We start from the raw sequence: 144179 nt of genomic DNA, 5'->3' as shown, positions 1-144179 counted from the left end.
GGCAATGACCAGTGCTGGGATCTCATTACTCAAGCCATATACATGTAGGAGAATGTCATGATGGTACTCATTACTTTGTACACTTAATACACAATAACGCAAAAGGAAGAAAAAGAAGTGAGACATCTATAAGGCTAGGTCGAATATATTTTATTGTTGTCTTAGATTTGCATTATTAATATTTTCTTTTGTTTTTGAAATTTAATTTAATTGCATCATTTCTCTCTTACCTTTTCTCCCTCCCACAGGCCCCACATCAGTAGACCAGGAGAAGGCTCAGTTAGTAAAGCCTTTTGTTTCAAGCTGAGGACCTGAGTTTGACCCCCAAATCCACATGGAAGGATTTCAGTCCTTCAAATTCCCCACATGGACATAAAGGGTGCTCCACCACCCTCCCCAACAACACACATTAAACGAGTGGAAAGAATCAACGTAGAGAACTCTTCTTAATGTTAACATGCCTTTGAAATCATTAGTTTAAAAAATTAGCAGAATTATGCAACATATTTGCGAGGAACTCTTTTTGATAAGCAGTCCCTGAGTGCTGTTATATCTCAATTTTTTCCTTCCAGGGGCACTCTTCTTTTCCGCCACTAGGTGGAGCTCCAACCATAATGTCGTTATCTGCGCCCTGGAAACATTTTTGCCGCAAATTCTAGGGCAGGCACCCTTGAACAAGATCACCCACCTACTTGGACAAATCACCTACTGCATAAAATATATTTTTCTCTCCACCCCTAGAGTTTTCACAGAGCTCCCCTAGAGGAGATGATAGTAAAGAGTTACTTCAATAAGGGAAGTAACCCTCTGCCCAAAGAGTTAAGAAAATTAAGACAGGCGGGAGTCGACAATCGGGCCCCGGGTTTCACAGAGGATATCTTCAACAATAATTTAATCCCCCATTCCAGGGGTTGGCCCGCGACGCCATGACCGGGCCAAGCAGACGTCTTCCACAGCCTTCTCTCTACCGGAACCTGACCTACGTGTACACTAGAGGGTGTGGAGAAGTGGTGTGAGGTCTGGACACGACAGTTCTGCACTAGCTCTGCTGTGCCTTGCTTAGCATCCTCCAGATTCCATTTGCCTCAGGCATTAGCCAGCCCAGAGAACTTGCCCAGAAGGTGGAGGTCCATATGACCCCGGTCCAAGGCAAAGCTGCGGCTTTCCCGTTTCCTAGAAGACTGTCCTCTGTTCCCTTTGTTCTCAAGTCTGAGTTACATTCCCAGAGAAATACAGGACGGGATTTTTTGAGAGATCACCTGCCTCTGCCTCCCAAATGCTAGGATTGAAAGTGTTCTAAGCTTCAGTCAGATGTGCACACTTGCATATGTACACACACACATGCACACACACCTAGATCAGTGTGGATATAGGCCAGAGTATGTGATATATCCCCGCACTCTAAGTGATGCAGAAAAAGAACGAATTTGCAAGAACTAGCGTGGTTAAAAGGCTTTACTGGACTCATTGGTTAAGAACATTTATTGCATTTGCAGAAGATATAGATTTGATTTCCAGCACCTACAAGGTGGTTCATAACCATGCTTAACTTCATTCCAGAGAATCTGACGACCCCTCTGACCTTCTTGGACTCTGGGCATGTATGGACACAAGACATACATGTGCAGGCAAAACATTCATGGACATAAAATAAAAGAAATACATCTTGGGGAAAAAGAAAGGCTTACTGGAGGTAACAAGGAACATGATGTTTGACCTTCAAGAGTCTGTTCTGGGGCTCTCAAGCAGTTTCTCCAGGATCTACAAATCCATGAAAGTACCCAGAAGTCATTCTGAAAACCCAGCATGCCCACTTCAACTAAACCAACGCAGACTGATTAATTATTGAGGTTCCATGGATACTTTGTTCGAACATGAATATAAAATCCTACTCCTTGCTTATTCTATTTTGTTTGTTTACTTTGTTTTATTTCCAAGGTTAATCTAGCCCAAAAACTTCACAGACAGATCGCGAGAGCACAAGGGGACTGCTCAAGGCTATCCATGGCTTGAATTGAGTCCTTTTTAAAAAATTATATATTTTGGGGCTGGAGAGATGGCTCAGTGGTTAAGGGCATTGCCTGCTCTTCCAAAGGTCATGAGTTCAATTCCCAGCAACCACATGGTGGCTCACAACCATCTGTAATGAGGTTTGGTGCCCTCTTCTGGCCTGCAGACACACAGACAGAATATTGTATACATAATAAATAAATAAATAAATAAATAAATAAATAAATAAATAAATAAATAAATATTAAAAAATATATATATATTGTGTTTGGGCATTCTGCCTGCAAATATGTATAAATTACCATGTGAGTGTCCTGTGCCCATGGAGGGCAGCAGAGGGTGTCACCTGGAACTGGGATTACAGGACCCTGCTCAGCCACCAAAAGGGTACAGGGAACCAACCCTAGGTGATCTGCAAGAGCAGCAAATGCTGTTAACCACGGAGCCCTACACCTATTTATTCTTTCACATCAGGCATCTCCATCCTGTCATCTCCCTGTCCCTTTGTATCCACTTTCTGCCCTTGCAATCATCCCCCCCAATAAAATAAAATTTAAAAGAAAAAGAAGAAATTTCATCGTAGAAGCTACAGTGTGACCCAGTGCGTCACACAGTACACACTTTAACCCATATGTCTTTACTGGACTGCAACTGTTTATTGCAGTGAGTCATTGGTCTGGTTTGAGGTCTCTGGTTTCTGCTACACTATAGTGTATACTTGGCCCTCACTGGGACTCCTCTTGGATATTCTGTTGATGCTCTGTGTCATGGAGATCCTGCAGCTTTGGGTCGCAGGTCACAAATGGGGTGCATGTTAGGGTGGGCCAACTCATAACCCTTGTTCTGGGCCTGGGTGGTTGCTGGGTTGGTCAGCCCACCAGCTCTCCCCAGTTCTCACCACCAGGGGGAGCTCTCCAGCACTGCCCCAGCTAGCTCACCCCTTGCAGTCAGGAGCAAGGACCAGAACCTGTTCTCCTGCCTTCATGCCCTTGAGGCCAGCTCACCCTCACCTAAACACGAGGACCAGTTCTACTGTGTTGCCCAGGCTAGGTGCAAGAGCCACTCTCCAGAGTGTTGCAGCTGGTGAGGGGCAGGGACAGCTCTCACACCCGCCACAGACAGATGAGGGTGGGGACAGGGGAGGCATTGCCCATACCACCATATAGCAGATGAGGGGCCGGGTCAGATTTCCCACATTCACATTCTCGGGGCCAGTTCACCCACATGCCTCTGTCTACAGGGTCAGCTCTACTGTGCTGCCCCGGTGAGGCGTAGGATCTGCTCTCCCAAATATTGCAGCCAGCACGGGACAGGGCCACCTCTTGCAGCACTGTCCTCCGGAGGTTTCAGGAACCACGGACATGGACACAGACATGAGCCCTGGCAGTGTGGCCACTTACCTCAGTCGACTCGTCACTGCTTTCACCTCTGTCTACAAGACATAACACCCTGTCTCCCTCCCATACCACACCACACATATCCCAGGCATGCACGTGGGTCTTTTTTTTTTTTTTAGATTTATTTATTTGTTATGTATACAGTGTTCTGTCTGTATGTATGTTTGCAGACCCGAAGAGGGCACCAGATCTCACTATAGATGGTTGTGAGCCACATGTAGTTGCTGGGAATTGAACTCAGGACCTTTAGATGAGCAGACAGTGCTCTTAACCACTGAACCATCTCTCCAGCCCCAGGGAAGCATTTTCTCAGTTCAGGTTCCCCCCTTTCAGATGACTCTAGTTTGTGTCAATAGGACCTCCTGTCACCATGGCACCCAAACTCATCAGTTAAACCATAACCATTCCTTTCTTGTTCATCTGCAAGATTACAACATCAACATCACAGCATAAACAATTTACAAACTTGAAAAGTTTTCACAAGTTCAAACACTTTAATATTCAGTCTTTTGAAAAGAAAAATCTAAAATCTCTGGGCTAGAGAAATAGCTCAGAGGTTAAGAGAACTGTCTTAACCATGAGGACCCACGTGACAGCTCACAACTGTCTATAACTCCAGTTCTAGAAGATCCTACACCCTCATACAGATAAAACACCGGCACATAAAATTCATGCCGGCAAAACACCAACACACATAAAAAACCCAAAGTCTCTTTTAAAGCCTGAAACTCTTTTTAAAAATTCAGTCTCTCAACTGTGGGCCCCTGTAAAACTGAATACTTTACTTCTAGAGGAGAACCAGGGGACAGACACAAGGAAGTCAGAGCAAAACCAAACTCCCAAAATGTAAGTAACTTAGCATCCAGTGACTGGGATTCACTCACAATCTTCTGGGCTCCACCGAGGGACTTGAGTTACATCTGCAGCACACACAGCTTGACTTCTAAGCTTGGTCAAACCACCTCACTGCTGCTGCTCTTCTTGGTGGATATCCCACAATACTGGAGTCTCCAAACCGTTCAAGTTTTCTGTTGCAACTGGGCTGTACCGATAGCCTCTCATAGGCTCTCTTCATGTGCAAAGCCTCAGCTGCTCTCCATGACCCCTTCAGTCCTGGGCCTTCAAATGCCACTGAGGCTACACCTTCAATAATGGCCTCTCTTGGCCTTCCATAGTGCCAAGCCTCAGCTGCCCTCCATGACCCCTTCATGTCTTCAAAGCCAGTACCACCTGGTACTAGAAAGTTCAGCTTCCAGCGTGAGGTACATCCTCAGCTGCTTCTGAAACACAGCTTCTGTGTGATGTCCCTGAGGAAGCACTTCCCAGATTTCACCTCAGTCTTGCAGGTTTCTTCTCAATCACTGATAATTTCTTAGCTTCATCTAACCATTGTTAATGTCCCAGTAACACAAAGGTCTCCTGTCAATCACAGCAGATTTTCTTAGGCCTGCTAACCAGAACTACAGCATCATAACTCAGAATAACAAATGGCTCCTTCTGAAATGTAACAAGCCAGGCCTCTATCACCAGTACTGTTCTCAACATTCTTATCTTCCAAGTTCCCAAAGAATATACCACGGAGGTCTTAACTCTCCACGGCTCTTTTAGCCCACAGTTCCAAAGTCTTTCCACAGTCCTCCACAAACAGCATGGTCAGGTCTGTCACAATAATACCCCACTCTCCTGGTACTAACTTGTTTTTGTTAGGGTTTCTATTGCTGTGATGAAACACCATTATCAAGAAACTTGGGGCTTACACTTCCACAGCACTCTTCATCATTGAAAGAAGTCAGGACAGGAACTCAAGCAGGACAGGAACCGAGAGGCAAGAGCTGAGGCGGAGAGCTGGAGCAGAGCTGCTCGCCGGCTTGCTCATGAGTTGCTCAGCCTGGTTTTTTGTTTGTTTGTTTGTTTGTTTGTTTTTTCTTCAGACCCAGGGATAGCCAAGGGAGAGCACCACGCACAAAAGGCTGGGCCCTCCCCCATTCATCACTAATTAAGAAAATGCCCTACATCTGGATCTTATGGAGACATTTTCTCAATTGAGTCCCCTTCCCCTTTCAGATGACTCTAGCTTTTGTCAAGTTGAAATAAAATCATCCAAGACACAAGGGAGAAAAAAAAGCCCAAAGTAACAACCCAATCTAAAACATTGGCAGAAACACTAGTGTTAGGCAAGCAGGTTATAGAGAACTGGGTGTGTGTGGGGGGTGGGAATCTCCGCTCTAGGTCTAGGATGCTGACAATGTTCTTAGTTTTTGGGTTGGTCGAAGCTGGTGATCTGTGTGGTTTCAGGTGACAGTCAACAACAGATGCTAGGTCAGACACAGGGGTGGGCATGATTGCTCAAGATAATTTGGCTGGATCTGCAGCATTCCAACTCTCTATAATCACTACATTCACACCAGCCAGCCTGTGGACACATTAACAGACATGGCTTTTTTTCCTGGGGATTTCAGTTCACTTACTCGCTATGGGCACTCTGTTCTGCCCTCTTCTGGACTGCAGGCATGCATGTAGGCAGAATATAGTATATACAATAATAAAATAAATCTTAAAAAAAAACAAACAAAAGCTAATAAAATCTTAACCAAAAACAAAAACAAACACAAAAATGCCTCCCTAAGATTCAGTTGTAGAGTGTTTTCTTAATTAGATGGAGGAGGGCCCAGCCCATGGTAGGTGGTGCTATCCCTGGGCTAGTGGTCCTAGGCTGATGTGGGATTCCCCTCTGTATGCTGTGAATACCATTGGTTAATAAAGAAACTGTCTTAGGCCTGCACAGGGCAAAACAGAGGTAGGTGTGGAAAACTAAACTGAATGCTGGGAGAAAGAAGGTGGAGTCAGGAGAAGCCATGTATCCACCGTGTATCAGATGAGCCTGAATCTTGCCAGTAAGCCACAGCCATACGGTGATACATAGATTAATATTAATGAGTCAAATTAAAATGTAAGAGCTAGCCAATAAGAAGCTGGAGCTAACAAGCCAAGCAATGGTTTAACTGATACAGTTTTCGTGTGGTTATTTCAGGAGTCTGGGCAGTCACGAGGAGCAAGCCAGTGAGCAGCCCCCTCTATGGCTCTCCATCTGTTCCTGCCTCCACATTGCTGCCCTGTTTGAGTTCCCACCCAGACTTCCTTTGATGATGAACAGTGATATGGATGCGTAAGTCGAATAAGCAAACCCTGCCCTTTCCAAGTTTCTTTAGTCGTGGTGTTCCCACAGCAATAGAAACCCTAAATAAGATACCTTGATAGGCTAGGCAGATAGTTCAGCCATAAAGTACTTGCTGTTCCAGCCTGAGAACCTGAGTTAAGATTCCCCAGCACCCACATAAAATACCTGGTCAGGCAGCTCACACACATTCTAGCACCACCCTACCTGAATCACCAAGTTTCATGTGAGAGTGAGAACTCCTGTCTCAAATTCCAAGGTGGGTGGTGTTCTCTGGACTTCATGTGCACACATGTGCATGCGTACACACGCAAATACACAAATAAGGAATATAGTTGCATTAATTAGTGCAACTATAATAGCCCCATGAAGCCATTTCCATATTAGATTTATATGGGACAACCCGAATGTGAGTTTCCAGCTCCTAGTCACTCACATTTGGCTCAAGAATAAATTCTAATCCCTTTTGAGATTAGAACTGAGTTTTGCACTCATACAAGAAAGAGACACACTTCTCTCCAACCCATGGGGTAATAATACATGTTCGCTAAACCCATGAATATAAAGGAAGTTTCCATTTGCTCTCCAGGTGTTATTCAGAGACAAACATTCTCTTACCAAGTCAGGCAAATAATAATAACCCCATCCCCAAACCCACAGGGTCAACCCCAATATTGGGCATTTCCTCTCACTGGCTTTAACTTCGGCTGTCCCTCCTAGGATGTACTATTTTGAAGTTATCTGGACACTCTGTATCATATGTTTCCTGCTGGGTCTGGGAATCATGGATTTACCAGAGGTTATGTCCAGGTAGACTTAAAAAGTCTTAAAAGATGGAACCAAAGCCATGAAGTCAGTAAGAGGTAGTCCCAACAGCAGAGGTGCTGCAGAAAGAAGTGACACTGGGCAGGAAAGCCATGTCTCCCCGTGTATTCCCTGAACCCTGCTCAACCCTGCTCCTGTCTGTGCAAGCGGAATGAAGCACATCTGTAGCCAGAGGGGACTGGGGGAGCTGAGCTGTAGAAAGCAACTCTGTGCTCATCAAACACTCTGGACGTGTACTATTTCTAAATAAATCACCTTCGTTTCTGCCACTGCCCATCTCTCTCTCCAATTCTTTATTCTAAGAAACAGATACATCCCAGAGGTCCTGGGATGTGCCCTCCTGACTCCACTACCATGGGCAACCATAAAGCTCTCGGAGACGGAGTCTGCCATTTTCTTAGTCATTTCTGATCAGCTTAGATCCCCAACCTCAAGGGCTTCCTGGCTTTGATGCCATTTCTTTCTCCTTTATTGTGGCTGGAGTGGAAGGAAGGCTCACAGAATTTCACCTTAGGAATGGGCGTGGCCAGCTGCCATTGCTGTCTGGTAGATAATGTGGAATTAGAAGGCTTGAAGAACCCCTCATGGACAGTTGTGGGTCTCACTTCCGGTGCCCTGGAAAACCCAGTTTTACGATGAAACCAGCAACAATAGTAGATTAGGAAAATGCGAATATGGAAACTGGTCCCCCTTATACAAAAAGACAGCTATGGATTCATCTAAAGAAGAAGCTGGAGCTGATAACAGCAAGGGGAGGCTAGTTCCACATGTGGTAAGCGTGGCTATTTTTATAGATGTATTATTTTTAAAGTTCTTTTACCTGTGCTCTGTAATGTGATTTCTGGTGGAAAGAATAGGTTCTGAGTTGTGTCTCTGGCCCTGGGTGGAGACAAAAGTTAGCTGCCAGGATTAAAAGCTTAGTACAAGCCTATTACATTACCTATTACATTACGTAGCCAGGGCTTACTAGTAAAGGACAAAGGCACACTGCCACACCTCTCCTAAGAGTTAATCCAAGGGGCCCGCCGATAGCCTAAACAGGAAGGCACACTTGCTCCAGAGACTAGGAAACAGTATAAAGCCTGCCTAAAGTGTAGGTTGGGACAATCTGGCCATTGTGCTGGGTAACTTCCTGACAGTGTCTTTCTCTGAAATGGCCCCTTTGACCTTTGCCTACTCCAACCCCCTATAGTAAGCTCTGCCAAATCTCTATTTTCTACACTATGCTATGTCTTACTGGCTGCTTTCAAAACTGATCACAAAGACTGGAAAACTGAGGGAAGGCCAGAGCAAGGTCACAATAACATTACCAAGCTCTGTGGAAATTACTTTAAAATTTTCACCTTATACAATTGTCCGAGCAGGATACTGAGGCCCAAAGAGATCAGTGTCTCTTACCTGTCACACAGCCATAGGGTGGCAGCCGCAGACTCAGAACGGTCAGCCTAGCCATGCTTTTGACTGTCCCACACTGTCCATCGGAGGCTTCTGCTGTAGGAAATCTTTTTCCAGCCTTGATTCTGAAGGTACAAAGGAGTTCCACATTCTTCCAGTTCCCCACCAAGAGAAAAAGAGGGAGCTAAGGATCCAAGGTCTGTCTGTATGGGGCAGAGGAAGTCTCCCGCATAGTGAAAAACACTAAGCTTGTGAATTAGTAACACACCACTCTGATACACAGTGTGTACTGAAACTCGCTCAGCCATATGCTTTTGAAACCCACATAGCTATGTGACTATTCTTAGTATCTGACACACTTACGCACATATATACATACTCACACATGTACACACGCACACACGTACAGGCATACATGCACATGCACTCATACACTGTACACAGAAGAGGTTGTACTAAAGATTTTCTTCATGTACCACCCGAACTAGTACCAAGTAAGAACCATGTCTGTTTTATATAGCTGAGTGATAGGTTCTGTACCCCGATATTAGGTTTCTTCACAGATACAGTAAGCCAAATAAAGCCAAAGTAAGAAGACCAGGTTTATTGGACCAAGCACTCTGAGGTGACCTTCCAGTTCCCAACAGGTGAGGCATGGGAAAGGGGCAGGAGAAATCACATCACTAGTCTAGAAGCAGGGTCTTAAATACCCTGTGGGCACAGTCTTGAGCTGGGGAAGGACTCTGTACTTTTGGTAGTCTTTCTGAGGGGGCAGGGTTTGAAGAGGAGGAACTGGAGACCCCAGTTGAATATCCTGACCTTCTTGGATATATATAGGCACCAGTTCAAGCCTGGCTACCTCCTGCTAGCATGGACCGATATGGGCAGAAGGAGTCGGGAGTCAGTGGGCTCATGCTCAGTGGATGGTGTGAGTAGAGAAGAATTTAGTTAACCGCCATGATCGCAGGACTCTGTTTCTTGAGGAAGTGGAGAAGGCAAGTTGCTAGGAGGAAAAAAATTATTAACACCAGCCCTATGAACGGGGCTAACCTTGGGAAGAGTGAAGACTGCAGAAAGATGGAACAGAGATGCGCCCTGGTTGTATAAAAGAGACAAGGATGAATGATCCAGACACGAAAGCAGATATGCCCTTCATTGGTACATTTTGGAAAGCCAGAGGGTGGAGGGTCCCAGTTATTGGACAGACCATTTATCCTGGGTAGGCACCAGCTTGAGGCTGGAGAGGTAGTTCCGGCACGGATGTCCCAGGAGCTGGAGGATATGGAGTTTCCAGGAGATGGTGAGAGCTTCAGGTGCGAGTTCAATGACCCTGGGAGTGAAGACTGGGCCATTATCTGTCTGGATGGTTTGTGGCAGACAAATCGAAAGAGATGTGTTCTCGGAGTACCTGAACCACCATGGCTTCCCAGGAGGTGGGGAGAGCCTCCTGGAAAGCTCAACTAGAGTTAGGTGATGGCAGAGCTTTTTATAAATGGGCATTTGAATAAAGTCGACTTCCCAATCCTCACCCGGTTGATGTCCTCAGTGCTGGTTCAAGGGCTGGAGGGCCCCTGTGAGTTGACCTTGGCTCATGTCATGCAAGAGGAGTGAATTTGGGCTCAGATATGGGCTCAAAGATGGGTGAGGTCCAACAGGGGCTCTAGAGGCCACTATCAGCTTCCACCAGGCCAGATTCCTTGATTCGGTAGCAGCACTCTCTGCCCAGGAACCTGCAGGTGTCTGTAAAACAAGCAGAACAGATTTGCAGATTGGTGTCTTGGCAAAGGGGTAAAAGGAATGAAGGTTTTCCCTACGGCCTGGTTTTTAGCCCGGTGAAACACACCTTTAAGTCTATACTTAGAAGACAACTGGAGGAAATTTATGAACAAGAGAGGTTGTGCATGCAAAGGAGGAAGAGGGAAGAAGACTGAGGAATGAGGGAGGAGGAAGAGAGTTGATCAAGCATGCGGGCTTCCACACCATCTTCCATGCTAACCTGTCAGAGGCCGCCGAGTCAGCCATGGGTTATTGAACTCTTACCAGCACCTTGGTTTTCAGCAACACTCAGCAGTTTTGCCACATGACACTGGAGACAATACAGTAATGCTGAAAAGGCCTCTGTGCAGTCCTGTTAGTGTTGTAAAGAACCTAAAAACAGGGACCAGTAAAATCCGCAGAACTTAAGAACTTCTGAAACTGTAGTCAGTTCTCTATCAGCTTATCAGACTCCGCTTATCAATGCTGAAACCCTGAGGCCTGTTCATCCCAGACTATGAAGCTGTGAACAAGGCCGAATTGTCTGTACTTTTAACAAGAAACTTAACTAATGAACTAAGGCGCTGCCAAGGTGGCTGTAGCCTTGGGGAGCCAGGGGAAGAGGTGTTAAACCAGGGAAGCTATCAGTATCCTGATCATCAAACACCATCAGATCTGAGAAGGATAAATTTTACCTCAATAAGCAGAAACAAAACACTTTCCAAATCCATTAAAAGTGAGAGGAGCTTACTGGCTACCTAGATAGGACCCAAGTTTTCTCCACGGTCGTTGGGGACCAAGGTCCCAGGGCAGTACAGTCTTCAGCCGCCAGGCCAAGGAGATCTGACGGACTTTCCTGTGGAGCAGGAATTTGGGGAGACTGGCCTACCCTATGTAGGCTAAGCAGGACCGGCCGTCCCCCAGTTCCTGCTTGTTCGCAGTCTGGATAGGGTCTTGGCAGCAGTTAAGATACAAGGCAATCTTTTTCGCTCTGTAACCGGCTTTGCCACCTTTAAAGCAAAGTCCAGGCAGAAGTTCTTCTGTGGTCATCTGTCTTCCTTGGCAGAAATAGGGGTACTTTCAGGAGCTGGTATGTCCTATCATGAAAAACTTCTTTATTAAATGACATATTGACAGATCTCTGAAGCATTTGAGGATCAGGGGATCATTATCTGTTAGATATAAGCAGTTCGGTACCAAGATGATAGATTTTCTCATACCCCAATATTAGATTTCTCCACCTATGTACTAAGCCTGACCAAGCCAAATTAAAATGACCAGGTTTATTGGGAGACCTTCCAGCCCCCTAGAGGTGAGATGGGGGAAGAGGACAGGAGAAATCACGTTGGGGTCTGGGGGATTCACTTAAATTCCCTTTAGGCGTGGTCTTGAGCTTTGAGGAGGAGCCTGAGCTTTTGGTGGTCTTTCTCGGGGGCCAGGGTCTAGAGCAGAAGGAGCTGGAGACCTGGGCCAAACACTGAGCCCTTCTCAAATGTATCCCTTCAGTATCTTTTCAGTATCACTTCAGACAGAGCAACATTGTTACCACTGCCCTCCCAAAGGCTGATACTCTTTCCCTTCACACTCTATATTTGCAGTTCCCTGTCTTCAGCCAAGGAATATTTCCTGAGGTTCAAACAACAACAGAAATACAACTTATTTTCTATATATGAGATTATCATGAGATATTTTTAATGTGCTTTTCAGATTATATTCAGACATATTTAAACATGTAACACTTCCAATATCCTGGGACCCCAATAATCAGAACTGCTGCTTATGTCTGTCACATACTGGACAGTTCTGAGGGCATCACTCCCAAACCTACAGTTAAGAATAAGAGGGAGGCCCCTATTTCAGCCAGTGGTGCAGTACAGCTTCCTGGAAACACAAATGAGGATTGCATAACTCTCTTCCTCTTTTGAGAAAAGCTTCTCCCAGCCAGTCCCTCTGTTGTTGTGGAGCGGACCATTCTCTAAGTACAACAGAAGCAATTAGCAAAGATGAAAAACAACAGGTAGGTGTGTTACCAAGTCAGAATGAGGCCCTGTAGTCCAACGTGTTTCTGGATGGTTTTGTCCAAGTGCCCACTTCAAACTTTAGTTATGAGGGAACAGCACAGATGTCAACAGGGCAGCCACCCACTTATTCCTACCAAAGGAATTTCCTTTACTGCTCAGGTCACGAGAAGATAAGGCCCTTGATTCTATTCTTGAACACAAACATAAAGGTGCGGGCAAGCCCCAGTGTCCATGGGTTCTCACATTTATGAGTTCAAAATCAAACTCAGACCTTCTGGATGAGAAACTTACCCCACTCTTTTGATCTTACTCCTGAGTTTAAGTCTCTATTAACACCTCGCCCTGGACTGTAGAGAAAGATTGTTGGGTAAAGTCACTTGCAGAGAAGTTTGATGACCCAAGCTTGATATCTGGAAGCCACATGGTAAAAAGAACTCCCTAAGTTGTCCTCTTACCTCCATATGTATGCCCACAGAGCCATGAGTAAAAATAAAAATTAAATGTCAAAAGATTAATCTTTTGTTAAACTACAACTCTGCTTTAATTTTTTCAGGAAAAAAAATCATCTATATAGTAGAAAGTACTGAATTTCTTTCTTTTCATTATCCTTTAAATAACACAATATAGCATTTAATTACATAGTGTTTTCATTGTACTGGATATCCTAAGTAATCTAGATTTAGAGACAATGGTAGGACAGATCTAGCTCATATGCAAAGGTCACACCATTTTATATAAAGGAACTCAACTATGTCAGGATTTTTGGGATCCTGGATATTCACCCCCACAGAGACCAAGGTACCATTGTCTGCTCAATGGGATTTGATGGAGGACCTACAGGTAATGATGCTGGCAATGTAAAATGCATCTCAATTTTTGTGGTACATAGTCAGAATGTTCACTTGTGAAATTTGTGGCATTCTAAAACATTAACTCCAGCTGGGCGGTGGTGGCGCATGCCTTTAATCCCAGCACTTGGGAGGCAGAGGCAGGCGGATCTCTGTGAGTTCGAGACCAGCCTGGTTTACAAGAGCTAGTTCCAGGACAGGCTCCAAAACCACAGAGAAACCCTGTCTCGAAAAACCAAAAAAAAAAAAAAAAAAAAAAAAAAAAAAAAAAAAAAAAAAAACATTAACTCCTGAGGTCTCTTTAGGGTCATCTCAAATTTTCAATGGCTTGTCTCAGAGTTCCCCAATAAGTAATTAATCTATTAAGACCCCCTAGATGTGATCTCTCATTGCCCTCTGACTTCAAATAGCACAGGCTGGTTTCTCTAGCTATCTCTAAAACCACCACTCACCAACTTTGCATGTTCTCTAAATCAACCAACACACACACAGACATAAACACAGACAGACACACACATAGACACACACACAGTCACACACAGACATACACACAGAGAGATACACACAGACATACACACACAGTCACACACACACAATTACACACAGTCACACACAAACACACAGACAGACACACACATAGACACACACAGTCAAACACAGACACACACACAATCACATACAGACACATACACAGTCACACACACAGTCACACACAGACAGACACATACATAGACACCACACAGTCACACATAGACACACACACAGATACATCCAGACACACACACACAGTCACACACAGACACACACAGCTATACATAGACACACACAGACAGACACACACACAGACACACAGTCATACACAGTCACACACACACACACAGTCACACAGACGGTCACACACAGTCACACAGACGGTCACACACAGACACACACAGTCACACAGACACACACACAGTCACACACAGACACACACAGTCACACATAGACACACACAGTCACACAGACACACACACAGTCACACACAGACACACACACAGTTCACTGCTGAATTGCGACTAGAGCAGAAAGCAAACCTCCTGTGACTGGAAGCAGGATTTGTGTGCTCTGGCATGTTTGTTAAATGAAATACTAAGTGGCCTTAGATGCCTCAGGGCTACATCTAGTCAAGAAAAACAGTTAAGTGAGCAAAACAAGGAAAACACAGGGAGCTGACATGAGGCTGCTAAAGAAAAATGACAGGACATCTTTCTTCCAAAGACACACAAGAAGCTAGTGACAGCTTCATTTGAAAAAAGGAATCAACCGTAGGGTGCGAGTTGGCTTGCGTATGTTTCCAAACATACAGCCAGTTACTTTAAAATACTTCTTAGAGGAAAGAGGGGGAAAATGTGTCGCACGTCCAAAAGCATTAGAGAAGAAGTTCCTGTGTGTGACTGTGTGTGTCTGTGTGTGACCATGTGACTGTGTGTGTCTGTGTGACTGTGTGTGTCTGTGTTTGACTGTGTGTGTCTGTGTGTGACCGTGTGTGTGTCCTGGGGGAGTTCAGGACAAAAAGAGAGGTAGGTATGGAAGGAGACAGAAAGAAGAAAGGACCCAGTTCCCCTGCATACTTAGCTGCTGGTCCATTCAAAAGCACAAAGAAGCCTCACTCTTCACTCCCCCACCAAGAAGAGGGAGCAAAGAAGCTAAGGTCTATCTGGATGGGGCAGAAGCAGCCTCCTGCACAGCGAAACACACCGACATACCACTCTGCTACCCCTAGAACGCCAAGTTTTCTAGAATAGAAAGTTCTCATAATGGGTGATTCTCCCAAAGAAAGTGCTAAAGAAAAAAGACAGGTTGTTAAAACCCAATAGGGAAGGCTTTCTTGGAAACAAGGTGATCATTAAATAACTACCACAAGACAGGTGTTGAAGCAGGAAAGAGATTAGGCTCAACTCCAAATCAGAAAGGGCAGTTGGGATAGCAATGGATAGACAATTACTATGTGGAAACATTAGGAGAAAGAAGAATGTGGGCTAAATTAACCTAACATGACCCGTGCAGAAGCCAGGCCAGGGTTAACGGACATCACTTGGAAGATGGTGGGTGTGAGACAGTGAGAAGCGGCAGGACCAGGATTCTCTACTAAACTGCATTGGAAAGAATGCACAGATTGACCAAAGTTTGTGCAAGCAAAGAATCTTTTCAGAGTCAAGTGCAAATCTTAGCTGGGTTCGCCATGCTTAGGTGTCCAGATTTCAGATCCTAGGGGAGCATCTGTCGCCATCAAGCGGCACTTAAAGGTTACGTATTAGTGTCCTAAGATTTGGCCATAAACCATATAACAAAGGCCCTCCTGCCTTGCTACCAGCACAGAAAGTCCACCTTCAAGTGAGGCTTCCCTTGAGAAAGAGGGGTCTTTGTGGAGACTAGGTCTGAAGGGACCCCAGTGCTTCTAATTTAATTGTCAGAGAGAGGACAGCTGGTGTCTCAGACTGTCCAGAAGGGTCTCCTGTGTGGCCAGGACAGACAGCTTACATTTTCTCTGTGGGTTCCTTCAGAGCCCATCCTGTCCATACTAAATTCTCAGAGTCTTTGAGCTTTTCCTCACCTATAGGGCCCTCTCTCACCTAAGAGAATCTTTTAACTGAACCTTATATGAATTCCCTTGTTCCTTTTATTTGTTGGTTTGGTTGGGTTTTTGTTGTTGTTCTTCCTCAGTTGGGGGAGGGGGCGCGGTTGTTTTGCTTTTGTGGTAGAGGCGGTTTATTGATGATGTGGGCTGGAGACCAAACCCAGGGTTTTTCACTTGCCAGGCAAATACTCTTAACACTGAGCTAAATTCCACCCCACAAACCTTGTGTTCTGTAGGAAAGCAATGAAACATCCAAGTCAGCACACGGGGAAGAGGACCTCTGCACACCGGAGGGCTTGCAGCTGCTGTCTCCCCTAGATCAGTGTCCACATCCTAAGTCATCGAGGCCATTGCTTGGTGCAGCAGTAGCTTGGGCTTTTGTTTTACTTGTGTCCATTTTTCTTACATTTTGTCTTAAGTTCTTTGGTCAAGTCATTTCAGATAACAGGTCCACATGTGCACATGTGCCCAGACGTTGTTTCTCCTCTGGGTAAGACACTTTGTCCCTAAGTGATTCACTTCCTTTCTGCCTCTCAGCTCATGCTTAAGGAATTTATTTTTGCAACCAGATGTAGCTATGACTTCTGTGATTGCGCATCTGCTGTTAACAAACACAAAAAGAATGTTTGATGCATTGGCAACTTCCTAGTCTAGGCTGTTTGCTTTCTTCTAAAGCTGCTGGCCTCCTGGAGGCAAGGGCCTCATTTAGTTCTGGGATATTTTTCACCTGCTTCCAAAGAAAGCTTTGGACTATGCCTACCCTTTCTTTCAGTTTTGGGACTTGGATTTCCCACATGCTAGGCAAGCTAATGACTAAGCTATTTCCAGCTCATCTCACTGAATTGCCCATGACGACCTTTAACTCATTCTGTAATCTGTGTGAGCCTTGAGTTTGTACTCCTCCACTCCTCCAGGTATCTGGGACTATAGGGCAGCACCACCACGTCCAGCTTTGGCACTGCTTTGTACAAGTTTCTATTTCTTTGTTTCAGCTTTTTTGCTATTGCTACATATATTTAGTTATGTGGTCAAGCAGCTACCAGGCTTTTTGTGGTCCTGGCTTTTCTGTTATAGAGCAGTATTTTCTTTTCTTGCTTTACAATGTTTGCCACTGAACCAAATTTCCTATCTTTATTTCTCCTTTAATGCCTCTATGTTCTGCTCTCACCATTTTCTCCCCGGCTCGTTTGATCTCCTTCTTAGGCCGGACCCCACAGTTGGTATTTTAGACATGCATAGAAGGCTAGGCTTCCATCCTCTGGGGTTTACATTATGGCCTCTAGTCCTGCTTGTTTTCAGCCCTGCTGCCTCCTTCCCCTCTGGCTAAGACTCACGCTGCCAGTAGGTCTCATATTTGAATCCTCTGGTTCTCCAAGTCCTCCTTGCCCTGTTAGTCACCTTCCCCACAACTGACTGCTCTCTGTCAAAACAAACACAGGCGAGACTCCCTGTGGAAAATCCCTTTTCCTCCATCCTTTTCTATCCCAGAATCTCTTTAAGCTATTATTCTATTTTGCCCTCTGCTCTGTCAAATGTCCTAAAGACTAATATTGTCAGTTGTGGTAGGGCACATCTTTAACTCCAGGAAAGAAAGGGCAGAGGCAGGCAGCTGTCTGTGAATTCAAAACCCACCTGATCTATCTAGTGAGTTCCAGGCCAGCCAGGGCTACAATAATCAGACTTTGGCTAAAAAACAAAACAAGCAAACAAAAAGACTAATCTGAGCTGGTTTCTGATTACCCACATCCCAAAATAATACCTTCAATAAGAAACAAACAAGCAAACATGAAGTAAATGCATATGGAGAACATTGAAAGACAGAATGGAAAAGAAAACACCTCTCCTCCATCTGTCTGTTGGGAACATGTATTAATTGGTTACTTAGTTTCAGGATTTTAACTCTCCGGAGAAAACAAAACAAAACAAAACAAAAAAAAACATTGATTCTATATATTGTATGGATATATATATATATATATATCATATTATATACATTTACACATTCCAAAACCTTTAAATGTACATAAACAAGGTAAATTTTGTGCATTTCTATGTTTGTAGGCAAGTGTGTGGTATATGCACATGTGTATGCAGGTGTATGTGCACCTGTGCATGCAGGTGTATGTGCACCTGTGCAAGCATGTGTGCACAGTGTTGGAGTGTTCTTCTCTATCACTCTCTACCTTATTTCTCTGAGGCAGGGTCTCTCCTTGACCCTAGCTCCAGTGATCAGTCTGCCCCCCCATGCTAGGGCTATAGGCATTTGAGGGACCATGCCTGACATTTTACATAAGATCGAGAACCTAAGCTCTGGTCATTAAACTTGGACAAGTATTTTTAACCACTAAGCCATCTCTCTATCCACCTACATAGTTTATTTTATAAACAGATTGCTAAAATTTTTATATCTTAGATAGCTTTCATACAATTCATTATTTCTAATGTTTTCAAAGCAGCCAGTCATACAAGATTTGCCCCCACTTGTATAATCAATTCTATACTCATGGATGTTTGGATCAACCTCAAGTTCTAAGGTTGTTTTTAATACCCTTATTACAAACATGGAGAAGCTATGTTTCAAAATTCTTGTCTTATAAAAAAGTTTGTCAGATATTTAGGCCTGTAGGCCAAAGATGGATGCCCAACATTGCAAAGGAATCTTGTATGACTGTTCAGGAAGCAAGATGTTTCTGTCATTTCTACAGTTTTGGGAGTTTCTTTCTCTGCACTTACTGTTTACTCAGGTAATATTTTGTTCTTCTTGGGTCTCTAATGGGCATTGAAGACAAGATAGTTACAGTTTTACAGTTTTCCTTGTTACCAAATTCAGAAAAGAAACTTAAGAGATAAAAGTTTATAAGGTGGAAAAAATAAGAGCTGTTGTAAGGAGCGGCAACTTGTTCGACCCGGCCGCCTAGACTCCCAAAATAACCACATAGAAACTGTAGTAATTAAATCACTGCTGGACTTATTAGCTCTAACTTTCTATTGGTTAGCTTTTACATCTTAATTTAACCCATTTTTATTATTTTATATTTTATCATGAGGCTCGTGGCCTACCAGCACAGTTCCGGTGTGTCTGTCTCCGTCGGCTCAATGGCTTCTTTCTGACTCTGCCCCTCTTTCTCCCAGCATTCAGTTTAGTTTTTTCCACCTAGCTCTGTTCTACCCTATCAGGTAAAGCCAGTTTCTTTATTAACAAATGGTATTCACAGCATACAGAGGGGAATTCCACATCAAAGAGCTTAAGTTGTTTTTCTAAGATGTTTTAAGGTCTAAAAAGATAATTTTAGGAAGGTAATATATGTTATCACAGAAAATGGTTTAGGTATAAAATTTTGGACTAACATAGGATAGATAATAAAGTACTTTCTCTGAGTTTTCCACAAAAAAAAAATGAACTGGATATTGTAAATGTAATCCTTACCTCATAATTGTTCTTATTATATATATAACTTCACTATGTTAGAATTAAAAACCTTTCCTTTTTATTTAGAAGAAAAGGGGAAAATGTTGTGGGATATTTGTATGCTGTGTGAAGATGTGTTGCAGTGATTGGTGCAATAAAAAGCTGAACAGCCAATAGATTAGCATAAGAGATAGGCAGGACTTCAAGGCAGAAAGAGAAGAAGAAGAGATAAATCTAGGTGCAGGAGAGATGCAGAGAACATAGAAAGCAAACAGGATGTTACAAGGCAAAACATAGATGAATATAAATAGGTGAAGTTATAGGAGCTAGTGGGGCAAGCCTAAGCTATAGGCCAAGCTTTCATAATTAATAACAAGTCTCCTTGCCATGGCCCAAAGAAAATCTGTTCATAGGTCTCACGGTGGCACTTACTTGATTACTCAGCCTTAAAAGGGATGAGTTTCCCTGAACAAAATTTTGCAGGAGGTCTGAGGAGAAGGCCAAGGTCATCAGTATCCCAGTCTTCTGGAACGTTCTCATGAATGAAGATGCAGGTAAGATAAACCATTAGACTGTCAGACAGCTGTCAGACTAGCATACTGAGGGCAAAGACAGCTCAAGGCTGTGATTCTTCATGGCAACCCCTCACCCCATGAGAAACTCATACTTCTCTAAGCCGTTTTCTCCAGGGTCAGCTGCCTGATGCGCCAAGCCATTGGAAAGTGAGATATATTCTCCCTTCTTGAGGGTGCGCTCCAACCTTCAAGAATCTTATTTTTGAGTTTTCCTTAATAGGCAAGAGACAAAAGACACAAATTTCAGTGCTCTTTCCCAGACCAAGTAGGGTAGAAGCATGGGAGAGTGAATTAATGGTCACAGGGTTAGTTCTGTTATATTTTAGTTAGCCAGAGGGAACTCTGACAGTTGATGGTAATTTTCAATGCAACATGCAGAATTTACCCTTTCTTGCCCTCATTTTGGCTCCTAATTCTTCAATAAGAAACTCCAACTTGGTATTCCAGGTGATTTTTTTTTTTTAAAAAAAATTATTGTTGCTCTGTAATGATTAGGGTTTGTTTTTTCCTTTTTTCTTTTCTTTCCTTTTCTTCTTCTTCTCTCACTCTCTCTCTCTCTCTTTTTTTTTTTTTTTTTTTTTTTGAGACAGGGTCTCACTATCTATTTTTGGCTGGCTTTGAACTCACTAAGTACACCAGGCTGGCCTTGAACTCACAGAAATCTGCCTGCCTCTGCCTCTTGAATGTTGGGCTTAAAGGTATGTGTCTCTGTTCCTGACCTCTATAGTTTTTAAATATAATTTCACAGTACTTTAATATCTTCTGTTAGGTCTTGTCTTATTCTTTGCCAGCTTTCATAGGTCAAAAACATTTTTCCTAATTTCTGTATGTTAGTGTTGTGTCTGTGCACCACACGCGTCTGGTGAGAGCAAGGGCCAGAAGATAGATTTGGATCCTCTGGAGCAGGAGTTACAGGTGGTTATGAGACACCACGTGGGTGCTGGGAATTGAACTTAGATTCTCTGGAAGAGCAGTCAGTGGGCCATCTCTCCAACCCCCTTTCAAAGACATTTTGAGGCATTCCATTGAATTGATAGTATTGCTCCCTTGGTGAGTGTTATCATTCACGGCAGCACGTGCTGGGTGAGAGACAGACAAGCTATGCAGAGAGAGCTTGGGTATAAGGGTTTACTTAGTGGGTATTGGGAACAGTTAAAGAACCTCTTTTTTTAAAGAGGTTAAAAAAAAAGTAAGGGACTATGGAGGGGGCAAGAAGGGAAGAGGAAGAAAGGGAAGGAAAAGAGACAGAAGCTGCCTCTCCCTTTGAGCCCTTGTTGTGCTGCGAGGAACAAACGCAGGGAGCAACTGCTTTGGACTCATACTGAGATCCACCCCCATGTCTACCACTTCTCTGCCGGCCAGGCTTTGTCTCCTAACCTCCTAGTCCCACGGCCTTGATTCAGGGTCTTTAGATTTCTTGGTAACACCCTAAGAAGTTATCCTGGTGAGAGGTGTCAGTGCTGTCTGTGCATCTCCAGTCCCATTTCCCCTTTCTTCTTTCCTTCCAAGAGAATTCCTTTAGTGTGGAATCCACTCCCTAGCCCCTCCCTCTTCCTTAAGGAGAAGCTGAAGCTATTTCCACTCTAAAAGGCTAGAAGGGGCTGACAAGCCTTCCCACCCCACCCCCAGCTCCTACTCTTTGGTTTTGGAATCAGCCTGTTGAAGCAATTCAAATCAACAGCTAAAGGTGAGGTTTGGTGTGGAATAAATTCAGAACAGCCCTTGCTTGTTTCCTGTGCTGTGGCTGTTCACAGAGCTGAGGCGCCCTACCACCAGGCTGAGGAGCATGAAACCTCAGGGGATGGGCTGGAGCTACCAAATGGTACAGACCTTTAAACCAGTTACTTCATATTTTTGTTCTTTTTTTTAATTAATTAATTTATTTATTAAAAATTTCTGCCTCCTCCTCACCACCACCTCCCATTTCCCTCCCCCTCCCCCAACCAAGTCCCCCTCCCTCGTCAGCCCGAAGAGCAATCAGGGTTCCCTGCCCTGTGGAAAATCCAAGGACCTCCCACCTCCATCCCAGTCTAGTAAGGTGAGCATCCAAACTGCCTAGGCTCCCACAAAGCCAGTACGTGCAGTAGGATCAAAAACCCATTACCATTGTTCTTGAGTTCTCAGTAGTTCTCATTGTCCGCTATGTTCAGCGAGTCCGGATTTATCCCATGCTTTTTCAGACCCAGGCCAGCTGGCCTTGGTGAGTTCCCGATTAAAGTATTATTATTTAATGAGTTTATTTAAGTATTTCTTGTCTTTAAGAAAAAAAAAGGCAACCTAAGAGTTAAAGTATGGGGTCCAGGCCACACAGCTGCTATAACAAGCAGCACAGGGTTCCAGAAAAAGCCTTAAGCTGGTGCCACCCAGGGATGGCCAGTCTCTAAAGGGAGGTAACAGACAGTCCAACCATCAGATAAGATTAGAAAGACCACCAGACATCCCTGAGCCCAGGACTCACCTATTCCCCTTTAGCCAAAACTGCTAGACAAAAGTCAGCCAATTAGGGTCCTTAATCTTGGAAATCCCCCACCCCAATCTCTACTACGATTAAAAGCCCTACCTTGACTGGGCTTGGGGCTCTCTGTTCTCAACCGCTGTTGTCAGACAGTTGGAAAGTCCAACCTTAAGTTTGAGTAAAGAAGACTCTGTTTTTACATACAGGACTCAGTCTCCTAGTTGGTTTTTAAGGGACTCCAATGTTAGACAAAATACTAGAACCCGGGAGACCATGTGTTCCTTTTTCCGGCAGGAGCCTAAATAGCCTGTGAGAGTGGTACTGACCCTCCCTGGGGAGGGGTCAGCACTTGGCAGGCTGGGAGTTGGAGTCCAGAGGGTGGAGTCCAGCCCAAGACAACCCCCAGCGGGAGGGGGCCTGAGGTGGAGCTTTCTTCTCCACTGGCACCCCAAGGATGACTGCCAGGGGCTGGGGTGATGCCCCCAACTTAATATTACTCCTGTGATCTGAGCATAACAAAGAATGATTTGCTATACCCAGAACCCCCTTGTTTCTGGTAAAGCTACCTAGGGAAGCACGCAGCAGTGCGAAGTAACCTCACCTTCCTCCCCGCCCCAGCCCTGATGACTAAGGAGTGAGGAGGAAACATCAGAATTTCACGTGTGGCTGGTGATCAGCCATCCAGCTTTTATTTCCTTCTTGATGAGTCAAAGAATCCAGTACTGTTTTAGTAACCTGTGGTCCACCTCAGGCCTATCAGAGGTCCTTCTTTGTGCCCTGGACTGCAGTTAAATGCAGGAAATCACAGTAAGTCAAAGCACAGAAAAGGCGTGGAGTGTCCAGCCACAAACGGACCTCCATATCCATATCACACTTCCTTGGCCCGAGGCTCAGGTACCGTGGGGGAGCGCGTGTGGGAGGACACGAGGAAAGGTCATTTTCTGAACAGGACCTAACCATTGCACTCATGGACTCTGACTGCACAAAATCAAAGCAGTCAGCATTCCTGCATGGAGCAGGAAGAAGCTCATGAGCTTCCACACCCAGCTGATGGCTTATGGGGAAGGGAGAGTCAGTTTTCTTCAAGGGTGTGGCCCCTGCTAGGTCCACCACACTCTAACAAGCCCAACTGCCCCATATGCATGAGTGTGCAGGCAGCAGAAACAGGGTACCCGGATACACTCATTGTCCAAAAAAAAAAAAAAAAAAAAGTCGTGAACTTGGGAGAGGGCAAAGAGACAGGGAGTGGCTCTGGAAAGACCTGCGGGGTGGTTGGAGTGTGTATGATTAAAATACATTGTATGCATTATGAAAATCTCAAGGACTAATAAAAACATTACATTTTTAAAAAAGGAGGAGGAAATCTGCCTTTGGGCATATCATTGTTTTAAGAGTTAATCCAGGAGGAAGCTGGGCAGTGGTGATTCACGCCTTTAATCCCAGTACACAGGAGGCACAGGCAGGTGGAGCTCTGTGAGGTCGAGGCCAGATGGTCTAAGGAGTTCTGGGCAGCCAGAATTATTACACAGAGAAACCCTATCTCAAAAAAAAAAAAAAAAACTGGTTATAAGCATCACCTCAGCTCCCTGGTACCCCTTTATACAAAGAGTCTGGATTGTTTAGTTAGGGGCATCCATTTTTGGAATGTGGGGCAGAAAGTTCCATTTCAAAGTTCCCTCCCCTGGGAGTTGCCTCAGTCCAAACTCCACATCTAAGAAAGCCCGCCAAATGGTGACTCCTCCCCAGGGAAGGTCAAGACCACTCCCACAGGATATTTAAACTGACCCCCAGAGAATGAACACATGGTCTCCCCTTTTGCCTCTTTCTCTCCATTTTTTTGGGGGGGGGGCGGGGGCACCGGGGAGTGCTGGCAGCCATGAAACATGGGCGTCTTTTACTTTGGTCTGATTTGGTCTGATTGGGATTATTGCGTCGGCAGAGAGATTGGTCTTTTAACAACAACAAAAACAAAGACAAGTTAACCCAGGAGGCTTGAGAGATGACCAGTGCTTCCCCTAGTGTCTCTGTTGCTGTGCTGAAACATCGTAGCTACACACGACTTGGGGAGGAAAGAACATGACCTACAGTTCCACATTACTGTTCATCATCACAAAGTCAGAAACAGGAACTCAAGCAGGCTGGGAACCTAGATGAGGAGCTGATATGGTGGCCATGGAGGAGTGCTGCTTACCGGCCTCTTTCTAGTGATTTGCTCAGCCTGCTAGGACTACCAGCCGAGGGGTGACATGACCCACATGGGCTGGGACCTCCTCCATCAGTCACTAGTTAAGAAAATGTCCTACAGGCTTGCCTACAGCCCGATCTTAGGTATTTTCTCAAAGGTGGTTCCTTCTTCTCAGATGACTTTAGCCTGTGCCAAGTTAATGTATAACTAGCCAGCACATTGGTTAAGAGCACCTGTTGCACTTCCAGAGGATCCAGGTTTCATTCCCAGCACCCATACACTGACTCACAACCATTGTAATTCCAGTTCCTGGGGATCCGACAACTCTATTGACCTCTGTGGGCACCCAACACACACATGGTCCACATACACACATGAGGCAGGCGAAATACCCATATACATGAAATGAATCTAAAAAAAATCGCTTTTAAAAAGTATTCACCCAGTTGGGCAGGTAAATTATTTGGCCAAGATGCCAGCCCCGAGGAAGTTAGGCTCTTCAGGCCATGCTAAAGAAATGGAGAAATAAAGATCTCTTTCATGAGATAATGTACGTTTCATACACCTGCCGGGTTTTCTGAATCACTCAGAAGAGCTCAGCTTTTCTTCTCTCCTATCTCTGTTTAATTATGCTTTCTCGCACACTGAGGTTTTGCTCCTTCTCTAACTTTCCCCTTCCTGCCATGTAGCTGCTTGTCTGCTTCCTGCTGCCTTAGCTCACAGGGCATGTGTTAGGTTTCCATCACCCAGCGCTTTGGCAAAATGTCTAGCCACCCCATACGCGAGCGCTTCCAGGTTCCAGGGCTGCGCATGCGCCATCAAGAACCCACGCTACATAGCCACCTGGGACCCTCAAGCTCTGTGTGATGTACGTGCTGCATGGTCACACGATCTATGCGTGATGCAGCTACAGCGACATAAGCCCCTGTGCGCATTGCAGGAAGTTTTGTTTCATAATCTCATATGCCAATCACCTGGCTTTAGTTTCGAGATGAGCAGACTGAGTTTATGTACGGTAACTTGATTTTTTTTTTCTCTTTTGCTCTTTGGGGACCCACCACCCAGCTTCCAAATACACAAGGAGATTTTTTCTTACTTATGAATGCCCGGCCTTAGCTTGATTTTTTTCTAACCAGTTTTCCTTTACTTAAATTATCCCGTCTACCTTTTGCCTCTGAGCTTTTACCTTTCTCTGTTTCTGAGTATCTTTTCTTTCCTTCTTATGTCTGGCTGTATGGCTGTGTGGCTAGCCACTGATGTCCTCCCTCCTTCTCCTTCTCTCGCTCCTCCATCTTTCTTCCCAGATTTATCGTATTTATTCTCTGCCTGCCAGCCCTGCCCATCCTTTCTCCTGCCTACCTATTGGCCATTCAGCTCTTTATTAGAACAATCAGGTGTTTTAGATAGGCAAAGTAACACAGCTTCAGAGTTAAACAAATGCAACTAAAAAGAATATAGCACATCTTTGCATCGTTAAACAAATGTTCTACAGCATAAACAAATGTAACACCTCTTCCCTAATATTCCACGACAGTAACCAGATGATACCCTTTGGGATAGCCTACCTCAGCACCAAGGGCTGGAAAAGGAGGGAAGTAAAATCTGTCTTCTCTATTGGAGTCTCCAACAAAGGCATTCCCTATCTAGAAGGCTTCAGATTGTTTCCTATGGTATGGTTGTGTTTGGGACTACTTCCTTCCCTCAACTCAATAGCAACGATAAAACATTTAACTGTTTGGAAACACCCCAAAAGACCTCAGATATGGGGCCTCTAATTTACATGGGAGTCAGAAACCACAGTAGAGCCCAGGGTCATGGGTGGTAACTTAAGATTTCATGTTCAAACTGAACCTGAATCTCGGAAATTGAGGCAAGAGAAACAGTCCAAATGTGAGGTGCAGCCAGTGCCCCGACCTTAGCTGAATTTCACGTCCTCCAAGTCAAGGGCAGTTTCATTATTCATTTAGTTTCGGACCAACCTTGCAAAGTTGCTGTGAGGATGAAAATTGCTTTTATTAAGTTCTTATCTGTAAGTTTGGCACAGAGTCAGCACTTAGTAAGAGGGTGCTGACTTCAGCAAACCGGGAGAAGGTGAGGAAATGCTCTGGGGGACTTTTGGGGCAAAGTTAATGATCCTCTGTAGTCAGACTCGTGGAGATCCTGAGAGCATTCCCCAGAAGGCACAGCCACAGACCCAAACCTTCCTGCATCTGGTAACATGTTAACTCACCAAAGCCTCCAGCAGCACACCTAAAGAGCGGCTGTGACTAGGAAGTCAGTCGTGGGCACCTTCAGTCTCCGAGGTGCCTCAGTGCAGCTCAGCCTGCAGAGTCCAGAGTGGTCCTGCAGTGAGCTGGATGGACTTTGTGAGGTTTGCCCCAAAGCATTCCTGTCACTGCTTAGAGCTCGTCTGTGCTCGCTAATTTCCTGGGATTCCTGAAATGTAGCCTGACAGCTACACGTAAGTATTCACAGTGGCTCTTTCCCTGCCCACGCTCCGGTGGGCCAGCTGTTCTCATTTGGCCCCTTATGCACCTCTATTGTACCATCCCACATACTTGATAATGTTTGTGTCCATTTTCCATGCTTGCATGCCCCACTTCCCTATGAATTCCTAAGGATGGGAGTATGTATGAGCATCTGTGTGTCTGGTCCGGGGAGGCAATTAATAAACATTGATTACATGAGCTCAGGGGTAGACAGAAGAGGACCTGTGTGCATCTGCTCATTCGTGGGGCTCTAAGGCAAGAACGAATGCATTCTTCTTGCTGTTCTTAAGAGACTGTAGAGATGGTGGAAAATGATTTTAAAAGAACAATGATGGTGCTGGACAGATGGCTTACAGGATAAGAGCACTGGTGTGATTAAGGACCCAGGTTTCATTCCCAGCATCCATAGCTTCAACTAAAGTTTGTAACTTCAGTTTTATAGATCCCACACCTACTTCTGACTTCCATAGGCAACAGACATTGTTGTGATAGGAGCGGCTGGGCCGCTTCCCGCCTCCCAGCTCCCAGCCACCGGCTAGCTTTACCCAAAATAATTTCACAGAAATTGTATTCTTTTAAACACTGCCTGGTCCATTAGCTCTAGCCTCTTACTGGCTAATTCTCACATATTGATTAACCCATTTCTATTAATGTGTGTAGCACCATGGGGTGGTGGTTTACCAGGAAGGATCTTAACCTGCATCCATCTTGGAGAGGAGAGTTATAGCTGCCTCATTGCCTTCTTCCCAGCATTCTGTTCTGTTTACTCCGCCTACCTAATTTTCTGTCCTATCAGAGGGTCAAGGCAGTCTCTTTATTAACCAATGAAAGTAACACATAGACAGATGACCCTCCTCCACTAAGACATGGATGTTGTATATAAATATACATGTAGGAAAGTAAATTTAAAAATTCCCACTGACCTATGCTAGTCAGGGCAGAGCTTATCATGTGACCTTAGCAGGGAGGCATTCTAGTAGGAAAGAGGTGTTTTTTCTGGGGTACTTCCCAGAAGAGCTACTACATCATTGGATTTGGGACTCACTGGACTAACGGAAGTTAACTGCAGAGAGAGTGGGAATGTGGGGCACTCAGTTTGGGGCGGGAGAGGCAGTGCACACAGTGAAGATACATGCAGTAAAGCACAGAAATGGCTCACAGCCCAGGAAGCTGGGAGAAAGCAGAAATGGGGGCCGGACAGGAGGGATGACAGAACACAGGGAGGGCCAGTCATACAGTGTCTCCACAGGGAATCTGAAAAAGCCCAGAAGGCTTCGAGAGCACATGGCAGGGCCAGCATTTCTAGAGACTGTCCAGCAGCACCACAGAGCTGGCTGGGAGGCCATGTGAGGAGGTGACAGGGGACAGGGCCCCCAAGTAGAGTCAGGTGTTCAGACCCAGGGGAGACCTGGGAGGCAGACCTGGGACAGCTTCCCTGTTTTGTGTAAGCAAAAGTAGAGGGCAGGAAAGAAGCCTCCACCTTCCTGCCCTCACCACAGAAGGAAGATAGTATATAGAGGGAGGGAAGCAGGCATAGAGGAAACCTGGGTGTAGTCAGATATGCTTTTTTTGGGGGGGGGCACTTCCAGCTCACAAATAATGGCACAGAGACTTATTATTAACTATGAGAGCCTGGCCATAGTTCAGGCTTCTGTCTAGCTAGTTCTTATAACTTAAATTAACCCATACTTTAAAATATATGTTTTTCCATGAGGCCATCCTGCTTCCTCCTGATCTGCCCTCTCTGCTGCCTATCCTCTCTTGCCTAACTATAAGCCGTTCAGGTTTTTATTACACTAATCACAACAATCCATCGTCACAGTGCACACATATTCCACAACCCCTGGCAGCTTGAACACTAATCCAGGGAGGCTGAGAGGCTGAAGGAGGCTTCAGATGGGGCGCTCAGCAGCTGCATTCCTGAGACTTGGAAGAGAAGTCCAGGCAAGGAAACCAAATGCAGCATTCATCATCAGTGACAGCCGGAACGGCATGTGGAGAAGACCCTGCCCCAGGATGCAACATGCACAGGTGATGTTCTCAAGAAAGGAGCTAAGCCAGAACATACAGATGTGCCAGAACAAAAAGCAGACCATGCTTCCACTAGCATTGGGAAGCAGAGGGCTTCTAGAGGGGGTACTGATCAAAACAGCATCCTGCCAAGCAAAAATGGAGAAAAGCCTGAGAAATGTTCATTCGTGGCCAAACTCTTCGACCCTCAAATAGGGTCGAAATCACTGTACTGCCGCACATCCCCACAGACCACTAGCTCATTGTCAGTGCTCTGCACAGGAACCCCACCTCCCCCCAACGGTGCGTGCACTCCCAAGTGTTCCGGAAGAGCCCTTATCTGCCCCTACACTCATACTACCCTCTCTGGGCCCCACCAGCTCCCCGCTGAAACACCTGTGGTTTCTACAGGTCTGCACTGGTCTGTAGTGACAAAGCTGTGGTCCTGCACACCTACACAGCACAGGAGCCTGTGGGCACATTTTCCCCCTCACGGAGCCAAAGCACCAGGTTTGCTGAGACACAGACTTGAGTACATATGGTAGCCTCTGAGTCAGTGACTGTCAAGTTAGAGGTACGGACTGATAGGAAAAGATCCCCGTCTGGCAGGAGTTTGGACTCCCAGGTGAGTCTGCAGACAGATTTCTTGGGAGGTTTCATGGTTCTGCACATGCTAACTTCACACTTAGACCTCTGGGTTAGGCTGGTCTGAACACCAGGTCCAGGATGAGTAAGCAAACTCAGGCGTTTGGGCAGAAGGCGATGAGAGTCAGACTGCCAGGCGATTAGGAAAGACGAGGCAAGGAAAACACAGGTGTCGGCTACCAGCAAAGGTCAGAGGGCAAACGTGCAAGAGATGGAAGGTCACGTGGTTCTCAGCCATAGTCTAAGAGAGACCAGACCAGTCAGACTCTTAGGAAAGGGAGCTGCAGGAAGGGAAAGACAGACAGTGCTGAGAAGCCAAAGACTCTAAAAACCAGCCTGCACCATGTGCTGATGCCCCAATGTCTTGGAAACAGACAGAGCCAAGCAGACATCTTGGCCTCAAGAGGCCTCTGGGATGGGCCAGCATCTGGAGGCTAAGGGGAAGGACAAGAAGGGCAGGGTACCGACTTTACCCAGATCCTCACTCTGGAGTGTGAGAAGCTACTGGCCGGGAGGTCTCCAGCTCAGTCATGAAGCCCTGCCACACTTGTCTGGTGGGACAGGACTTCTCCGATCCCTTCAGTGACCCCGAATCTGGCCATTTGATCATTTTGGTAACAATGACAGTGACAAAGAAAGCGGCCTCCAGCTGTCACTCTTCCTCTCTCTCATCACAGTGTGCGCCTGAGCCACCAGCATGGAGTGGCTCTAGCCGTAGGTCCTCCAAGGCACTCTGGTTCTAGTGTGAAACTTGGCGTTTGCTTGGAAAGGTGATCTAGGCCATAGGTGTTTTCTCTTTGAACTGCTTATCTAACTGGGCCCTGCCTCCTGTAGCTCACTGGCTCACTGCGGAAACAAGTCAGGCAGGAAAGTATCCCCATTCTGTGTGGAGCTTGAAGTCAGGGGTTCTGTGGAAATTTCTTTCTTACCTAACTGCTGTTCAAAGGTCACCAATGCTAAGGCTGTTGGGGTGGGGCAGGTGTAGCTAAGGCTTAGCTTGCCAGGTAGGTCCCGTGCAGAGTGCAGTCACAGTCTACGCTGTTGAAAGGGGCACAGAGTTCCGTATGGCCTCAGTACTGTGCACACACTTGGCAGACACAGAAGTCCAGGTAGCTTTGCTGCCATGTTTTTACAAGTCAAGATCCAGTTCCAGTAACCACACAACACTCCCCTTCTAGGCTAAACAAAGCAGCCTCCAGGGGCCCCCCGATCACCTTTCTACCCCACTTCCTATGAAGTGCCACAGCATTCCTGAATGATTGTGTTTATGTTTTTAAAAACCATCATGTCTCCAAAAGAGGGAAGAAAAGAATTTGCTCTAAGAGGTCCCGGCCTCCTCCCCGAACCTGGTCAGTGCAGTCTCTGCTACCCTCGAGGGTGACTTAGGTTCATTCCCTGCTATTGGACAGGCATTCCCAAAGGCGGAGAGCACAAAGACAGCCTGGCCTACGCTTTTATGGATTAAACATCGAGTGTGCATTCCTAGGCCTGCTAACTGGTGAATCATACCGCAATGAATTGACTTCGAGGCTGGCCCTTTAAAACTGAATCATGCTGCTCGCTAACTCCTCCTCCAAGGAGGTTCCTTTTTAAATGAAAGCTGTGGCTAAGCCACGTTTTTACACCGACCAGGACCTTCTACTGAGCGGTCCTCCTCAGGAAGCTGCAGCCTGCCGGCATGGCTCAAGAATTTGTTAACAGCAAGATCCAGCCTGGCAAGGTGGTGGTGTTCATCAAGCCCACCTGCCCCTACTGCCAGAAGACACAGGAAATCCTCAGGCAACTGCCTTTCAAACAAGGGCTCCTGGAATTTGTGGATATCACAGCCACCAACAACACCAATGAGATTCAAGATTATTTAGAGCAGCTCACCGGAGCGAGAACAGTGAGTGTGTTCAAATGCTAAGAAAAGGCCCAAGGGTTGCTGGTTCCTTTCAGAGTGCAGACATCCGTGCCTTTTCTAGGTTGCCACTGCCAGGACACTGTCCTTCCCAGCATCTAGAGGGTTTTACAGGGTGTCGGGGGAGGAACCTGAGGAGAGACACGGGTCTGACAGCAGCAGAGAGACTGTCTTGGAGGACAGCACAGTGCTGCGTGGTGCCAGCTCGGTGGGCTCGGCAGCCAGCTGGAGGCAGTCGGCTGTGCATCTGAAGGCTTTGTTTTAAGCACTATTTTGAGCTGACAGTGTTCATCTGACAAGGCAGGGGGCAGCTGAGAGGCTGGGTGTGACCTTCAGCTTTCTGTTGAGGAACGCGGCAGCAAACACACTTCTTCGCTGTTTGCACTCTTCTTGGTACGGTTTGTGAGCCTTCATTTCTCTAGGCGTTATCACCTGGTTTGCTCCTTATCTAGCTCCACCCACTAGGAAAAGAAACCCTCTGCTCCACTGTTTGCCCCGTGTGCTGCTTTAATTAGAGGCTATTTCAGGCCTGCTGTTACTCAGGCCCGGTTCCCTCGTAGTCTGCGAGTTTCTTGCCTTCCTAGGGGGCCCGGCCGCACAGCTGGAGTAGCACTTCAGAAGCCTGTTGTGCAAATACACTGTGTGGCTCCCTAAGAACCTCCTCTGCCCTCAGAAAAGGCTTGCTTTGTGTCTGGGCTGCTGCTGGGATGCCCAGTCTAGCAGCCTCGGGTGCTGGCACAGTGAGCTTGTCTCACTGTTACTGGAGTGTTGGGGGACAAAGCCTAGGATCTGGCAACCCCGAACAAGCCAAGAACCTTGGCCACCTGCCTCCAATCCAATTAAAGGGACACGTGACAGTGAAAAGCAGAGAAAAAGAAACTTATTCAGGGAGGTTTCACTGGGAAGATGAATACCTAAAGAGGTCATCCAGTGCTTCCCAAGTCCATAAAGTTCAGGGTGTGCGCGCGCGCGAGTGTGTATGTGCGCATTGTGTGTGTGTACGCGCGTGCGCGCGTGTGTGTGTGTGTATGGTGTGTATGTCTACCCACATTTGTGAGACGGGCCAGAAGTTAACTTTGGGTGACTTTTTCAATCACTCTCAATAACCATTTTTTGAGACAGGTCCTTCACTGAATTTGGAGTTCACAGACTGGGCTGGTGGCCAGAAAGCCCTGAGGGTCCTTCTATCTCAGTTTCCCCAATATTGTGACTTGCACCCAGATTTTTCTGTAGATTGTGGGAGATAAAACTGAGGTCCTTGCTCTCATGGGCAAGCACCTCACCAACTGAGCCCTCTCCCCAGGCTAAGGCTTAGGTTCATATAGCAGGTGGGAGGTGTACAGGACAGATTAAGGGGAGGTCCCCACCCACTATTGGCTCATATTGGTTATCTCATGTACAGTTGGTCTCGTAAGGACCTCAGAACTGTGAAATCTCTTCCTGCACTGGCTGGCATCAGGACTCCAGCCTTTCGCAGCCCAGGTTTGCTGGGGAAACTAGTTTTGAGGCCCAGTGTTAAGATAGTCAAAGGGAAAGACACGGAGTCTCCCCTGATGGCCATCACACCAATTCACTTCCATCCCTTCCAGGGGCACATTGGAGGGGCAGTGTTGGCAGAAACACATTTTCTACTTGAGATTTAGTGTGACTTAGTGTTGAAGGAGCTGCGGGCTGTGTTCCTGCCACCCCAGCTCCTGGTCGCATGGCTAGCTTATGCCCCAAAATAACGACACACAAACTGTATTCTTTTAAACACTGCTTGGCCCATTGCTATTCATGTGTGTAGCACCCCAAGGTGCGCTTACCAGGAAGATTCTAGCCTACGTCCATCCTGGGTCAGAGCTTCATCGCATCTGCTCTGGAGAGGAGAGCATGGTGTCTGTCTCTCAGAGGAGCTGCCCTGCATCTGAGCTCACTTCCTCTTCCTCCCAGCATTCTGTTCTGCCTACTCCACCCACCTATGTTCTAACCTATGAGGGTCAAGCAGTTTCTTTATTTTTAACCAATGACCTTCCTCCATCATTTCCCCTTTTTCTGTTTAAACAAAAAAAAAAAGGAAGGCTTTAACTTTAACATAGCAAAATTACATATAGCAAAACAGTTATCAAGTAAGAATTACAGTTACAATATTTACATCTATTTTATCTTTATCATAACTAAGGAAAACTATAACTATCTATTCTTCAACTCCATCAAAGACTCCAGAAGGATATAATATGACCTAAGTAAATGAGAAGTAAGCAACTTAGAAAACTCTAGAAATCACAGAGACATCTCACTGCCTGGACAGTCACCCAAAGTTCCTCTGTACCGTTGGGGCATCCATCTTCGGCCTACAGGTCCATAGTATCCAAAGACATTTCCATGAAGCAGGAAATTTCAAAGGCAGTTCAGTTACTATCTGCTGTGTTCTGCAGAATGTCTCGCAGACTCTTTCATGAATCAGGAACCCCAAAAGATCATCTCACCTTTAGGCAAGTTCAGCAGTTCTCTCTCTGCGGGTTCTCTGTGTCCAGTTTATACAATAGTCCAGGCAAGAGCAGTTTCTTGCCCAAATAGCTATCAAACTCCATAAGGTGCCTCTTCGATGCCCATCTTCTGCTTGAAGTAGATTGGTGCTGCCAGGAGCAGAGTGTCTCATTGTCATGAAAAACCCTAAGTTATTAAAACATTTAAAATGCCATATTCTATATTCTTTGAAAGATATGAAGAATGCCTATCTAAAATATATCTATGTACATCTAGAAAATCTAACTAACATGACTACAAGCTTGACTATTATTGATAATTATCCATTAACAACCTATATACATTACATTTTTAAATGAACTACACAATCACAATACCTTAATCAAGGTCAGAAATACATATACCTATAACAAAATTGACCTTAAAATCTATAGCAATACAAATTATTCATACCTATATCATCTCCCCCTTTAAATGTAAAAGAACATTTATAAACAATATTTGGGAATATGGATGTAGTTATTTCTCTCCAAACTGCTTCCTGCTGAATGGGGGCGCTGTTAATCAGATATTTCAGGGTATAACCTATGTGCTTGGTTCATCTCAGTCGTCAATTGAGTGAAGTGATTTTTTGAAGGTGTTCACAGCAACCTTTCAGGAGGGCGAGGTCTATCATACCATATTGGGATCGAAGAAGCAATTCATAGAGTCTCATTCTCTGTGAAAACAAAAGAAGAATCTCTTTTCCAAAGTATCATATCCTTAGATCCAAATTCTGAAGTCAAGGTATTTTGAAAATATCTATCTTGGATTAGTTCAGCAACATTTATAAACAAATATTTTTTAGCAGCTGTTGCTCCTTCCTCAGCATTCAAACAATTCAAACAGAGCATAATAGCATATAGTATCAAGATTCTCATTGTATTTTCCATCTTTGTGCGACTTTATTTTAACCTCTATTTTGTTTATTTTTACTTTTATTTTTTGCTTTTTGAGACAGGTTCTCTGTATCTTTGACCTGGAATAACTCTGTAGACCATGCTGTCCTTGAACTCTCAGAGATCCTTCTGTCTCTGCCTCCCAGGCATTGGGATAAAAGGCATGTGCTACCACACCTTGAAGTCACAGAGGTAAATCTCCCTCTGCCTCACAAGTGTTGGGATTAAAGGTGTGTACTACCACACCCAACTACTTTCTTTCTTCCTTTTTCACTTTTAAGAACTTTAATTTTTAGCCTGCATATATTTTTAAACACACTGTAAATCATTAAGACGTTTTCTTTGACTTTTAATCTTTCTTTTACTGTATATGTCTCTTTTTTGACCACATGAGTCTTTAATTTACTGACCAATATAGGTAGGACTAAAGCCGTGGGTTTGGCAGCTAGATCCACCCCATTCCTTAGCTTTCTGCCATTCTAGCCTTGTGACTGAAGTACCCGCCAGAGCCCTGTTCATTGCCACAACTCTACAATGTTTCAAGGTCCTTGCCAGTAAGCAAGCTACAACAGTATTAAGCAACACTCAAAAGCTCCGTAGTCAGAACCGCCTGCTTGAATGTCAGAGTTTGCCCTGGCCGGACAGCCCAGAAAACCAGCATTTTTAAATAAAACAGCACAACTTTTTTTCCTGCTACGGCTGAAAACCGAAAAGCATGCATTCAGCTTTTCATCAGCACCGTTTAAGTGTTTCGTAGCATGACCTCTTAAAAGAGCAGCAAGGTTTGCAGCTAAAGCTGAGTCAGGAAGCCTCTCTTAGATGAGAGCACTTGCTTGCCTCTAGCAAGCAGAGTAGAAATTGCTGCTACCAAGAAAACATGCACAACATTGTCATTTTGTTCTAGAATTATTTCCCAAGCTTTCTCAGGGTTTCTATGGATTGTTATCCACACATTGGGGGCCATTCTGTTGTGGGAGCTGCGGGCTGTGTTCCTGCCGCCCCAGCTCCTGGTTGCCTGGCTAGCTTATGCCCCAAAATAACGACACACAAACTGTATTCTTTTAAACACTGCTTGGCCCATTTCTATTCATGTGTGTAGCACCCCAAGGTGCGCTTACCAGGAAGATTCTAGCCTACGTCCATCCTGGGTCGGAGCTTCATCGCATCTGCTCTGGAGAGGAGAGCATGGTGTCTGTATCTCAGAGGCGCTGCCCTGCATCTGAGCTCACTTCCTCTTCCTCCCAGCATTCTGTTCTGCCTACTCCACCCACCTATGTTCTAACCTATGAGGGCCAAGCAGTTTCTTTATTTTTAACCAATGACCTTCCTCCATCAACTTAGAGGGTTTTCTCTGTGACCTAGGTATAAAGCCTTGGAAGTTGTCTCATTCAAAAATCTGTATTCTGGTGCAGACAAAGAGTATGCTATTTTACAGCTATAGGATGAAGTCTTGGAGCAGAGTGGAAAGAACAGAGAAGTGGGAACACTCGTATAGGCCCGTGCAGAAACCACGCTGGCCAATGGAGACACCTGGGAACTTTTCAGACAATCCGCGCTCACACCACACACACCCCTATTTCAGACAATCCGCGCTCACACCACACACACTCCTATTTAGCCTCCCAAGTGCAGAGGTGGGAGCCGGCCATCAGTAACAGTGGTAAAGATCTGCAGGTGGTTCCAGCTACGGCAGGATTAGCGAGGACGCTGCCTGCTCAGAGCAGCAACTGTTCTGGAGGAAAAAAAATCTTCACCTTCCATCTTAACAGATATTTGCACTGATTTGCAAAGCAACACATTTGTAGTAGCTTTTTAAGTTTAAAATTTCAAAAGGGGTGTGCGTGTGTGCGTGCACATGCATGTGGTAAATTCACGTTTGTCATGTGGTAAATTCACGTTTGTATATGTGAGTGTGTGGCTACTAGAAGTTGACCTCAGGATGTGTTTTTCAATCACACTCCACATTAGTTTTTTTTGAAGCAGGGTCTTTCACTGAAGCAGCACATTTCCCATTTTGGTTAGGCTGCCAAGCCTGTGAGCCCATGGGATCCACCTATCTCTACACCCAACTCCCAGTATTGAGCACTGTCGTGCCTGGTTTTTCCATGGCTTCTCAGGATCTAAACTCAGGGCCCTCATGCTGACTACTGAGCCCTATCTGTGATCCTGTATATATCCTCCCCCCAAATAGGTTTTTTAGTGCAAATCCAAATACATCCTTTTGAGGGAAGCACAGAAGCTTCTAACTCACTGCTTCCAGATCCTGTTGGGGTATGTTTACCTTCTAGGGCAGTGAGAACTTGAGTGTGGTTGGCTATTCAGTCATGCTACATAACCTATGGGGAGTGGTACACAGTAGGAGTTCAGCGGGGCTTGACCACAGAAACAGTCTTTAGTCTAGCAAGACTGGCTTTCTACAGCTCCTACCCTGGGGCTTTTGTCTGCTACTTCTCCAGAGCTCCACCTTTTTCCTTGAGCTTTTGATGGAACTTTTTGCAAATTGCCTTCATTTTTGAGGCTTAGTTTTTCTTCATGGTCATAGGATGATTTTTCTGGATAGAAAACATATTTTTCAGCATCTGTGTGTCAGACATTTCTGCACAGTGGAAATACAGCCATGAAAAAACTCCTACTTTGTAAAATGTGTACTTTTGTGTGGGAGACAAACAATACAATGAATTGTGTATTTGGGAGGTGGCAATGGTGTGCTTACCAAGAAATTTAGGAAAGGGGAGACAGGGTGTATGCAGCAGGCTGCTGGTTCAAACGGAACCATAAAGGCCTCACCAAGATGGAGAAAGACAAAAAGTAAGGTTCAGCACACCTGCCTTTAGTGTGCTCGAGTGACTGATGTCCCGTGGAGCTAAGGGGAGCTCATGACAGGGACACTAAGGGTTAGAATAAGAAGGGCTTGATCCGAGGCCTGGAGAAGGCCTCTAATCTCCCAAACACCAGCTTGGGCTGCCCTGTACGCGCAGGCTGCTACTGGAATGTGGCTCCTGGAAGGGCCATTCTGGTCACTAAGGTCATCAGTACAAAAACTGCTTTCCCCTCAAAGGAGTTGGCTTACCCTAGAGTGAAGTGAATGAGCGTGGCCTGAGAGGATGGAGCTGGGTTACCTCCATGTTCCAACGCAGAAGCAGAAAAAAGAGCCAAATAAGGCAATTTTTAAAAACCTTAGGAGGAACATCAAAGAAGTGAGTTAAAGTTGTGCAGATAGGCCTTGGATGCTGTGAGATAGCATTTTTACCCTCTGACAGGTAGCAGAATGGTTTTGTTAAGTTACTACATTCCAAAGACGTTTATATGTTCATTGGGTGTGACACTGAGGTGTAGTTAAAAAGAAAATGCCTCCTCAAAAGGAGCAGCATTTTCAGGAGGTACAGCTTTGCCGGAGTAGGGGAGTAGGTGTGGCCTTGTTAGAGGAAGTGTGTCAATGTGGGGGTGGGCTTTGAGGTCTCACTCAAGTGTCCACTTCCTGTTGCCTGCAAGATGTAGCAGTTCCCGCTCTAGCACCATGCTCCCCACCATGATGACAGCAACTGAACCTCTGAGGCAGCCACTCCAGTTAAATCTTTTCCTTAGAAGAGTTGGCATGGTCATAGTATCTCTTCACAGCAATACAAAAACCCAGTTAAGACGGCAAGGTAGGCTAAAGGTCATTCAAGATTGCAAAGTAGGCCCTAAAACACCCACAGTCCATAGGCTTCACTGTCAGCAAAGCTCTAATCAGTCCGTCAGCCTCTGCACACGCAGCTACTTTTACAGAGACAAGAGACTGCGGGAGGGACAGGGTCTGGGCTGAAACTCTCAGAGACAGTCCTGAGACCACACAGAATTCAGGTGGGAATGGCAGTCAGAAGAAGGAGCTCACAGTAGGAAACCTGGCCAACAGTGGTCAGAAGTGGAGAAGTGGGTGCTGGGAAGATGGCTCAGTAGATAAAGCATTTACCTCACAAGCATACACGAACGGCAGCCTGCTTGTAGACCCTGCGCTGGGAGCAAGGACCCTTCCTTGTTTTAATAAAAAATGGTAGACTAATCAAGGAAGACACCCACTGTCAGCTTTGGCCTCTGTACACACAGGAAGTGAACCCTAGAGTTGCGGAGAAGGCTGGGGAGACCCACTCCAGGAAAACCTAGAGCTTGGTTTTAGGGCAAAGGTTCTTCCTCCTCTAGCAGCAACTGAGTCAACTTCCTCCTAGGAGAGGGATGGGCCGGAGGTTTGAATGACAAATGTTTTTCTTCCTCCTCCTCACCAGACTGTGGGGTGGGGCCAGGGTGGAAGGCAAGGTTCCTTCTGGCTTCTTGCCGGAGTGTCAAAAACCTACCTTAGGGAACAGCCAGACCGTTTCAGGGCCTGTCTCAGGCTGGGAAGTGGACAGGGGAGTGTGTGGTGGGGGTGGGGGGGCTCAGTAACCCTGGGAGAAATCGGGGTGTTCTGTGTAGACCAGGGAGTGAAAGGTGACCGGGACCTGGGAAATGTTTAGAAATTCAGACTCCTGGAGCTTAGCTCATTTTGTCTGAATCTCAAAATTAGGAGTTGAAAGAAAGAATCTGCCTCTCATTTAACCAGACCTTCCAGGATTCTGAGTCCCAGGAAAGAGAGAACCAGCCACCCCCACCCCCCCACCCCCCGGAACTGATGTTTGCGCTCAGACCTCCAGCGTAACATTTACCTCACAAGCATGGGGAGCACAGTTTAGAGTAAACCCCAAAACCGCATAGGAAAACCCAGTTTATACCCCCAGCACAGGGGACACAAGAGCAGATCTGCCTCAGTTTTTAAAAACAGATTGACCTAAGAAGACACCCAGTGTCAGCCTTTGGCTTCTACACGCATAGGAAGAACAATGGAGATATACAAACTGTAGGAATATAGAAAATCGCTTAACTCTTTTGAAAAATACAAACACTCAAGAGTAAACACAGTTTCCTTGTTTAAAGCTTGGGCGAATTTTATCTGACAAGTCACCATCCTCAACAGGACCACTGGGGTTCTGCTGTTATTGGTACGACAAAGCACCCCCAAGTGTGGGAAGATAGAAACGGAGAAGTCCTCAGATCAGGGGGCCTCCTTTGCCCAGAAGCCATAGCCAGCACTCCATGCAATTTTAGGGTTCTTTCTTCATCTTTCTGCACTTTTCTCCTGTGGCTAGGGGAAGCAATATTGTGTCACTTCCTTCCCAGAGTTTCCCAAACAGCCCCCTGCCCCCCCCAGCAGCCAGGCCACCTGCCAGAGAGGGTTCTGTGGGGTTTCTAATTGTCAGGCAAAGGACAGAGTTCACATACTTTGGATGTGACATAGGATTTTGGCTTAGTTATCAGCTTCCTAATTTTTAAATCCTGGTTCTCCCTGGGTCCCCTTTTCTATGACACAAACAATCAAGACAAAACACACGACTAGAGTTTATCCACAGTAGTTCACCCTCTCTGTGCATCCTTCTCCCGTTCCAAACAGCTCACTTTGACATTCTATACTTTCTAAGCAAAATAGGATGCTCAGGAAAACATTCTCACTCTGTCGTCCTCCCACCCCCACCCCATCAGGTATGACCCTTGTGTGCCCTCTTCCCCTGTCAGGTATGACCCTTGTGTGCCCCTCCCCCATCAGGTCAATACCCAGCTCATCCAACCTGAAACACCTTTTCTTACATTTTTCCCACGTGGAACTGAGGACTCAACTCATGTTCAGTGGCCATGCCTCTGAACTACAACCTAGCCCTAGTAATGTTTTTTTAATGATGACTTCTACTCTTAAGAGTCTTTTAAGACTCTTCTGAAGGTTGTAAAGCCACTTGAGAAGCTCAGCATGTGGACAATGGGGGGTGGGGTGATCACACAACTGTCCTGACGTGCTCACTTCTGCAGGTCCCTCGGGTCTTCATTGGCAAAGACTGTATAGGTGGATGCAATGATCTCATCACCATGAAGCAGAATGGGGAGCTGATGGCCCGGCTGAAGCAGATCGGAGCTCTGCAGTAATGGAAGGGAGGCAGGTGAGCCTAGGCCAGGGCACTGGGAGACAATGGCTTTCTGCTCCCATTTTCCATTATGCTGTAGAAAGACATTCTGGGGGGTTATTTGAGGAACTGAGACAACATTTACTGATGAATTTTACATCTTACAGAAGGATGAATTGTACCAGAGAGAAATTCTTTCAATGAACCTTTATTTAACAAATGTATTGTGCTAGACATAGTACCAAACATAAACACACAAAAAGATAACCTGGAACTTCCAGTCCCTAGAGATAGATCACAAACAACTAAATTATTCACTCCTGAAGCACACAGAATAATGAGATGGAAGCTGGGCAGGGCGAGGGGGGTTGCTTGCACCCAAGGATGGCAGAAGCAGGTCTTTCTCAACAGGGACTGCCTGACAAGGACTCAGCTAACTAAAGATGAAGGATTCCCAAGGGATAATAGAAAGTAAGATTTAAAACACGACAGTGGGAGGAAGTAGGAGATGTAGACAGGGTTGCAGCGCAGAGGCCATGAGGGGATGTGCTTAAGTATAAGATGAAATGAGGTCTTTTTGTTTGTTTTTCTCATTGTTTATATGTGATCTAGATCTAGCTGACTTCTCAAATGCCAAATCAGACACCTGAAGGAGATCTTTGGCTCAGTGGAAAACTACAGGGAGATCAACTGATTAGAAAATTGGGGTCTCCTTTTAGGTTTCTTTTCTTTCTTTAATATTTATTTATTTATTATGTATACAATATTCTGTCTGTGTGTATGTCTGCAGGCCAGAAGAGGGCACCAGACCTCATTACAGATGGTTGTGAGCCACCATGTGGTTGCTGGGAATTGAACTCAAGACCTTTGGAAGAGCAGGCAGTGTTCTTAACCTCTGAGCCATCTCTCCAGCCCTCCTTTTAGGTTTCTTGTCCATGCTGAACAATTTCAGAAGAAAAACTTGAGGGTGGGAAAGTTGTAAATCTTGGCAGTTGCCAGAAGGGGAAGTGCAGATGGGAAGAAAGAGCCATGTCCTTTGAGCTAAGCCAGCATGGGGTCAGGAAGGAGAGTGAGCAAGGGAGGCTCAGGGTGAGGAGAGCATGCTTAGAACTGAGACGGAATAATGGAAAAACCGAGCCCTTCTGGGTGATTCAGAAAAACAGGTAGGCTGTGGGGTTGCATGTCTGTAAGAGACTGCATCACTAAGAAAGGAAACAACATCTCCTTAAAGGAATAATTATTCTTCCTATTTCCTTAACTTGAGGTGGGCCTGCCTTCTTGAAGGGTGGGTCGGCCCAATTCTCTTAAGGGAGAAGACAATGGCATGTCTCCACTAAGAGGTAGACTCCACTCTTATGGTTAGTAGGCAACAGCTTTTCCTTAATGGACCTTCATGCTATAGGTTAATACCAGGATGCGTTGGATCTAATGAGTAAGCTCTCTGTGTCCTCCAGCATTTAGAGTTAGCAAGCTTCCAGGGACACATACACAGACAGACTCAAGTGTTTCTTTTCTTTTTTCTTTTCTTTTTTTTTTTTTTTTGGTTTTTGGTTTTTGGTTTTTCGAGACAGGGTTTCTCTGTGGTTTTGGTTCCTGTCCTGGAACTAGCTCTTGTAGACCAGGCTGGTCTCGAACTCACAGAGATCCGCCTGCCTCTGCCTCCCGAGTGCTGGGATTAAAGGCGTGCACCACCACCGCCCGGCTTCAAGTGTTTCTTTTAAGGAAGAAGAAAGTAATGATTTGTTATTGTTGTGGGTTGTTAGTGTTGTTTTTTGTTTTGTTTTTTGAGAAAGGATTTTTCTGTGTAGCCCTGGCTGTCCTAGAACTCATTCTGTAGACCAGGCTGGCCTCGAACTCACAGAGATCTGTCTGCCTCTGCCTCTGCCTCCTGAGTGCTGGGATTAAAGGTTTGTGCCACCACAACCCAGTGAAAGTAAAGTAATGATTCTTTAACATAAAAATTCTTTGAGAGGCTGCATGACTCACAGATCAGCAATTTATCCTTTCTACAAGTCCTATATGTTGATTGCAGTGGTCACTCATGATAGGAATGGAAGAAAGGAGGTCTCTCTCTAGGCCTCAAATAGTCTGTCAATATACATCTTTGGATCCCTGTTTGCAACATCACAACTGGTGAGCACTGTCCGTTCAGGGTAACTTTCTGCACTCACAGAGTTCTAAATCACTGAAAACCTAGTTAGTGACACCCATTGACTTCCATTCTAGAACACGTTTAGCAGGTCAGGCTGAGGTTAAGAATGAAACAAAGAAAACGCCATTTCCCTAGCCCCCTGTACTTAGCGTGGGTGACAGCGTTCACGGCTGTAGCCCTGTGCTAGCATGGGTGACAGCGTTCACGGCTGTAACCCCCTGTACTTAGCGTGGGTAACAGTGTTCACGGCTGTAGCCCTGTGCTAGCATGGGTGACAGTGTTCACGGCTGTAACCCCCTGTACTTAGCGTGGGTAACAGTGTTCACGGCTGTAGCCCTGTGCTAGTGTAGGTTATAGTGTTCATGGCTGTAGCCCTGTGCTACCATGGGTGACAGTGTTCACGGCTGTAGCCCTGTGCTAGTGTAGGTTATAGTGTTCATGGCTGTAGCCCTGTGCTAGTGTAGGTTATAGTGTTCACAGCTGTACCCTGTGCTAGTGTAGGTTATAGTGTTCACGGCTGTAGCCCTGTGCTAGCATAGGTTATAGTGTTCACGGCTGTAGCCCTGTGCTAGCGTAGGTTATAGTGTTCATGGCTGTAGCCCTGTGCTAGCGTAGGTTATAGTGTTCATGGCTGTAGCCCTGTGCTAGCGTAGGTTATAGTGTTCATGGCTGTAGCCCTGTGCTAGCGTAGGTTATAGTGTTCACGGCTGTACCCTGTGCTAGCGTAGGTTATAGTGTTCATGGCTGTAGCCTATCATTCTTTCCCTGTCCTGTGCTGTTCCTGTTTTCCTATTTTCCTGGCAACTCCTGCCCAAGGCCACCTGTAGTAGGTGTGTCTAGATGTCTAGAGTGTTGTGCTGTGGGAAGGGAGGCTGAGTTATTTATGACGTGGAATCTAGTTCTTTGTCTCTTTCCCGCCACAGACTCCATGCTGACAGCAGCTGTCCGGCCATGCTGACGCCAGTGCCAATGCCGAGAACTGACCTGCACCCCAAACACGGCAGTATTTCCTGGTGACTGGGATTTTGAACAAAAACAGCTTTTATTTCTTTTTTTCTCAGTGCTAAAAATGATTGCAATTTCCTTTTAACCCTGCAGCCAAAAAATTTAGCAGACCATGCTGGTTAAATCACGAATTCTTCACGTACCACCATGTTTCTACCTCTAAGCCTTCTCAGCCAAGTTTATACAAATCTCCAGTGAATCTGTTCCTGGTTCTCTGCTAGTACTGGTCCACTGAAATAATTCTGTAGAACTTGGCTTTATAAAGGCTCTATTAAACCAGTGACTATTGTGAAGTTGTTTTCTCCTCCCCACCCCCCTTCTTCAGCCATCACTGCTGAGTCAGTGTGCTCAATCTTGCCCTCTCCCAGAACTCACAGAAGGTAGTGCCCATTGTACAAGGATGCTCTTTGAGAAATCAGATGAAGAAGCTATGACCACACTACCAGATTGCAGAGTAAAAGGCACAGTCAGAACTGTCTGTAAAATGATTGCCCAGAAAATCCCAAGTAGCTGGGTGTTGATCTGAGTTAGACTACCAGCAAAATTAAATATGAAATGCAAATTGCAAAACGTTGCTTCCAAGAATGTCTGTAAAAAAGAAAAAAAAAAAGAATGTCTGTGAAGTCAATTTCGAAACTGTCCTAAATAATTCCTCCCTCCCACACTTTGATGTCTTGCAATGGTTTGAATGCTGTGGAACTGCGGGTCCCGTCTCTGTCTCCAGTGAGAAGAGCCCATTCCTAATAAAGATGTACCTGGAAATGACTAATGATTTCTCTTGGGTTGTATTCTATGTTCTCAAGCTTTTAGAGGTGGTGGAACAGTGCAGTGGGTCACGACACGTCCTCCTAGGCTGAGGCCTAGCCCTGGGGTCCCTGCGGTGGAAGGAGAGACCTGGCTCTGAACATTTCACTTCCACACTCAGTGTGGCACACAGGCGTTTCTTAAGATAGATTTAATGGTGTGTAGTTACAAGTGTCTGCATGTGGTTACGTGTGTGTGAGTGCAGGTAGCGCTGGAGGCGGGAGGTGTCCGATCCCCCACAGCTCGAGTTACAGGCAGTTGTTAGCTGTCAGACTGGGTGCTGAGAGCTAAAACTGGGCCCTCAGCAAAAGCAGTAGGCACTCTTAGCCAGGGAGCCATCTGGCTAAGTGAAAAAAATTTATAGTGTCACCTATAGCCAACTGGATATTGTTTAGGACCAGTAATTGTTCTGTTCCTGTTTTGTACCTGGTAGCCTGCTGTTGCGTCTTTCCCCTTTGGGCCCTAGCTCTCCCTGTACCCATGATTGCTAGTTGTCCAGATCCATGCTGGACACCATCAATTTCTGGGGAGACTGTAGCAAAGAACTCTGCTGCACTCTAAAAGGCACACTTTGTGTGTGGCAGCAGAAGCCTCTACAAAACCAGGGGACCCTTGACCCTCATCCTCATTCGAGGGAGTAAGGTGACCAACAGGTTTTACAGTGCGTCAGAGGTCATGTCCATGTCCCCTTCTCCTGTGTGAAGGTACGACTCGGTACCTAATGGGCTGTCCCCCTGGCCAGGTGAATTTCTCTGCCTACAAATAAGGAGAGGGAAAGACACACGAGGAGAATCCGGAGTCTGAGGGGTAGGAAGGGTCCCCATTAGTGAGCATGATTTTAGTATGGGGACTCTTCTACGGATTGTCTTGGTCAGGGGAAATTAAGTCTGTGAAATTAGAATCTTTGGGAAAGAGGTGTCCTTAGAGGTATTGAAAGGGTCACAAGACACACTAAATTTTCATTCCACGGTTTTATACTTCATGGTGGTCTTTCCCCACATTTTTTCAATACTTTATGAAAAGTGAGCAATTGATTTACCCAATCACTTTTTTCCTAGCTTATGTATGACAACAGCAAAGAATGAAAAAAACCACTGTGCACACAATTATCAGTCCGACATCTTTAACTTGCGAAAGTCCCAGTGTGCCTGGTGGATTCTGAGGGTCACCCTTACCTCAGTGGAAAACAGCAACACAGCCAGTGCATGCAAAGAGGGGCACCCCTTCGTCTTAGGATCCGAACTAGAAGAGGGGCACCCCTCTGTCTTAGGATCTTAGGATCTGAACTAGAAGAGGGGCACCCCTTCGTCTTAGGATCCGAACTAGAAGAGGGGCACCCCTCTGTCTTAGGATCTTAGGATCTGAACTAGAAGAGGGGCACCCCTCCGTCTTAGGATCCGAACTAGAAGAGGGGCACTCCTCCGTCTTAGGATCTGAACTAGAAGAGGGGAACCCTCTGTCTTAGGATATGAACTAGAAGAGGGTCACAGGAGGTGAATGACTCCAAACAGTGTCTTCCCATGCTCACAGATAAGCACTAGAGAAACCAGAAGTGATAACTACACAGGGCCTCTCTTCAAGAAAGATGTGTAGCCTGTTTTTGTCCATGGGGCTAGGGATGGATGTGGTGACCTCGTGACCTCTGCATTCTCTGTATGGCCAGGCTATACCTGGATCCCTCAGGCTCTTAGAAACAGGAGTCGAGGTAGATTTTAGCCTGGTGACCTTTGCGGTATCTGTAGGACCAAGACCACAGCAGATTCTTTCCCAGACCCTTAAGATGTCACATATGGTCAATTTATAAAATTTATGGACAAGGTCACATGAACTTTTAAAAGAGTTTTAATCACTGATAACAACTTATGCTAGATAGGATGTGGGGTAAAGGGAACACTCCTGCATTACTGGTGGGAGTACAAGCTGGTATAGCTCCTTTGGATATCAGTATGGCAATTTCTCAGAAAATTAGGAAACAACCCACCTCAAGACCCAGCAAAATCACTTTGGGCTATATACCCAAATGATGCTCAATCATACCACATACTACATACATACATACATCCTACATACCAATATGGCTTTAGGCCATCATATACTCTTCTTGTTACAGGATGTCCCTGACTCATGAGACTGTCAGAAATACATAATGAGAATTATGGTATTGATGGCAAAAATATCGAGTGCCAAGTCTATGCAGTGTGTAAGGCACTAAGTTTGGACCAATAATCTTGTTTAATTCTTCTGATGATACTATGAGGTCAGTACGCTCATTAGTTTCATTTTATAAAGAAGCAAAGTCAAGAGAAGTGTAGAAGGAGCGGCAGGCTGCATCCCACCACCCAGCTCCTGTACAGCTAGCTTAGCTCCAGAATAATTACATGGAAACTGTATTCATTTAAACACTGCCTGGCCCATTAGTTCCAACCTCTTATTGGCTAATTCTCACATCTTGATTGACCCATTTCTAACAATCTGTGTAGCACCACGAAGGGGTGGCTTACCCGGAAGATTCTAACCACCGTCCGTCTTGGGTAGGAGAAGCATGGCGACTAACTCACTTCCCTTCCTCCCAGCATTCTGTTCTGTCTACTCCACCCACCTATGTTCTGACCTATCAGGCTAAGCAGTTTCTTTATTAACTAACCAATGAAAGCAACCAAGACTATATAGTAAAACCCTGTTTACTGTACTTTCAGAGGATCCAAGTTTGATTCCCAGCACCCACATAGTGGCTTACCACCACTGTATAACTCAGGTTCCAGGGAATCTGACATCATCTTCTGGCCTCCGTAGCCTCCTGTATGTATGTGGTGGCCATAAACTCATCTTAGTATAGACACGCATGCATGCATGCACATGTGCACGTGCGCACACACACACACACATCAAATACACCGAAGAAAGAGAACTTTCTGGACTTAATTTTACATTAGTAGAGAATCTGGGACAGAAATGTAAAAGAACGATCTCTCAGAATGAATCCAACGACACCATGAGAACGGATATTGAAAGGTCAGAGAACAGCATGAAGGGAGTCTGCGGGAGACTGCGTGTGCTTCACCTACACAACCATGAGGGATCTGCAGAATTGCTCCAGTAGCAACGCTGTAGGGAAGTTAGGTCTTTGGTCAATGGCTTGTGGGGCAGAATCAAAAAAATAAATGACAAGAAAAATTTGCGTCTAGGGGTCAAGGTTAGGCTGATGGTAGAGGTTAGGGTGAGCCATTCTAACTGGGGCAGAATGGTGAGCAAGGAGAAGCCTAGGGGAATAGGCTGCTCCCAGAGCTGCAGACCCGAGAACTGTCAGTGATTGTTTCTCAGCTTCTCAAATTCTGGTTCATGAATCATAGCAATGCCTGGAAGGGTATCATAAATGCACACTCTTTAGACATACCCTGGATAACAAAACACAACTCAGACCGAAGCCTAGCAGCCCATGATTTAATAAGCATTCAGAGGGCCATCCTTGGGATCCCTGCTGTGAGAGCCAACTGGACAGCAAGGCCGAGTGATCCACTGAGACTTTGGAGAGTAAATTATTAAGCCAGCAATTTACTGAGCTGTTCGGTCTGCTGTAGAGAACAACCTCACAGTGCTTCAGAAACAGTAATTCTCTTGTGGTTCTGGAGCTCACAAATCTGAATGTCAACGTGTTGCTGGCCTGGCTGCTTCTGCGGGCTCTCAAGTCCATTTTCCTGCTGCCTTAGTTTCCCAGGCTGTCCTTATGCCTTGGTTCATGAATCTTTGTCTTCGGCAGCAGGCAGCACCTCCAAATTTCTTATCACCCATGTCTCGTCCCCAGGTCTACTGCTTCCCACTTACAAGGGCCTGGTCAGGAAAATTTTCCCATCTTAAAGTCCTTAATCATCAGCAAATCCCCCATGAAGAGTAACAAAAGTTAACTCCGAGGTGGGGTGTAGACATCTTTGCAAGGCTGCTATTCTGGTCGCTACAGGAAGTAATGGGAGCAGTCTATGGGAAAGATGGAGTGCACATTTCACTTGCTTGTGTTCATGCAAATAAACTCCATGCTAGTCAACTTTGCATTGCTGTGAGACACGCAAGATTAACTTGGCTCATGTTTCTAGTCCAGGGGCACCTGGTTGTGTTGCTTTGGGCCTGTGTTGAAAGCTGCTTACCTCACAGAGGGCTATGAACACGAAGCACCTTGGCCCCAACAGACTGCAGGGATATGTCCCTGCTGACGTGCTTCTTCCCTCGGTGCCTCCTCCTTTGTTTCCACCATTTCCAGACTTTACTTTTCATGTTATTTGAGCTTTGCCCCGAGCAAATCAATGAGCTCTTGTGCAATGTGAATACACACACAATGGAAATAGCGGGAGCGATGCTGCCCTGCTGTGTGTCCTCAAGCCATGTCAGCGAGTGATCCCCTGGCTCCCTAGATGCTAGAAGCTATAGATACGAGGAGCAAAAAGAGCATTTTAGAGTGGCTCAGTAGTACGGCAAGAAAAAACAGGACTTGGTCTGGATAAGAATGAGGAAGTCAACAGATGAGGGGCTAAACTCAACCTCCGGAAAAGCATTAAAGTAAGCGTGTAACAGACTGTGAGCACAATTACATGATGCTTTCTTAAATGGGAATAAGGAGGAGGACTATATGCTTCACACAGACTAAAGGATGTCACATACACTGCAACGCTGACTGTTGTTGAACATCAAACCATAAGTAAAGTATAGGCAGCAGTTGTGTAGTATGTAGGATGTATTATGTAGTATGGAGTATGCGGTTGTGTAGTATGTAGGATGTATGTATGTAGTATGCAGTTGTGTATTATTAGGATGTATGTATGTAGTATGTAGTATGCGGTTGTGTAGTATGTAGGATGTATGTAGTATGTGGTTGTGTAGTATGTAGGATGTATGAATGTAGTATGTAGTATGCGGTTGTGTAGTATGTAGGATGTATGTATGTAGTATATAGTATGCGGTTGTGTAGTATGTAGGATGTAGTATGTAGTATGCAGTTGTGTAGCATGTAGGATGTATGTATGTAGTATGAGGTTGTGTAGTATGTAGGATGCATGTATGTAGTATGTAGTATGCGGTTGTGTAGTATGTAGAATGTATGTATGTAGTATGCGGTTGTGTAGTATGTAGGATGTAGTATGTAGTATGCAGTTGTGTAGCATGTAGGATGTATGTATGTAGTATGAGGTTGTGTAGTATGTAGGATGCATGTATGTAGTATGTAGTATGCGGTTGTGTAGTATGTAGAATGTATGTATGTAGTATGCGGTTGTGTAGTATGTAGGATGTAGTATGTAGTATGCAGTTGTGTAGCATGTAGGATGTATGTATGTAGTATGAGGTTGTGTAGTATGTAGGATGCATGTATGTAGTATGTAGTATGCGGTTGTGTAGTATGTAGAATGTATGTATGTAGTATGCGGTTGTGTAGTATGTAGGATGTAGTATGCAGTTGTGTAGCATGTAGGATGTATGTATGTAGTATGTGGTTGTGTAGTATGTAGGATGCATGTATGTAGTATGTAGTATGCGGTTGTGTAGTATGTAGAATGTATGTATGTAGTATGCGGTTGTGTAGTATGTAGGATGTAGTATGCAGTTGTGTAGCATGTAGGATGTATGTATGTAGTATGTGGTTGTGTAGTATGTAGGATGCATGTATGTAGTATGTAGTATGCGGTTGTGTAGTATGTAGAATGTATGTATGTAGTATGCAGTTGTGTAGTATGTAGGATGTATGTATGTAGTATGCAGTTGTGTAGTATGTAGGATGTATGTATGTAGTATGAGGTTGTGTAGTATGTAGGATGCATGTATGTAGCATGCAGTTGTGTAGTATATCGGATGTATGTATGTAGTATGTAGTTGTGTAGTATGTAGGATGTATGTATGTAGTATGTAGTATGCAGTTGTGTAGTATGTAGGATGTAGTATGTAGTATGCAGTTATATAGCATGTAGGATGTATGTATGTAGTATGAGGTTGTGTAGTATGTAGGATGCATGTATGTAGTATGTAGTATGCGGTTGTGTAGTATGTAGAATGTATGTATGTAGTATGCGGTTGTGTAGTATGTAGGATGTAGTATGTAGTATGCAGTTGTGTAGCATGTAGGATGTATGTATGTAGTATGTGGTTGTGTAGTATGTAGGATGCATGTATGTAGTATGTAGTATGCGGTTGTGTAGTATGTAGAATGTATGTATGTAGTATGCAGTTGTGTAGTATGTAGGATGTATGTATGTAGTATGCGGTTGTGTAGTATGTAGGATGTATGTATGTAGTATGAGGTTGTGTAGTATGTAGGATGCATGTATGTAGTATGCAGTTGTGTAGTATATATGTAGTTGTGTAGTATGTAGGATGTATGTATGTAGTATGCGGTTGTGTAGTATGTAGGATGTATGTATGTAGTATGAGGTTGTGTAGTATGTAGGATGCATGTATGTAGTATGCAGTTGTGTAGTATATATGTAGTTGTGTAGTATGTAGGATGTATGTATGTAGTATGCGGTTGTGTAGTATGTAGGATGTATGTATGTAGTATGCAGTTGTGTAGTATGTAGGATGCATGTATGTAGTATGCAGTTGTGTAGTATGTAGGATGTATTTATGTAGTATGCAGTTGTGTAGTATGTAGGATTATGTATGTAGTATGTAGTATGCGGTTGTGTAGTATGTAGGATGTATGTATGTAGTATGTAGTATGCAGTTGTGTAGTATGTAGGATGTATGTATGTAGTATGTAGTATGCGGCTGTGTAGTATGTAGGATTATGTATGTAGTATGTAGTATGCGGTTGTGTAGTATGTAGGATGTATGTATGTAGTATGTAGTATGCAGTTGTGTAGTATGTAGGATGTATGTATGTAGTATGTAGTATGCGGCTGTGTAGTATGTAGGATTATGTATGTAGTATGTAGTATGCGGTTGTGTAGTATGTATATATGTAGTATGTAGTATGCAGTTGTGTAGTATGTAGGATGTATGCATGTAGTATGTAGTTGTGTAGTATGTAGGATGTTTTCTCTATTTGTTTTGTTCCATAAAACATTTTCCATCTCCTCATCCCATCTTCCTGCCTGACTTACAGTGCAGTCCAGCAGCCAGAGGTATCTTAGGGTCATTTACGCATGCGCTGTAGCCCCTCGGTGGCTCTTCATGTATTCATGGGAAACGTCACCTTGACCAGCTACTATTCCTGACAGAGCAGAGAGCCAAGTGTGAGAATGCTTTCCAGTCTTCATTTGCAAGTCTGTGACTACTGTCCATTCTGCTCAATCTGGCCTTTTCAGAGGCAGCGGGGCTCAAACTGGCAGAATAATCACTATGTACATAATACATGATTACGCCTGGCCTTTGTGTGAGCAAGGATTAGGGAGATAAATCAAGACATGGGCTTGGACCTCAAGAAGCAGCCACATAGAGACCACTGAGAAACATACCTAGGAATGTAGGTTCTACAACAAAGGCACAAGTGGCCAAGGAAAGACACATGTAGAAGTAATGGATTCTGGGAGATTCACAGAACACAAGAGAAATGCTGTTTTAAATTGAGTTATCTTAGATATACACGATTTTGCATTAGGGAATAACCACCTAGTCCAAGGCACAGAAAGAGGATGAAGTACATAGATAACCTGAATGAACAAGCCAAGGTATCAGCATGGGACACATTTTCTGCTTGGGAGAGCAGTATTCAGGCAGAGAAGGCAGGCCTGGCTTACCTAAGCCCTTGCCGGGAAGGTGTATAACAGGCCTTCTACAGGCCATACAGACCTTGTAGGAATTTGTGTTCCTAGATCAGGTTTCTGTTAGGAGCACAACATCATAGGTACTGTGGGGCCCTTGGTGAGCTCAGCAGGCTTTTCGGGCAGTTCTTCTGCGAGGGCCTTCCACACTACACAGCATGGCCTCATGCCTGGCTGCTAGTCTCTCCTCCATCTGGGTTCCTCAGGCCGAGCAAGCTGTACATTCTTATTCCTCCACTACACAGAACAGCTCTCCACCCCGTAAACTCTCGGGCCCGTTCCATGCTCGAACCTGCATGTTCCGTGTTAAATAATTATGAAATGCTCTTTTGGACAGAGACCTTGCTAGGAAGCAGATATGAGAGGTGGCACCGTCATCTCACCTCAGCTCACATCTACGAGCAATGCTCAGAACTTTCTACATAATAGAAATTGTCTATAAAACATAACTGTGCTTGAGAAATTCGATATTCCCCAAATCATTTCAGCATTGAACATCCAAAGTAGGAATAACTAGGAACACTTCGTTAAACCTGTTTTTGTAAAAAATGGTTTATTTGTTATAAAACATTAAATACTAAAGCTAAAAACATATAAATTCAGGTCAGGCTATATTAAAATACATACATACCCTTTGCAAAATCTGATTAAAAGTTGAATTAAACAAGATGCTTTAAATAAAATAATTATTGAAGACATATTAAACCTAATTGGTTATATCAGTGTAGTATCATTTGTAAAATTGCAGTTGAAAATTTGGCCATCTTGGAAGTCAAATCCATCTGATTCCTCAGTCTTCCAGGATCCTGAGGAAGCCCCAGTACGGCTTGCACAGGGGTGGGCTTCAGTCACCAGCCAGTGCTCTCTATGAGAATCTAGTCCCCTGTGGTAGAACAGGGAAGTAGCCAGCAGCATACAAGGGATGCTTAGTATGATGCAAACCTGGCCCTGAAAGAAGGGGCCTTATTTCTACTACACAGTATCCTCCAACTAAAATGTGTGGTAAATATATTGAAGCAGAAAATTTGCATACAGCCATTTAGAAATAATCCTTTGATTGGAAAACAACCCTGAAAGCCAGCATGAATTTAGCCATGATCATTTTAAGTATTTGAAACTTCTCGTTACTTTCAATTGGGTGAATTCCATAGTACTGAGGGGTCTGTATTCAAATGTGCTTAAGAATTCACTTCTATTCTGCCCCAGTCATTGTCACAGGTAGTGGGAAAACCTCCAGAAAAAACACTCGAGACCACCCGTTTCCAAATTCAGCTCCCACTCAGGAGAGCACCTTAGGTAAATATTAACTTAGTATTTCCGAGAAAATGCTTTGTTTCGCAACTCCTATTTTTCAATTTCCTAAGATTTTAGAATTTTAATTGCTGTGATTAGCACAGAGGGTGAGTATATGTGTTCAAGTATTAAAGGGCTACCATTGGATCTACAATCGCAAAGGACCTTCTAGGTACGGCTACATTAACTGTTCTTTACAATGCTAAGCCACCAAGTGGGACTTGCTAATATATGCGTAACTTAAAATGCAAAAACCAAAATGCATTCCAATAATCTTCACTGACACAGCACAATTAAAATGAGCTTTCTCGGGGATCTAGCTCCAGAAGCTCTTTCCCCTTACTCTAACAGTATTGGTATGCATAAGAGGGTCTTCTGGATGCCACCCTAACACTACAGGGTGAGACTGCTGAATCAAACTTTTGGAAAGTTGGAAAAATATGCATACTAAAACCACTGGAAATTAGGACAATAGAGCCCAGCACTAAATTACAGATGCCATGATGTTAGCACTGCACAGCAATCTGTATTTTCCATGCCCAAGCTGTACGCATCTTGCAGAATCATTTCTGCAAACACACATCCTTTTTTTTTTTTTTTTTTTTTAACCTTCTTAGGTGGCTTTGCTATTTCATACCAGATGGTCTTTCAGTCCCTGGAAAGAACTCAATTCAAGCCACTGGCATCCTAATCTTAACAGATACATTTAAAAGAAAGAATACTTCTGCTTTTGTACCTAAGTCTCTAGAAGGCATTTTTTCCTGTGATTATCTCTAAAACTTTATTTTGTCAGGCTACTCACTCACTCTTATCAACTTCCTGGCTTTACATATTGATCAAGAAAGTATTGTTCTGGGATAGAGCTAGAAGTAAGTTAGGGTCCCAAAGTCAGCCCAAAGCATTTCTTCCTGCCAGAAGGCAGAGCAAGCTTCCCAAAGGGGGCCTCTCCACTCTGCTCTCCCAGCGTCCACAACTCCTCTGCTGCGCACTCTTTGAAGTGAGGTTTGAATAAGAAAAAAGCATTTTAATTATCTCATGTAGCCTTGATGCAGACAAGGAGCCCAGTCCTACCTCAACTTGATGGCCATGTTTTCTTTGTTAAAGCCCACGGGTGGCCTGCCCCTTTCTGAAGGGAGACAGAGGAGTGGATGGGGAGGGAGCAGGAGGTTAGGAAGGAGAGGAAAATGTGGTTGATATGTAAAATAAGTGAAAAAATAATTCAGTAAAATAAAATTTAAAAAAAAGGCATTTTTTTCAGCCAGGCATGGTGGCATATGCCTTTAATCTCAGCACTCCAGAGGCAGAGGCAGGCAGATTTCTGTAGGTTCAAGGCCAGCCTAGTCTACAAAGCAAGTTCTAGGACAGCCAGGGCTGTTACACAGAGAAACCCTGGAGAGAGAGAGAGAGAGAGAGAGAGAGAGAGAGAGAGAGAGAGAAGAGAGAGAAACAGCATTTTCCCTCAATAAAAATTTTGGGGAGCCAGTGCAAAGTGAAAATATGGGACCCTTCTTTCAAACATTTTTAGGAATTTAACAATGTACTAGCAGAGCCTAAACAAGTGCCAGACCTTTCTAAGTGTGGGAGCTGCAGAATCCAGAAGGTTGCGCAGCAGTTACTGCTCGCCCTGACTGGGTTTGTGGCCGGCCAGCAAGCAGCTGTTCTTCATTACATCGATTCAAGCATGCCTACTGAACTGGAACCAGCTGGTGTGTGACTGACGGACGGCAAATTCCTTTTCCTAAAACTTCACGCTGCACTGGACAGAGCTCCCCGAAATTCACAGTTACACTTGGCTTTTAAATGGCCCTTATTTTAGCAGGGCAATCAGTCAGACATGATGAAATTTTTGTATTTATCCTAGATGATATTTTTAAAATTAAACATCTCTTAATGAGGAGAGGTTTGATGCTATTAAAGCAATGGAGCAACCTAGAGGAGAAGCCACTGTCCAGGAGTTTTATGTTCTGGGCGAAGCATTAAAGTCTGTGCTCCCTTTTAAGACCTCCGCAGCCTTCAAAGCTAGCTAGTAAGAAGCCATATGGTGTTTTTAAAATACCATACTGATTCAATTATAAGAATTTTACTGGAACCCAGAGGTACCCATTCTTCATAACAGTAAGAAAGTATGTCTATACACAAAAGCTCAGGTCACATGACTACACAGCGACATTTCCGGGAGTGGATGTACTTCCTGTACTCTGCCAACTGCTTCAAGTACATGTTTGACGGCCATCTGTGCTTTTCAACAAAACTTCGTTCTTCCACTGAAATTTTAAGGGGAAAAAAAAGTTAATTAGATATATTTTATTTATTTATTTTGTCAAGATGAAATACAAACATTTGATTGTTACGTGACAGAGGAGTTTAGTCTCTTATATCCCCCACCCTTCCCACAGCCTTCCAGAATGGGTCAGAATCTTGATAACAGCAGCCGTCAGGATTTATAGCACTATGCGGTTAATGCTGACATGCACTGCTCCAGCAAGTGGGATTTGACTGCTTCCCTTTTCTCTTTCAATACAACGTTTGCTTTCACTGGCGATAACAAATCCATTTTTCTTTGTGGATAAGCTTACCTTTCACACTCTATAAACTCGTCCTGACTCTGCTTCCCCTCCAGTGCAGACACCAGCTAATCTACTCATTCCCCTCGGGATCCCCTACTCCAGAGTCTACCGCACTGCGGGTTTCTGGTCTTCGGGCTTGCTCCTCTAGCCTGCCTATACACAGTGCGTTCTGGACCCACTTCCATAGAAACCTGACTTCAGTCCAGGCCTGCACCCTACGCTTAGCTCCACCCAGAGTCTGCGAATCTATGACTTGCTGGGCTTGAATTTCTGAGCTTCCCATTTCCTATAAACGTTGGCTCCACCGGTAGGGAGATGCCTACCAAAGCTCTTAGTCAGCATTTATGAATTTTACTGTTGAGACCCCAGGCTTCATCCTGCCTCAGGCACACCTAGGACTTTAAACATTTATGGGTCTGGGAATCCCTCCCTTTCATTCCCATTTCCACTTCATTCTACTTAGTTTGATTCCTCCAGCTGCTGTTCTGCTTCATGGCCATGTGGATTAACAAGGCCCTAGTTATATGATCTAAATGACAGTAAAAAGCCTGCCCTCCCAGGGGAGTCAGTTCATTGCTTCATGAGGAAGCAAAGGTAAATGACGTGGCCTGGTAATGACAGAACTCCAAACAGCGTGTGGTGGCATACGCCTTTAATCCCAGCACTTGGGGGAGAAGAGGCAGTCAATTTTTGTGAGTTCCAAGCCAGCCCGGTTAACACGGTGAGTTCCAGGACAGCCATGGCTACAGAGTGAGACCCTGTCTCAAACACAAACAAACTCAAAACCAAAACAACAAAACTAGAACCCCAGAAAAAAGTGATAGCAGATGAGCTTTGGCAGCCAGTAAAAACATGGACCCCAAACACTGCTCCACAAAACATGAACCCCAAACACTGCTTCACAAAACATGGACCCCAAACACTGCTTCACAAAACATGGACCCCAAACACTGCTTCATAAATCATGGACCCCAAACACTGCTTCACAAAACAGCACCGAAACACAACACTGCTTCACAAAACATGGACCCCAAACACTGCTTCACAAAACATGGACCCCAAACACTGCTTCACAAAACATGGACCCCAAACACTGCTTCATAAAACACGGACCCCAAACACTGCTTCACAAAACATGGACCCCAAACACTGCTTCATAAAACACGGACCCCAAACACTGCTTCACAAAACATGGACCCCAAACACTGCTTCATAAAACAGCACCAAAACACTGCTTCATAAAACATGGACCCCAAACACTGCTTAGCTAAATTAAACCTATCACAAGAAAAGGGAATTCACAAACACGAAGGGTCAAATTTTCCTGTATGTTGCTATATATCTTCTGAAGTGTCTAGTGTAGGACTGGAGAGACGGCTCAGAGGCTGAGAGAGAGAGCACTTCCTGCTCTTCCAGAGGACCTGGGTTCAATTCCCAGTACCCACACGGCAGATGTCTTTAACTCCAAGATCTGACACTCTCAGACAGACAGACATGCAGACAAATCACAAATACACATAAAATAAATATAAATGCATTATATAAAAAACCTGTGTGTTTAACCCTATGGTGGAACGAGCTGATTTCTAAATAACTTTGGAGGAGAAAAGTTTCACCGGGCACTTGGAAGGCAGAGGCCGCAAGGTTAGGAGTTCAAACCTCTGCTATAAAGCAAAGCATGAGCCAACCCAAGAGCTGCTTTTAAGATGAGAAAAGTAAAAATGAAAACAAAGGAAAGGAGTGCTGTCGAGAGAAAGCAATCAGGACTCTACTGAGAACTGGAGAACTTCCAAGCCGACAGCTGCACAGGGAAGCTGTGAAGGGGATGACAGGAGCTGCCAAACCCCAAGCAGATGGGAAGGGGGCTAGGCACACAACCACCACTGAAAGGGGAAAGACTCCAGCCCTGTGGAGAGGTCAGGTCCCCTTTGGAGTGGGCAGCCACTTCTTAGTTCCAGGCTTTCCCAGAAGGAAGGCAGACCCATGGTGTCCAACTCTTTCTGATTTTCCCCTGAAGATTTTAAATGGAAGTACTATATAAAAACAACATTTTAAATGGTGGCTGAAAAAAATAAACCCTGGTAGACTTGACTGGAGTTAGCGGTTGCCAGTTCATAACTACTGATTTAGCATATTTTATAATTCTCTGCAAGCTCAGAAATCTGATGCCCTCTTCTGGCCTCCAGGGGAACTGCATTCAAGTCAGACATTTATATGTAGGTAAAACACACACATAAAATAAATAAACTATTTTTAAACATATCTGGCTGAGAATATACAGTCAAAGACAGCTGCTATGACCACTCATTCCTGTGTACTTAATTCTATACTGATGTAGGGCTGGATTGTTTTACTTTGTTTTTAATTTCAGAGAACTTTTTAACTTGGATTATGACACATTTTTAGGGGCTGTTGAGTCAGGGTGGGTGTTCGAGGCTGTGTTCACAGCTGATCCCCCAGTCTTCACTACATTCACTGACTAGTTAATGTCTCCAGAGACAGCCTAGTTCACTAATCAGGTCATACAGGAGGGAAAGAACACAGGTGACAATGGGGTTCAGGAAAGCTGCTGGGATTCTCAGGACTTCGGACAGTCTCTTTTGGTATAGCTCGAGCTGTTAGTTGTAGAAATGCTTGTGATCTGTCCTGTTCTTTTCCTCTGTCTTTTCGGGATCACCTGTCTCTCTCTGCATTGCATGTTCTCTTGGAGGGACTATATCTGAGTTTTACCAGTCCTGAAACTGCTCTTGTTGTTTCTGAATTTCTCCTCATTGTCACCAAAGGAGCCACTCTAATCCCAACTCCATTCTCCTGCCCCACAGGGCGACTCCTACGCTAACCTTGTCACCTCATGTAGATTTTCCTCTTCCACTACCCACATACACTCTCTTTTATTCTGAGTTTAATGGCCAGTTTCTTCTCCCTGAAGCAGGGTGGAAATTGTATGATCATTGGTATAAATCTTGTCTTGTATATAAATTATTTCAGTTCTGTGGGACTTAAGGAAAATAAAACACAAGGGATCAAGGCTGCTGCTCTGCTCCAACAGGGACTAATAAACTCCCAGCATTTCCCAGCATCTCTCTCTCTCTCTCTTTCTCCTTTCCACACAAACACCAACTGGACAAGAGAGTGACCTGGTTGCAGGAGGCCCTGGTATACTTACTGCTGAGAGGCTGTGTTCACAGCACACTGTAGTGGTGTGTCATTTGTATTTTAATAAATAAATCTTGCCTGAAGATCAGAGAGCAAGACAGCCACACAGGTCAGCCACACAAACCCGGCAATGGTGGCTCACACCTCTCATCCCAGTAGCCGTACTAGTTACCATAGAAGCCCAACGGTAGTGGAGCACGCCTTTAAACCCAGCACCAGAGAGGAATATAAACCGAGATGAGACAGGAACTAGCTCTCTTTTCAGTCTGAGGATTTCTTAGAGGTACGAGCTCTGTAATGGCTTGACTGCTTTGCTTTTTTGATCTTCAGGCTGAACCCCAATATCTGTCTCTGGATTTTTAGTAACCATGCTACAACACACAATTTTCCATGTGTTATCTAGAGGTCCCACATTCAAACACCCCACAACTCTGCAGAAGTACAGTGAGTGCCTGCAGGGTAAAGGGAAAGGCACAGGCTACCCACATGGTTTCTGAAGGTTCTGGGTGATTATGAAGAATACTTGAAACCCTGCATTGAGTTCTGTTGTCTAAATGAACTGAGTAGTTACTGGGAAAGTTTCATGGTTTTAAGGAATATGGGAGTCCGTGAGATGTTAAAATGACTCCATAGCAGTGAAAACCAGTCTGTGGTTTGTATATCTTAAGTCATTGGCCCTAAGATTTTCTTATTTAATGACTGAAAACTAAAAATGTCCCACATATAAAACAGAAACAAAATGATACTTATTGCACAGAAGAGAAATTATTATGCCACGTTTGTGCTCTTTTGTTTCTTGTCTGAATTTCAGAAGTTGAGGTGAATTCTCTTGATAATTTTTTAAAAGAGCAAAGACAACCAAGGGAGAGTGCCAAAGGGCTGCCCATAGCCTCTGTTTTAAAAGGAAGAGTAGAAACTGAGCTGCTGTTATGCATCTTCTGAGATGCAGACAGTCTGTGTGCAATGTAATCACCAGGGGCCCTGCCTGAGGGCTGGAGGGAAAGAGACACAGGGAGAAGTTAGTGTGTATTTGGTTCTTGATAAGAAAGAAAAGGTTTTCATGGGAGCATCTTGCACTGGAGTACAGATAGAGATGCCATTGAGGAGACCACACATTATCCAGAACCAGACTTCCATGGTCCTTACTGGGCTCAGGCAAAGCTCTGACAGGTTATTGGAAGGGAGGCCTTGGCATGAGCTAATTTTGGTTTCAGAACTCAGCTTCTCTGGGGCCTTGAGTCAGTTACACACCCCTGCAGTCTGTTGGCTCAGTGTCCTGGATGCTCTTATCAAAAGTAAGGGAAGCACACTCCATTACCTGTAGCTAAAATTGCAGCCCATCCACCTTTTATGATCTTAGACCTTGCTGTGGTCTGCCTGAATAAGAACCATGGAAGAATTGACCATGGTATAAAGAGCTGTTTAGAACTACTCCAAATTGAGTCTGTTCTTGGTTCAGATATGCACTTCTGCCATACACCCTCCCCAAAACCACGAAAGAAGCTTTCGCTTCCCTGCTCTCCTGCCACGATGTGCTATCCTCCCTCACAGCAGGAGCAACAAGAAGCCCCTTTAAAACTACTTAACAGGGAGTGGTCCCAGTATTAGAAAGCTGAGAAATATGTTTGCATTCATTGCTCATAATTAGTAAATTTATACTGGAAACACTAACGGTCATTTTTAGCTGCTCTACAATTCTTCTTTGAAATATTATTCAAATATGTCATGGATTTTATCAAAACACTCAAGATGACTTTTCCTGACTATAGTGGAAATTTTTGACTAATACTAATTATATTAATTGTCTTATGTGTATATACTGAGAAACACATGAGGGTACAGGTGGCTTTTCTTTAAATTTATTCTAAATAGGCAGAAATGGAGCATGGAGGAATACAGAAAATCATCGATTCCACAAGCCTTGCGCAGTATTCTGATCACTGTTTGCTTCCTTTATTATGTCAATGTTTAACTCATGAAATTGCCTTTCTTCATGCCCAAGAGCACACATAAATATCAACATCGCAATATAAAACATTTTGCAAACTTAGAAAGGCCAACAGTCCTTGTCCATCATTCATTTTCTCTTTTCTCTGATTCTGTTGGCCTGATTGCCTATGCTGATGAACACTCCACCTTTGTGTTCTTTCCTATTACACAGTTCTAGGAATCTCACCCTGTGATTGGTCGCTATGTGGCCTAGACTGGCCTTGAACTCAGGATCCTATAGCCTCTTCGTTCCAAGTGCAGGGATTACATACTTGCACTACCATGCCTGGCTGACTCATCTTTATCCTTATCATTTACTTTACTTTAAAATTATAGTATAATTACTTTTAGTTGGCAAGATGCGTAATATTTGGTCAATAAAATACTGTTATTACAAAGCTTCTATGTAGATATATACATATAGATTTTCTAAGTATTAAAGATGACATATTATAAATAATAATCGATATTTGTATTTCTATGAAAGGAAAACAGTTTAAACATCATTTAAATTTTGCTGCTGACTGACTTAAGTAACTAAAACTAAGGTCTCATTTATCACAGGCAAATGGCGCCTAAGGACGCTCTTCACCACCCTAACTCTCCTACCAGAAAAAAACAATTAAAAATGAATGAGGACTGTAAAATAATCATTGGAACAGTTCTTGTGTAACAGGTCAGACTGCTCACGCAACACAGGTGAAAGTGTCCTCAATCACACAGCAGAACCGAAAGGACGTGTAGGATACTGCATTTGTGTTTTTATGTCAAAGCAACTGCTTTTATTAATTATATCTCAAGCCTCAAACAAAGGCTATACCATTTATTTTCAAAGCAGAAATTAGCAATCTACCTGAAAGGTCTTGAAATTCAGGCTTCTGGCTGAATATGAGGTAGTTGGTGGCGATGAAGTGAAGCAGCCACGTTGAAAGGCAATCAGAGTGGTGAAACTACAAGAAAATGAAAAGGGAAACAATATTATAATCTGCTCTGCTCGTGGGAGAAATCGGAGCCCACACCCACGGGTGTGTGCCTGTAAGCACTGCAGAGAGGAGACTGGAGCACCATTAACAAATACTGATAAGGTTAGCTCGTCCAGCAAAACAGCCAAGTCACCAGAATCTAGCCAGTCTGCCAGAGCAACAGGGCTGCACCTGCCCCCAGTGAACACTGAGGTTCTTAATGCTTCAATGTAAACTTTTAAAACAAGGTCATCACTAGGCGCATTCCTATCTCAGATAGAGCTGAGCATTTGCTCTCAGGGTCATTGCTATGTGGAACTGGATCTCTGTGTAATTCTGCTACTTCTGAGTTCTAAGAGCTGCTAACTGAGGAAGACGAAGAGCAGTCTGGCTGATGACAGAATCTCCTGGGGTCGACCCCGACATGCACTGGTCTAGCCAACCTTCAATCTGGATTATAGTAACTCGATGACAGGCGATTTGGGTAGGACTCTCTGTGATTGTCACTGTGGTATATACTTAAACGTGGGCAGCTTAGTGGCACTAAGTACAAACAGTACCGTTATCCATTTCCAGATGATTCCATCATCCAAAATTAAACATATTTGCTTAACACAAATAACTTTCTTGACTGAGGCTACCAACCCAGAGTAGTGAGGGCCTGACTAGAGGGCAGGCCTCAAGGTCCCCGCCAGGGAAAGCGGGCCCCTGCTGCTGGGGCTGCAGTCTCTGCTGTGATCTCCTGGACCTGCTCTGCCTGCGCCCTACTTCCCTTTGTCCCTGGCTCATTGGGGCATCCAGGAGTTCCTGTGTAGGTGCCGAGAAGTTTAATCGGGACGGGTGAGTGTGTGCTATCCTGGGGCAGACGGTCCCGGTAGAGAGCACAAACGCCCCTCCCCCAGCTCCTGCTGCAAAGCTTTCTCTCCTACACACCCGCCCCCACCCCCACCCCCAAGCCTGCCTTGTCTGCAAGGTCCTTTACTGTGGAACAGTTTCCTGCCCTTTCACTGAGGCTACCAACCCAGAGTAGTGAGGGCCTGACTAGAGGGCAGGCCTCAAGGTCCCCGCCAGGGAAAGCGGGCCCCCGCTGCTGGGGCTGCAGTCTCTGCTGTGATCTCCTGGACCTGCTCTGCCTGCGCCCTACTTCCCTTTGTCCCTGGCTCATTGGGGCATCCAGGAGTTCCTGTGTAGGTGCCGAGAAGTTTCATCGGGCGGGTGAGTGTGTGCTATCCTGGGGCAGACGGTCCCGGTAGAGAGCACAAACGCCCCTCCCCCAGCTCCTGCTGCAAAGCTTTCTCTCCTACACACCCGCCCCCACCCCCACCCCCAAGCCTGCCTTGTCTGCAAGGTCCTTTACTGTGGAACAGTTTCCTGCCCTTTCACTGAGGCTACCAACCCAGAGTAGTGAGGGCCTGACTAGAGGGCAGGCCTCAAGGTCCCCGCCAGGGAAAGCGGGCCCCTGCTGCTGGGGCTGCAGTCTCTGCTGTGATCTCCTGGACCTGCTCTGCCTGCGCCCTACTTCCCTTTGTCCCTGGCTCATTGGGGCATCCAGGAGTTCCTGTGTAGGTGCCGAGAAGTTTCATCGGGCGGGTGAGTGTGTGCTATCCTGGGGCAGACGGTCCCGGTAGAGAGCACAAACACCCCTCCCCCAGCTCCTGCTGCAAGGCTTTCTCTCCTACACACCCGCCCCCCACCCCCACCCCCAAGCCTGCCTTGTCTGCAAGGTCCTTAGCTGTGGAACAGTTTCCTGCCCTTTCACTAAGGCTACCAGCCCAGACCAGTGAGTGCCTGACTAGAGGGCAGGCCTCAAGGTCCCCGCCAGGGAAAGCGGGCCCCTGCTGCTGGGGCTGCAGTCTCTGCTGTGATCTCCTGGACCTGCTCTGCCTGCGCCCTACTTCCCTTAGTCCCTGGCTCATTGGGGCATCCAGGAGTTCCTGTGTAGGTGCCAGAAGTTTCATCGGGACGGGTGAGTGTGTACTATCCTGGGGCGGACGGTCCCGGTAGAGAGCACAAACGCCCCTACACTAAGGATACCCAACCAGAGCAGTGAGTGCCTGCCTAGCGGGCAGGCCTCAGCAACCCCCGAAAGGGAGCGCAGGCACCTCCAGCTTGTACTGCAGTGTCGCCTGTGTTCTACTTGACCCCGCCCGACCCCTTGCATTCGGCCTTCTTTACGCGGGTCATTGGAATACCACGCATCCATGTTTTGGTGTTGAGGAGTTCACCTGGAAGAGAACGGTTCCTGCCCCTACACTGAGGAGATACACCTAGAGAGTTAGTCACAGCAAAGACTGGTCCAAGACATCAGGCCTCTCCTGGCTCCATTTGAAGGAAAAGATGGGCAGGCGCCAATGCAAGAATTCCCCCAACAACTTGAAAGGCAACGTGACATCACCAGGATCCAGGAATCCCGAAATGAGAAGTGTACACCCTAATCCAGAAGAATTAGAAGAATTCGACTCAAAAGTGAATTTTATGAAAATAATAGAGGACCTTAAACAGGAGGTGAAAAACTGCCACAACCAATTAGAGATTACAAACAAAAAGGTAGAGGAAATGAATAAATCTCTCAAAGATACCCAAGAAAACCAAGAGAAACAAGAAAAAGTAATCAAACAGGTAAGGGAAACGGTTCAAGACTTGAAGAGTGAAGTGGAAGTAATAAAGAAAACACAAACCGAGGGAAGGATGGAGATGGAAAATTTGAATAAACGAACAGGAACTACAGAGACAAGTACCACCAACAGATTACAAGAGATAGAAGAAAGAATCTCAGACACTGAAGATACCATAGAGAAAATAAACACTCTCATCAAAGAAAACAGCATAACCAACAAATTCTCATCACAAAACATTCAGGAAATCTGGGACACAATAAAAAGACCAAACCTAAGAATAATAGGGATAGAAGAAGGAGAAGATCTACAGCTCAATGGTCCAGAAAATATATTTAATAAAATTATAGAAGAAAACTTTCCCAACCTTAAGAAAGATATTCCTTTGAAGGTCCAAGAAGCATACAGAACACCAAATCGACTGGATCAAAAAAAAACATCTCCTCGTCATATAATAATCAAAACACAAAACATACAGAATAAAGAAAGAATATTAAGAGCTGCAAAGGAAAAAGGTCAAGTTACCTATAAAGGTAAACCTATCAGACTTACACCTGATTTCTCTATGGAAACCATGAAAGCCAGAAGGTCCTGGATAGATATACTGCAGAAACTACGAGACCATGGATGCAAGCCCAGACTTCTATACCCAGCCAAGCTTTCGTTCACTATAAATGGAGAAAACAAAATTTTCCAGGATAAAAACAAATTTAAACAATACGTAGCCACAAATCCAGCCCTTCAGAAAGTAATTGAAGGAAAATCACAAACCAAGGAGTCCAACAATGCCCACAATAACTCAGACATCTAATGACCCTTCACCAGCACAACTTGAAGAAGGGAAACACACAAACTCTACTACCAAAGGAAAGAAGGAAAGAAAGGAAAAATGACTGGAGTTAACAACCACTGGTCATTAATATCACTTAATATCAATGGACTCAACTCACCTATAAAGAGGCACAGGCTAAGAGATTGGATACGAAAACAGGATCCAACATTCTGCTGCTTACAAGAAACACACCTCAACCACAAAGACAGACATCTACTCAGAGTAAAGGGCTGGGAAAAGGTTTATCAAGCAAACGGACCTAAGAAACAAGCAGGTGTGGCCATACTAATTTCTAAGAAAGTTGACTTCAAACTAAAATCAATCAAAAGAGATGGAGATGGACATTTTTTACTCATAACAGGAACAATTCACCAGGATGAAGTCTCAATCCTGAATATCTATGCCCCTAATATAAAAGCACCCACTTATGTAAAAGAAACGTTACTAAAACTCAAGGCAGTCATCAAACCACACACACTAATAGTAGGAGATTTCAACACTCCTCTCTCACCAATGGACAGGTCAATCAGACAGAAACCTAACAGAGAAATAAGAGGATTAAGGGAGGTAATGAATCAAATGGACTTAACAGACATCTATAGAACATTCCACTCAAATAAGAAAGAATATACCTTCTTCTCTGCAGCTCATGGAACCTTCTCGAAAATAGACCACATACTCGGTAACAAAGCAAACTTACACAGTTACAAAAAAATATCGGTAACCACCTGTGTCTTATCAGATCACCATGGATTAAAGTTAGAATTCAACAACAATGCTATCCCCAGAAAGCCTATGAACTCATGGAAATTGGACAGTCAACTACTGAACCACACCTGGATCAAGGAAGAAATAAAGAAAGAAATTAAAGTCTTTCTTGAATTCAATGAAAACGAAGACTCATCATACTCAAACCTATGGGACACTATGAAAGCAGTGCTAAGAGGAAAGTTCATAGCATTAAGTGCCCACATAAAGAAAACGGAGAAAGCACACATTGGAGACCTAATAGCCCACCTTAAAGCTTTAGAAAGAAAAGAAGCAGACTCACCTAGGAGAAGTAGAAGACTGGAAATAATCAAATTGAGGGCTGAAATCAACAAAATAGAAACACAGAAAACAATCCAAAGAATCAATGAAACAAAAAGCTGGTTCTTGGAGAAAATCAATAAGATTGATAAACCCCTATCCAAACTAATCAAACGGCGGAGAGAGAATACGCAAATTAACAAAATCAGAAACGAAAAGGGAGACATAACCACAGACACAGACGAAATTCAGAGAATCATTAGATCTTACTACAAAAACCTGTATGCCACAAAATTGGAAAATGTAAAAGAAATGGACACTTTTTTAGATAAGTACCATATACCAAAGTTAAACCAGGACCAGGTGAACAATCTAAATAGACCCGTTAGTCGCGAAGAATTAGAAGTTGTTATAAAAAACCTTCCCACCAAAAAAAGCCCAGGTCCAGACGGCTTTAATGCAGAATTCTACCAGAACTTCCAAGAAGACCTAATACCTATACTCCTTAATGTATTTCACAATATTGAAACAGAGAAGTCATTGCCAAATTCCTTTTATGAAGCTGAAGTTACTCTGATACCAAAACCACACAAAGACACAACCAAGAAAGAGAACTACAGGCCAATCTCACTCATGAACATCGACGCAAAAATACTCAATAAAATACTGGCAAACCGAATCCAAGAACACATTAGAAAAATTATCCATTATGATCAAGTAGGCTTCATCCCAGAGATGCAGGGCTGGTTCAACATACGAAAATCTATCAATGTAATCCATCATATAAATAATCTGAAAGAAAAAAACCATATGATCATTTCATTAGATGCGGAAAAAGCATTTGACAAAATTCAACATCCCTTTATGATAAAGGTCTTAGAGAGATTAGGAATACAAGGGTCGTTCCTAAATATAATAAAAGCTATTTATAGCAAGCCGTCAGCTAACATCAAATTAAATGGAGAGAAACTCAAAGCTATTCCACTAAAATCAGGAACACGACAAGGTTGTCCACTCTCTCCATACCTCTTTAATATAGTGCTTGAAATTCTAGCAATAGCAATAAGACAACATAAGGGGATCAAAGGGATTCAAATCGGAAAGGAAGAAGTTAAACTTTCATTATTTGCAGACGATATGATAGTGTACATAAGCGACCCCAAAAACTCCAGCAAAGAACTCCTTCAGCTGATAAACACCTTTAGTAGCGTTGCAGGATACAAGATCAATTCCAAAAAATCAGTTGCCCTCCTATACACAAAGGATAAGGAAGCAGAGATGGAAATCAGAGAAGCATCACCCTTCACGATAGCCACAAATAGCATAAAATATCTTGGGGTAACCCTAACCAAGGAAGTAAAGGATCTATTTGACAAGAACTTTAAGTCAATGAAGAAAGAAATTGAGGAGGATACCAGAAAATGGAAGGATCTCCCTTGCTCTTGGATAGGGAGGATCAACATAGTAAAAATGGCAATTCTACCAAGGGCAATTTATAGATTCAATGCAATCCCCATTAAAATCCCATCAAAATTCTTCACAGATCTTGAGAGGACAATAATCAACTTTATATGGAGAAACAAAAAACCCAGGATAGCCAAAACAATCTTATATAATAAAGGATCGTCTGGAGGCATTACCATCCCTGACCTCAAACTCTATTACAGAGCCTCAATATTGAAAACAGCTTGGTATTGGCATAAAAACAGAGAAGTCGATCAATGGAACCGAGTAGAAGACCCTGATTTTAACCCACAAACTTATGAACACCTAATTTTTGATAAAGGAGCTAAAAGTATTCAATGGAAAAAAGAGAGCATCTTCAACAAATGGTGCTGGCAGAACTGGTTGTCAACGTGTAGAAGAATGAAAATAGATCCATATCTATCACCATGCACAAAACTCAAGTCCAAATGGATTAAAGACCTCAATATTAGTCTGAACACACTGAACCTGATAGAAGAAAAAGTTGGAAGTACTCTACAACATATGGGTACAGGAGATCACTTCCTACGTTTATCCCCAGCAGCACAGACATTAAGGGCAACATTGAATAAATGGGACCTCCTGAAACTGAGTAGCTTCTGTAAAGCAAAGGACACTGTCACTAAGACAAAAAGGCAACCCACTGACTGGGAGAAGATCTTCACCAACCCTGCAACAGACAAAGGTCTGATCACCAAAATATATAAAGAACTCAAGAAACTAAACTTTAAAATGCTAATGAACCCAATAAAAAAATGGGGCACTGATCTGAACAGAGAATTCTCAACAGAAGAAATTCAAATGGCCAAAAGACACCTAAGGTCATGCTCAACCTCCTTAGCGATAAGGGAAATGCAAATTAAAACAACTTTGAGATACCATCTTACACCTGTCAGAATGGCTAAAATCAAAAACACCAATGATAGCCTTTGCTGGAGAGGTTGTGGAGAAAGAGGCACACTCATTCATTGCTGGTGGGAATGCAAACTTGTGCAACCACTTTGGAAATCAGTGTGGCGATTTCTCAGGAAATTAGGGATCAACCTACCCCAAGATCCAGTAATACCACTATTGGGAATATACCCAAGAGATGCCACATCAAATGACAAAAGTATCTGTTCAACTATGTTCATAGCAGCATTGTTTGTAATAGCCAAAACCTGGAAACAACCTAGATGCCCTTCAATGGAGGAATGGATGAAGAAAGTGTGGAATATATACATATTAGAGTACTACTCAGCAGTAAAAAACAATGACTTCTCGAATTTTGCGTGCAAATGGATGGAAATAGAAAACACTATCCTGAGTGAGGTATCCCAGACCCAAAAAGAGGAACATGGGATGTACTCACTCATAATCGGTTTCTAGCCATAAGTAAAAGACATTAAGCATATAATGTGCGATCCTATAGAAGTTAAATAAGAAAGTGAACCCAAAGAAAATCATATAGTCATCCGCATGGAGAGGGGGAAGTAGACAAGATTGCAGGGCAAAAAATGGGAACTTGCGGGTGAGGTGGCATGGGGCAAAGGGGAAATGGGATGAGAAATATGAGAAGGGGAGGATGGGAGGAGCTCGGGGGATTGGGATGGTTGGGATATAGGAAGGATGGATACGGGAGCAGCGAAGTATATATCCTATCTAAGGGAGCCATCTTAGGGTTGGCAAGAGACTTGACTCTAGAGGGGTTCGCAGGTGTCCAGGAATATGTCCCCAGCTGGTACCTTGGTCAACTAAGGAGAGGGAACCTGAAATGACCCTATCCTATACTGATGAATATCTTGCATATCACCTTAGAACCTTCATCTGGCGATGGATCAAGGTAGAGACAGAGTCTCAATTTGGAGCAACGGTCTGAGCTCTTAAGGTCCAAATGAGGAGCAGAAGGAGGGAGAACAAGAGCAAAAAATCAGGACCACGAGGGATGCACCCACCCACTGTGACAGTGGAACTGATTTATTAGGAGCCCACCAAGGCCAGCTGGTCTGGGACTGAATAAGCATGGGTTGATTCCGGACTCTCTGAGCATGGCGGTCAACGAAGACTGATGAGAAGCCAAGGACAATGGCACTAGGTTTCAATCCTAATACATGAACTGGCTTTGTGGGAGCTTAGCCTGTTTAGAAGCTCACCTTCCTGGACGTAGATAGAAGACCTTCGTCTTCCCGCAGGGCAGAGAATTTGGACTGCTCTTCAGTATCGAGAGGGAGGGGGAATGGTGTGGGGGGAGGAGAAGAGGAGTGGGGATAGGGGGAGGGGAGTGGGGGGAGGGGGCAATATTTGGGAGGAGGGGAGGGAAATGGGAAACGGGGAGCAGGTGGAAATTTTAATTAAAAAAGAATAAAAAATAAAAAAAAAAAAAAAAAAACAAATAACTTTCTTTAGATTATGCTGTTCTACTTTTTGACATAAGAAGTCTGACTACAGTAGGTACATGCTATACCATACAATGCTTGTCCTTCTTTATCATGTTTCATTTAACACAGTTTCTTCTGAAGGTCATCCATATTGTCATCTATATAAAAGTGCCATTCCTTTTAGAGGCAGAATAACATTCCACGTACATATACGCCACATTAGGTTTATCATTCTTCCTCAGATGGTCTTTTAGGATGCTTTCCTTTTAGCTAAAGATAGTCTTTTAAGAACACTAAAAAAATTACATAAGCAAAAAGCAATGCTAAGTTGGAAAGAATTCTAATTCCATATCTTACAGAACAAACCCAAGGATGATCTTACAAAAAGTTGTATTTTAAATTAGAATAATACTTGACATTGTAGATTCACAGTTACCTATTCTTCTCAGTACACAGAAGTTGTGAACTGAAAGGGATTTCACAGCCAATTCCATATCACATTTTAGTAATTTCTTCTCTGACTTTTAGCAGATAAAACAAGTAATGCCCAGGGATAGAGTAAAAACCCATAGCTGTGTTAATGGATGCTACCAGACAACTGACAAAGCAGGCGACCTGGAACCGGAAGGACAGGGAACAGCCTAAGGGGGAAAAGCTGGCTAAGGAAACTTCCTTCAAATGCACAACCTGAGGTATTATATATATTATACAATATATATTAAGGCCTCTAGGCAAAAAAATGGAAGGCACCTCATTGTAAAATTAGAGTTTGGGCCTAGCATGCTGGCCTATGCCATTAACCCCAGTATTCAGGAAGCAGAGGCAGGAGGATGTCTCCGAGTTCAAGGACAGCCTGGTCTACATAAAAATTTCCATGCCAAGCAAGGATATCTCTCAAAAAACAAATCAACAACAACAACAACAAAATAAAATTAGTGTTTGGGAAATGCATGTGTTATCCTATGATAAAGAGTTTAAACTAAAAAAAATTTCAGAAAATAAGACAAAGAAGCCAATCAGGGAAGCACATGTCTTGGGTACAGTAGGTGACAGAATGGATGATGGATGAAAATGCAGGCCCCTCGGTGGAGAGCAGAGCTGAGGGTAGGGGCAGTGGAAGCGAGGGACCACTGCGAGCCACGCGATGGGAAATTTAGATCCGAAGAGATACTGGGGAGCTTAACTCTGCGAAGACAAGAACCGGGAGGACATACCCAATTCTCACTAAACTGGGACCCTCAAGCCTTCCAAGAGGAAGCTGGCATGTTTCTGTTGCTATGCTAAACACTTACAACAATCATATCATAAACAGGGAAGGTCCAGCTCTAGAAGTTTCCATCCGTAGCTGGTTAGCCTCTTTCCTTTGGACCTGCAGTAGCAGAACGAGGCAAGCATCCTAGGCAGAGAAAAATTGTATCCTCAGGCAGGGATGGAAATGAGAGGAGGAGGGAGGGGAGGAGTTTCCTACAATCCCCTTCAAGGGCACAACACACACACACTTAATAGTTAAAAAAAAAAAAAAAAAAAAAAACCTTTTATAAAAGGTCTTAAGAAACAAAAATTGGGTTGGAGAGATGACTTAGTGGTTAAGAGCAGTAGCTGCTCTTGCAGAGGACTCAGGACTCCCAGCACCCAAATGGCCACGTAGGAGTCTCTGTAACTCTAGTACCAGGGCCCCTGAAACCTTCTTTGGCCTCTGTGGGCACCAGACACACATGTGATATACACATACACATGCAGATAAAACACCCATACACATATGATAAAATAAACATTTTTTTAGGTTTGAACAGAAACAATAAAACTTAGGGTAGATATGATAAATTTTCAAACCTCAGATGGAAAACTAAAGAGCGTCAGCAGCTTGATATGAGATTCCTCTTCGTATGCTGTGAATATATTCTATTACCATTGGTTAATAAAGAAGCTATTTTGGCCAATGGCAGGGCAGAATAGACGTAGGCAGGAAAACTAAACTGAACGCAGGGAGAAAGAAGGCAGATTTGGAGATGCCACATAGCTGCCGAAGGAGAAAGACACTGGAAACTTACTGGTAGGCCACCGCCTTGTGGTGATACATAGATTAATAGAAATGGGTTAATTTAAGATATAAGAATTACTAGGAGCCGGGCGGTGGTGGCGCACGCCTTTAATCCCAGCACTCGGGAGGCAGAGGCAGGCAGATCTCTGGGAGTTTGAGGCCAGCCTGGTCTACAAGAGCTAGTTCCGGGACAGGCACTAAAGCTACCGAGAAACCCTGTCTCGGGAAAAAAAAAAAAAAGAACTACTAGGAATATACCTAAGCTATTGGTTAAACAGTGTTATAGTTAATAGAGTTTTTGTGTGATTATTCGGGTCTTGGCAGCTGGGAAATTAAAGTGCAGCCTTCCTGTACAGCAGCTAGTACTGGGGAAGACAAATCGGAAGGCTAGTAGTAGGAAGCCCTGGGCTCCATCTCCGGCAGGGGCACAGTCAGAACCCCAGTACTCCAGAGGTAGAGGCAGAAGAACTGCACATTCAAGATCATCCTTGGGGTTGGCCTGGGATAAGTGAGACCCTGTTTCCAAATAAATTAAATAAAACAAAAATAAGGGAATTCAGGATGTAAACATGCTAACAAGAGGGAAACTTGTTCAAGGTCAATATAAGTACATCAGCGAAAGATAAGGGTTACTTGATTTTTAAAATTTGTTTTTAATATATAATATTAAATTAACGTTAATTAATATTAATCATAAATTTTGATTATGACAGAACTGAAGTATAAAATAGTTAAAATGCTCAGATGCTTTGGCTAAATGCCTTGTATACCCAGAAATAAATATAATGATTAACGAATTTACTTCAGCCTGGAGGCAAGCTTTCAGCTGACAAGAGTCTGTCCTTTGTTCCGTTATGTGGCTCCAGCTCAGCATGAACAGGGGAACCAGACAGGATTTTTGGATATCCCATTATAGAGTGGTATATCAAAGATCACCTGTGGGGAAGACCTAGAAGGTTCGGCTTAGGTAGGGCACATTTATGATAAGCTAAGGCCACCTGGAGTTTCAGCACTGGGGAAAATGGGCAATAACACAGGTGGAGGATCCGCCACAGCCAGCTTCTCTCATGAGTGAATGAGTTTATGCTGGGCTTTTGACTAGACTCTTATCTGACGGTCTGAGGGGCAGATTTCAACACACAGTTCTTCTTTATGTACAGACCTGGTCTTGTCTTCTTCCATATTCTAGAGTCTTTAAAAAAAATTAATTTCTATATATGTGCTCTCTCATACACACACACAAGCACGCACACACATACATGAGTGTTTTGCCTGCATGTATGTATGTATGTGCACCTTATTTGTGCCTATGGACGATTGTGAGCCATCCTGTGGGTGCAGGGGACTGAGCCCAGATCCTCTGCAAGAACAGCAAAAGCTCCTAACTGATGAGCTACCTCTCCGGTCCCCATATTCTCTAGTCTTTCTAACCACAGCTTCTCACAACAGATTTGTGCAAATTGCATGTGTTTTCTAGAATTCCAAGTAGCTACTTCTTAACAGAGAGTAAGGCATGGAAGGGGCCAGGAGCCAGTGCAGTGACTCCCAATCTTAGACTTTAAATTTCGCTCGATTCCTAACACAGCAAGACATGCCAGCCAACTCAACCAATGCTGCCACCGAGCGGGGAAAACATGCTCATGAGATGAATGAATAGATGAAGCAGTATCTCCAGTCACCACACCATTCGGTCTATACAACCTTGTCCTGTTATTCTCCTGCAGTAACTACGTCATTCGGTATATACAGCCTCATCCTGTTATCCTCCCCCAGTAATGCTTAGAAGTGATTTTTTTTGGGGCGGAAGAAAATTCTATTTCCTGTAATGTTAATGTAAAAAAGCACAGCCACTCTCAAGTAACTGGGATTATAATCACTATTGAAAAAAATTTATATAAACGTAATTTCTAACCCAATGAATGCTTCAAAATTACTTCACCATGAAAACTGGTGCAAAGAAACTGTAGCTTCCTTTCGTCACACTTTAAAATGCATACTAGTCTTCACATAGCTGTTAAAACACAGAAAACAAAGTAGCATATGTATATTTTAAACGAAGAGGCCCTCCTTCCACTGACGCCCCACCCCACCCTCCACACAGGGCCAACCACCTTGGCCTTTTTGAGCAGATCCACAATGTCAAGGTTCATGGACGCCAGCTCCCTGCTGGGCATGCTCTGCAGCTGTGTGATGATGAACAGTTCACAGATGTGCTGCAGTCTGGAGACCTGGTACATCTCAGCACAGATGAGGAGACACATGGCCTGGAAAATGCCAGCTGGTGGAAAAGAGGAGACAGAGGGGATGGTTAGACTATGACCGATGTCGGGGACAGCACTGCTGTGCACACTTTACTTCCAGCACTTGGGAGGCCTGGGCAGCTGCTCTGTGAGGCTGGAGTCAGTCTGGTCTACACAGTGAGTTCCAGTCTAGCAAGAGCTACAGCAGCAGAAACAACAAAAACAAGCTCTCTCTCTCTCTCTCTCTCTCTCTCTCTCCCTCCCTCCCTCCCTCCCTCCCTCCCTCCCTCCCTCCCTCCCTCTCTCTCTCTCTCTCTCACACACACACACACCCTGCTCTAAAACATGCAGACAGTTATCCTTCAGTGTGGACTAGAATTTCGAGGAAGAGTCCGTTAGCACAGTCCTTGTACTACATTTTGTAAATAATTAAGTATAAATAATTCATACTCCAAAGAGAATCTCATCCCCAGCTCTCTAGAGAAGGATTCCAATAACTGCCCTTAGCCAACATATAGAGCTAGCTAATGAAATTTTTCTTTTTTTGAGACAGGATCTTACTGTGTAACTCTGGCTGGGCTGGAACTCACTGTGTAGACCAGGCTTGCCTTGAGTGCCAAGAAATCTGCGTGCCTCCGCCTCCCAAGTGTGTGCGCTAAGAGCTAAACTTTTCTATTAGTTACACTAAATCTCATTGCATCCTCTTTATCCACCTCTATCACAACTCCAGGCTCTCACATATCACAGGCTAATCTTCAACTCCTTACACAGTCAAGAATGACCTTCAACTTCTGATCTAGCTGCCTCTACCCTTGCATGCTGAAATCACAGGTGTGTACAATTATGCCCGACATACTGCAGTGTGGATCAAATCAGGGCTTCCTGATGCTAGGTAAGCACACTACCATTTGAGCTACATCTTCACTTCTAACTTTTGTTTCTTTGCTTTAGTCCCCAGGCTTGCAATATTGTTTCACTATTGCAAATTTTTTTTTTAAAAAAAGCTAGAATTTTAAATGTGTGTGTGTGTGTGTACAAGCATAGGGTATCTCTGTGTATACATGCCTATGGTATCTGTATATGTGCATGCATACAGTATCTGTATGTGTATGCATGTATATGCTATCTGTGTGTGCAAGCATATGTCATCTGTGTGTAAGCATGTATATGCTATCTCTGTGTGTGCAAGCATATGCTATCTGTGTGTATGCATGCATGTTATCTGTGTGTGGGCATGCATATGTTATCTGTGTGTGCATGCATATGCTATCTCTGTGTGTTCATGCATATGTTATCTGTGTGCTGCATGCATGTTATCTGTGTGTGGGCATGCATTTGGTATTTGTTTCTGTGTGTAGGCATATGATGTCTGTGTGTGTGTGTGTGCGTGTGTGTGCATTTAATATCTATTTGTATGTGTCTGTGGAGGCCCAGGGTTGATGCTAGGTGTCTTCCTGCATTGCTGGCCACTCTATATTGAGGCAGGCTCACTAACAGTTTAGCCTGCTACCCAGTTTTCTCAGGGACTGCTATGAGGATTCCCTCTCTCCACCTTCCAGGCCTACCCCCTTCTGTTCTGGAGATGAGAGTTACAATCTCTTAAATCCCATTTTAAACACTAACAATTTAATGCCATCTACTTATTTCACATGCATGGGGGAGGGGTGTCATGCCACAGTGCCCACCTACGTGGCGATCAGAGGACCGCTTTCAGGGGTCAGGTCTCTGCTTCCCCATGTGGGTCCCAGGGATCAAACTCAAGCTGTCAGAGTTTGATAACCTGGCCCCATTTTAAATACTGAGGCACTCAGTTCGGTGGTATGAAGTACCCCACACTACAGTGTATTCATTCATTCATTCATTCATTCATTCATTCTCCAGAACATCATTCACCATCCTAGACTGAGCTCTGCATCCATGAAGTAGCAACTCCCCACCTTCGCTCTGGTCCACCTCTGAAGTCACAGTTAAGGTTGTCGGTAGGTTTAGGGCTGTGCATACAGGTAAGTTGTAGCGTGCTTGCCCAGTTTTAGTTCCCAATTTGGCACAATCTAGAATCATGTGGGAAGTCGCCATTAGGGGCTGTCTGGATCAGGCTGGTGTGTTGTTACCATCTCTGTGGGGGAGAGCCTGGAATGTTTTCATGGAGGTGGAAAGACTCGCCCACTGTGGGCAGCACTGTCCCCTAGGCTTCAGTCCTGGACTGCATTAGAGTAGGAAAATGAGCTGAGTAGAAAGAATGAATACATCCATTTCTCTCTGCTCCTGATCATGGATGTCATATGATTAGCTGCCCCAACCTCCTGCCGCCTTAACTTTCCTGAATGGACTTCAATCAGAATTGTTAACTAAAATAAAAGCTTTCTCCCATAAGTTACTTTCTGTCAGAGTAGTTAATCACAGCAACAGAAATGAGAGAAAGGTACATTGATAACTTTTACTGTGAATAAATCTTTTACTAAAACATTGAAAAAATGAAACTGGATTTTTTTAAAAAAATGAGTGTGCTACTATATAATACAATCACTAAAACAATTTGGAGATACCACCTTGATTTGTCCTAATGCAATAGTACAGCTGCATATTTATTTATTTAGGTTTTTAAAACAGGGTCTCTCTATGTAGTCCTAACTATCTTGAATCCACTGTGTAGTCCAAGCTGCCCTCAAACTCAGAAATTCAGCCACCTCTGCCTCCCGAGTGCTGGGATTAAATATGGGTGCCATCATTCCTGGTGCATTTTAAAAAAAAATTGTGGTCAAGATTTTTATTAATTATCCACAGTTCCCAGTACTGAGAAAAAATAATATTTATTTCCCGTAAGAATCAATGCTTTCATTTTCACCAAGCAGAAATAACAAGTCCTTATTAATACTGGTAGTAACAACTCCAAAACATAGCTAACTTGGAGACTGAGACAACTCGATGATAGAAGTAATTTTCTCTTTTGGAAACTCTATATCCTTTCATAGGGGACTCAAAATTTATTTAAACAAAAATGGAAAAATTTTTAATTCTAAAACTTAAAGCAATGAGTCTAAAGGGAGGTATAGTCTAAAAGGTGCGTTTTGTTTTTCTTTCCATAGGGCTGGCTGCTGGCTAGCTTTTGGGACCAAGGCCTCATACCCAGATCACCAGCATGTGTGGTGCTCATTCCTGCTGTGTTTGAGGAGGCGCCATCTGCTGGCAGAATGGGATAAAGCACCCCAAGGACTTCGACATACAGCGGCCACACTTCACTAACTACTAACATTATAATGTGTGCTGGTCAAAGACAGTCTTTGGTTAGTGAATTTAGAAATAGATCCTATAGTCTGCCAGAATCCTAAACATTTCAGGACAGTTTTTAGAGATACCAATTTTAGGAGAGTCTGGTTTTGAAAGTCAGTAGCAGTCTTTAAAAGCCCTCATCCTCAGATCTGGAGGACCACAGGAGTTCACACGAACAAAAGTCCTGAAAACCATTTCAGCCAGATGTGAGGATCACGAAAACTACTGTCTATCCCTTTTCTTGTTGAAGAAGTAGGGCTCCCAAACTCTAAGATTAGAGCCTCCATTAGGTACCCCAAACACCTGGATTCTCGGTGTCTAGATTAACCAATAGCCTGCTGTTAGAACGAGCTACTGACCCCTGCTCTTTCATTTGAATTAACTGGAATGCAACGCTCTCCCTACATCACCCGAAAGCTGCTCAGCAAATGCCATGATACTGACTGATAGACCTTAAATAAAACAGGTTTCATAGGCAGCAAACTACCAAGATGAGTGAAAAGGAAGAATCACGAGATATTACCTTATAACACACATACTGCGTACCTGGGCAACAAGAGTCTGTGTATAAGTATTCTAAAAACGACAAGAACGTCTCTTTGGAAACGCCGTACACTGGAATCAGGACACTCTTGGCTTCCATGTAATTACCATTAAACATGGCTGCCATCACCTCACACCGTGCCACCAAGATGGCCCTGTGGGCTGGCACAGCTGTTCCTGGAAGGTGAGAAAGGAAAACAAAATCAAGGAAATGCTGCAGAGCTAACAGTGTTTCCCAGCTGGAGTGCTACCGCCCGCGACAAGCCAAGCTGCAGTGCAGAATCACATCAGGCAGTGGGCACTGCCTCTGAGGTTCACAGCAGCTGAGAAACACAGAGCATTCAAACTTGCCTTTGAACCCAATAATTTACAGATTAGATAAACATTTGTTAGTTTAGAATTCCTAAAGACCAAAGAACTGAAATATGAATTTTGCTTTGTGTGTGCATGTATATGTCTATGTGTGTGTATGTGTTTTAAAGATTTATTTATTATGTAAAGTGTTCTGTCTGCATGTATTCTTGCAGGCCAGAAGAGGGCACCAAATCTCACTATAGACGGCTGTGAGCCACTGTAGGGTAGCTGGGAATTGAACTCAGGATGTCTGGAAGAGCAGCCAGTGCTCTTAACCTCTGAGCCTCTCTGGTCCAATCCAGGTTGGCTTGAAATACGCCATCTGTGCCATGTTCCTCCCAGGAAACAGCCCATTGCCCTGTGTGACAAAACTCAGACTGCCTTGGTCAGGCTTCCCCAACGAGAAACAGAAATGGCAGATGTAAACAAGAAGTGGTCCAAGCCTCACAGGAGAGGGCACTTCTAGACCTTATGACCATTTGTCACAAGGCCACATTCTTCTCTAGAATAGTCATGGTTTGTGAGGTTCTCCAACCTCTCTAAATCCAAGCAAAGTGCTTCTTGTCCTAGGAAGAAAAGAGGTCCATCTAAACTCACAGATGTTTTCTGAAGCCAATATTTCCTCAGACTCACAAATCAACCATGGATCCTGCCAGTCGAGTCCATGGGTTGGCACTGTGATTTGCCTAGTCACACCCCAACGAGGAGCAAGGCAATAGCTGGAGAGCATCCTATTCCTACCAGCAAACTCCATCCGTCCACCGTCTTCCCTTCTTTGCCACAACCCTCCCAGCCAGTGTAACAGGATCATCTACCAAAAGGATCAGCTTCCAAACTTAAGGGATGCTGGATAGATGTGTAGAGACCAATTAAGAAGGAATTCAAATTGGCATTGCAATTTGACTTATGCTGTGAATGTGTTCTGTTACCATTGTTTAATAAAGAAGCTGCTTGGGCCTACTGCAGTACAGAATAGAGCAAGGTGGGAATTCCAAGCAGAGATAGAGGAGGAAAGAAGGCGGAGTCAGGGAGATGGAGAAAGATGACTACCGGTAGGCCACAGCCTTATGGTGTTACATAGATTAATAAAAATAAATTAATAAAAATAATTTAAGATGTAAGAGTTAGTTAATAAAAAGCCTAAGTTAATAGGCCAAGCAGTATTTGAATTAATACAGTTTCTGTGTGATTATTTCGGGTTTGGGCAGCTGGGAACGAACAAGCAGTCTCTGACTACAGATTTTCGGGCTTAAACTATTTCAAGATAAACACAGCATCATTTGGAAAATAGGAGCACAGCTTAAACACACTGGGTGGCCTATCATTTGAGTTAAGCAGATGAATTAGGATGAAAACTATCAAGTGGGCAAGGACAAATTTCATAAGCAGGGCTTGACATTGTAACAGAGCTTTCTGTTGATAATGATACAAGATAATGCTGAAACTGTAACCAGCTTCAGCCTGAGCAGCCCCTGGAATCTGCTCCCTTTGCTCCTCAATACGGAACAACAGGTGAGGTGCAGATGTGCGTAGGAAGAAATGTATGGCGGCCTCATGTGACGAGAAGAATGTAGTATGGAAAGCCACTGGACTTTCAGCTAAGGGACTATGAGCTCACAACCCTTTAGAGAACTGTTTTGGTGTTGTGGAAATGTAACACCATACCCAACTACAGATGTGGTTTTTTGCTATTGTTGTTTGTTTCATTCAGTTTGTGGTGTGTGTGGGCGCCTGTGGAGGACAGAAGACAGCTTCAGATCCTCTGAAAGATCCTCCGAAAGGCATCATGGGTGCTGGGGACCAAACCAGGGTCCTCTTGAAGAACAGCGGCTGCTGTTGATGGTGCCATCTCTCAGGCTCCTAGTTACCTGTTTTAAGAAGTATACTTATACAAACACTAAAAGAATGTAATACAACATTTATATAACAAACGGCAATTGATTGCAGGTAAAGAATTGTGTAATTGTAGAGAAGACATATCCATTTTGTGTTATAATTTCAGATAACTTTTCTAAGAAAAAGATCAAGGCTGAATCAATTACAAACCAGCTTTTCCTCACTTTACACAGGTCATCAACAATCTCTTTGATTGAGTGTTGAATTAAAATGTATTTGTTTCCCCTATGTATCATTTCAGACTTCAACAGTGACATTTAGGAATGATGCTTGCTTTCATTCTGGGAAAGAAAACAGACAAGTTCATCTCAAGAGAAATTTAACACGTACTGTGCTAAGGAAGTAGGAAAGGAATGTGGTTTTGTTAAAAAGTGTTTCATGTAACATGTAACATGTCAAATGTAAAGGAACCCTAACTTTCTACATCACATCTGCATATTTTCCAAAACTAATTTAGAACTGTTTTATCTTTATGTATGACTTCATATTACACAAATAATGCTCCATGTCAGGGGTTTACATCCCATGTTCACTCCAGGCAATTGTGGCTGTTGGCCTATAGCTTGGGTCCAACAGTAAAACATCCTAGAACCCACCAGCTTCAGCCGACCCTGCATCGGGAGAGGAATGGAGTTTACATTTCCGTCTCTGTTAGTCCCTGTGTGCATAACTGGAACCCCTGTAACCACTCCTCACGTGGAAATCTGAGTCCCATTTATAGGCCAGAAGACATCAGTGTTTCACAATTTGAACTGACAATGTCTGTTAAAATGCCACGGTCACTTCTCAAATTCTACCTGCATCTTCTCTTCCAGTAGTTCTGGTCAACTGTAAAGGACCAGAAACCCAAAGAAACATGCTACATCTACAAAGCGCCCATCTAGACACAAACGCCAGCAATCTCAGTCTCTCATTACTGCCTCAGCTAAGGTCAGCAGCGCTTCAGTTCTGGGCCCGAGGGTTCCCATGCTCCTCATTCTTTATCTGAAAACGTCAAGACGTGATGTCCATGACCATCTAGACATCAACTGGAGTGAAGGAGCCAGAGACTGACTGCTAGTACTGCATGAAAAAATTATTATACCTCAATAAATACTAATCTTATTCTTACATTATCTTTCTCATTACTTCTTAAATCTGTGCTAAAAATGCCGAAGTAACATCTGGCTATCACCAACACTCAATATGACTTTTTCAGAATATGTTTTGCACTGTAAATATTTTAGGTAAGATATGTAGTGAAAAAAGTCACATGTTTAACTAAGATTTCACTATAACATACAAAAAGTTTTATAACTAAGATTTAAGGAGTGTTGTTATCCAGTTATTACTTAAAGGGTCTGTCTTAGTTTTAATATAAATTAATTTATATATAAGAATGTTTTCCCTTCCTCATTTTGGTATGAAACATTTAAATTAGTGATTAACCACAAAGTCGGATACATATTCACACTGCACATAGCCACTTCCATCAAAACAAAATAATACCCTAAACAAAGAAATGAACGAATGAAAACAAGAACCATTCAACAGGACCGAGAGATGTTTCTGCTCATAAAATGCTTCTTGTGAAAGCTTAAGACCTGAGCACAAACCCTACAGCCAAAATAAAACAAGTGGACATTGTAGCACAAGCCTGCCATCCTACCAGGGCTGGGGAGGTGGCAACAGAAAGAACATTGGGGGACAATTTCCCAGGGAGCCTATTCTAAGCAAGTCCCGGGTCCCAGTGAAAGAACTTGTCTCAAAAAACCAAGTTGCTAGAAAATAGAAACAACCTAAAGACCCCACAACTGACAAATGGAGAATGAAAATGAGGTGTATATATATTATGGAATACTATTCAGCTGTGGAGAAAGATGAAGCCATGAACTCTGCAGGTAAATGGAAGGAACTAGAAAAGATCATATTGAGCAAGGTAATCCAGACCGAGAAGGACAAACACTGCATGCTGTCATTCAGTGGAGGCTCCAACTCCGAATCTTCAGATGTGAACACATAGCCTGTAGTTACTATAGAAACCAGGAAAATAAAGCTGGATTGTTGTCAAGACAGGGGGGCTGCTGGTTACAGGGGAATGGAAAAGTGGAGGATCTTTAGGAAAGGGGAGGGAGGTGAATACAGAAGCAGGAGGGAGGTGGGTAAAATTACAATAAGGATGTCTGAAGAAGCCACAAGAAATCATACTGTTATTTAACCAAGAAAGAAAGAAAGAAAGAAACCTCTAATACATGCGATTCTGTGAATAAATATACATATAGTGTCTTCATGAACTTTTCACATCTGTCTGAGGGTGCTCCCCCCAAGAACCAAAGATCATCTAACAAAACCCCAATGCCAGACATGAGAAGCCCTCTTCTGAGTTGTTGGCCAGGACACACAGCCTACACAGCCTCCGAAAACACACAGCCTACTATTGCATCATGCAAGCTTCTGAGGGAGGGAGGCAGCCAAGAGTCTCACCCAGCTATGAGGCCTATGAGCCACGGCAATGACCAGCACAACACAGTGACCCTCATAGTTCAGTAGTGGATGTATACCTTGAGGAAACAATTCTCTAATTGGATTTAAAACCTGATCAACAAGAAAGAAACCATGCCTGGTACTGGAAACCTAGCTAACCACTCAGGACTACTGCAGTCATGGTTACTGGAGGAAAATCTACAACCACTAATTTACTAAAGCAGCACAATCCCTAACAATAATCTATAAACATCTGTCATTATACCTACAGATAAGTGTAGTCCTCATCAAGGGAACGTCTCCAGCAGATGGAGAGTAGTCTACAAACACAACCAATCAAAATATAACGAATTAAATTCTATACTGAAAAAAAATAAATAAAACAAACAAACAAGCAAAAACCAAAAGGATTATGAGATGGGTCAGTGGGGAGAGGGTTTGCCATCAACCCTAACAACTTGCGCTCATTCCCTGGAGCCCATAGAGCAGAAGGAAAAAGGCAATTCCCACACGTCGTCTTCTGACCTCCACATGACTGCCAGGGCATGCACATCACACACCCCAAAGTAGTTAATTAATTAATTAATAAGAAATAAATGTAACTTTCAAAAAGGGGAGTAGCCTGAAGTTGTGTACAGATGCGCACATCATCAGATGTGACACAGCCGGAGCCCTCGCACACTTGGATGAGCGGACAGGGGCTGGCGGAGAGGGCCGGGAAGTGACACAGCAGAAGAAAAGTAAGGGATTAAATGGGGGAAAGAGTCTCTATTTTCCTTCAAAGCCCTGCACAGCAGGTTACACTGACATAAAGCGTGGTGCCAATACCTCCTATGCTAACAGTAAGCAGCAATAATGTCTGCTATGCTGTTCCGGTGCAGCGAAAGAGCAAGGCAGGGATGGAGCTGGAGAGATAGATGGCTCACTGGCCAGAGCTCTGGTTCCCAGCACCCACACGTTACAAATGGCTGTCATTCTAGTCCCATGGGGTCTGATGCTCTTCTAGCTTCTATAGGCCTAGAGTTCAGCGAAAATTCAACTAAAGAGACCTAGGCTATTTAAGGGGAAAAAGGGGGAACAGCCAAAATGACGAGAATCTGACCATACCCTAAGAAATGAATTTCATGATTTCATGGCCAGGTGTGGTGGTGCCGCCTTTAATTCCAGCATGTGGGAGGAATAAGCAGGCAGATCTCTGTAAGTTCAAGGCCAGTTTGATCTATAGGGTGAGAGTTCCAGGAGAGCCAGAGTTACATAGTGAGACCCTGTCATAAATACATATACACTACATACGTACATACAACAAAAGAATGCCAGGCTAACTGTATTGTGTGTGACATCAAATACTGTGCAGGTGGCAAAAAGTGGACTCACCCTGGCCCCTAGACTGTAGGCGAGCAGTGTCCCGGAGACCCACAATGTGCAACCTTCTTACCACACGGGTCTTGAAAGGCATTTCAGAACATACCTCAGCCCAGGTGCAGGAACAATGCTTGTATGTCCACCACACACATCAGATAATCCCACAACACGTTCAACCCCTAACAAAAAGCCTACCCTACGTTGTCGTGTGACCCCAGGACTTTTGAAAGTTCATCTTTCAGAGTCTGCTCAGCATAAAATTCATCAACTATACATCACAGACATGGCTAAAGGTCAGACCTCAGCCACCAATTAGAAGTCATGTGAGCAAGAACATCAGTTACCCTCCTTCAGAACACAGAAACTGTTACTCTAGCTTTCAGAAAAGGACTTCAGACTATTAATTTGGTAAAGGTAGGAATACTTTTTTTTTTTTTTTTTTTTGATTTTTTGAGACAGGGTTTCTCCGTAGCTTTTGGTTCCTGTCCTGGAACTAGCTCTTTTAGACCAGGCTGGATTCAAACTCACAGAGATCCGCCTGCCTCTGCCTCCCGAGTGCTGGGATTAAAGGCGTGCGCCACCACCGCCCGGCTAGGAATACTTTTTAATTTATAGGTTAAATTTTTTCTTAGCAGTGGACGTAGTGCTTTCCTTCGGAATGTGAAGCCTCTTAGCTAGCTATCCTGGTGTTTCTCTGGTGTCTAGGACACCCAGGCACTCCCCACAAACGCCTTCATCAACAGCACTCCCCTAGGAGCAAATTCTGTGATTCCCACTGGCTCCTCCTCTAAGCCTTTTCCCGCCTACAGGGAGACACCTTGGACTCTCCATGTTGGCGATCAATGTGAGCGTACCACTACCAGGGTCTGGTCAGTCAGCTGCAGGTCTTCTAACCTGATGAGAGCATTGCAGATTAGCCTATGGCTGTTTGGAGGCTCCCTCCCTCACCAAGAAGTTTTAAATGTATCTCAAGGCCACTCTAACTCTCCCACTTTCAGAGTCCCAGACTCACAAGCATTTGGTGCTGCCAATAGAACTTTGGGGAAAAATTCAGTTCACTAGTTTTATTGACATACAACCAAAATTAAAAGTAAGGAGACTCTTTCTGGGGAAAGATTAAAAAATAAAGGCTATGCTAGCTGCCACGTATTTCTAACCCCAAACTAGAATTCTATCTCCCTCTTTACAATGGCCCTTCTAAAAATTCTACTTAATTTATTTGCAAACAACTCCTCTTATCCTTGCATAATTGAAGGTATCTGACAACTCATCTTTAAGATTAAGCATTTAATCTATTAAAGTGACAGAATTATACATGCAAGTAATCTGCCCTGGGCTTCCAGGACAGCTCATCTTTATTAAACATGGGCAGCATTACTTTCCCATAGAGAGAAGTGTAATTCAGGTGCTCTGGTGATAAGAATTCTCCACAGTATTTCGAGACACACTCAGAAATAACTGTGGGTGCCTGATGTAGGTCAGACAATTTTTTTAAAAAAAAAACTGAATAAACAAAGCAAGAGATAATGTGCTTTTATGATAGATGGCTTCAGATGAATCAGAAAGCAGGATCATAAAGAAATATACAAATTAAAATGAAAAATGACACACTAAAGATCATTCCATGCCCCGCAGATCCTGAGAAGTAGATAAAGTATATGGAGGGAAAAACTAAATATAAAATGACTTTCCTAAAACTAAGATGGTATTACTTCATGTTCACATTACTTCATGTCCTGCAACAGAAAGCACTAATTCCTCCATCCCAAGTATAGAAAGCTGAACAAGAACGCGAGGGAAGCAAGTAAAAATCAAAACCATAAACTGCACTCTGTATGAGCTGAACCACACCTTGTATTTCGAAGACAACATCAGCAAGCATTGGTTTATTGAGGAAAAACTTGAGTGATGTATTATAGAACCACAGAGGCTTTCTGGCTTGGTAGGTCTTGCAATTCCTCAGGCAATTGATCTATGAGGAGAAAACAGACATGTAGGAAGCTGTTTAGTATGATTTGATAGCACACATGGAGAACTACAGGTAAGAAATCTCGGCTGCCTGCCTCATGATGGCACCTCTAGCCACATCTGTGAAGGGTGCTTCCCTCAAGCACTATGTCTGCTGCCTGCTCCATGATGGCACCTCCAACCACATCTGTGAAGGGTGCTTCCCTCAAGCATTATGTCTGCTGCCTGCTTCGTGATGGCACCTCCAGTCACATCTGTGAAGGGTGCTTCCCTCAAGCACTATGTCTGCTGGCTGGCAGGTGAGCAGTAGCAGGCTACTGAGCACACAGCACAGCAACTGGCTAAGTGGTGGCCAGGGATCCTGACTCCTTGAGAGCCACTAATACAACACGAATAAATCGCTATTTCTTTATCACACAAGTCCTCTTATGGCCTAGTAGGTCATTGTTTTCTCCTAAAGAATGAACATTTAAAAAAAATCTCAGAGTGGTGAATTTAGATTTGAATACAATTTTCTAATAATAACTATCTTTTGTTTGTTCTTATTGTTCTTGCTGTTATGTGTGCATGTGTGTTTGTGTGTGTGTGCCTGTGTATAGCAGAGACAACTGGAACCTACAGACAGCCCCTGGGACTCCGCCCACCTCAGCTTTAGCAGGGGGTTCATTTGCCAAGGTCTCTCCAGACAACCCCTGGTGGTCACTATCCGAAAGGCCCACGGCCCCTCTTTCCTCACCTCCATCCTTTTCTTTTGTATTTTCTCTAATTTTCCTTTACAATGAAATGAAACAAATCTTAACAGCATTTTCAAGTAGAGTTGCCCAAATTAGGCTACAATCTTAAATTGTATAGCCACAATCCCTCAGTTGGAATGATTTAGTTATGGCTCTATTTGAAATTATTTTTACTTTTTTTAAGACAGTTTCTTTGTGTAATTCTGACTGTCTTGGAACTAGAACTAGCTTTGCAGACCAGGCTGGCCTCAGTCTTAGAGATCCACCTGCCTCTGCCTCCCAGAGTACTGGGATTAAAGGCATGCACCACCACCGCCTGGCTGTTTACTTACTCTTGGTGACTCCATCAGTTCCCTGGCTGTATTTCCGACCGGCTAGGGAAATGAGGAGCCTTTATCCTTCAGAAGTCACAAAGCCAACTCCAGCAAGAAGAATAAGTGATACCTAATTGTCTACCTCGGGCTAGTCTACTTTGGAGGGAAGTTTCCAAAATTTGTGGAGGAAAATTATACAATCCCCTTGACAAGGAAAAAGAAAACGCAGTTCAGCATGAAATCCAGAAGCAAGACAGAAGGGCAGAAAGCAACAAAGGACCTGCTCCTCCAGTTGAAGATCTCAGCACTGCGTCACAACACCCACTGGAGGAGCTGGTGTTTAGGATGCAAGTGACTGACACGCATACAGAGTGGCCGCCCAAACCGAGCCTGGAATTAGAGAGCTAGCAGGGCCTTGAGGTATATCTTGTTTTATGCGCAGTCTGAGAAAAAAGGCTAAACTGCTCAAAACTGCAGTAATAATTTGTGGCATACTCACAATTGAAATTGACACTCCCATCTGCCAACAGTGTTACATTCCTATGACACACTTGAACAAAGTATGTAGCGTGGGGGCAGACTCCCACCTGTGCGGGGAAATCAGTTCAGTGTCACGGAATCCCATAGTCCAGGCTTCTCATCATTGGTCCAAGTTGATACTACTCTCGGTACCACAAAGGGCCAAGTGCTAAATCAGACCCAAGGAAAAGATGGGTTCGAACACCAGCAAGACTCTGAATATTCCATGTAGATAAGGGTTCTAAAGCTGCGCATCATGGATCTTACAGAGATATTCACTATGTATGAAGTATGTGTGTGAGAGAGATGGAGAGACATCCCCCAGTTCATCAACTCATCAGATGGTCTGAGTAAAGAGAATCCAGGCATTTGTGCAACCTTTTTTACAGGACTGTTCAGCTGAGTTAGGTTGAAAGAGAGCTATTCTGATTCCTGTAAGGCTGCTCAGCCTGGGGTTAGCTGCTGCACTGAGGTACTACACCCCTTAATTCTGTGTTTCTCTGTTAATTTCTTTTCTCAACTAAGGAAAATCAAGAACCTTCCTGAAAAGCTAGTACAAGGCAGGTGTGGTTGTACAGATGTAATCCCAGCACAGGGAAGCTAAGGTAGAAAGCTACCAGTCTGGGCTAGTCTGGGTTACACAGAGAGCTTGAAGCCAGTCAGGGCTACAAAGAGTTTGAAGACGGCCTGACTATATAATGAGTCACCGCAACAACAACAACAACCCAGAAAGGGGGGCGGGGTAGAGAAATGGCTCAGTGAGCAAAGTCACCTTCTGTCTGTGTAACCCTGGAGCCCACACAGCAGAAGGAAGAACCCACTCCTACAGACCGTCCTCTCAGTTCCACGTGTGCTCCTGGCACACACAACCGTGTACACAACTTTCAAACATGAGAAGAAATGAAAAACTGATACAGTTCATATTTTTCAACTATTGACTTTAAATGTTATTAATGTTCAGTCATCTGTTAAAAATAAAGGAATATTTGCCTTATATTTTGCTAAGCACTGCACTCAGCTGAACCTTATTTTATCTACTGTAGCCAGTTTGCTTATCACAGACTCTGAAATAAGAATAAACTGGCTAGATTGTGCAACACAGTTGTCTTAAAGTTTTACAAATCTACTTTTAAAACGTTTACAGACTCTGTATAATCTAAATCACTGCAGTTTTATTGTCTTACAACTTCAGTATTTTCATAACCTTGAACCCACTTTGTAATTTTGAACATGTACTCAAGAGACTCCTCAACCGCCCATTTGGTTAAATGTATGGCTCAGAACTCTTTAAAAGTTTACGGGAACAGCTCTGCTCCCCAAGGCTCCTGGAAAACCACCGGTGTGAGGACGGGTCCCTCCTGGAGGCAGCTGCAGCTGCAGGAGGCCAGCAGCTCTCGTTCCCAACACAGGCTGTGTGTTCCCAGGGCCCCAGTGGGCTGCTGTGAAAGCAGAATTCACAAGTGAACATTTCAAAGGCATGAGTCACGCCTAATTTAATCCTTACATAAAGTAAAATCTTAGTAAGAAATACATATGTTTCTGTTTAAAATGTTTAAACAGAAACATATACACAGAAAAAAGCATTTCTATTTATGAATTATTTAACTTTGCTAATGACTCAACGTTATACTATCAAAATGTATCTGTTATAATTCGGAGTCAAAGTAATTTACCTTTCCTGGTGTTTTTAAAAGGCATTTCACTTTCTCGATTACATCGGAAACATCCCCTGAGTCGTTCAGCTTCCTCCTGATGTCTGCTTCCAGCTCTTCCCACTGAAAAGCACCTGGAAGGAACCACATGTCAGGAAGTCCTATGTGAGTAGGAGGTGCGAAAACCTTCTAGACTACAAATGCTTCCTTCTTTCGTATTTAATTTCTCTGGAGCAAACATATCTTTTTACGATTGAAGTATGTGTTTAACAAGTTAGTTTGACTTCCTCTAATCCAATGTTTCTCAGCCTGTGGGTCATGACCCCTTTGGGGTCCAACAACCCTTTCACAGGAGTCCAAGACAATCAGAAAACACAGATATTTACATAATGATTTATAACAGGAGAAAAGTTACAGTTACGAAATAACGAAAATAATTTTATGGTTGGGGGGTCACCACAACATGAGGAACTGTACTGAAGGCCACGCATTAGGAAGGCTGAGAACCACTGCTCAGAACAGGCTTCCTCCTTGGCAGCCACCATTTCTGCAGCAGGTGTTCAGCTGGCAGCACTGGCCAGGATGAGTTTCTGTGAAAAGTGATCTGCTTTCAGGAAGACGGCCAGTATGGCTGTTACCACACTGAATGCCTTCACCACTAATGGAGAGTGAAGGCCTCCACTGGTCTGGAAAGCTGCCCTGCAGACACACACATGCACTCTGTGGCTCAGGTGAGGCGTCTACCCTGGAACTCTCCAAAACTAACCTGAGAAAGGCAGTGAGGGGGTTTTCTGACACACTCATCCCCAGAGCCCACAGCCGCAGCAGACCTTTTCTGACACACTCATCCCCAGAGCCCACAGCCGCAGCAGACCTTTTCCGAGCATTGCCTCCATCCTGGGGACCTGCAAAGCTGCTCTTCTGCCCCTCACTTGTACCCACCGCCTTTTCTCCAATTCTAAGATAATCTTTACCCAAAATGCTCCTCTCCTTGGCCTAAGCACTTTCCTGCCCAGCCTCCCTGCTTCCAAACACCTTTCCTTGGGATCATCCTATCAAGCTAAAATTTCAAAATTATTATTTCTGCTCATGATGTTCCAAGGAGTCTTAGTTACTGTTCTACTGCTGTGAAGACCAAGGCAACACTTACAAAAGAAAGCATTTAACTAGGGGTTTACCTATAGTTTCAGAGGTTTAGTTCATTATCATTGTGGTGAGCAACATGGGAGTATGCATGGTGTTGGACAAAGAGCTGAGAATTACTTCCTGACCTGCAGTCAGGCAGGCAAAGAAAGAGAAGTCTGGGCCTGGTGTGGCTTTGGAAACTCCAAATCCCACGCCCACTGACACACTTCCTCCAACAAGGCCACACCTCCTAATCCTTCTAATCCTTTCAAACATTTCCACTCCCTGGTGATTATGCACTCAAATATATGAGCCTATGGAGGCCATTCTAATTCACCCCATCACATAAGGGATCACCTTCACCCTTGCAGGAGGTCAAACTCCTAAAAATAAAATTAAAACAATATACCATGGACAGGCAAGTAAGGTCCACATTCCAGCTTGATCTGCCATTAACACTTGGGTGACTTCAAGGAAGTCATCCTGCCTGTCTGGGGGGGTGATCAGTGCAGGGCCCGGGTCTGCCCTTGTTCCTGGGGTGCATTTTGCAGGGACAGTTTATGCTCAGCTAACTAAGTAAGCATCCTGTTTGTTTCTGTGCTCTCCCTACCCCGCCTGGTGGTTAGCTGTAGGACATTGACTCCATTGTTAATATGGTAATTTCCCACCTGCCTGGGCAGGGGTCCTTGTGCAGCAGTTAGGTACTTAAGGACTTCCCCATCTGCTCCTAATCTTGCCCTGGTGCATCCCTGCCTATCTCCATCACTCTGCAGATGCATGATTGAGACTGAGGACTGAGCAAGGCATATAACTCACATTTTAATACAATGAGATTAGTCAACTTCTACCAGTGAGAACCAATCCTGACTAGAAGAGCGTGACCCATAGGCTCTCGAACCCTGAAGCTCAGGGTCCCTGGCACTTGTTTCTTATTTTTTTTTAAAAAAAAGATTGGTTTATTTTTATGTGTATGAATATTTGACTACATGTTTGTAAATGAATTACATGTGTGCCGTGCTTGAAGAAACCAAATGAGGGTGTTAGATCCCCAGAACTGTAGTTAGTCCGTTGCTAGCCATCACGTGGGTCCTGGGAATCGAACCTAGGTCTTCTGCAAGGGCCCTTCACCACCAAGCCGTCTCTCCAGTCCAGGCGCGTCAGCGTTCCTGAGCCCTCTCGCCTCTTCTCTCTCTCACTCCTGTTTTGGGGCATTTGCCATTTTCATCCTGTTGACCCTCACAGCAAGGCCAAGTCTGAGCTGACGACATGGAATCACAGATCGTGGAATTGGAAATTGTAAACACAACAGCCTTGCTCCCACAGGTGCTGGTCTGACTCCAGCTCACCACTGCCCTCCTCTCCTACCTGTGACAATTCTTCTGTCCTGACTTCCCTGCTGGGTCACCTTCCTTTCTGTGCTCCAGAAGAATGAGTCGCTAAAACCTGCCCCTTTCTCTCCCTTTTTATATCAGGGATTTTTAACTGGTCACACATATTCTTTCCACAGTCTTACAAATTCTTTGGATCATCTTTCAAAAAAAAAAAAAAAAAAACCTCCCATGCACACATAAGACAATAGATCTATATAAAAACGTCAGGACCCCTGTATTAAAAGGTGATTGTGTGGTGTGTATCCCTAGTCATTGATACTACAGGGAGAGGATGCCGAAAGGTTTTTCCCTGCACTTGGAAGGTTCATTCTTTCCTGTCCTTGCTAAATCTTGGTCTTCTGAACCCAGTTTTCTTCTCACAGCCTCTTAGTGTCCTGGCTGCTGACACCAGGCTCTGAGTGTCCTCTGCCAGTGCTGGGCAGAGTCCTCTGACTTGCAGACAGAGGTGTTTATGTTGCTAGAGACCGCACAGCAAGACACTACACAGAGCAAAGCTGGGGCTGCAGCCGGCCCAGAGCATCACGAGAGAGCTGTTCACTCTGGTTAGTAACTAGCTCAGGCATGGGTGATCCTGACGACACCAACGCCTCAGAGGGCTATGCACTAAGCCCATGCCCACCCGTTAATGGCCTGGAATGACTACAGTGAGAAGAGGTTTTTCCACTGAATCTGTAGCTAACTTTTCTGCCACCTCCCTAAACCCTGAGCAATAATTCTCATATATAAAAGAAGGAACAAAAATGCCAGGACTATCAAATGCCTTAGAAACCAATGGAGCCCAGACTGAGCCTCCATCCTAGCTGGGCATCATACTGTCCTGAATAAAAAGAGTTTGTTAGACTTTCTGGAGCTAGGGTTCCAGACACTGGCGTCTTTTAAACCCCCCAGGGCTCCTACTGTACTCTGAGTGCTGCTGCTGAGCACGTTCTTACTTTAAAAATCCCAGCCAGCCTACAAACCACAATCCCAGAGAATTTAGACAACAATGAGGACACTAAGAGAGACTTACATAGATATAATCTACATGGGAAGTAGAAAGTATAAAAAGACAAGATCTCCTAAGTAAATTGGGAGCATGGGGTCCTTGAGGGAGAACTGAAGTGGGGGGAGGGGAGAAGCAGGGAGGGGAGCAGAGAAAAATGTAGAGCTCAATAAATATCAATAAAAATACTAAAAAATAAAAATAAATAAAAATTAAAATCCCAGACATTATCAACACCCAGATAGTGGCACACTGCCTATAGCAGGCATAGCTTTCTTTGTCTACCCTCATCTATACTGAAGGAGAACACAGTTACAATATCGGTACTAACCTTTAATATTGTGAAGTAAACCTTACATCTAGCTAATAATAGTGATGTTAACCAATGAACATCTACACACTACCTCCATTCACAGGACTACCTGAAAGCAAGCAAGCACCGAGTAATCTGAATAACAGGCAAACCTGAGGGGCCGCTCTGCTGGGTCGAAAACAGACTCGGCGAGAGCCAGAAACCAAGACAAATTCCTAAGGGCACCAAGCGAGCAGGCTGCTTCCATAGCTAGAAATACTAATCACCTTATCTTTGACACCCTAACTGCCAATAAAACAGCCATCCTGAGCATCCTGAGGCTAGGCCTTCTTTTCCGCAGTGACGATGTTTAAGATGAGATCCGCCCCTGAACAATGTTTCCGGGATCCAGGGATTCAGCATTGCCAACAACAGGAACGATGCCATGAGGCTGGACATGTAGCAGTTCCTCATCTTGCACTGTTCCCTGGGGTTTCCCAAGGATAATTTCTCAATCCCTCAGCAGTTTACGTAGTCTGTTGAAGAGCACAGCGCCTTCAGGTACCCTACGCTGTTTTGTTGCACAGGAAAGAGCATGCGCAGAAGAATTGCGAGTACTGGAGAGAACCCCAGGCAAAGTGAGCCTGAAGGCTCGCCCACCTGCTCACCTGCATGTGGAATTCTGGGTCACCTCAGGTCTACCACAAAGCTGCATTCTCGAGTGTCTTACAAATATTTTAATTTCTAACCATCCGAGATCATGTGATTCAGGAATTTTCAAGTCAAACCATCAAGTATTGTAAGAATGCTACAAGCGTATGCTGCTTCAGGGTAACTCCCCGAACACAGAAACTGCGGCTCTCACTCTGCTGTAGCCCTGGTCCGCAGGCATTACTTACCAAACGTTAACACTTCTTATGCAACGGAAGGTTAACACACACCTGGACTGTATCTAAAAAGTTATTCAAAACGTTTTAAGAGGAAAACAGACTGAAGTCTCATATGTGAGTATAAAATGCTAACCGGACTTTGAAATAGTGACTTCTAACACCAAGCCAAAACATCTACATAGCCCAATTCCCGGAGGCGAAAAGCAAGTCTGGCATTATTTAGAAAGAACCTTTGTGGTCTGGTTGACTATTTTTTAAAGGGCAGAAGACAGGTTTATTGTAGCTTTTGAGCCCCTGTTTATGCAAGCTGTGCCATGGAGTTCTGCCCTTGCTTAGCAGCCCCATTGCCATAGACAAACCACGGCTGTCCTCCAATGTCCCTGACAAATGCTGTGACCTGTGGACTGTGAAGAAACCACTATGCAGTGGGTCTGGAAACCTGTGCTCCATGCAGAGGCTTGAAAATGTCCCAAATCTTCCAGGCCTTATTGAAGATTCTATGATAAATGTAGCTTTAAGATTTTTTGTTTATATATATTTCTTTGTAGCTTTGGTGCCTATCCTGGAACTAGCTCTTGTAGACCAGGCTGGCCTCGAACTCACAGAGATCCACCTGCCTCTGCCTACCAAGTGCTGGGATAAAAAGCGTGTGCCACCACCACCCGGCCAAAAAATAATATTTTTTAAAGCACTAATCTATTAACAAATGAGAACCTAACAGAGAAAACAAACAAGAGTGATACTCAGATATTTTGTCTGGGCAAAGGCATCTTTGTTTTTCTTGTAGCAAAAATACATTTTAAAGAATTGTGTAATGGTGGCTTTAGCATCTTCTAAAACGGAACTTAAGCTTCCTTTTGCTCAATTCAGATTTATCATTTATACATAATTAAAGAATGATTGATAAGAACTTGCAGATCCAGCTAGTCTTCCGTCTCCACCTGCAACGGGCTCCTTCTACCTCAGGCCAAGGACAAACCACCCTATCTCCTGCCTGCCTGAGACACAGGAGACCAGAGCAGCAGTGCAGAAGTGGAGAAGCTCTGAGATGGCCGCGGAGCTCACTTTCCCGACATTGCATAGCCTCTTCTGTGCCCAGGCTCCCTAAACTTCTACTCCTCTGCTGAGATCCACTGTCCTTCTTTGGGCAGATATATGACAGGACACCAGGAACCGAGCTCCAGATAGCTCTGAATCAGACAGCTCGAGATTGCACTTCAGCTCAGCTTTCCTTTGTGCACTAAAGTGACAATGGGCTTCCGGGCCCAGTCTCTCAACTGAAATCTAAGCCCCGTTTCACGAGCTGTGGCCCAAGCTATCGGTTGGAAACAAAGCTCACGTTGCACTCCACCCCAGTCACACCATCAGAATCTGGACACTCCGGTGACCTCTGACCTGTCTAGATGAGGAAAGGTCACAATGCCGGCTTCCCTGATTTTGCTTGTCAGACTGATGGAGCTTCCTCACTGAATTCCTGTCTTTCCCACTTTACTTTAAGCTCCCTCCACCCGAAACACACATGAGGCTTCAAAAGGTCAGCCTGAGCACACAGAGAATAGCATCACAGCTTCCAGAAACCGCAGCAACGATTCCCCCACGCCCTGCTGGCCCCATCTTCTCCTCTGTGATCCATGTCCTAGGAAAGGACCCCTGGTCCCCAGAAGACAGCACATAAGGACTGCATGTTTACCAGAGCAAATATAAGGCGAATAAAACCTCTTTGCAGTAGGATCTGAGGGAATTCCCCCATTCAGAAAGCTGTCCTAGGTAGCTGGCAGAGGAAGGGGTGGGGGAACACAGAGACCCTTTTCTTTGCCTTTTGTCCACTGGCCTGCATCCTCCCTCCCCCTTCTCTATTGAGCTGACTTCACAATGTACAAAGCATCCTAGGAGAAAGAATGGCAGGCAGGTTCAGTCTCTGGGTACTGGACCTGTTTTACAGCTACCATATTAAAGAAGGCATAAATAACTTAGAGTGCTCACGTGCCTCCCAGGATTAAATGGGTGTTATGGGAAGGCTGCTGAATAATTCATAGAATTTCAACAGTAAACTCATTGGAAAATCAAACACCTTCATCACTGTTGCTTAGACATCTCATAGCAACCATTTTTCTTAACATGCAACCATCTTAACTGTTTTAGACTTAGTATTAAATTCTGAGCTGTGAGATCCAAGTTTAAACACTAAAATTTGTAGACCTAGAAGAAATCATAAACTTGACGGCTCCAGCTACTTGAACCTGCTCTCCAAGGCCGCTGGAACACCCTGTCAATCTCCCACACTGAAGGCAGTAGGCCCTATGGGGCCGCACTTGTGAATTTCCCAAAAACACGATTCCCTAAGCATGACCACATTATTCTCACTTTTCCAGCAAAACTCAACTACAGTGATTCTTTTAAAAAAACATAGTTAAATTTTAATCATCTTGTTTCTTTGGGTTGAATAATTTCCCACTGCATACATATCCCATTTTCAGTTTGCTCATTAATCCATTGCTGACATGTGGGTCACACGCCCCATTTTATCCGCGGTGTACAATGCTTCTGTGAGCACAGCTGTACAGCCCTTCTTTGACACCTGCTTTCCGTCACTTAGGTTTATACCCAGAAGCGAAGTGCTACGTTATGTGGGAATTCTGTTTTTAACTTTCTAACAACTGCTGTACTCTTTCCAATGCATTAAAAATGACTAAGTGACAACCTGCATGACCCCGAAGATAATATGGTAAATGAAATAAACCAGGCCCTAGATCTCAGCTACACTGGCTGCACTCATCGGAGGCACACAGAGTAGTCAAAACCACAGCGGTGAAAAGTGCAGCGGCTGCCCGGGGCTTGCTGCGATTTAATGGGGACATACTTTCAATTTTCAAAGTAAAGAAATGCAGAGATAATGGAAACAATTGTATTCTATAAATGCATCTGGTATCATTGGATTGTACACTTAAAAATGGCTAAAATAGCGAATTGTATGCTATGTGATTTTGCCATTAAGGCAAATAAATTTTTCAAAAAGAAAAAACTTGAACTAATTTCTACATATAAAGTAAATACTACATTTCATGTATAAGTATCACCTCAGATGTCAGGGCTAAGATAAATATAAAATTAGCCAAGACTCTCATAGACTTACAGGAAGCTTGAGAGAGCAGAAGGGCCCGGAAGAGTAGGCCAAGGTACCTGAATAAATGAAGCGCAGAATATCGGACAAACACGAGCAGAAGAGCGCGTCCTTCACGATGACTCGCAGCGGCGGGTTGCTGCAAGATTCCTGGCTAGCACCTGGAAGCACAGCATCTCTGTTGATGGCGAAGAGGTCCTGGGTCATTCGGACGATGCTGGAATCCTGAATGTCGGTAGGACTCTTCACATTGAACAGCAGCATGAAAACATGGCTCACAGCGCAGAGGACAATCTTGTGGGCCTGCGCGATGCCCGTCACTTCCGGGTGGTAAAACACCACATCCACACACTGGCAGCAGGACAGCAAGTTGTTCAAGTCGGAGTGGTAGTGCGATGCTTCGGCTTTCAAGACTGGCATCTTTTCTGTTTCCGAGGGAAAATGAAGATAATAACCTATTTTTGTGTCTACAGGCCCAGAGATGGAATCCGGCAAAGAACCAATACTTGCCCGATTGCTTACATCTACAAATCACGGATTGTGCATAGTTTAACCTAAGAGCACATGAACTAGTCCATCAGGGATTACCGAAGCACACTTTACAGAAGGCACATGAATATGATATTTCATTTTGTACTGAAGATGAAAACCTAAGGACTTGAGCAATAAAATGACATTTCTCATTATTTGTGTGGCTCAAAACAAACACTCTCCCAAGCACAGGCCTTTAGTATGGGGGCTGGGAGTCAGCATTCTCCTGATTAAAAAAATTCAACTAAGTTCTGAAGATCTTACTCTCAAATCTTCAGCATCTGATGGGGAGTGGAGGTCAAGGGGGACCACTTAACGCCGGCAAATTCCCATGCCTTCATAAATTGCAATGACTCTTACTACTCTATTGTCTGACATCATCCTAACAATTTTACTTTGATCCCAGTCTTTTTATTTCTTCTAGTGAAATAATCTACCTCACCAATCAGCAAGTAGTTCTTCACTCAACATACCTCAGCCATGGTGGTGACTACAATCCATGGGCTCCTACACAGAACATGCCCTTAGATTTCCCATGACTAGTTTGATCCTGCTGAAGAGAGAGCTTTCCATCAGCCCAGAATATATATCCTCAGCTCATGTCCTCCCCAGAAAACCTGAACTTGTTGACAAACCCGAGCAGAGGGATGTAAGGGAAACACTGCCAATGCATGGCACCCCAAGCAAGTGAGTCGACTCCTTCAGCAGTAGGAATCCTTTATGTGAACGAGGCTTGGGAGCTGGGTATGGTACCCTAATAAGCAGCTTTGAGGACCAGGTTCCCTGCAGTGCACCCCAGGTCACTCTATCTCCCAGGATCCCAAATGCTAACTGAGTCCCAGAGCCCAGTGCTAATCCTTAGAAGCATTCCACCCCAAAGACACCTGCAGGCAGTCATGCTGTGTCCTGTTTTATTTAGAGCTCGGCCCACGGTCATCTAAACACATGAAACAGACTTGTAAACACACAGGCTGTCTCTGCTGCCCACACACTGCTGGGGACCCGATATATTGTATTACCCAGACCCCCAAAGAAGCCAATTGGGGAGTTTCTATCAGTGTCAAACAGTGTTGGGCGTCTGGTTCTCTCCTTTGGATCAGTGAGGACACTTAACTGTCTCCACTATTTGTTCTTTTCGCCTTGAAGGTATTTAGGCCCCAGAATTTACCACATAACAGACCTTATCTGAACATTATCTGAAACTAGAAGCGATTCCTCAGTTCTAACTTGTGTTCCCTTGGTTGACATCTACATTGATTCAACAGCTAGTTCTCTGGTGCCTTCTTTAAGGTGTTTTTTTTCTTTTTGACAAATGGAAATTTCTCACATTTATGGAATCCACACTGATTATTTATACAATGTACATCTCATCATCATTTCTTTGTATTTGAGGCTTTCAAACCCATCTTTTCCATTTCTTCATAAAATACAATAAATTATCATAATAAACTAGTTGGCTGGGCAGTGGTGGCACACCTTTAACCCCAGCACTTAAGTGGCAGAGGCAGGCGGATCTCAGTAAGTTGGGCGCCAGCATGGTCTACAAAGTGAGTTCCAGGACAACCAGGACTGCTACACAGGGAAACCCTGTCTCAAAAACCAAACCACAACAAAAGTGATAGAAAACCATAGTCATGATTCTATGATATCAAGTATCTATTATTTTTAGAAATAATATCGAAGACAAACTGACCCAACAGATCACTATTCCATGATTATATCATAAACCATGTAAAATGTTTTGATGAGTGTGATTTTGTTTTTATATTTACACTCTGTAGCACAAATGACAGTGCACACATACATTCTTTCGTTCATCCTGCAGTAACTAACTGTGTCATCCTGCTTTATCGCTAGACACAAAGACGCAGACACAGGTACACGCGCACACCAGGGTTGCAGGCATTAGACGACTGTGAGAACACTGACTTATTAATCATGATAGGTGAGAAAATTAACAATAAACCTACAACTTCATCTTGCTTTCAGTTCATATTAAGATTTCACCAAGTGTCCCAAGATTGCCTTTTAGATGACTTTTTGTGCAGCACCCAGTTAAGACTGGCATGGCCTTTTGTAGCTACCTGTCAGTCCTTTATCTCGACGGTGCCTCTCTGCCACATGCTAAGAATCTATAGAATCAAACTTGACGTCAGCATTTTCTCAGAAGTGTGGTTTGACCACCACCTGCTCTAGTGTCAGTTAAGAAAACCCTTGAAATGTCAAACGGCCCTGAGCATGCTCGGATTGAAATGGTTTCTCTAAGATCTGGGCGGAATGTCCTAAGGTCTGCACACCTGGCTGTTCAAGTTGAGGCGGTCTAATTCCGTGAAAGGAGTTGGTCATTTTCCTTTTCCTCATTTTTTCGCTTGTCTTCTGATTTAAGGCTTGAATCATAAAATACTCCAACTGAAACATGAATCAAAGCAGAATTAAGTCCAACACAATTATATCTGACATGACGATTTGTATTCCAGATCACATCTGCAAATGGTTTCGATGTCAGTGCCAATACTAACAAACATGTGCAAACAATTTTTAATATTAAAAATATATATTTAGAAAGATTGACTCATTTTGTCTGGGGCTCACGGGCTAGCTAACTTTGCCACTGGTCAGCTGCAGCCCACGGAGACCTTGGCTCACAAAGAGAAGTGGATGGCATCTGAAGAGAACACTCAAAAATGACCTCTGAATGACCACTGTCTTCTACACACGGCACGTGTGTCCCCACAATGCTGCACATGGTGGAGCACGCTTCACTGGCCAGCACGGAGACCTCTGGGTGACACTAACTAGCCAGTCTAGCTTACTTGGCATGTGCTAGGTCAGTGAGTGTCCCTGTACCTAAAAAGGGGAGCAGTGTCCTCTGGCCTTCACATGTTAAGTATGAACATATGTACCCATGCCCACATGCAGACATAGGGGTGCATGTATGTGCATGGACACACATACAGAGACACAGACATACTAACAAGATTACTACAAACTTGTGTAGGTTTGTATTAGAACATGCGATTTTAACATACACAAGGACCCATTTCGAAAGATTCTAAAAATCTTAACCGATGATTAAAAATGTTTCATTTGGATAGAGAATTTTATAATTTTACACTGATTAAGCCTATGCCTCTTAACTCTTATTGTGTTTCTCAAGGTTAAAGCAAATGATGCTTATGAAATGAAAGCACTCATTGATGCCCTGGAACATAGCTCAGCAGCAGCCTGCACAGGAGCTCACAGGCTCTCCACTTACCACTCCTCCGAAATACTTTCCGATGTAGAAGTCATCAAGGCTGTGCAGCTCCAGGTAGGTAGCTCCCAGTTCTTTGGCAAGTTGGATCCCTTCTGTGGTACTAACACAGCTCCCTCGGTCTGAGGTACACAGTGGGCATGTACAAGGTAATTCTTCTGAGGACAGGAATGCAAAAACAGAGAGCTTTTAAATTAAACGGAAAAAAGGGCAGTGCGACCATTAATGGATAGAATCACTATATACTAGACTCTCAATAAATAGTGTAAGTGTGGGAAAAAGTCCTTAGATGAACCAGCACTGGCCGTGAGAACAAAGTGTTTCAGAAGTTGGTGAGTGGTTGTCACAAAGGGAAGCACAACAGTGATACCAACCAGCAAGCGACAACTGAGCCAATGTAGTTACACAACCACAACATCACATCATTAGCCCGTTAGATCAAACATAACCATCATGACAACAGAGGACTGGGCCTTCTTCCGTCATAAATTTCCTGTTAAGTAGGTTACCAAGTTTGATTAAATTTTATACTTTTATTTTAATAGAATTCCCAATTAACATGAATTTTAAAGTTGTAGACCACCAGACTTCTACCATCTCATAAATTTCATATCAAATGCATTTGTATGTGTGTGTGTGTGTGTGTGTGTGTGTGTGTGTGTGTGTAACAGTCCTGGTTGTCCTGGAACTTGCTCTGTAAACCAGGCCAGCCTCAACTCACAGAGGTCCATCTGCCTCTGCCTCCCAAGTGCTAGGATGAAAGGGGTGAGCCACCACCGCCAGTATCAAATGCATTCTTAATGCTATCATTTAATTCTAAAACATTCTATCTGAAGATTTACTTTTAGTCTATGTCTGGTTGTTTTGCCTGCATGTAAATCTGAGTTCCATGTAAGTGTCAGTTACTAGCAGAAGCCAGAAGACACACTGGATCACCTGGAACTAGAATTATGGAAGGTTAGGATCCACGACGTGGGTACTGGGAAAGGAGTCCAGGTCCTCTGGAAGGGTAGCCAGTGCTCTTACCTGCTGAGCCGTCTCCCCAGCCCCTAAAACATTCTACCTTAGTAATCAAATCAAATCAAATTAAAATTTAAAGACTTAAAAAGTATGTAATAAAAAAGCAAACTTCTTAGGATTCATGTGTTTACAACAGAAAAAGTGTGACTTATGGCATCTTTACACTCTTCCTAAGGCCCAAAATATATATTCAGCTCCATAGTCATTAGCCAGCTTTGCTCTGTCTCGGGGATAAGCATCAGATACACCATATTCAATGTGATCAAGAAAGGCATGTTGTTATCAGTTGGTGTCTCTGGGAAGTACAGCCTAAGATGGAAAATGGTGCAGGCGGCATTGCTTGGTGACGGTCCTGGTTAGGTATAGTGATGAAACACCATGACCATAAACAACTTGCAGAGGAAAGTGTTTAATTCATTCACCCTTCTGTAAAACAGTTCATGAAAAGAAATCAAGACAGGAACTCAAACAAGGCAGGAACCTGGAGGCAGGAGCTGATGCAGAGGCCATGAGGAGGGCCTGCTAACTGGCTTGCTCCTCCTAGCGTGCTCGGTCTGCTTTTTTTTTAAAGATTTATTTATTTATTACGTACACAGTGTTCTGCCTACATGTATGCATGCCGGAAGAGGGCACAAGATCTCATTATAGATGGTTGCGCGCCATCATATAGTTGCTGAGAATTGAACTCAGAACCTCTGGAAGAGCAGCCAGTGCTCTTAACCTCTGAGTTATCTTTCCAGCCCTCAGCTGGTATGGGAAGTTATTCTGTATATGTGCTGCTTTTATTGGTTAATGGAGGAAACTGCTTTGTCCTATGGCGGGCAAAATAGAGTAAGATGGGAATTCCAAGCAGATAGAGGAAGAAAGAAGGTGGAATCAGGCAGATGCCATGGAGATGCCATGCAGTCACTGAAGGAGACAGACCCCCAGAACCTTACCAGTAAACCATAAGCCTCATGGTAGAATATAAAATAATAGAAATGGGTTCATTTAAGATGTAAGAGTTAGTTAATAAGAAGGCTAAGGTAAAATGCCAAGCAGTGCTTTAATTAATAGAGTTTCTGTGAGATTATTTTGGGTTCAGGTAGCCAGGAAATGAACAAGCAGTTTCTGCCTACACTCAGTCTGCTTTCTTATAGAACCCAGGGCCATCTTCCCAGGGATGGCACCAACCACAAAGGGCTGGGCCTTCACCCGTCAATCATTAGTTAAGTAAACACCCTACAGGCTTGCCTACAGCCCCATCATTTTCTTAGTCCCTCCTCTTGGATGACTGTATCTTCTGTCAAGCTGACAAAAGTAGCCAGCGCAGAGGCTCTAGGAACAGCTCTTCTCAGGAGTGAGGAAAACAGGTCTGAGTACTGGAAAGACTTCCATGATAGTGCAGTTGTACCATAGATCTCATTAGATCCTTCAAGTTCTCTGGAGGTTAGCATTTCAGAGTTTTTCCCACTTGAAGGAAGGTAGCTGAGCCTCAGTGTCCTACCCCTACAGTGTAATTAGACGGGGACTGCATTCTTGGAGAGGGATTGCCTTGGGCAAGGCAGCTCCTCCCAGTGGAGATACCTGAAGGACACTGTGTGTGGCCTCAGCCAACAAGACCACAACTGAGGCAGTGAGTGGAAGAGACAGGAAAGAGCATCTGAGCCATTCCCCTGGGCAGCACACAAGTGTTTCCCAGGTACTGTGCACAGAGGAAGTGTGTGTGTGCATGTATGGGTTGTTGACCACCACGTATGAGTGAGGCCAGAAGATCATTTTCTGTAGTCACTTCTCTCCTTCCACCATGTGGGTTCCAGGGATGGAACTCAGCTTCTCAGTCTTGGCAGCAAGCACCTTTACCAACTAAGTTATACCATTTTAAAATTTAGAAACCAAAGAACCTTTAGTCCCAGCACTCAGGAGGCTGAATCATGGGGATCTCTGTGAGTTTGAGGCCAACCTAGTCTACATAGTGAGTTCCAGGACAGTTTCACATGGACACCCTTGTAGGTCCATATTTCTGTATGGTGTGGCAGCCAAGCATAAAAGCCACAGGCTCGGTCTGAGCTGATCATGTAGCTCTGCAGACAAGCTGTCTCTGTGTAACAATAGCAAGGATGCACTGCTCCTTTCTTTTGTTAGAAATGTAGATCTCCTGAGGAGAGGTGTTGGCTGAAACTGGTCAGGATATTTGGTGCTTAGTTCTTGGTAATTTGGAGAAAGTCTTATAGAGATGCTAATTCATGGCCTACTTGACAACAGCTAGCAGATGCAGATGTGACTAAAGGCCATTCACCAGGGTTACCTAGGATACAGCCTAATGTCCCCCCCCCCCCACTCAATTTATGGGATGATATATAAACTGTTTGGAGAATAAACAGGAGAGATCTTGCCCTTCCATGATGACCATATAAGTTGTGTCTGATTATTCCTCGCGACTCCGTACCAGTCCAGTTAGGGAAGATAACTATCTGTGTTGGACCCACACGGCCATCAACATACCCTGTCTCAAGAAAATAAATAAGGAAGGAAGGAAGGAAATAAATACAATGAAATTCAGAAACCATGTACTTTTATCTGAATTTTACACAGAAGGAAACTGCAGCTCAAATCTGTTAAGTATCTTAGCCTTGGAGAGCAGAGAAGGAAAACACAGAAAAATGTCACTGGCTTCGCCTGATACATAAACATAGATGTGGCATATCCAAAAAAGTTTGAATAGAGATTACCAGTTTCCAAAATACAGCAATTAGAAACATGGTTAAGCCAGGCTTCTTTAACTGCCAAACATTCTGTCTGAGTGTACTTTTTCTAAGACTGTTTCAGTTTGTAGCAGGCTGTCTATGTAGCATTTGGGCTGTCTTGAGAAAGAACAATGCAAGTTTCTCATTCTTTACAAGACCTTTGTGAACAGTGCCTTGATTTTTCTGAAGACAGAGGCCTTCTTACATCTACAACGTCTCCTCTGTGGCTTAAAGGGATGGGTAGGTAGGTAATGTTATGAAGTCGTCAGAGTCTCAAGAGGAAAAAGAACCTGATGTTCAAGAATGGTTAACAATCCAACTTTGAGGGAAAGAAATTTTTATTTGAAGCCAGTAGCGTGCAGTCTACCTGTTTTCCACGTCACATAGACATATTCTTCCACTCACTCAGCAAAAAGGGAAACTGCCATGTAGGCAGCTATCAGTTGGTTAGTTTCATGTTTTCTGGATCCCAAAGGATTTCTTTCCTAATTGGGATACTCTAGATTCTCTTCTGAGCCAGTCCTGTATTTCCCCACACCAACCAACTTTAGTTAACTTAAGAGTATCCAAAATAACATTCATTTTTTGTTTATTTTGAGAAAGGATCTCATATAGCTCTGGTTGTCGTGGACCACACTATGTAGAGCAGATTGGCCCTGAATTCACAATGATCCTCCTGCCTCATGGCTACAGTAGCTCTGGGAATCAGAGTTAGTACTGTCTTTATCACTATCCCCAACACACACACACACACACACACACACACACACACACACATTAGTCTTAAGATATTATCATAAAGTGTCTATTCGTTCTTGTAAAAAAACCAACATAATCTTGCATCCAAATAAATGGTATTCCAAAGCAGTGGCATTGAGGGTAGGGTGTTTTTTACATTGTTGTCATTGTTTGAAAGTTTTAGAAATTCTTTTGAAAAATTCTAGCAAAGCAACATATGAAGCTTTCGGAGCAATAAAAATAACTTGTGCGTGGGGCGGGGGAAAGATAACCTGAAAAGTAGGATGCCAGCTGCTGAAATTTATAATTATGAATGCATCTAGGGCCATTGTGAAGTATTTTCATTGTGTACTAAAACCCAAAGATTTGTGTTGAGGATATAGCTTGGTGGTTAAGAGTGCATGCTAATCCTTAAAATGTGGCACACACCTATAACCCCAGGATTGGTGAGGTGAAGGCAGGAGGATTATAAATTCAATGTCATTCTTGTTTATATAATGAGTTCAAGATCAGAATGGTCTACATGAGACACTGTCTCAAAACAAAGAAACAAACAAAGAGTCCAAAATGTTTTCAGAGCCAAGTACAATGATAGCCACATTGCCAAGTTTATCACAAAAAAAAGGAAGGAAGGAAGGAAGGAAGGAAGGAAGGAAGGAAGGAAGGAAGGAAGGAAGGAAGGAAGGAAGAAGGAGGAAAAAAGTGAAGGAAGGAGGGAAGAAAGGAAGGAAGGAAGGAAGGAAGGAAGGAAGGAAGGAAGGAAGGAAGGAAGGAAGGAAATATGGTCAAACACAATTGTGCCAATCCCTGCCTTTTAGAAGCTGAAATATGAGGTTAGAAAATTCAAGTTCAGGTTAAGTTACATAGCAAGTCCCATCTCAAACAAATTAACGCATGTATACTTAAACACACACAGCAAGACCCAGTCTCAAAGAAACACATGCATGTATGTAGCAATACAGCCCTTGAGTGAGCAGCCAGATTTAGCTCTATAATTAACATGCAATCACATCTTTAGTCAATTCATTCCATGATTTTAAAGAAAATTATTTTCTTCATTTAGATTATTTATAAACCTACTATTTCATTCATTGAAAACTATTACCTACTACCAAGAGGGATAGAAAGCTGAAAGACCCCATGGCCAACTGACCAAGGCGGATGTGACTGCAAACATCTGAAACAGTGAACACTAAAATAAAGGAATACAGAGTTACCGTAGGAACAGAGGAGGGTCCACGCACTGGGGTGGAGGTGTGCAGCAAAGGCAATGGCCCAATGGAGAGAATGAATTTGCTATGCAGTTATAGAAGGGGCACTGCAATCGGAGTGGACCACAACTGCAGAAGTGTGGGCCAGGACAAGAAGAAAACACATTTCCACTTCTGTAAAAGATCTTTGTATAACTTTTATTTATGTGTGTATGTGTGCATGCACGCACGCGTGTGCACACATTCACGCGATGTGCACGAGTGAATGTGTGTGTATGATGTGCACAAATGTGTGTGCATGTGTGTGTGATGTGCACAAATGTGTGTGTGCAATGTGCATGAGTGAATATGTGTGCATGTGTGTGATGTGCACAAATGTGTGTGTGCACAAGTGTGTGTGCGTGCAATGTGCATGAGTGAATGTGTGTGTGCACGCACTCGCGCTATGTGCACGAGTGAATTGTGTGTGATGTGCACAAATGTATGTGCATGTGTGTGTGATGTGCACAAATGTGTGTGCACAAGTGTGTGTGTGGGTGCAATGTGCATGAGTGAATGTGTGTGTGCACGCACTCACGCTATGTGCACGAGTGACTGTGTGTGTGATGTGCACAAATGTGTGTGTGCGTGTGTGTGTGATGTGTACAAATGTGTGTGCATGTGTGTGTGCATGCGATGTGCATGAGTGAATGTGTGTGATGTGCACAAGGGAGTGAGTGTGTGCACGTGTGCACGATGTGTGTGTATGTACGTGATATGCATGAGTGTGTGTAATATGCACAAGTGAGTGTGTGTGCATGCACGATGTGCTAGAGTGAATGTGTATGATGTGAATGAATGTGTGTGCACGATGTGCACAAGTGTGTGTGTGATGTGCAAGCGTGTGTGATGTGCGTGTGTGTGTGTGTGTGTGTGTGTGTATGCGCACATGTGGGGGGGGGGCTGTGGAACCTGGAAGAAGCTGCTGGATCCTCTGGAGTCCAAGCAGTTGTTTTGGACATCAAACCCGGGTCCTCTGAAAGAGCAGTGGGTGTTCTTCACCACTGAGCCGTCTCTCCACTTTTACAACCTAAAGATGGCAACTTGAGCCCAAACCACACAAGTGACTAAAGAAAAGGAGGAGGAGGGGGAGAGGTGACAGAGAGGACCAAGCATACTGCGGCATTAAAATGAAGTGAGATGACGTCAGGTCTGGCATTAGGAGGGCCTGGCAGGACAGCACTGGACTAAAGCTGGGTGTGACACAGAGTACAGGTGACCTTCACATACTGGAGTGACGTCCAGAGTGTTCACAACTCCAACATCGGAAGCAGGAAGCAGCAGGACCAAAGACAACGGCTGGCAGCTGGCCGAAGCGCACTGGTGGGAGGAAGCAGATAGCCCCATGGAGCCCACGGACACCCGCTTCCACCCCAGCCACTGACAGCCTCTGGGCACAGCAAGAGAAGGAATCAATCCAGCTTGGAAAATGAAGTGCAAAAGTAAACAAAGAATTTCCTACCATTTCAGCTATATTCTCAAACAAAACCTCACCAAGCAGACTTACAAAGCCTAAAGAAAACCCAATAACATTCAACCAATGAGAATAACTATAATGAATTAAGTATTTTCAAGTAAATGTACATCTATAAGTCAATAACAAGAAATTGCGAATGAACCATTGAGAGATTTTAGATACAAAAATATTGAAATTAAAATTTTAATCAAATAGAGTAGCAGAAAATCTTCTACATACACCAGAGAAAAGAGACCAAGATGAAAGCAATATAAGCGAATGCTGTACTCGAAATGTTCGGAAGACCGATGCAAGAAGACCACAAGTTCAAGCCAGTCTGGGATACAGTGTGAGATGCTACCAAAAAGAGGAAGCAAGTATTCTGCAACAGAAAAGAAGAAGGCTAAGAGCATCAGGAGAGATCCAGAATTACCAACATCAACTATAAAGAGCCATAAAGAGAAAAGTGGTGGGTTGCTGGCAGCTGAAGCTAGAAGGCAAGTGACCGTTGAAGACCAAGGAAAAGCATGAGGTTCTTCAAGCAATCCAAAGTGACTGTTACAGAAAACGGGAATTGTGTCAGACATGTTCAAGAAGTAGTCAGAAGCACATCATGAAAACCTTTGCATTTCATTTCAGATAAGAAGCTTACAACCTAAAGCCACTCCTGTGAATACAGACTCTAGATAAGAAGGAAAGCACTAACAGATGTCATCTCTGGCTTCCCTGGAAGGACCTGCAGTAGTGTGCACCCCAGAACCCAACTGCACATGTTTGAACATCATCCCCACCAAAAGGAATCAAGCATTTGTTGTCTTCCAGGAGGTAAGGTGCTGAAAACTGACAGGAGCTAGCCTAATAAGACGCCTTCTTAGATACGGATCATATGTTGCACAGAGTAAAAGATCATAAGATGCTGAACTTCAAAAACAAGTCCTTATAAATCATAAGAATTGGAAGGGGCAACCGGGTGGTGGTGGTGCACGCCTTTAATCCCAGGACTCGGGAGGCAGAGGCAGGCGGATCTCTGTGAGTTCGAGGCCAGCCTGGTCTACAAGAGCTAGTTCCAGGACAGGAACCAAAACCACAGAGAAACCCTGTCTCGAGAAACCAAAAAAAAAAAAAAAAAAAAAAAAAGAATTGGGAGGGCCTCTTTAGAGTAAAACCAACCAACCACAGAGGAGGGACGATAGTTCACACTAGTGCAAGCACTGTGCAGCATCAGAAGGGAGTATATAAAATAATGGGCTGAATTCTTTTAGAATAACCTTGTCGTGAAGTCTCCCTCCACCAAGTAAAAAAAGAAATTGGGGATCAAGTGTGTATTAAGCACTAGAGAGACAGGATAACTAAACACAGCGTAGTATTTATGTCTTGAATTGAAAAAAAAACAACTGTAAATCACATTATTGGAATAAGGAAGAAAATGTAAATGTAGATATTTTAAATAGTGCAGTAAATAACAATTTGCTACGTTCTGGAGTGATCGCCATAGTGAAATGAATAATAGCCTTATTCTTTTTTTTTTTTTTTTTTGGATTTTCGAGACAGGGTTTCTCCGTAGCTTTTGGTTCCTGTCCTGGAACTAGCTCTTGTAGACCAGGCTGGCCTCAAACTCACAGAGATCCGCCTGCCTCTGCCTCCTGAGTGCTGGGATTAAAGGCGCGCGCCACCACCACCCAGCAAATAGCCTTATTCTTATGATGGATATTGAACAGTCAGGAGTGAAAACAAAAATCCCACGTTACAATGTAGTCTCCAATGGTTCAGAAGAAAAAAATCCCACGTTACAATGTAGTCTCCAATGGTTCAGAAGAAAAAATCCCACGTTACAATGTAGTCTCCAATGGTTCAGAAGAAAAAATCCCACGTTACAATGTAGTCTCCAATGGTTTAGAAGAAAAAATGAGTGTATGTGTGTGTGCATGCCTGTGTGTATGTGATTTATAAATTCTATAATTCAATGTTTTCTTCTTGCCAATTTTCTTAGTTCCTAAAGACTGTAAAGCACACACTGCTCTGCTCTGACTTGTGTTCTGATATAACTACGCTGAGTTTATTCCAGAAAGAACATGAGGCCAGAGGTCAGTCCACCATGAACCTTAAGCTTCAAGGTCTTCTGTAGTTTCTTCAAAAATCCATGGGAGAAAGCTCAACAATGTATTCTCCCACACGGTTACCACTACTGTAAAATCGGCGAAGTAAAACATGCATTTGATTAAGATCACTGTCTCTGCCGGGTGGTGCATGCTTTTAATCCCAGCACTTGGAAGGCAGAGGTAGGTGGATTTCCGAGTTTAAGGCCAGCCTGGTCTACGGAAAGAGTTCCAGGACAGCCAGGGCTGCACAGAAAAACCCTGTCTTGAAACACCAAAACCAAACAATCAAAACTGTCTCTCTCCACTCTTAAGTTTGTGCTGAATGAGGCCAGACTGAAGGAGTCATCTGCGTTCTGGATGCCACTAAGTGAATTAACCTCAGGTTCAGAGAGCTGTCGCTCACAGTCTGAGGCACCAATGTCCTGGTGCTGGAGTGGCTTTCACAAGTGTTCTGACCACAGTGCAGACATGACATGAGATCACAACGCTGAGCTGAAATAGGACACAGCAGGGGTTCAGGGCTCTGGGGCCAGAGAGTGAAGAAATAAGAAAAGACAAAAACTAATTATCACTCTCTTCTCTCTACAGGAAATATTACAAAGTAATTAATATGAAGATATCATCAAAGACTTTACAACCCAAAAGACAAAAGAATTAAAAAATAAAGATAAATAAAGAAGTGGTAAGCTCCTCAAGTCCTAGCTATACCAATTTTAGGCATATACAAAAGGATTTGCAATCATGTCACAAGGACACTTGCTCAACTGTGTTCATAGCAGCTTTATTCATAATAGCCAGAAGCTAGAAACAACCTTGATGCCCCTCAACTGAAGAATGTATAAGGAAATTGTGGTACTTTTACACAATGGAGTACTAGTCAGCTATAAAAAATAATGACCTCATGAAATCTGCAGGCAAATGGATGGAACTGGAAAAAATCATTCTGAGTGAGGTAACCCAGACCCAGAAAGACAATCACAGTATGTACTCACTCATAGGTAGTTAAACAGGATAGGATAACCAACCTACAATCCACAGCCCCAGAGAAGCTAGATGAAAAGGGGGCCCAAAGAGGGATGCATAGATTTCCCTGGGAAGAGGAAGTAGAAAAAGATCTGGGTAAACTGGGGGTGGAGATTGGGGGATGGTGGGATGGGAACTACAGGGAGCAGGTTGGAGTCAGGATGGAGGGGGAGAGTAATAAGAGACATCTTGATAGGGAGAGCATTTTGGATTTAGAGAGAAACCTGGTGCCAGGGAAACCCCCCAAAACCCACAAGGATGACCCCAACTAAGACTCCTGGCAATGGTGGAGAGGGTGCCTGCACTACTGTAAGCAGATTGGTGACTTCCCTAGTTGCCATCAGAGAGACTCCCTCCAGTAACTGATGGAAGCAGAGGCAGAGATCCACAGACAAGCACTGTGCTGCTCTCCGAGAGTTCAGAGGAGGAAAACAGTAAGGGATTTTGCCAGCCAGGAAGTTCATGATGGACAAACCCACAAAGACACCTGACCTGAGCTCACGGTAGCTCATGGACTCTGGACCAACATGCATGGGACCGACCAAGCCCTCTGCATGTGTGCAGCAATCGTGTAACTTGGTCTCTTAGTAAGGCAGTGAGAGCAGTACCTCTCCCTGGAGCTTAGCTGACTTTGGTAACTAACCTGTCCCCCATGCTGGATTACCTGGTCCCACCCCGGCCTAAGGGGAGGAGCTCGGTGCTGCCTCAACTTGATGTGCCCTGCTTTGCACCAGCCCACAGGAGGCCCGTCTCTTCCTGAATGGAAGCGGAGGGGAGTAGATGGGAAAGAGAGGGTACGGCTGGGAGGAGAGGAGGGAGGGAAACTGGTTGGTATGTAAAATAAATGAAAAAAAAAATGTTGGGCTGGAGAGATGACTCAGAGGTTAAGAGCACTGCCTGCTCTTCCAAAGGTCCAGAGTTCAATTCCCAGCAACCACATGGTGGCTCACAACCATCTGTAAATGGCATACAGACAGAATATTGTATACATAATAAATAAATATTTTAAAAAAAGAAAAAAGAAAAAAATGTTATTTAAATAATTTTTTAAAAAGGAGTGGTAAGCTATTAAGTAGAAGCATCTTTTAGACATCTGTAGCATTTGGCAGCTTTGTCATATTTGAAATTTGTTGTATTCTCTGTGCATTTATAAACAAATATTTGGTTTTTTTTCTATTTGTTTGCCTGAATGTGTGGATGTAAAATGGTATAAATCTGTGCACTTCCAAATATCTGCAACTTACCCTTTCAGAAAACCAAAAATGCCACCATGAGATATTAAATGAGGGCCTAGAGAAATGGTTTGGCAGCTAAGAGCACTTGCTATTCCTGCAGATGTCCCAGGTGCAGCTCCCAGCACCCACACTAGGCAATGTGAGGGGATCGAATACCCTCTTCTGGCTTTGGAGAGAACTGTGTGGGAAATGCAGACATAAACTCAGGCAGGCACACATACACACATATATAAAGAAGAAGAAAAAAAAACACCAAAACTTTTTAAAAAAGGATTAAGTGACAAGGAATTGATACCAAATAGGGATGAAAACAATGCAATGAGTCTGAGATTTACTTAGCATAAAATCAAACAAGGTACTTAGCTTACTCGATGTGGTTGGTGTGAGAGAAAGAGGAATCAAACAGAGCCCTTTTGGGGTGAACAGAGAGGTAGAAGGAATCCAGTAGTCAGGGGATCACATCAATAGGGGTGCAGGCCAGGGGACAGGCTACAACCAAAGAAGCAGAGTAAAGACACCATGTAAATGTAAGTGTGTACAAAGACAGCCAGGGACACACCGCGTGAGTCCACAGTCTACACAGAGAGCAAGAAGAGAAGCTGAAGGGCTGACTTACCAACTCCTCCCTGTGTTGCTGGTGCACACGGGGAGGTGGGGAGGGGACCAGAGGAGAGGGCAGAGGGCAGAAAAGCCAGGAAACAGTGGCTGTAGTGCAGGGAAATGTTTGGATGATTGCAGAGAGAACTGTTACTAAATGAAACAAATTTGACACTGTAGGGCTCCCTCTGGAGAACTTCAAACAAAGGCAACGGGAAAGAAAGCCCGGGAGGCTGGCTGGAGGACTGAAGCCCAAGGCAACCCAAGAACTGAGGATAACTCTTTCAAGAATCATGAACAGGAAAAAAGTTAGAGAAGACCTCCTAAGAAAGTCAAGAGTGCGCCAAGCTTGATTTCTCTGTAAGTACTAGTGTGAAAGAAACATAAACCTGCTCTCTGCTTCAGCAATCCACTCCAGGAACAATCGGAGTATCAGAAGGACAGTGAAGACATAGGTGATGGCACATTCACACAATGGCATGACGTACCGTGATTAAATGAGGAGGCAATATATACACTCCGACTATGCAACTCTGTAACGAGTTCAAGAACAGCTGTGTGAACAGTAGCTCTTTACATGGAGGGTGTAGTCACCTGATTGGTGTAGCTGCCTCAGGAAGCCTTCTGACCTATTGCAAACATTCTAAACCCTTCTCCATGACATAGACATTAAGTAAGTAAGACATATTAAGCAGTACTGTCAGGTTAGCCAATCATATGTTTCCTACTGTGTTGGCTAGTTTGCTGTCAACTTGATACCAGCCAGAGATATTTTGGAAGAGGAAACGGAAAATGAGAAAATGCCCTACCAGACTGGCCTGTGAGTAAGCCTGTATGTGGTACATCTCCTTGGTTGAGGATTGATGTAGGAGGGCACAGTTGTTCCCTGTGGGTAGTGACACCCCTGGGCTGGAGGTCTTGGTTCCATAAGAAAGCAGGCTGAGCAAGTCATGAAGAGCAAGCCAGTAAGCAGCTCTCCTTCCTGGCCTCCACTTCAGTTCCTGCCTCCATGTCCCTGCCCTGCTTGAGTGCCTGTGGGGAGTTCCCTCAGTAATGGCCTTTTACCTGGAAGCATTAACAGTCCCCACGTTGCTTTTGGTCATGTTGTTTTATCACAGCAATGGAAACCTAAGACAATTTTCTATGCCTTAACAATAATAATAAGTTGTTTAAAAAAATAATTAAAACGTAAAGACAGCTTTACTAAGGAAATAACCCTGAGCAAACTTACAAAATGCTACGAAATCAAAACAAGTCCTGAGTTGGCCCTGCTATCTGATGATCACAGCAGCAAAGGCGGGGGCAGCAGGAACCCAGGATCCTACTAAGCGTGTGGTAACAAGCAGCCCCTTCCTAGAGCAGCGTTGTCAAGTGTTTCCACCTCAGCCTGCCTAACAACCCTGCTCTCATGCCACATCCTTTCATGGATAATCTGCCCATCAAATGGACCTTAAAAGAGATGAATACGCTCAAACCATCAAAAGAACACAATTACTGATGGACAGTAGAGGGGCAACTTAGGGGAAGATTTATACCCAAAGTGCACTGGGAATATTTGCGAGCCTCTCCTCTGACACCTGATTACTGTATAGAACAATGAGGTGACAACTGTCCATTTTGACTTTCAAAATAAAACTGTATTAATCATTAATAAACGTAGTTTTGTAAACATGGTACCTGCATGCTCATCATAAAAAGAAATCATGCACTTACCATGTTGCCTGGTCCCCACAGCTGCAATGATCACTGGAACTGAGTTTGATGCTCTTTTAATCACTGGGATATAATTATCCTTTACTTCGTGAAATGAAAACTTGTCATTTACATTGTATTTTATCACAACGATGTCAGCACCCCCAATTAGGTTTCGGGAGGTATACCAATCACTGTCAAAAATGTCCTAAACAAAAATGCAAACATCACCTTTTAGTTTGTCTATCTTCAAATCAATTCCCAAACTAATTGCCAGATTAGTTATAAGATATTGCCTACATGTTTAGTGTATGTTAGTCTTGAGAAGGCATGCAAATGTATTTTTGAATACTATGGTGGTTTTAATGAGAATGGCCCCCAGAGAAATTGAATGCTGGGCTCCCAGTTGGTGGAACTGTTCAGGAAGGATTGGGAGGTGTGGCCCTATCAAAAGAGGTGAGTAACTGGGGGGAGGGGAAGGCAGGCTTCGAGGTTTCAAAAACCTAGGCCATTCTCAGTTAGCCTTCTCACCGCCTTGCACCTGTGAATCAGACGTAAGCTCTTAGCTGCTAACCCAGCCCCATGTCTGCTTTCTTCTACCACATTCCCCACCTGGTCCCCCTCTGGACCTGTGAGCCCCAATAAATGTTTTCTTTTATAAATTACCTTGGTTATGGTAATAGGAAAATAATAGCAGGAAAATAACTAAGACAAATGGGTAACCACATAAAATTTAATACGTCTGATGCCTGATAATTTATTTAAAACACTTTTTCTCCACTACCCTAAACAACTATACACTAGTAAGACCCCATAGCTACAGCATTTGTTTGATGAAATGAGCAACCTCTGTCCACTCTCTACACCTAAAAAAGCACTCTATTTTGAAGTTATGCTGACTTTAGTCACTTGCAATTCCAAAGCTGTAACATTGTGCAGTCAAGGTCAGAAGCTTTCCTGTGACCCAGATAGACACTGCAGGGTTTCTGTGTGTTCTCACACTGTGAATCTTGTATTCCTTTTACCTTATACACATTTGAAGAAATTAATATATAATCTTTAACTTTATATTGTATAGTACCCATTTCATCATGGAGAAGATGTGACTCTATAACACACATTCTACATTACAAGGTATTAATTGTAAAGGCCTGTGTTTGCATTTTATGTATTGAGCTCATATACTAAAAATTCAGGATAAAACTGTTCAGAAATTTTTACTATAGGACTATAGTTAATATCTATCTTTAGAACTAGAATCATATGTAATTTATTATCGAACTTAGTTCTATCATAATATCTGCAAAGTCTTGTGAAAATAGCATATAAAGGAAATGCCATCTTAATTTCACTGCCAAATATGCACAAAAAAGTTTTCTTCTTAAATTCTAGTTAATGATTAATCATTTCTTTCATGTGGCCTTTTTCTAAGACATAATCAAGTCAGGAAACTGTTGGGCTACAGAATCTTACACTTTGGTATGTGAGTCCAAAAGGAGGTTAAAAGTGTTCAAATCAGCAGGCAAGCGAGAGCCACGTGGCAGAGCTGTTAGGCTATGACAGACATGCCCTTGTGGGGAGACGAGCTCTTGCCCCGCTTCCAGACCCTCAGCTGCCCATCTCTCGGCAAGCTTATTCAGAATGAGAGTTGTACTGCAGAACTTTAAACAGAGATGTATTATCCAAACCAGAATGGATATAGTGTATTTGAAAGGAGTTCAAAACAACAGAAACAGAAAGGAAAGTGAACAGTCAGAGGCAAAGGCAAAGGGCTGAGTGCGGGTTCTGCTACAGTGTTAGGGTGAGGGGAGAAGTGAGGACATGGACCCCAAATCACAAACGCCCGTTGGTCCCAACTGTATCTATAAACACTCTGGTTCAGAATATGCAGAGGCAGCACAGCGTGGAAGCTGAAGGATCACAGAACAATAGAAGAGTCCAGCACATGGGATTCAAAACCAGTCCAGAGAACAAGTCAGAAATCTTTTTTTTTTTTCACATTCCAAATAGTTCAGAATTCCAGAGTTATTGGAGAGGCAAAACATGGCAGGAGGGGGATTTGGGTATTATTAATTTCCTCTGTGGTATTGAGGATAAAACAACTATAAACACTTTTATTTGTAATGCAATCCACAGCTGCAAACTGTACAAGAAAATATGAACGCATCATCTCACAGTTTATCTTTTATTCATTTGTTCATCTGCGGGTTTTTGAGACAGAATCCCAGCGTGTCCGAAACTCACAACCCTCTCTCCTCTTCCCAATTGCTGGGATTATAGGCATGAGTCAGGATGCCCAGCTAATCCTGCTTTGGAACATACTTCTAACAGACAGAAAAATAAAAATCTAGAAATATGAAATTAAATAATAATATGACTACAAAAGAGAGAGGTAGGCAGAACTAAGCTATGAACTTCATCTAATGATTTGAATTATGTTTACTTAAAAAGCTTCAAGTACACAGAGACAGCAAAGAGGCAGAGCAGAGGTAGCAAGCTACAGAAAGCAACTCTGGAAGGGGAATACTTCCAGCTTCCTTCCAACTCCAAGGCAGCGGCGACATTTCTTTTTAAGTTGTCACAGCTCTACTGGTTTCTAGAAATCTAGAGGAAACCCATTTGTCCCACCCCTTGTAAGGCAGTTCCAGGATTTCACTGGGACGTTATGCAACGGCAAACTTGGAGCTACACTGGAGAATCAGATTCATCTTTACAAAAACAAAAACCCGAGTTCCTACAAGGAAACAAGGACTTCATCCTATTCGACTAGTGTGTGCACTGAAAATCCTGCGTTGGTATAAACCTTGACGACGAGAGCACCTCTCCCATGTTTAATATAAGCGACGTATAACTACACTAAAGCTATAATGTGCACTTTATTGCAGCAGCCAGCACTCTTGAGACTTTACCCTTCAGACAGCACCAGGAGACAGGAAAACAAGTCTGACAGAAGGTGAAAATGTACACACACACACTATACATATACATTATATATACATACACATACATACACACACTATACATATACATTATATACATACATACATATATGCACACACTATACATATACACTATATATACATACATATATGCACACACTATACCTATACATTATATATATACATACAAATATACATACACACACAAACACACATATATACACACACACAAAGCAGGGCTCTGAGATCAGTTCCTTTTGTTGTCAAAAATGCTGTGTTTGATATTCTGATTCAGCACGTATGCCAATGCCAGCTGATTGGTTAAACCAATGTTCATACTTCTGGTAGAATTTACTTATTATGTTCAAGAGGAAAAAGCAGCAGCTCAGAAAAATTCTACATATGTAACTCACTTGAAGACCCATCCTAGTATGGGAAATGGTACCTGGTGACAAACTTGGTATCACAGACTGTGGGCACACAAAACAAGAATTCCCTTAGCACGCTATAACAGTCAGCAAGACTGCAAAGCGTATTTAATCCATTCTGAAGATTTTTGTTTTATCTATTTTCTTTTTATAAAATGAGTGCTTCTTTGCTAAGTGAACAAACACAGTAAGTAAAGGGTTAACATGAAACTAGGAGAAATAATCCCGATATCCCAAGTCATCTTATTTTATTTTCTCTGTATTTATTTCCTCAATCCACTAAATGTTCATTCAACAGTATGCTGAACAAGGAATACTTTCAGGCTAAAAGCTCTTTCGTAGTAAAGGGCCCAAAGCAAACGTGCTAGCACAGACATCAGCCCACAAGTCCTCGCCAGTGGCTTCTTCTGATACCATCGTCGCTGCCATATCTGAAGGCTAAGTCCATTCTTTCAATTGAAGTCTACTTAAAATTTATTTTAGCACATTAATATCCATTTCCAGTCAAAGAGTGTCTTCCATAATAGGAAAATATGCTCGAGAAAATTTCCTCAGTACATTCTACATATTTCTGTTCCAAAGTATTCTACTTCCCCTTAGCTCTGATTCATTTAAAAAGAAAAAAACTGCCCGTTTAATGAAAGAATCTCCCATAATTTATGCCCTTATAAGACCCAAAAGTTTCGTATGTATTATCTTTAACTGAAACACATACAACTACAATATTAGCAATGAATTACAGGTTTAAAAATAAGCGAAAACATTTGAAATATAGTGTCACTGTGTTGTGAAGATATCTGCAAGTCAAGGAGCTGACTCCTTTGCCCTTTCCTCATGTTTCTTTCATTCAACTATAATAAACATGAAGAAATTTTAAAGTGCTAAGTAACATTAATGGTACTTCTAATTTATTAATCACTAAAAACAATGGTTAATGCAGGAGTATTTGCATCATTAAAAACTAAACCCCCCTCCCCCGCCCCCGAGGTTAGAAGTCTACAAATGAGCCATTTAAAATGAGCTCTCACACTCCGTCCTTTCTCCCTTTTTTCCATACTATTTCTGACCTCTCCCGGAAAAGAGTATTTTTGCCTATGTTGGGCGGTAAAGGACGGTATTTATAGCACACATGTCCCTATCCTCCACAGGGTGGAACTTCGTGACCCTGTCCCTTGGTGTTAGCATAGTCAACTCTCAGCTGTCTACGTGCAGCACCGTAACTGCTCTACATTCCCCTGGGACTTTCTACCCTACCGACGTGTTTTGTGACAGGGCTGCTCCACCACCTCCAAACTGAAACAAAGGACGAGATTTGCCAAAAATGTTAACTAAAATAAAATAAAAAATAACCTCTCGCCAGGCAGTCAGGAAAATAGGAAACGAGGGGAGGAAGGATCCAAACGACAGGCTCCTTTGGCCTGGGCACCGCGCAGCCGCTGCCCCTTACCCAGACGGGACAGTCGTGCACCACCAGCTTGACGTTCCCGAACGCACTGGCCTGGTACTCGGTGAACACCGGGCGCGCGACCGTGCTGGCCGCGTTCAGCAACAAGCTGCTCTCGTCCCCCGAAACCAGCGGGCTTCTCCCCAGGTAGGTGCGGATGAGCCCCGACGGCCGGTTATCCTGGTGGAACGTGTCGCCCTCGTTCCCCAGCGCCACGATGTGGATGGACCTGCGGGGCCGAGAGGGGCGCGGTGAGCGGGTGGGCGCAGCCAGGGCGCGTGGCACGTCCGGGACCCGGACGGTGGCAGGACGGCGACGCGTACGTACATGATCGCGGCTGGCAGGGCGGCCTCTCACCGCAGGCAGCTCATCCCCGGCCGCGGCCCTCGCGCGCCTGCACCGCGGTGCTGCCGACGCAGAGCAGAGCAGAGCCGGCCCGGCGCGGGCGGCCAGCGGGGGCGCGGGCAGCGCTGCGGATCCCCGGTCGCCGCCCCTGGTCGCCGCGCCTCCGCCCCGGCTCCGCCTCCGCCCCGCGGTGACCGGGCCCAGCACGTGTCCCCCCGCCGGGAGTCCGCCACGCAGGGGAGCGAGCTGCCCGCCGAGCCCTCCTCGCGGTGCCCGGGCTGCGGCCTCGGGATACAAAGGAGCGGTGGTCGCGGGGACGACGCCGGAGCCCGGGAGCTGCTCGCCGCCAATCCGCCTGCAGCAAGTTTGCTCAACTCGGAAGACTGAAACCCGAGCCGGGAGCGGGGGAGGGGCGGCCTGGCCCCGCCGGGGACCAGAGGAGAGCCGGGCTAGGGAGCAGCCCCTTGTCGATCCCGTGGTCCTGTGTCCACGCTGGCCCTCACCGAAAGTGTGTTATCGTTTTGTCAGTGGTCAAATGTTCTAGAGCGGTTTTGTAAAATCCTATTTGTGAAGAAAAAAAATAAAGGCAACATTCATGAAGCTGCAGAAAGAGTTCTTTGTTCACGCACCAATTAATTTGCGGATGTCGCTTTGGAAAGGTCATTTTATATTTGGCATACTTTAACCAAAACTGCGGAATTTGAAGTGTCAGGATTTTTAATGCGATTTTTTTATATATATAAAAGAAAGTTCTAGCGGTCTATTTGGATTCTTTTTAGCACACATTCCAGTTACATTATTTAATAATAGCTCACTAAAAAATAAGGATCGTGTTAATATAAAGATACTTTAGATTCTTCCATGATGACACGCAGAAATAAAGCGTGTGGATGCCCCTTTTAAGGGCCTAAGGCTACCTCCAATAGAAAACACCGTGAGAGGCTGCTGAAGCTGGGACAGGCCAGGGCTTATCCTGGGGCTCCTCCGTAACATTCTCCCAAACACCTCACACAGTTAAAAGGGTTCTTGCTTGTCTTTTTAGCTATTTGCTCTGCTTTGAAATTGGGCCTGTTCTGAGAGACAGGAGGTATTTGAAGTGGTCTTGGGAAGACCGAGGTAAGTTAGGGCATCTGGAGTGTCAACAGCTTTTTATTAGGAACCAGCATCGCAGGACTGAACAGAGCACTAGTTTCGTGTCCGCAGGGAGGACTGGACACGAGACATTCATTCTCTATGTAGTTTGTTTGCGAACTCCGTTTTGTTCCCTGAGATGGCTCTGCCTGTGCTGCCCAGGCTAGTTTCTAACTTTAGCCTTCCTGCCCTATGTCTTATGTCTCTATGCTCAGAAGGTCACCAACCTGCTCTATACAGGGACTCCAGAACAGCCAGAGTCACATAGTGAAACCCTGTCTCAAATAAATAAACAAGTCCCCTTTGTACCCAAGTACAGTTTCTTTTAGTCTCTGTAAATAACCACCTTGAAAGATTCAAATGTGCTGAGCACATTTCCTGCTGAACTACAGAAAACGTAATTTCTCACTATTCCCCTCCAGTGACCCAACAGTCAAACACAGACAGAAGAGTAGATAAATAGACAAAGAATGATGCTTAAATATGATGGGCTTTTAAAAACTGTCTCCTCACTATGTTGTCCAGGCTGACCTAGAACTCTAGGGCTTACTAAACAGTCTTCCTATATCAAATTTCCAGAATAGCTTAGGCCATGGGTGTTTAATGAGTTATGAATTGGCTTTTGTAAATGAAGGTAAACTTGTCTGTCTTATACCATGGGTGACCCTTAAGAACATCGTGCTACACAAATAAACCAGTATAAAAGGAGTACTCGATCATTCCAGCTATGAGCTACCTAAAGTTGCTGTGCAATAACTCTTCTGTACACTGTAAAGATGTGCTCTCATGTTTAATAAAAAGCTGACTGGCTGATGGCTAGGCAGGATTTTCAGGACAGAGAATGTTGGGAAGAAGGACAGAGCCAGAGAAGACACGATGAGATGCAAAGCAAGTAGGATGGGAAGTGCATACATGAGGTAAACACGCCTCGGGGCAGCACATAGATTAATAGAAATGGGTCAATTTAAGTTACAATAGCTAGCTAAAAGCAAGCTGAAGCTACCAGCTGAGAATTTGTTATTAATATTAAGTCTCTGTGTGGTTATTTGGGAGAAGCTGCCAGGACACAAAGAAATTGCAGCTACAGAAAGTAGCCAAGGTCTTAGCAATACAAAGTGGGACAGAGTATCAGGAGCTGGGGAAAGAAAGGAGGTTATTCATGGGTGTAGAGTTACAGTTTTCGAAGATGGAAAAGCTATAGAAATATACAACAAAGTGCAAGTAGCTAATGTGGCTTGTACCAATCACTAAATCATGATTAAGATAGTAATTTTTCTGTTGTTACTTAAACCACAATACAAAATGCATAAGAACACACAAAAAAGATACCAGATAGAACTGGAAAGTGAAAGGAGGGGAGACAGCATTCCTTTTCTCCTCCCCTTTTGAGTGTTTGAACCAGGCCAGGTAGACACGGGAGAGAGTAAGATGGTAAGAAACGCAGGACTTACTCTATGCTCTGGGGGAAGCTAGGTCTCTCAATATCTCTTAGATTCTCCACATAATATGCGCAATCTTTTTGGAAATATGTTGGGTCCTTGATAATTCTGACATAAGCTCATGTGCTCAATAGTTAATAGTGGCACATTCGAAGGATTAAAAGTTGAACGAATGCCTAGTTCTGTGCTACGGGTCCATTAGGGAGATGTCCACAACATCGGAAAAGACAAGGGAAGCTTGTCTAGATTTGGAGGAAGAGGATGAAAGGGAGGGAATTTAGGAAGAACTGGATGGCATGGAAGCATACAAGGTGGTGTTCTGAGAGCAGAGGAGAAGTGGAGGCTGCTTCAGGCTACTGTATCAAGGCCAGCAGAAAACAGAACGGGGAAGTCAGATGCGACGCTACTCAGACTACAGGCTAGGCATCCCAGTGAAGCCCGTCTCCAAGGAAGTGTCCTGGCTGGGGTGAAGACATTCTAAAGAGGTACTTGTACCCTTCCCTTTGGCAAAGAATTTCTCCCAGGAATCTTTCTGAGAGAAGGAAAGGCTAAAGTGCTGACCAGATGAGAAACTTGTCACCAGGAAGAAATTTCACAAGTTCAGACTACTTGTGAGTCAAGCTTTTGCTAGAGACTGGAACTGAGACAATGCTGACAGGGAGGAGCCCACTCTGGGATCTATCTGTACGTACAACCCTTGCCCTCTCTTTAAACATGAGCCTCGTGCCTGGGCCTGAAGATGGACTTAGGGAGTTACTAGGCCTCTTTCTTTATTAACGTTCCTAGGATGGTCACAGTGAACAAACTATTCTCTGCTTTTCAGTATTATTTGTCTGTTTACTTGGCCTTCTCGGGACTGGTTTCTGAGCCTGTGTTAGAGCTGCCAAGGCCGAGGCTTTGTTCCTAACAGCTAACACCCTTCTCTCCATGGGACATGACTGCTAGATGCTCACCAAACCCATTTTCACTTCCAAAATAAATGATTTAATTTTCTAAACTCCTTGGATATATGTTCAGCCATGTGATTCACCCTCACCAATGGCATATAACCCTGATGAACAATTAAGAAAAGGTTTGCTTGCTGGGCAGTGGTGGCGCATGCCTTTAATCCCAGCACTCAGGAGGCAGAAACAGGTGGATCTCCGTGAGTTTGAGGCCAGCCTGGTCTACAGAGCTAGTTCTAGAACAATCAAGGCTACACAAAGAAATCCTATCTTGAAAAACAAAAACAAAAAGAAAAGAAAACAAGGTATGCCCTGTAAAGGGGTGGGGGGGGTGTACCTCCACTAGACACCAGAAACTATCAAATAAAGGCCCAGTGTCAAGTATGCGTTACCCAGTTTTGAGTTGTGGTCAATAGGTTCCCATAGACCTCCCCAGTCATTATAGGCTATGGCCATTCCTCTTAGTTACAATCCCAAACTTGATGGTAAGACCCTATTTCTAGAGACACCACACATGTGAGTCATGGATATGGAGAAACTAAGCTAGTACTAAGTCTCAGAAGTTTTGTTTCCATGGGGTAGCTTTCAGGACACTGAAAGGTTCTATGCACACACTGGGAGAGAAAAATCACCAACAGCCTTACACATCTGGGGACCGGGGGAGCTACAATAATGGCTGACCTGGCAAAATTCATCCACTGATAAAATAGTGAGATGGGTGTCTTAAGAGTAATCAGCCACTTTCTAGATCAGTATATCTCAACCCTCATCAGAGAACCTTATTTTTACAGTCGATAACAACACAGAGATTCACAAAAGAGCAACATTCAGAGTCTAAGAAACTGTAGAATGCTCAGCTCTAAATGGAACGTCTATGTCACACTCCTTCACCCAAAATTCAGAAGTCATCTGTTGTAATAGGAGCTGCGGGGCTGCGTCCCGGGCACCCGGCCACCTGCTAGCTTTATACCCGAAATAATTACACAGAAACTGTATTCTTTTAAACACTGCCTGGCCCATTAGTTCCAGCCTCTTATTGGCTAGCTCTTACATATTGATCTAACCCATTTCTAATAGTCTGTGTAGCATCACAAGCTGGCTTACCAGGAAAGATCTTAACCTGCGTCTGTCTGAAGTGGGAGAATCATGGCGACTGCCTGATTTGGCTTCTTTCTCCCAGCATTCTGTCTGTTTACTCTACCTACCTAAGCGCTGGCCTATCAAATGGGCCAAGGCAGTTTTCTTTATTAATTAACCAATGAAAGCAACAGATAAATACAAGACCCACCTCCATCATTTCCCCTTTTTCTGTTTAAACAAAAAAGAAAGGCTTACATTTAACATAGTAAAATTACATATAACAAAACAGTTATCAAGCAAGAATTACTACAATATTTATATCTATTTTATCATTTATCATAAAAAGGAAAACAATAACTCTCTATATATTTTTTAACTCCATCAAAGACTCCAGAAGTAGTTTTATATATAGTTTATATATAGTTATATATAGTTTTACTGCCAGGAGCAGACGTGTCTCATTGTCATGAAAAGTCCTAAGTTATTAAAACATTTAAATGCCATATTCTACAGTCTTTGAAAGATATGAAGAATGATATCTAACTGAAATATATCTCTATATATCTAGAAAATCTAACTAACATGACTACAAATTTGACTATTATTGATGATTATCCATTAGCAACCTATATTTCCTAATTATACATTACATTTTTAAATGAACTACACAATCACAAAACCTTAATCAAGATCAGAAATACATATACATATAACAAAATTGACCTTAAAATCCACACCAATGTAAATTATTCATATCTATATCAGTCATCGTAGAAGTGGAGTGAGAAAGATGGTAAGAGAGAGGGAGTAGATGGTTGTAGCAAGACGTCAGAAGTGGCACACAGCCGTCACACACGTGACCTCGGCGGAGACGGGACTGTGTGCACACCACCAAGCTAGTGACAGTCTCCGTGTGGATGTGAGAAGGGGTTCCTGAAGTACCTCTCCCGTCTGAAGAGCCCTGAGAGGCAGCCAGAGTTCCAGCAGATGGTCCTACCCTGTGCAGTCAACAGGAAGAGAACTCGGCAAGTATGAGGAGGAGTGAGAGAACATGAAGGTGCAGGGGTAAAAGTTTGCAGGGAGAGGGAAGGGGGTAGATTTGATCTAAACACATATGCATGTCTGAATATTAAGTAAAATAGCCTAAATACAAAACAACGAAAATTTACTTTAAAAATACACACAAAAGAAAAAGGCATGTTTTCTCCACTTTCTTTGTTCTTCCATCTGTCAATCTGCTGAAGCTAGTTCAGCTTTGAAGCCACGTGTTTAAAGATCTTGGCACCAGTGTGGCCCTTGCGGCAGAGCCTCCTCACAGCATGCATTGTACTGCGCTATGAGTGGGAAACAGATCTTTCCTGAGTTTAGTCAGACATTTTGAGGTCAATTGCTACAGTAGCTGCTGATACCTGTCTTGACTAATAGAATGTCACAGATGGTCCATTTCCTGACATCTTAAAGATACTTTCTGTACTTATATTAAGATCAATTTTTGGTTGCTATTTATCTTTTATTTAAAATTTTTATTTAGTGTATGTTTTGTAGTTTTTATTAGTACCTTTTAAAAATACGATGTTTACAAGAATGAATTGAAACAAGTTGTAACACATTACATTATCATGTATCTCTAACTTTAACGCCACTGGGACCACTCAGGAAGGGCTTCCATCCCAAACAACATTGTCTCCTTTTATAAGTGCTGAGACGTCCTCATTCTGCATCTGCTTTGTTAGGAAATGTAACATACCACATACCAGACAGCGCAGGGATCTGGTACCAGCCCCAGGTTGTAAACATTACTGTAAGGTTGGGGAGTTTCTTGAAAGCAAGCTGGTGCCCGAGGGAAGCAAGTGTTCTATGTCAGGCATGCAGAGCTAGGCTGGCCATAAAATTTTCCAGTGTGTTTTGGGGAGCTAGGTTTGTGCAGGGGGCTGGGGCCTTAGGAGGCAGGGGGGCTGAGGCTCCATCTTACAAAAGTGCGCCAGAACAACCTCACTGCTGTCTCTCCCTTAAATAGGGCCGCTTTCTGTTCATTCCATCAAATAGAACTGTTTTTTTACACACACTTCTAAGGGAGAGGAGTTAAGCTGCAGTAATATTGAGTGCAGGGAAAGGTACTGGAACCTGCTTGACTCTTCGGTGGGCTGGGTGCAGGCGTGGGGGCTGTTGTAAGGCAAGGGCAGGACAGGCGGGCAAGGAGGACACTTGCCTTGGCCTTTCAACATAGAGCATCACTTCACAGTTTCAGTATCTAGCTAAGGGGCTTTCGAATGGTCTGGTACACAAAACAAGAACAAACCCAAGCACAACTGGCATAATCTCCCTTTGTGCCCCCCACACAGTTTCTCTGTGTAGCTCTGGCTGCCCTGGAACATACTCTATAAACCAAGCTGGCCTTGAACTCAAAGATCCACCTGCTTCTGCCTTCCATATGAGGACATTAAAGGTGTAGAGAGATGGCTGAGAGGTTAAGAGCACTGGCTGTTCTTCCAGAGATCCTGAGTTCGATACCCAGCAACCACACGGTGGCTCACAACCAGCTATAATGAGATCTGGTGCTCTCTTCTCTTCTTCTGGTGTGCAGGCATACATGCAGACAGAATACTACTCACGCAATAAATAAATAAATCTAAAAAAAAAAAAGGGTTCACCCCATCATACCCAGCTAAGGATAGCCACACACAGTAAGGTTAAAAAACAAAACAAGGTCAGTGAGATGGTTCAGCAGCCGGAAGTCCTTCCCACCAACGCTACAGCCAGAGAGAAAGAGAGAGAGAGAGAGAGAGAGAGAGAGAGAGAGAGAGAGAGAGAGAGAGAGAGAGAGAGAGAGAGAGAGAGAGAGAGGAGAGTCATAAATTTAAAAAATTACAACTAATAAGATCTGAAAAAAAACTGACCATAGCAAATGTTCTCAGAGAACACTGTTTCAAGAATGAATTTGTATCTACTTAGACCATCACAGTCATTTACTAGTTGGTTTGAGAAGGAGGCCAGCCCACACATGGAAGTTGGAGGGAAGCTTGCAGGAGTCAATTCTCTCCCTTCATCATGAGTACTGGGAGGTCAAACTCATCTATGGGGCTCGACAAGTCCCTCTACCCACTGAGCTGTCTGGATGGTTCTCCATCCACTTTTGCTGACTTTACTTTAAGACTGTATTAAAATTTATCATGATATTCTGACTTGTACATATTTAACTAATCATTTAAAAACTAATATGCAAACATAAAGGCAGGATCCAAGACTGTTTCCAGCATGGGTAAGCATCACACATTCAAACCAATCCTTCCCTGTAAAGTCTCTGGTAATAACTGCTAAAAAAAATGTTCTTCAGAGCTTCGTTAGAAGACAGCATACCACTGGGGAAATAGTTTTCTTCTTGCCAAGATAAAAATGTCTGAAATAATACATTGACTACAGATAGGGGGAAAACAACCCTGCCCCTGCATTCCTTTGTCAGCAAAGACCTTGAAAATATGCGCAGAAAGTTTTGCTAAATAGAGTCACAAGTATTAGAACAGTGTGGGAAGAAGTTGCAGGCTGAACTGAAAGCTGATGTTTCTAGTATTTTTCCACTTGGTGTTGTTTGGTAGGCTTTGTGGCATTGTGGTATTTACTAGATTGTGTTTCAATAATAAAATACAACTTTTTGTGTGGTCTTAAAGGAAAGCTCTAGTAAAGCTGGTAGTTTTCTTCTATATCCTTCAAAAAATGGCTTTTCTAATATAAAAGCTAAGTTCCGTTGAATGTAGAAATATTGATGGATCCGTGGGAATTTTTGGCTTTTTGTTTGTTTTTTGAGATGGGATCTCACTGTATCCCAGGTTGGTCCCAGATGTGACAATCCTCCTGCCTCAGCCTTCTAAGTGCTGGGATTAGGATTACTGGTATGTGACACCATGCCTGATGAATTAGTTTTGACTGAGATAATTCATTTTTGAAATGAAGGAGAACTAACTACAAACTAAGGAGGAAGCAAGCACATGAGATTTATTTCCAACCCACTTTGTAGATAACTACTCTGGCAAAACTTTTTGATCCAGAATGTGCAACATGAGAGAACGTTATCACTGTGGTTACTTAATTTGTTTAGAACTCTTGGTAATTAATCTACCTCAAGAGCTAGGTATACTACTCAAAGGATGCTCCAGCCTACCACAAGGACACTTGCTACCATGTTCCTTGCAGTTCTATACATAATAGCCAGAAACTGAAAATAACCGAGATATTGCTCATCAGAAGAATGAATAAAGAAAGTTTATTTCTTTCCATTTGCACAATGGAGTACTACTCAGCTATTAAAAATGACATTATGAAAGTTGCAGGCAAATGGATGGAAGTAGAAAAAACAGCCATTCTGGGTGAGGTAGCCCAAACTCAGAAAGATAAATGTGATACTTATTCACTTATATATGGATATTAGCTATTAAATAAATGATAACAATCCAATCTACAATCTATAGACCCAGAGAGGTTAGATATAGAGGAAGAGACTGGGGGAAGGGATTTGGATCTCCCTGGCAGGAGGCAGCAAGGGGGGATGGGAGGACCTAATGAAGAGGAGGAGGGGAGACAGGGTTGAGGGATGGAATACAGGAAGAGACAGCTGGAACTGAGGGGTGCTTGAGGGATGATAAAGAAACCTAGTGCAGTGGAGACTTCCTAAAGTAAATGAAGTTGGTCCGAATGAGGTCTCCTGATGTGGGATGCAGAGTCCCAAGTGTCCATCTCTGGTCGCCAAACATGGCTTTTACTAGCAGAACTAGGTTGCATTCAACTGAGTTGTTGGTTAGAGGGGTCCCATGGAAACCCCCAAACCACCCAGGCTGTTGATAACACAATAGGTTGCTCTCCAAAAATTGGTGGTTGGGGGGTAGCATTGCCAAGGATAATAGCCACACCAGTAATTGAACATGGAGAGACTGATCTGCTGCCTGTAGGAAACCCTCACTCCACATTCTAGTTCATTTTACCTAAGAAGAAATGTAAACACTGACCCGTGTTCTGTCCTTTTCTACAAGATTAGTTAGAGCAATGGCGACACAAAGCTTGTGGGAGTAACCAAGCAGTGTCTCATTTACTTAAGGCCCACTCCATGCGATGGAACTCGTACCTCACACTGGTCGGGTAACGAAGAACCAGAGACTAGATAGCCCAGAGGCCTACTGGTCTTAAAAAAAGTATCAATAAAATGACTCAAATGATATTCTACTGTACTGGTAGATCAATGCCTTCTTCAGTTATCATCAGAGAAACCCCTTTCTGTAGATGGAAATAAATATAGGCCCACAGCCAGACATTAAACCAAGAAAGATCCCTTGGAAAACACAACTCTAAATGGGATGTCTCCATCAAATCCCTCCACTCAGAGCTCAGGGACCCTGCAGAGGCAGGGAGCCCTGCAGAAGAAGAGGCAGAAAGAGTGTAAGAGCCATAGGGGGTGGGGACACGAGGAGAACAAGGGCCTCTGAATCAGCTCAGCAGGACACACATGAGCTCCCAGACACAGAAGCAGCACACGCAGGCCTACATGGGTCTGCAGCAGGTCCTCTGTGTTTTACAGGACTCCTGGATGTGTGAATAAGTGGGACTCACTCCTGGACGTGCGAATAAGTGGGACTCACTCCTGGACGTGTGAATAAGTGGGACACACTCCTGGACGTGCGAATAAGTGGGACTCACTCCTGGACGTGCGAATAAGTGGGACTCACTCCTGGACGTGCGAATAAGTGGGACTCACTCCTGGACGTGTGAATAAGTGGGACTCACTCCTGGACGTGCAAATAAGTGGGACTCACTCCTGGACGTGCGAATAAGTGGGACACACTCCTGGACGTGCGAATAAGTGGGACTCACTCCTGGACGTGCGAATAAGTGGGACACACTCCTGGACGTGCAAATAAGTGGGACTCACTCCTGGACGTGCGAATAAGTGGGACTCACTCCTGGACGTGCGAATAAGTGGGACTCACTCCTGGACGTGCGAATAAGTGGGACTCACTCCTGGACGTGCGAATAAGTGGGACTCACTCCTGGACGTGCGAATAAGTGGGACTCACTCCTGGACGTGCGAATAAGTGGGACTCACTCCTGGATGTGTGAATAAGTGGGACTCACTCCTGGATGTGTGAATAAGTGGGACTCACTCCTGGATGTGTGAATAAGTAGGTCTCTTATTCCCATGCCTGCTCCTGGGACTCCTTAACGTCTGTTGTGTGGTCTTTTCCAGGCTCCATGTGATGGTTCTTGCATTATGCTATTATATTTTATTTTGTCACATTGAGTTTTTAATCTCTTAGGAGGCTATTGTTTTCTAATGAGACAGAAAGGGAGTGGATTCAGGAGGAGTAAAGATGGGGAGGAACTGGGAGGTTAGACAGAGGTGAAGCTGTAATCAGGAGATGCTGTATGAGAAAAGAATCTTGTTTCAATAAAAGAAAAAAATTTTAAAAATTTCATTGTGAAACACTACACACATGCAAGGAAAAGTGCAGGAAAAACTTCCCAGGACCCCTTTCCTTTAAATACATATTTAATGCTAAATCACTTAGCATTGTGGGTAGGGGCCCAGGCTTGGAGTCTCAGGTCCTTCACTCGTTGCTTAAGTTAAGTTAGTTATGTGTCTGTGCCCTAATGTTCTCTCTGGCAATTAAACAGCAACAGAGCCTACTCCAGGGGTGGTGAAAATTATAAGTCAGTGTTTGTACTGATTGCACATAATGTAGCTCCAGGCATGCAATACAAAATATGTAATTATATAAAACATATAGTATATAAAGAATAAGGGGAGAATTCGCGTGACTCATGCTAGTCTAGGGAGTATATGGAAATCATTTTGAAATCAGGTGAATATTACCTACCAAAGTTGGGGGTATCTTTAAAATGAAAGAAGCTGAGAAACTGGAAGAAAAGGAGGGGGGCTACCTCAGATAAACTGCAGACTTTCTTGACTAGAATTTCAGCCCTAGGAAGAACTATATTCATGTTGTTTTAACTAATCTAACGAGAGATAACATTTGTAATTTACATACAAAATCATGAGATTAGTCACCCAGGGAATGAGAGCTTGCAAGTAGCTCACTGGAAACAGTAAATTCATTTGCCAAGGTCAGATGTCTGCCTTGAAACCATCTGGTTAGGCCTAAGGAAGACTGTCTTAACTCACTTGGTCTCAGGGGAGCCTCAAATAGATGCCTACAGCTGCATTTTGTTTCTGGGTGTGGGTTTCTTCCAAAAGGCAAGCTTTGCACTTTTACCTATGTTGCTTGTAGAAGACACAGGAGAATGCAGGTTCTTGTCAATGCATATCATCACACCTGCCCACTTCAGAAAAGATCTAGCAAAGTTGTGCCTCTCTTTAGTTGAGAAACACAACTCTGTTAAATGTAGATAGATAAATGGACATTCGAATAACTGCTCTATTATTAATTAAAATATTAAATAGTAACATATTCCAATTCTGGGTGGCTGAGAACGAATGAGCGGCCTCTGATTACTGTTTGGTGCTCTGGCTTGGGGCAAGAATTTCCATGTAAAGTGTAAGAAAGCTTAAAAAAAAAAAGGCTTTTAGACCCACAAAAATGGGAGCCAAGTGCAGCTTCTTGGTAACAGCATTTTTTCAGATAGTCTCTGTTTTCAAGGGAGGTACTGTAAAAACTGCACAGCTTCTTTATAAATTGTGGCTTCCTGGTTCTCCAGCACAAATGGTTGTGACTCTTTCGGGAGGTCTGCCTATGCCACCCGACCCTGCATCTGGGGCAATGTGCATGACTCTCAGAGGCAGTGAACATGCCTCCACCACGTTGGACTGAGTGGAGTCAACAGGCGGTGCTGAGGTGGTCCTAGCCATGCTCACTTAGGATTTTTTTAAAGTGCTTCTGGTCAGAAAATAACTACAGATACACACACACACACACACAAAAAAAAAAAAAAAAAACAGATTCAGATTAAAAAAAAAACTAAATGGGTCATAATGTTGGGTAAATGTACGTAGGCTTGGGAGAGAAAAGAAAGTGAATATAAACGGTTATAAAAAAAAGTAAATGTTTTTTAAAAAGGTAAAGTCTTTAAAGAGACAGAGTACAGACCGTCATAGATTTAAAAAGTAAATAAAAATAAGTCATGTAAAGATGGAAAATACACAGAGAGTCTGGTTTATGTATATTATTGTGTTTTCCTTCAGTTTTTTTGACTGTGAATGAGCTAAGTACAGAGAGACATTTCATTGTATGGGCTTCTAAACTAAACCAACATATATATTTTTTAAAGGTATCTTGACTTCAAAATTTGGGTCTAAGGACTTGTTGCTTTGGAAAAGAGGTTCTGCTTTTGTTTCCACAGAGAATGAGAAACTGTGGATTCCTTCCAAACTAATGTGGTTTGATGGACCAAGACCCCACAGAAAAATTGCCATGAACACCCCCAAAATTTACTTCACCCAGCAAAAACCAGGAAGAAGTTAGGAAAGAACTATGCCCAAATGCCCAAATATTGTTTATAAATATTTGTTTACATTTAAAGGGGGATATGCTACAGAGATTTGCATTGGTGTAGATCTTGGTCTATTGATGCAAATTTTAGGTCAATTTTGTTATATGTATATTTCTTCAGCTCTTGATTAAGGCATTGTGTTTGTGCAGCTTATTTAAAAATGTAATATATAATTGAGAAATACAGGTTAGTAGATATTCATCTATAATAGTCATTTTTAGTCATGTTATTTAGGTTTTCTAGATATATAGAGATATATTTCAGTTAGATAATCTACAAATTTTTCAAAGACTAACAGAATATGGCATTTAAATATTGTAAGAATTTAGGACTTTTCACAACAGTGAGACACATCTCCTGGAAGCACCAATCTATTTTAAGAGAATGATGGGCATCAAAGGGGCCCCTTATGGAGTTGGTTAGCCATTTGGGCAAGAAACTGCTCTTACCTGGACTCTTGTTGGTAAGCTGTATGAACTGGACATGCAGGACCCACAGAAAAGTGACTGCTGGACTTACCTAAAGAAGGTGAGACAGTTCTTCAGGGTTCCTGCTTCATAAAAGAGTCTGTCATACATTCTTCAGGGCACAGAAGAAAGTGACTGACAAACTGCCAATATAGGCAGAACTGTCTTTGAAATTTCCTGCTTCATGGAAAAATCTGCCAGATACTTTGAGCCTGTAGGCTGAAGATGTATGCTCCAATGTTACAGAAGAACTTTGGGTGATTGTGCAGGCTGTAAGATGTCTCTGTCAATTCTAAACTTTTGAAAGTTGCCTATAATGTACTTCCTGTTAACTTAAACTTAGGTAATATTATATTTTTCTGTGGTCTTTGATGAATTTGAAGAACAGATAATTATAATTATAGTTTTTCTTAGTTATGATAAAAGATAAAGTATATATAAATAGTGTAACTGTAATTCTTGTTTGATACTTGTTTTGTTATATGCAATCTTGCCATGTTAAAGTTAAAACCTTCCTTTTTATTTAGACAGAAAAGGGGAGGTGATGTATGCTGTGAATATGTTTTATTTCCATTGGTTAATAAAGAAGCTGCTTTTAGCCAATGGCTTAATAGAGTAAAGCCAGGCTGAAAGAGATAGAGAGAGAGTAGGTGGAGTTAAGGAGACGCCATGTAGCCACAGGAGGAGACAGATGCCAGAACTTTGCCTGGTAGTAAGTCACAGCCTCGTGGCGATACACAGATTAATAGAAATGGGTTAATTTAAGATGTAAGAGCTTGCTAGGAATACGCTAGAGTCATTGGCCAAGGAGTGTTGTAATTAATACAGTTTCTGCATGATTATTTCGGGTAAGGCAGCTGGGAACAAACGAACAGCCTCCCCCAACAGTAACAGAACATATGTTCCTTTGAATTAGGACTTCTAACATTTTTCAGAGTGTTGAACCTCAAAGAAATTTTGTAGTGTGGCCCTTAAGATACTGGCTCTTTTATTTAGCTATTGAAAAGCAGAAAATCCCTTCCCTGCTGTAAAATATAATTCCTAGTGATATAAGTACAGGTATGGTTATCAGGCCCCAAAGATGTGCTTCATTTATTCATGATATTTTTGTGAAGTTCTTATCTTCTACTCATGCAGAAACATGAGGTGTTATTTTTAAATGATGTAAGACATTGCCCTAGCCAGTTTTTAAGAGCTCAAATGCATGACCAATAGATGTTTTTTTCACCCTCACTGCACTCTGACTGTTACTGTGACTGTGCTAACCGTTGTGAAATTCTAATGGCAAGTTATTGGTGCTCGTGCAGTTCTGGCTTCCCTTTTAGCTGTTATGAGAGCTCTAATCTCCATGATGGTGGGTCCCTGGGCATTACCCCAACTAGGAGACCTCACAGGCATAATTTGAATGGTTCTCTTCCTCTCACTCAAAACCATCACAACCCAGTTCACCTGACCCCTCTGCCCTGACACAACACTTCTGAGTTAAATATGGAAACCAAGATCAGACCTGGCTACAAGAGAGCCTGTATCCAAAAAGAAGAAAATAAAAGCAAAGTAAAACAAACAAAAAACCCAGTAGCATATCTCAGTGACTCCTGTTTGCTTCATCATCTTATTGCGTGTTGCCGTCTTTGATGATCCCCCAGGTACGTTCTTAGTGATACTGGCCTTCTTTTCCTTTCCAAAGTACCATTTAAAAATTTAAACCTTGCAAGTTGGAGAGATGCTCAGTGGTTAAGGGCACACTGGTTGCTCTGCCAGACAGCCAAGGTTCAAGTCCCAGTACCCTCATGGCCCAGTAGGCATGTGGCATCCAACAGCTGTTAGGGGGTGGCTGGAGGGAATGTGCTGTTCTCACCCGTATGGTTACTGCATGCCCGTGAGGTATAGACATACATGCAGACAAAACAGCCATACACATAAAATAAAAATAAGAATTAAAAACTTTTAGTAAATAAATGCTAATTTTAAAAATTAATCTTGAATTCTGATATTATCTTTTATTAATATTCTCTCATCGAATTAAAGCATCTGGTCACCTTTATTGCTCTTTCTCCAATTATACATCTAGTTTCTTCCTCTAAGGTAGTCAGATCCAGATTCCTCCTCAACAGGAAACAAACATTCCAGTTCCCCCAGGGCTGCCGCTGTTCCAACTAATGAAGGGCCTATTACAGGTTCTCCTTCTTGTGTTACGCAAGGTTCCGCCTGTTTTCAGACCAGGTTTCAATCTGTACTGAAAGGTAACAGATATTTTTTAGTGAAGCAGTAAATACTGACAGTCACAGAAAGGTTTTCTAGGCTGATGGCATTAGCAAACAGAGAATTTGAAACTCATCCATAGAATCATTTCCAACCAGATACCTGAATACAGTCTCCAACACTCCACTCCTGAGCTCCTACCCAGGCTGTAGCAGAAGCAGCATGCTGCAAGCTAAACATATTCCAAGTCTCCTTGAGTTTTTTGCCTTTGAGTCCTAGAACATCCTTACTGACTTAATGTAATGGGACTGGAGAGATGCTCAAGGCTTAAGAGCACCGGCTGCTTTGGGGATGAAACCAGGTTCAGCGCATAGCACATACCTGATGTCTCACCGTTGCTGTGACTCCAGTGATACAGGGGAACTGAGGTCGTCTTCTGGCCTCTGTGGGCACTGTGCACACAAGTGGTACACATACAGACACATAGGGAAACACTCACACACATCAAATAAAAACAAATAAATCTTTCCCGGGCAAAGTGATGGACACCTTTAATCTCAGCATGGGGGAGGTAGAGGCAAGTGAATCTCGGTGAGTTCAAGGCCAGTCTCATCTACATAGGGAGTAATGGGACAGTCAGAGCTACATATTAAGATCCTATCGCATGCAAACAAACAACTAATTAAAATAAGCATTAGATCTCCAACGGGTACATTTAAAGATGTTGTGTTTGATAGGAGTACTCTTTCATGTACTTTGGTTTGCTATTATGGATCTGGCATAAGGAGATCTACTGAATTCTGAGGGGCCAGAAACCCTTTTGCATCAGGTGGAATCTAGCAAGAAATTATATTTTGTTGAACTGGCTAACAAGAATCTAACTGCTTGTGGGTGAACTGTATCAAAGTAATCACTGGTAACTGTTATCAGAATATTTGTGATGTTGGGGGAAATGTGTTGCAGAAAAGCCTACGCTGAGAAGTAAGGTATGCAGAAATACACAGCCTGGTACAACACAGAGCAATACAGCATGATAAAAATGCGAACAAGTTTTTTAAAGCAGAGTTTGCTTTGCTTCCTGCTGTGTCAGTGAACACTTCAGTCTTACTAGGTGTAGCTTTAGGACAGTCTGAGGCTACCCCTCTCCTCATCACAGCTAGAGATCGTCTGGAGCAGTGCTTCTCAGCTCTCCTGATGCTGCGACCTTTGATACAGTTCCTCATGTTATACTGACCTCCAAGTATAAAATCATCTTGTTGCTACTTCTTAACTGTAGTTTTGTTACTGATATGAATCATAATGTAAATATATGATATACAGGATATCTGATATGTGCTCCAAAGGGGTCTCGATCCACAAGTTGAGAACTGCTTGTGCAGAGTAACCACATAGTAGACTCGGGTTAGGAGGCATCTCCAGGCCAGTGGATTTTATTAATGTGCTATGCTTTAATACATTACTCAGTTCTTTTGTAATTGCTCTGATTACAATATTTTGCCATCAGCCCCTTATATGGCCTCCAGGACTTTTATTTAAGAAAGTCAAATTGATTTAAATGAAATTGTGGTTTTAAACCATCAAGCCAGAAATGTCATGGGGAGAGCCGGCTGGACTGGCGGGATGGCAGGATAGACCTGCCTCGCTTAACTTACTTTTTCCAAAGCTCAGCCTCAGTGTTGCAAGTCCACAAATGTTATTTTTGTAAAGATGCCCCAAATTGGTCACCCCAGGGGGAGTGAACACTATGCAAACTGTAACCCCCACCTAAGAGCCAGAGGGACTAACAACTTCTAGACACCCAAAGGTTTTCTTCCCGTTATGGTCTTCAGTTCAGCAAACATTTATCAAGCATGTAGGGTAAACGTCAGTGTGATTCTGGGGATGTTTTGAACATCAAAACACACTAACTACATCTGTGGAATCATTGAATTATAATAGAAACACTGTTTTGTTTTTTTTTTTCGGAGCAAATTGTTTTAAGCCTATTTTTGCATTGACCCATTTTCTGAAGTTATCTCTTCTGATGTCAGCTTGAGCCATTTTGCAGACTGGTGAGCTATCTGCTTTATGCAAGAGAATCATCCAGTAGTCATGGTCACAAAGCCACTCTGATTCTCTCTGGGAATCCCATGCCTCTCTGAACAGTTTCACCGATGATCACAGGCAAGGTGTTTGTATTTTCTGCTCTTTGATTTTTATTACCAAGGAGGAATGTCAACATTTAGATCTTTTAGGTTCTTCTGCAGGGAATCTGGGCAGACAGATCACCAATGGAATACTGCCCATTCCCTAATAGCAAGCTGTTACTAATGCAAATTTGTGAAAATTAGAGCCAGCTGAGGCTAGCATGCCCCATTTTCTCACATGTAAGCTTATAATATATAGCTTCCCTGTGTAATTTACTCAGGTCATCTGGGTTGACCCAGGCTTGTGCCTGATGTTAATCTTTTCCAGTCTATCTTCTGGAATTTTGTTTGGGCCAGGTGAAGGAATCAGACCTTTCTCCTTCTGTTCTCCTGAAGAACTTCTGTTCTTCTGAGTTCCAAAGAGGTATCTATCTACTCCTCTTCTCTCCTGTTGCCCTCAGTTAGACCCCCATCAGTCACTCACCACCCTCAGCATACATGGTGTTCCTTAAATGCCCAGTATTCACCTCTCACTCTTTCCCTCAAGCACAAATGTGTCCGAAGTCTCAGTGATCTCTGCATCCAGTTGAATTCCTTTGCCACATCTGAGCCTCGTTATCTTTGGTGACCTTCACCACAATTCTACTTTATTCGTACATAACCAGAACCCAGAAGCTGTCACCATCCGTAATATATATTGTATTAATAAGTTATCTTGTTCTGTTTAAGCAAAAAAGCTGTTTATAGAGATAGGGTTACCTACCCCCTACCTTCGGACCCAAGCATGCTTACCTTAAAATATCCTCCAAAACCCCCTGATGGGGATGGGTTGTGCCTCCACCCCTTAGCCTGTAGGAAAGAAGAAGGAGACTTGAAAAATAGTGTAGGAGTGAATACACCGTTTTCTTGAGAACATAGAGAGTGGGTTGAGTTTTTTAATTACATTTCAGTGAAATCATTGACCAGAACTAGAAAGTAAGTGATCTGATGGCTCCTTTCCAAAGCAAAAGCCTCAGGACTGCTATCCCATGACATGGGAATGGTGAGTTGCAAGGCTCACACAGAAGGCTTCTATCTGGGAATCTTTCTGTGGATCAGAGGCTCTAGCTGATTCTTTATTATCAGTTTCTCCAAGTCACTTTTGCAGGATGATGTGTCTGATCCAATGCTTACTACGCAGTAGCTGCTTGCTGTTCTTGGACTGTTGCTTGTTCTATCCTTAGCAAACTCACTCCTTCGAAACAAAAGCAAAGTATGGAGGATCATTCCCTGTATGGACATCTAAGATAATGCATTCTGATGTGGATACCCGGGATGAGCAGCCTCCAGCCCTCGGTGCTCATCACTCATACTGCCTACCCACATTCTCACAAGATGTCTGACCTCTGAATCTTTCTTTTCTCCTCATCTTAGCTAGCCTTTTGATTTTATTTCCTTCTCAATTCACCCTTTGTCACATCCTCAGTCTCTCTTTATATCTTCTGTCCCTCTCTCCCTCCCATCCTAATCTAAAACTGGATCCATGCAGGAAGCTGACTTCTCATATCTGGATTATGAAGCATCACTGTGCCCCTTAGTTACTTCTCTATTGCTGTGATAAGATCTCATGATCAAAACAACTTGTAAAGAAAGAGATTACTGGGGTTTAAAGTTCCAGAGGGTTGGAGTCTATGACCATCATGGCAGATGGGCAGGCGGGCAGGCGGGCATAGCACTGGAACAGTTTCTGAGAGCTCACATATGATCCACAAACACAAGAGAGAGAGAGAGAGAGAGAGAGAGAGAGAGAGAGAGAGAGAGAGAGAGAGAGACGAAATGAGACAGAAAAACTCAAAGCATTATTAAGTTAGTTTTGTGTCCTGGGCAAGAGGCCTGACCTGAAGAATAATTGATATTCCAAGGGAGGGTCAAATGGAGAAAACTAATGTTTCTTTTGCCTGGAGGATCAACTGCAGATAGCTTCTTGGTTAGGGGTGGGAGTGAGACAGAGAGAGAGAGAAACTAGGAATGACCTGGGCTTTTGAAAACTCAAAGTCCACATTCAGTGACATACCTCCTCCAACAAGATCTTACCTCCTAATCCTTCTGAGACAGTTCCAACAACTGGGGACCAAATATTCAAACATATGAGCCTAGGGGATCATTCTTCATCCAAACATCACAGTGTAAAAAGCCATAATTTGTGTGCATTGATGGCATGCAAGTACATGAAGTCCCTAACTTCAGTGTCGTACAATATTAACCTGGTAATCAAAGTTAAGCTTTTGCTCTCAGATGTGGTACACATTTTCTCCTTTCTCCGTCTTTAACTTTGACATTTCTTTATTTATTCTTATATTCTGTATTACATAGAAAAAGTAAGCATCGGCTGAGTATTCCCCTCTGCTTCTTACCACTAAGCCAGCAAATTTGCATATGGCTACACACACCCTTTTCCTCCTCCTAGAGTCAAAATGCAGTGTGAATCTGAGTGGGAAGCTCAAGGAAACAGTGCCCCTCTACCCACAGCAAGACTTACGCACATGTGAACTCAGAGACTGGTAGCAAACATGCCATTCATACAGGTTCAAGCTAGATGGAGTCCCGTGCTGAAAGGGAAAGTAAACCCTGACTCCCACCCCTAACCAAGAAGCTATCTGCAGTTGATCCTCCAGGCAAAGAAAACATTAGTTTTCTCCATTTGACCCTCCCTTGGAATATCAATTATTCTTCAGGTCAGGCCTCTTACCCGGGAGTAGATGAGCAACACAAAACTAATTTAATGGTGCTTTGAGTTTTTCTGTCTCGTTTTGCCTTGTTCCAACATTTTTTTTGTCTTGTTGGTCTTTTGCTTGTTTATTTTTGTTTCTGTGTTTTTGTTGTGGTTTTGTTGGTTTGTGTATGTCTTTTGTGGGTTGCTGTTGCTGTCTTGTATTTGTTTTTTAAAGAGGGAGGGAAAGGGTGTAGAGTTGGGTGAATGGGAAGGTGGGAAGGATCTAGGGAAAGTTGGTAGAGGGGACAGGTATGATCAGAATATATATATTTTTTCAATAAAAAGTAGGAAAGAAAAGAGGTAGAATCATCCATCTATGTGACAGTCTTAAGTCCTTGGGAATATACTCTCAAAGTTCACTGTTGGGACCCAGTCCCTCAGACAATCTTTATTTTAGGCTGTTCCTACTTGCCATTCCTACCAGGTGATGCTGGCTGATTTGGGATTTTAGAGTCCCCCAAACTGTGAGTTAACACCACCACCAACAACACCAACAACAATAAAAGCAATCACCTTAATTTGTAAGAATCTTGCCTTCACAAGGCTGATTACCAAAAACCTCGTATCGTCTGGTATGTTACCCTGAGGCTGCTGTGTGACTCTCCTTTTGTGCTTGGAGGAGCCTAATTCTGTATTCTGTCCTCTGTATATTTGACAATAATCTCTCCACCCCCTATCTTCAGCTTGTCAACATGTCCAAGTGCTATGATTTGGATGCTGGCACGTGTACTTCCCAAAGGTGCTCGTCCCAGACCAAAGACTAGATCACTTGGACATAGAAGAGGTGATGGCCTCTTCTTCCCACATTTGCTCCTGCTGTGGCTGAGGCCATTTTCCTTCTATCACAGGGTCCTCACCAGAGCTCAGTCAGTGCTGGTATATTGTCCTTAAATCATTAGAACAGTATGCTAACTGCATTAGTCACGGTTCTCTCAAAGAACAGAACCAATCGGATTCAAAGAGGATTTATTAGATGGACTTCCACCAAATAGTCTAGGTAGTGCACCAGCGATAATCTTTATGCTCCGAATCCATTAGCTAGCTGTTAAGTTCACAAAGCTGGATACTCAGAAGCCCCAGGTTGGCACTGAAGGCCTGGAGGACTCCTAGAGAGACACTCGTCTTCAATGTGTGTAAGAAGGCGCACAGCATGTTCTGATGGATGGCAGTGGAGGCATCAGCAGTAGGAACAGCACCACTGCCACAGACGAACTTACCAGCAGAGCAGTGACAAGCCAACCAATATCAAAAGCTTTTCCCTTCGATGTCCTTGTATCTAGGCTGCTACCAGGAGGGGCTGCTCACATTAGGATGGGTCTCCACAAGCGTGCCAAGGCTTGTCTTATGGGTGATTCTAGATCCTGTCAGGCTACCAATTAATACCAACTTACCCTGGCTTAAGTACTCAGAGTTATGGAAAGCCAACAAATGTAACAATTGTCTGGATATTATTCTTTCCCTTCTTTAGGGGTAGAAACAACTTTAAAGTAATAATGTTAATAAAGGAAAGCAAAATATCTTTCAGTTTAGAAATATTTATTTCTTTCACTTGCCAAGACAATTATTCACAATTGTCTGTGTTTCTAAATGTTGCATGGGAAACTATTATGACTCAGAACTAAGATTCCTATTCTTCAGCATTGTCTTTGTCTTTAAAGTTACTTATTAGTATATACTTTAATGAATAAATATTGTGCCTGTCATTCATATCAAGAAAATAATGCGACCCTCTGCATCCCTCCTAAATGGACCTTCCCATTCTTCTAGCGGTGACAGCACCCTGATGTCTTAATAATGATCAGGTTTTCCTTGAGGGTCCAGATTTCTCTTCATTTATCCCCTTCCTTGTCTGCTTCACCTTGCTCTGCATGCTGGGAGTCTAGATTTGTAGTTCTCATGTCTGTGCCTGCTCTGGCCTGGGATCCCAGTGAATTCAGTTGATATAGACTTCAGAAAGAGCTAAATGAGACAAGGAACTTTTCAGCCTTGCTTCCTTCACTAAAGGGTCTCCAGAGGTCAACTGGTTGACTTTGTCATGAACTGATACAATCGGGTGACTTCCAGTAAAGAAAACCAGAAAGAGAAAGATTATTTGAAGAAACTGGTCCATGAACCGGTGAAGAAGCCAAAGCCACGTAGAGTGGTGTGGTGGGAAGCAGAGTGACACAGACAGATGTGGTGCTGGAGAGAAGCTACGAGTCTGCATCAGGACCTGCAGGCAGCAGCAAGAAATAGGGAGCCACTGGGCCTAGCTTGAATTTCTCAACTCTCAAAGTTTAAATCCCATTCCAGTGACATGCTTTCTCCAACAACGCCATACCTCCTAATAGTGCCAGTTCCTGAGCCCATGGGGGTCATTTTCATTCCAAGCACCATACCTGGTAAGCTTTGATCTCAAGGTGGTTTGCTGGCAAAATTCCTTCTTAATTTGGAGAGACTAGTCTCTAGTCACTTAGGTCTTGGGTTGACTGGATGAGACCCACCGACATCTAGAATGATAATCTGTTTTACTCAAATTCCACCAGATTAAATGCTAATCTTGTAAAAAA

General features: G+C 43.7%; 2 protein-coding genes and 1 non-coding gene across 3 annotated transcripts; 2 read left to right on the top strand and 1 right to left on the bottom strand.

Annotated features, from left to right (window-relative positions):
- The first annotated feature begins 31404 nt into the window (after positions 1–31404).
- Positions 31405–44328, top strand: Glrx (glutaredoxin). The gene is made up of 3 exons (XM_057789842.1): positions 31405–31696; positions 40990–41117; positions 44157–44328. Exons 1-2 carry the CDS (start codon positions 31490–31492, stop codon positions 41101–41103), a joined length of 321 nt encoding a protein of 106 aa, XP_057645825.1. The 5' UTR covers positions 31405–31489; the 3' UTR covers positions 41104–41117; positions 44157–44328.
- Positions 44329–53390: 9062 nt separating this feature from the next.
- Positions 53391–121362, bottom strand: Rhobtb3 (Rho related BTB domain containing 3). Its single transcript, XM_057789925.1, has 12 exons — positions 120982–121362; positions 120658–120883; positions 115865–116051; positions 102011–102165; positions 101052–101163; positions 98283–98648; positions 90444–90556; positions 87087–87207; positions 79164–79337; positions 75219–75385; positions 62640–62736; positions 53391–56338 (listed from the first exon to the last, which is right to left on the bottom strand). Coding segments are annotated over exons 1-12 (1836 nt in total). The 5' UTR covers positions 120984–121362; the 3' UTR covers positions 53391–56222.
- Positions 93149–93283, top strand: LOC130887702 (small nucleolar RNA SNORA71). The gene has a single exon (XR_009058396.1). It is a non-coding gene; the product is annotated as a small nucleolar RNA SNORA71 (small nucleolar RNA).
- Positions 121363–144179: the final 22817 nt, after the last annotated feature.

Source organism: Chionomys nivalis, chromosome 15, assembly GCF_950005125.1.
Source record: "Chionomys nivalis chromosome 15, mChiNiv1.1, whole genome shotgun sequence".
In the NCBI taxonomy this organism is placed as follows: domain Eukaryota; kingdom Metazoa; phylum Chordata; class Mammalia; order Rodentia; family Cricetidae; genus Chionomys; species Chionomys nivalis.
Note: the sequence above shows the minus strand (reverse complement) of the source record. Positions and strands in the feature narration are given on the sequence as shown.

Excerpts from the sequence above, each read along its gene's own strand:
- Glrx (XM_057789842.1), top strand. The coding sequence starts at position 31,490 with ATGGCTCAAGAATTTGTTAACAGCAAGATCCAGCCTGGCAAGGTGGTG. Across the intron at positions 31,697-40,989 it reads AGCTCACCGGAGCGAGAACA|GTCCCTCGGGTCTTCATTGG; the intron begins GTGAGTGTGTTC and ends TCACTTCTGCAG.
- Rhobtb3 (XM_057789925.1), bottom strand. Across the intron at positions 116,052-120,657 it reads TGCACGACTGTCCCGTCTGG|GACATTTTTGACAGTGATTG; the intron begins GTAAGGGGCAGC and ends ATTTTTGTTTAG. Across the intron at positions 87,208-90,443 it reads TTTTAAAAACACCAGGAAAG|ATCAATTGCCTGAGGAATTG; the intron begins GTAAATTACTTT and ends TTCTCCTCATAG.